Genomic DNA, 105,103 nt, shown 5'->3' with positions numbered 1-105,103 from the left:
GCTTATTCTAACTCTGTTAGACTATACGTTTGCAATATCAAACATGGTACATAAGTAATTTCTAATAAAATTGGACAACAACCAACCATATTGAGAAATCCATTCAAAATCAAATATAAACCCAATTCATTCCAAAATTTCCAGAATTAAAATGTTCTCGTTTAAACTTAGTTTAATCAAACTTTCAAATCAATTGAAAGCCATTTAGTCAAGTTTGGAAACAACCAAGTTCACAACAACAGTTTATCAATCCTCAAATTTTCAGCATAATTTCGTAAACTATTAATTAATCTTTCACCTCAAAATCAAGTGTCCGGCAACTCGAATATCATCAATCCCCATGTTTAAAGTAAAATTAGACATAAAAGCAAACAATAACCTTACTTTTCACAATAACCAGCTAACTAATGAGCTTTGAAAGATTGATATGGCGGTTTCACAATAAGTTTTGGGTTGTTAGCTAGAAAGAGTGGGGAGAGAGAGAGAGAGAGAGAGAGAGAGAGAGAGAGAGAGAGAGAGAGAGAGAGAGAGAGATGAGCATATAGGTCGTGAGGGAGAACTGAGATTTTTACTTAAAGAAAATTTTAAGTTTTGGGTTTTCATACACACCATTAAACGAAATATATAATACATACTAAACACATGATTGTCGATTGCCATTATTCTTTTAATTAACAAATTGCATTCAACCTAAATCCATAATCATTGATTGTGATCATTTTTTCACTTAATAAACTGAATTCCACCTATAATAAAGTTGCATTTTATTTATTTTATTAAACAATAAATTAGATTATAAGCAACAAAAACCCTAGATGGCTAGATTTCCAAACAAGTGCAAGCTCTCATTTGCACTCAATAAACATCAATCAATTAACAGATAAATACTTAAACAATGAGAATAGAGAATGAGACAAATAGTTACCACAACACTGATTCGGACTTTCAAACCTTAACTTTGCCCAAATTCTTCACAGCACTTTCTGGGTTCTTTTTAGGGATATTTTAGCTTAAGGACGGCGGCTTTCAAGGTGTTGATGGAGGCGGCTTTCAAGGTATATCATTGTTAGAGAGAGAAAGAGAGCGAGAGAGAGGGAAGGAGAGAGAAGGAAGAAAGCTTCGACGGCCGTGATAGATTTTTGACTTAACAAAAATTTTTAGGTTTTAGGTTTCACACAGACCATACATGAAAAAATTTTAGGTTTTAGGTTTTGGGTTTCAGGTTTTAAGTTTAATATTTATTTATTTATTTATTTATATGTTTAAAAATGCAATTTGTGGCCGAGTGGTATGGCGGTTAAAATCAAAAGGTTATGGCTTAGGGGTCTTCGGTTCGATTATTTCTAGATATGAAATTAAAATTTTATTTTTTTAACTACAAATACTTTAGTGTCACGAATCTGTGATATTTAATTTACTGACACCATAGTATTAGCAATTTGTGATACTTATCTGTTGAACACGGAAAATACCCCAAATACATGTAATTACTGATACTTTATAATAAAGTGTCAGAAGACAAGTGTCACAAAAGCCTATTTTTCTAGTAGTGTTAGTGTGCTTCTTTTCTCCATCACCGTTTGGTTTCTGTAATTCATCTTCTATTTTCATCTTTGTTTTCTATTGCTACCCAACAACATAATCAATGGATTCAGCAGCCTTGAAAAATAATAGAGTAATTATATCACTCGTTTTTCCCCTCATCTTGTTTCTTGTTTTAGACTTTTCACTTGATGTTTCTTCTAATTCTATAGAAGAAGGCCATGCTCTTGTGAAATGGAAAGCCAGCCTTAAAGTCCATAGTCGTTCTCTCTTGCATTCATGGTTTCTTTCTTCTGTAAATGTCACCAAAATAAGCCCATGTGCTTGGTCAGGAATTCATTGCAACCATGCGGGAAGAGTTGTCGGAATTAACCTGACAAGCATGAGTCTAAACGGTACTCTTCTTGAATTCCCATTCTCATCATTTCCTCATCTTGCGTATCTTGTTTTATATAATAACGAGCTCTTCTATATCATCCTTCCTCAAATTAGTAACCTTTCCAAACTAGAATAACTTGATTTTTCAGCTAATAAGTTGTCTGGTCAGATACCATCAGAAATTGGCCTTTTGACTCATCTAACGGTCCTTCACATTTCTAGAAATCAATTGAATGGTTCAATTCCACAAGAGGTAGGCCAATTGACTTTTCTTAATCACCTTATTTTAGATTTAATTTTTTTAATTTTTTGGATGGTTCAATCCCTCGTTCTCTTGGCAATTTGGCCAACTTAGTTTTTTTGTATCTTTATAATAATTCATTTTGTAAACCATCGGTCACCACCGTATAACGAAGCTCATTAATTGGCTTTGCTGGAAGAAATTAATCTGATTGTTATGTTATGTTAATAAATATATACATATATAGATATGATGACCCATGTTAATACAGAAACCAAGAAGCTTACCTTTTCGCGTTGCAATGGAAGCCTCAGCCAGGTTTCTAGTGCTGCCACCTTCGTCGAAGTAAGAAGAACAACAATAGTCATTACAAGACCTAAAAGAAGGAAAATCTTAGAGCCCAATCCCATTTTTGTTATGCCCAAAATAAAGTAAGAAGTAATTAATATCAATACACGAATATTAATTGAAGATGGAAAGGATGAATGGATGACAGGTGAGTGTTCTCTTGAATCTATATTATTTATAGTAGTGGGGATTCGGAAGCCAGCGGTCCGAGGACGGCACTAAGATTTTAATGCTCGTCTGAGACTAAGAATTTTCTACAAGTGGCAAAGCTTATGTTACGTTAGCTGTAACAAACATCTATAAATTTTTAAATCATCAAAAAAGTTTATAATTATAAAAAAGTCAATAAGTTTTACATTTTTCTTTTAAACCCCAAGCTACAGCTAGACTACGCAGCAAGTACTTCATTTTTTTTTTAAGTTTTCCATTTATATTTATAACAAATTTAGTACCAAGTTTTTATTTTATCTAATTGAATCTCCAACTTATTTAATCTTATATCTATTGAGTTTTTATTCATTATATTAATGATTTTTTACTTTAAAATATCATGATCTCTAATGTTAAAGTCTTTTATTAATTGTTTAACTTTATTAAATTTTTTACTCATTTGAACTACTAACTTTTTAATTGGTTGTATGTTTTCTTCATTGAAATTATTAATTTTTAATATTTTATTTTTTTATGTCATTTATAGATAAATTTGGGTTTCCTAATGTATTTGATAAATATAGTGAAATTCAATTTAATTGATTATTTCTCCGCATGTCTGAATAATGGATCGGATCAAAATATTGAAATCTTTCATACGAAAATCCTCTTTTTGTATAGTTAGAATGTGATAATTTATTAGTTTTTATATTTTGTGAAATTATTGGAGGTTCTAATGATTTATTCATTATACCATCTTTCTAGTAATTTATTAGAGTCATAAATATTTAGCACATATAATATCTCTTATCTAAATTTAGCATCTTGAATTATATTAAAGAAAAAAATATAGTTTATATCTTAAGAGAGACAAAAAATTATAAATGTAAATGCAAATATATATTTAAAATTTGTAGATTTTTATAAATATGTAAATCATTTAGATCTTTATAAAAATATAGTAAAAACTTTAAAAAATTTTAAAAATAGACGTAAAAGAGATGGACGACAAAATTATTTAGTTTTAAAAAATTAAGGAGGACTTATTTGAAAAAATAAGTAAATGTGTGATTCAAAATAATTTTTTTTTGTAAATAGTTATTACACCAATACCTTGTTTTTCATTAAAATTATTTTTCATCCATTAGGTTAAGAAATATCAAAATCTAACCACCCATATGTATTGGTTGTTGTTACAACTGATGTAACATAAGCTTTGCCTCTACAAGTAGTAAGCACATTTTTATTTCTTTGCAGGGTCCTTTATTGCTCTACAAATAATTTCTCTTTTATTAAAATTGATATTTACCACTTATTTTCTTTTTTTTTCATCATATAAAAAAACTCAATGAGCATAAAAAAATTTAAAGGAAAATAAAAGTAAATGGGTCATTCACTTAATAATTTATCATCATAATATAATATATATATATTTTTTATAAGAAATATTTAAAAATAAAAATGCAAGAAAAAATTCTTTATTATTAATTTTTTATTCACGCCAAAATATATATTTTTTATTTTTAGTAATTCAATTTTTTATTTTAATTTACATTTATATGATTTATTCAATTTATAATAAATGTGAATAAAAAGATACGATTAATACTATTAAATTATGTTGCCAAGGAAATTATTAGATATTATGAAAATAGAAGGAGGTAAGTGATAGATATTGATTTCAGTAGGAAGAATCTCACAATCTCTCTTTTTTTTTTTAAGACAATCTCTCTTTTATTAATTATTCTACAACTGCCTTGAAAATATATCTCTCCATATTTTCTTTATTTTTTGCAGTAAACTCTCTGCTAGTTATTTTACCATATTAAATCTAATACAACCAGCTCTCTTCCTTGGATAATAAGTTAATGTATTTCTCCAAAAAAAAAAAAAGAGGAAATTAATATTTCTTGAAGAAGGAAAAAATGATAAATTTGTATTCTTTTGTATCTATTAGTAACATTCATAGAATTCGGACAGCCAACGGTCCGTGTAGCCCATTTATATTTTTTTGCAGGGCCCTCCGATGCCTCTTGCACTAGCTAAGAATTTTCTTTGTTCACCAAAACCAAGTTGATTTTTTTTAATTTTATAAAATTATATTAGATTATAATTATATTTAAGGACAAATACAAATAGAATAACTCCATTTATGTTTTTCTCTCTTTAATTTCTTTTACTTGTATAATATAATTTTTTTTGTTATCATTCAAACAATCTAAAATTTAAGAAGTAATTCTTTAATCTGAAACAAAATTATTGTAACAAACATAAGAACTAAATTAAGATACAAGACAGACAGAAAATAAATTAAATAAAATTTTATCCAACTGCAAACAATTTTAGTTATTTTGATAGAAAAAATTTCATATTCAATGTCGATATTGCTATTTGTTCACACAAAAGGATGGAGAATTGTATTTATTGTTTTTTTTATATGACTTTGGATTCCAAAGAAGTTTGGAAGTCATCCTTGTATAGCGACAAGTAAGCGATGACTATTGCGGCAAACATGTCTTTGTTTTACATTTTAATTTCCATACTTGACCGAAAATTCTATTATTTTGATAGATAATTGATGGGTAATGGCCCATCTGCCAATAGCAATCGATGGGTGATGAGGCCACCTCCCAATTTTGGTTTGATTTTAATTAAAAGAAGACATTAATTTAAGTTATTTTGATAGATAAAATTTCAAGTTCAATATCAATATTGTTATTTGTTCACGTGAAAGTATGGACAATTATATTTACTGTATTTGTTTTCCTTTATATGAGTTTTGATTCCAAAGAAGAATGGAAATCATCCTTATATAATGACAAGTAAGCGATGACTATTACGACAAACATGTCTTTGTTTCACATTTTAATTTACATACTTGACAGGAAATTTTGTTATTTTGATAGATAATTGATGGGTAATGACCCATCTCCCAACAACAATTGATGGGCGATGAGGCCATCTCCCAATTTTGGTTTGATTTTAATTAAAAGAAAATCAGTATTGTTATTTGTTCACATGAAAGGATGGACAATTATATTTACTTTTTTTTTTCTTTATATGAGTTTTGATTCCAAAGAAAAATGGAAATCATCCTTATATTGAAATACTAACTAGGCAACCGAAGGGGGGATGAATTGAAATTTTTAAAATTTAAGCTAAGCAAATCACATAGCAATTTAATCTAATGCCTTAATGGAATAAAAAAACAATAAATTCAATAAAGCACAATAATAAGAGAGTAAGAGAAGAGAAAACAAACACAATGATTTTTACGTGGTTCGGCAATCCTCGCCTACATCCACAGCTCCAAGCTCACCCGGCTTGAGGATTTCACTATCCAAGCATCTTAAGGCTTCAAGCTCTTTACAATTGACTTCCAAGGTGTCAATGGACCTTTACAATCAAGAGATTTTCTCCACATTCTCTTCATTCTAAATATTTCTCACACTTGTACACTCACAATTTGATGAGAAATGAAAATTACAACAAACAACCCTCTTTTAGAGTGGATATACAAATGATAGCTCAATGAAGATTTAATCTATGATGATTTACGAAATTCAAGCTTAATATATATTGTGTGAACTTGTTTATGCTTGCCAAGACTGCCAAAAATGAATTGGATTTGAGTTTATATACTTTGAGCCCAGAAACTACCCGTTATAAGTTTTCTAATGATAACAAACAACACTCTTTTAGAGTGGATATTCAAATGATAGCTCAATGAAGATTTAATTTATGATGATTTGCGAAATTGAAGCTCAATATATGTTGTGGACTTGTTTATGCTTGGCAAGACTGCCAAAAATGAATTGGATTTGAGTTTATATAGTTTAAGCTCAGAAACTAGCCATTATGAGTTTTCTAATTATAACTGATTTGCCTCTTTTGGGATCCGATTAGCCGCTTTTATGTTACCGTTACAACAAATATTTGAATTTTAGAACATCCGCATGCCGTTTTCTGAATCTGGTTAGCCTCTTTCATTCCAGTGAGTTGCTGTCCAAAATCCGATCTACCACTTGTCAAATCTGATTAGCCGCTTAGCTTTAGTGACTACTACAGTGAACTATTTTAAAAAATTATAGTGTTGACCCAAAACTTTATAGAATTAAGCTATGGCCCAAAACGGGATAAAACTTTCCAGAAAAGTCCAATTTTAGAATTTTTAAATAATACTTGTTATTCCTAAAACTTTTTGGAGTTATGATATCACCCAAAACGCTATGAAACTTTTCAAATAAGTCTTTCTCCATAATTCTAAGCAATACTTGTTGATTTCAAAGTTTTCAAAACTCTTTCAATTAGACCATAAACTTGAAAAACAACCAATTTTATAAAATCATTTTTCCACTAAATATAAAACATTTATAATGTGAAAATAATGATTTATTTAAAATGTATAAAAAAATAATTTGAGCTTTTAAAAAACTTAATCATTCTTAATTTTGCTTGTTATCATCAAAATCAATATCATGGAAACATATATGTTAACAATCTCCCCCTTTTTGATGATGACAAAATTTTCATGTATTTAAAAAATGATTGCACAAATTACTCCCCCTAAATGTAAGCTCCCCTTACAATTTGAGCTTAAAATATTAATCATTATTAATCTTGTTTGTTATTATCAAAATCAATATTTTGAAAACATATATGTTAACAATCTCCCCATTTTTTATGATGACAAACCTTTCATATATTTAAAGAATGATTCCACAAATTGTTCCCCCTAAATGTAATCTTCTATTATAATTTTGCTAAATTAACAAATTTAAATACATATATTCTTCTCCCTCTTCATCATAAAAAAGAAAACTTAGTAGAAAAGAAAGAAAGTAGTAAATTTGTTATCCATGTTGTCTGAGTATAAATTTTGATAGAATCTCCCCCTAACAACGAACATTACCTCAAATACAAGTTTAATAATATTACTCCCAAATTATTATAAATCATGATATAAGCCAACTCCATATACAAATCATCACACAATCCATCAACCATAAAAAAATCATGGACCATTATTCCATCAATTACCAAATCAACAACTCATAACATAAAATTATCATATAAAACAACCATATAATCAAATCATCATCATATCCAAAAATCATCAAAATCATCACCATAATCACATATCAATCATCAAAACAATACTCAAGGTGCATATATTCTCTTCCTTTTGGATAACATTGAAATAATATATTACTTTGTCTCCCCCTTTGGACAACAAAAAAAGTTCAAAATGCATATTATCCAAAATCATATTGTATGCTCCCCCTAAATATATGGCTAATTTAAAATTTTAACCAAAATGATTTTATCTAAAAACATATCATATTTATCTCCCCCTTCATCTTAAAAAAGAAAAGATAGATAGATGCAATCGAAATAAGGTTATAAAAAATAATTTGATGAAGATATTACCTATTTTGTGTGAGCAAGAATTTCGGCAAAGTCTTCCCTTAAAAATGAACAAATTCTCAAATACACAACATTTGTAAAGACACTCCCCTATAACCTTAAACAATTATAATAAACCAACAATTCCATCAATTCATCAAGCAATACACATATCATAATCAATCATCAAAATCATCAAGAAATCAATTTTAATAATATTAATAACATGATTAGAGATATTAATAAATTTCATCATCCCGAGTTCATGCCGAATTTTGAAAATTATTCTTCACAAAGAGGTTTTGATTTGTTTACCAAATTGGCATACAAAAATTATAAGAACATTATGAGGAAATAAGTTGCTGGTTCGTTGCGTTTAAATGTAAGATTTGAAGAATTCTTGGGGCAGTGTGCAGATCGACTTCAGTTGGAGGGGTCTAGTTGAAAAACTTATGCTGATGTGGCAGAATTCGTTGAGAGTTCGTTATGACTTTTTCTAGAAATATCATAATAAAAGGCACTTGTGACTGGCCTCTAATATCATATCGATATCTTGTTCATTTCTTGTTCATTTTGCTTACAATTTGGTTCTTTGTGATCCTTGTAATTTCTTTTTTGTGATTAGCTTGTAATTCAATTGTTGAGATCAATAAAGAGCTTTTTTTTTTCCTTCATCAAGTTGTATACTTGGAACTGTGCTTTAAATCTGTTTCTTGTGATTTCTTTCTTGATTGGTTTATTTTGATCTGTTCTTTCTAGTCCAATTCGTCAAAGTGCTTCTTAAAATTTCTTTTGTATCTATTAGAAGTTATAACAATTGGTATCAGAGCCTTTGGTGGTTCAAGAACATGTCTCTTCGAAAGCACGATATTGAAAAGTTCACAATTGGTGGTGATTTTTCACTTTAGAATATGAAAATGAGGGCTCTCCTTGTTAATGAGGGTCTTGAATCAGCTCTAGAAGAAGATAATCTTAGAGGTGCTTCTAAGTTCAGTCTCTGATGAGAAGAAAAGATAGATACAAAATAAGGCTCACAGTACCTTGATCTTGCGTCTTAGTGACTCAAATCTAAGGAAAATTTTTAAAGAGAATACAACCCTTGGTATTTGGAACAAGGTGGAGGCTCTATGTATGAAAACGTCCTTGGCATGTTGATTGTTCTTAAAGAAAAGATTATACACCTTCTCTATGAAAGAAGGGGTTTCTATTCAAGAACACATTGATAACTTCAACAAGATCATTCTTGATCTTAAAGGAGTTGAAAATGTGAAAATCACTTATGAGGATAAAGCCTTCTTTTTCCTGAGTTCATTACCTAAAATCTATTAAGGGTTTATTAACACTATGTTGTATGGAATAACCACTCTAGCCCCAGGGGATGTGAAAGCCTCTTTGAGCTCTAAGGAGATTCAAAAGAGTAATGGGCAAGAAGTAAGTAATCGTAAAGGTTTAGTTGCCCGAACAGATAAGAAAAACCAGAAGAAGAATAACAAGAGTCAAGCTAAAAAGGATGATGCATCTGCAAAAGAAAAAAATGAAGAAAAAAAAGTGTTTTTACTGTAAAAAAACAGACTATTACATCAAGGATTTTGCTGAGAAAAAGAAGAATGAAAAAGAAAGAACATGGGATGCACTAGTGGCCTCAGATGACTCATCTCATGATGGATATCATAGGTAGGGTTGGCAGAAAAGCCCGGGCCGGCCCAAGCCCAGCCCAGGCCCGCGGGCTTTAAGCCCAGCCCGCGGCTTGAAATTATGGATAAGGGCTCATAATTAATAAAGCCCATAACATGTGGGCTCAGTTAAGGGCCTGAATGAAAAGCTCGGGCTTTATAATAAATAATATAAATATATATTTTTTTTAAAAAAACTGTATAATATATTATAAAATTAGAAAAAAAAACTTTAAAAAATAAAAAAAAAATCGGGTAAATGTTTTGTGAAGACACGCTGCTGGAAATCCCTAAATCGTGAAACTGTGACAATTGACAAAACCAAATCCCTAAATCGTGAGCACCGTTATTTGTGACTTTGTGAGCAGTGAGCACCCTGACAAAATCTCACTCACTGTCACGGCGTCAACGTGTCGGCGTCTCACTGTTCTCGCCACCGGCAGCCAACAGCAGCGAGCATCTCCAGATTTCAGCAGCCTCCAGCCAGCATCAGCCATCCAGCAGCAGCAGCAGCGAGCATCTCTCGCGTAAGCCGTAACCCACCGCCCAGCCACCCACCGTCCAGCCACCCAGCAAGGCAGCAACAGCATCTCCCGCATGTCGTAGGCTCGCAGCAGCGCCTCCCACCCACCAGCATAGCCGCGCGACACTGCATCTAACTCAGGTAATCCATGTCAAATTGTTAATTAAGCTTCCTGTCATTTTTTTTGTTGCGATTATTGTTGATAGGAAATGATTGCGATTATTGTTGATAGGAAATGATCAAATGATTGCGATTTTTATTAAAATATTTTAAGAAATTTATCGGTGAAGGCATTCTCTGATACATATATTATATAGTGTTGGTTCTTTGACAGATGGAAAATTGTACAAGTTTGCTTCATTGCTACTTTATTTTACAATATTCTGTTATTTGTGCAATATATATAATATTCGAATTTTCCTCCTTGGTTCTTTTGACATGAACTCGCTAGAACACAGAAAAGAGTTTAACCAGGCAAAAATCAATTTACATTTGCTGATACAGATAAAATAATAAGCAATCCTAGCTTATGTTTTTAAATGAAAATACAAGAATATAGGTATATAGTTTCAACTATTGAGCATGTTGTGAAATGCATTTAAATAGTAGAATTTAATTAGTACAGCCATGGCATTGCAAATGTAAATTTGCTGTCCTGTCACTCCTGTGCTTGTAAATGCAGTATGCGTTTACTACTTTTACACTTAGCTTAATTAATTTATTAATTTAATATTTTATCTCCTATAATTTTGTATAGGTTTATAATGGAAAATGTCCCTGAATCTTCTAATTTACCTTCAAATCCATCTGTGGAGTCGGAAAATGTTCAAGAAGAAGTGTGGAATGATAAAAAAAGAAAACAATGAATTTGTTGGAGATTACTAATAGTAGGGTGGCAATTACTACAGACATGTGGACGGCTTGTAATCAAAAGAAAGGTTATATGGTTGTTACAGGGCATTTCATTGACAACTCTTGGCATTTGCAAAGTCGAATTCTAAGGTATTTTTACTTTATTAAATATTTAAATTTTGTATTTAAATTTGTACAGTATAGGCACTTTATTAAATTTAAAAATTTTTTATTTAAATTTGAACAGATTTATATATGTGCAAGCCCCACATACAGCTGATTGCATTTCCCAAATTTTGGTGAAGTGTTTGATGGATTGGAATCTAGATAGAAAGTTATCCACAGTTACTTTGGATAATTGTTCAACTAATGATGCGATGGTTGCAAGATTGAAGGGATTGTTGTCCATTGAGTCAATGATATTGAGCGGTAATTTTTTTCATATGAGGTGTGCGGCTCATATTTTGAATTTAATTGTGAAGGATGGGTTGTCGGTGATTGAGAGTGGTATTACACATGTTAGAGACAGTGTGTCTTACTGGAGTTCATCGCCAAAACGGGTGGAAAAGTTTGAGTTGGCATGTTGTCAAATACAAATAGATGTGAAAAAGTTGGGGCTTGATTGTCCAACTAGATGGAATTCGACTTTTGCGATGCTTGAACTTGCAGTGAAGTATAAAAGTGTTTTTTCTCGACTGCAAACACTTGAGCCACAATACAAGTGTTTGCCTAGTAGTGAGGAATGGGAGTTGGCTAAGCAAATGCTAGATTATTTGAGGCCTTTTTTCAAAGTTGACTGAGATGTTTTCAGGTACAACATACCCCACTGCTAATCTTTTTTTTTCCATTGGTTTGTAAAATGAGGATTGCATTGAAGGGTTGGCAAACATCCGATGTTCCTGCAGTTAAGAATATGGCGGATAACATGATTGGAAAATTTTTGAAGTATTGGGATGAGATTAGTGGGGTATTGGTCATGGCTGTTATTCTTGATCCGAGATACAAGATGATGTTGATTAATTATTATTATCCGAAGATTTATGTAGTCGGCCTTGAAAATCAACTTAAGAGAGTACGGGAGCTTTGTGATGAAATGATGAATTATTATGAGGCCAAATCCGCAACTACGAGATACGGTGTTGTTGGTGAGTCTTCTACCGCACTTGTTGTTCCTTCCGACCAATCTCTTATTGATTTTGATGATATAGATGATTTGGGTGATTTTGATGCATATGCAACCTAAAATAGTCAACCTATTAGTTCGAAGTCTGACTTAGATAGGTATTTGGAGGATCCTTTAGTCAAAAGAACTCTGGATTTTGATGTTTTACAATGGTGGAAGATGAACAAAGGTAAATATCCTATTTTGGCGGAGATGGCCAAGGATTTGCTAGCCATACCTGTGACAACTGTTGCCTCAGAGTCGGCTTTTAGTACGGGGGGTAGAACATTGAGTCCACATCGAAGTAGACTACATCCAGACACGTTGGAAGCTATCATGTGCTCTCAGCATTGGTTATGGGCTACTAGCAATAGAGGTATAAAAACATTTTTTTACAAAATTAATTACTAATTATTTTGCTTTATTATTTATTTTAACACTTTTTTTTATTAGGTGGAGTTCCTGAAGAAGAGATTTTTACCGGCGAGGAATTGAAGGATGAGGACGAAGATGGCCCGCAAATATTGGATTAGTTTTTTTTTTTTTATATTAGTGGTTGATTACTTGATTTGTATGTTGTGTATGGTACTTGTGATGTTAGTATTTTTATATTTTGTGTTGGCTAATCATGTATTAGAGAATTATGTTTAAGTTTTTAGCCTATTGTAGTATTATGTATTGGATAATTATGTTTTGAAAATTTATAGTTTTATTAAAAAAAAATTTGAAAATTCGTACAGGCCCGGCCCGCCCAAAGCCCGCCCAATTTGGATGGGCTTTGAGAGGGCCTGGACTTTTTAAACAAGATATGGGCCTGGTCCTGGGCTTGGCAAAGCCCGGCCTAGGCCCTTAAATTGCCAACCCTAATCATAGGGCTAATTTGTTGGTGGCTTCATACAACAATATTAAAAGTCAGTGAGTTCTTGATTCAGATTGTTCCTTTCATTTGTATCCTGATAGAAGCCTTTTCCATATATATGAATCTGTGGATGGTGGTAGAGTGTTGATGGGCAATAACAATGTGTGTAAGGCTGTTAGTATGGGGTCTGTCAAAATAGAGATGTTTGATGAGACTGTTACAACTCTATGTGATGTAAGGCATGCACCTAGGCTAAAGAGAAACTTGATCTCTTTAGGCATGCTGGATAGTATGGGATATTGCTTCAAATATGAGAATGGTGGTTTAAAGATTATGAAGGGGACTGAGATGATAATGAAATGAGTAAAGAAAAATGGCCTTTATGTGTTAGAAGGATCATTAGTATCTGTGTCAGCTGCAATGCCTGCTATTTCTGATGTTGATAGAACCGTGTTATGGCATCTTAGACTTGGCCATATGAGTATTAGGGGAATGCAAGAGTTGAGTAAGAAAGGATTGTTGTGTGGTGATAAAATAGATGAGTTAGATTTTTGTGAAAACTGCATTTTTGGCAACGATTAGACTATGTGCATGCTGATCTGTGGGGGCTTGCCCAGGTGCCATCTTTGAGTGGGGGAAGATATTTCATGTCGGTTATAGATGAGTATTCCAGGAAAGTATGGATCTACATACTGAAGACCAAAGACTAAGCCTTGGCAAAGTTCAAGATTCAGAAGACTTTGGTGGAGACTCAATCTGGTTTCAAGGTAAAATGCTTAAGAACATACAATGGACTTGAATTTTGTAACAAAGAATTTGAGCAAAGCTGCCAGAAATGGGGAATTATGAGGCACAAAACAGTGAGATTCACCTCTCAGCAAAATAGTTTAACTGAGAGGATGAATAGAACACTTGTTGATAAGACAAGGTGTTTGCTGATAAACTTTAAGCTTCCTAAAAGTTTTTAGGCAGAAGTTGTTTCTACAGCTAGTTACCTAGTAAACAAAAGTCCATATGCTGTAATTGGCTTTAAAACTCCTGAAGAGCTTTGGTTTGGAAAGCCTGGAAGTTATAAACATCTCATGGTATTTGGATGCCCTACTTATGTCCATGTTAGACAATGGAAGCTTGATGCAAGAGCTGTAAAAGGAGGGTTTGTTGGTTATCTGAATGGGGTAAAAGGCTACAGGGTATGGTGTAGAGAGGCTAATAAGTGTCTAATTAGTAGAGATGTTCAGTTTAATGAAGTTGCTATGATCAATAACCCTGATCAAGTCACTTCTGATACTGACATTAGTGCAAATAAGACACAAGCCACTAAGGTCATTGATCAAGGTGAAACGATTGAGGTGGAGTTCTCTAATACCTGTGAAGATGAAATACAACCAGAAGCTGTTGAAACTGAGTCTCAAGATATATAAGTAACAGAAGGTGAAGCACTACAAGCAATTGATTTACAACAACATCAGTTAGCTAGGGATATAGAAATAAGGCATATTAGACCCCCAACAAAATATGCATATACAGACATGGTTGCATATATAAGGAATTTATCTCCGAGGAAAAATACAACCAATAAATGCACAAGAATGCCAAGAAGGTCAGAATGGGTAGATTATTTATGGGCAACTAGGGAATAACAATATTATCCATAAGGAAATAGGATAATATTGTTGGGGGTCTGATAACTACCAAGGCACCAGAAGTAACACTCACCACACACACAAAATTCAACTAAAACATAAGTCTTTAAACACAAATCTCTAACCTATATTACACTATCCTCCCATTGGCTCTGATACCAGAAGGAAATAGGATCGAATGATGGATGTGTTTTTAGCAAATTTTAAATTGAATTTTAATCAAGAATTGATTTGGTTATATACCTTAGTACGTGGCGTTGTGACCAGATCGATGCAGAACTTAATCTGCCTTTGAGACCAGATCTGACTTAGAACAGATCAATATCTCGCACGTTCTGTTTTCCAGCCGATATACTAGAAGGCAAAGTTATGGATGGTTTCAAACAAATTCTTTTAAACAAGCCTAGCAACAAAGTCTAAAGGCTCATAGATAATACTAGATCTGGATCCCAAAAATAGTATTCTGACTGGATGGAGAGAGAAGAGAAGATACAACTAAGGACAGAGATCCGGTCTCTTTGCCTTAGAGGAACGTAGCAGGTTTTATAAAATTAAAAACTTTAATTAAATTGCGGAAATCTAAACATGCATTTGAACTTTAAATAGATTAAATGAGAGATGCTTACATAAGTTGCTTGAATCTGAGAGCTTTACAATGGAATATGTTTACAGATTTTTTAGAAAGGGAAAATTACAAGACAGGAAATAATTTTCCTTGATGTCTTGATCCTGATTTCTCGTAAAGAGAGAGAGAATATGAAAATTGTAAACAAAACTCTGTCCCTAAATGTTACATAGCTTTGAATTTAAAAACAACTGAAGCTTGAACTGTGGCGAGTCTATAGCTTCAACTGTAGCTTCAACCGTAGCTTTATTCATCCACTGTAGCGAAACTGTAGCTTTACCAGAAAAGGCCAATCAAGGGAAGTGTCGTGGGAGACAATATGATTGAGGGTATCTTCAGCTTTAATTGATTTTGCTGTAATTTCACATGCGTGGCTGGTAGGATGAGACTTTAGTGGAGACAGCAACATAGAAAAGTGGTCTTGAAAAGGTAAAAACCCAGGTGAAGAGACATGTGCGCTCTCACTTGTGTCTAGGGGACCACCCAGAAAAATAAACAAATACACAAATATATACTAAAAATTATTACAACAAAGTAATTATTACAAAGGGAAACACAATTATTGATTGCATAAGTAATAAAGGAAATAAGGAAAATAAGAGAATATTTACTCTTTTTTTTTATCAAAGCTTTAATGCTTTATAGAAGAGAATATTCTGAAGCAGTCATCTTCGTTTTCATCTCCAAGGGAAATGAACGGTTCAGCATCGCCTGAGGAGCTTGAAGAAGAACTTGCAACGGATGGTTCAGATCTCGTGGCAAGAAGCTGCTGCATTACTTTGAAATATTCATCTTCGGTTTTGGCACTGGCCAACAGGGATTGGGATTTTGCTCTCTGGGCAAGGAAAGTACTTTGGGCTTTGGCTACTTCTTTACTTGGGGCAAGGAGGCCTCTTGTAGATAGCCAGGATTGGATTGTGGCTTCAGACAATTTTGACTGTTCATCAAATTTAGACCACCATTTGGCTTTGAAGGTTCTTTGTAAAACTAGTTGGGTGTCTATGGTGTGGTATTGGAAATTCCACATCCAAACCCAGAGAAGGAAAAAATTTGTACAGAAACAGAGAAAATGAGGAAATCTCTTCTCAGGCTCAGAAGGAACATAGTGGGCTTTAAATAAATTTAAACATTTGATGGCATTTTGGGTTAGAATTTCTGGGCTTGGCCCAAAATAGTTCCACCAAATTTTGAACCAATTTGAAAGGCTTTGAACGGTTATTTTTGAATTAAAGAAAAATAACCAAGAGTGAGATCTTTTGGGATTTTGGATAAAAAAAGGTATTAAACCAAGCCTGCTGATAATCCCAGTAGGAGAAAGTTAGACAGCGGTTTAAACGTCATTGAAAATTGGCGGGAAAAGTCTTTGATTTGTGGAGCTGGTCACCCCACTGATTTGGGCTAAGGACTTTAAGGATGGTAGCTGTGGAATAGGCTGGCTCAGAATGAGCTTCACTAAGGAAGAAATGTTTAAACTTTACTGACTCAGTGAACTCAAGTATGCTTTGGTAGAAAGATTGGGGTTTTGTTAAATCCCATGGTTTGAAAAATCAGCCTTTCGGAAAAATCTTTGAAATAGCCTAAAATGGATCAGAATGATAAAATTCATCTTCTATGGTTAAAACATTTTGTTGATAGGCTTTATTAAACCAATCCGAAGATTTTTGTTAAAGCTTTGATTGAGAAACAATAATTTGTGAAGAAGAGCTTTCACATGAAACAACTTCTTTAGGGGAAGAAGATTTTGAAATTTCTTTAGAAACAAGTTTTTCTTTCTCAGGAACTTGAGAAAGGGCTTTACTTTGAGAAATATTTTGTAAGGCGAGCATAAGCTCTGGAGATTTTGTAATATTCATTCTTTTACCTGGTCTTCGGAGGTAGTGGCTTTATATTGGGCTTCTTGTTCTTCAGCCATTTCAATCCAGGATTTTATAGGCATGGCAGAAGAAAGTAATTTTTCTTTAGAGGGGGTTGATTGGGGTTCTTTGGAGGTTGGATGTGACTCAGTGTCTTTTAGAACAGCTTTACCTTTGTCTTTCTTCTTGGGCGGCATTATCTGTTTTGAAGAAATTCCCTGGTTAGAAAATCAGGGACAGAATTTGTATCTCCTTTAATAAACTCAATATCAAAAACGCTTAAAATAGCTTGCCATCTTGCAAAAATTTATTTTGAAGCAATATTTTGAACATCTTTTTTCAAAACATGTTTTGCCGCTTTGCAATAAATTCTAAGCAAAAATTTTTGATTTAATAAATCACTTTGGAATTTCGATATACACAAAACAATAGAAAGAATTTCTTTTTTAATGGTAGAGTAATTTCTTTGGCATTCATTCCAGTGAGCAAAAACATACTGCACTATTTGTTCTTTATCATTTTTTTTTTTTGCTTTAATATACCTCCATAACCTAACTCTGATGCATCAGTTTTAACAATTTTAAGTAATGTAGGATTGGCAAGAAACAAACATGGGATATTTTTAACAGATTATTTTATCAGTTTAATAGTCTTAGTATGCTCATCAGTCCATGCAACAGGATTTTTCTTTAATCTATCATGCAATGGCTTTGAAATCCTATTGATGTTTGGACAAAAATCGAGAACATAGTTTAAACTTCCTAAGAATCTTTGTAATTGGGTTTTGTCAAGCATTTTATCAGGAAATTTATCTGCAAACGCAAGAGATCTGTCTATAGGTGTTATGGTTCCTTTGGAAATATAATGACCAAGGAATCTGATCTTTGTTTGAAACAAAGAAACTTTAAAACTAGAAATGGCTAAACCAGCCCTTCTAGTGGCAAGGTAAAAGGTCTTTAAATGTTTGAAATGCTGATCTACTGTTTGGGAGAAGATCAGTACATCGTTAATATAAACAATGCAGAATTCAGAGAAAGGATTATAAATGTCATTTATTATTCTATGAAATTCTGAGGGAGCATTCTTTAGACCAAATGGCATTACAGTCCATTCATACTGTCCGAAAGGAACAGTAAAGGCGGTTTTATAGCAGTCTTTGGGATGAATTTGAATTTGCCAAAATCCAGATTTCATATCAAATTTTGAGAAAATGAATGCAGAATGAAGTTTCTGGAGCAAATCTCTTTTATTAGGTATGGGATACCTAATCCATTTTAATGTTTTGTTCAAAGGTTTATAGTTTATCACAAGTCTAGGTGTTCCTCTTTCTATTTCAGAGTTTTTGTTAACATAGAAAGCGGCACAAGACCATGGAGACCTAGATTTTACTATTAGTCCTTTTTATTCTAAATCTTTTATCTCATCTTTACAATGTTGTTCCAATTCCATGTTCATCTGGATTGGACGGGCTTTAGTAGGCATTTGTTTTTCATCAAAGGAATTTTCGTAAGGCAAGTCAACCAAATGTTATTTTCTGTTCCAGAAAGCAGATGGTAGATCCGCGCATATTTCTTTTTCAATGAGGTCTTTAAAATCAGAGATTTTTCTTTTTATAAATTCATTTTGTAATTGGCTTTCAATTCTTTGTAAACTCAAATCTTTTTTCAAACAAGTTAAATCATTTTGTTTAGATTTAAGGAGTGCATTGATTTGGTTCTGATAAACAGAACAAGCTTTAACAATATTTAAATTTCTTGTTTTTTCTTTTTCTATGAAAGGGAAAATAAGTCTTTTAGATCTTGCTTTAAATGAGATATTATCATAGTTGACAGTATAGGGGGTAATTAAATTTATAAAGAGGGTTCCTAAAATGACAGTATGGTGTATGTCATTTGTAAAAATAAAAGAAGTCTTAAATTCAAAACCATTGTTATGAATAGAGGCTTCAACTTTAGATTTAGCTTTTAATTTTGAATTATTAGCAGCAGAAAGTCTTTCAGTGGTTTTTTCGTGAAACTTTTTAGGGACAATGTCTTCTTTAATGCAATTTAAATCGGCATCAGTATCAAAAAGGGCAATGGTGTCAATTATAAAATCTTTAGAGAGAATTAAGGTGATTTTAATCAAGTATTTTCTTGTGGTGATTTGTTTTAAAACAAACAGAAAGTCATTGGGTATAGATTCAATGTTTTCTAGGCTTTGATCACCATTATCACCATTTTCAGATTCTTTATCCGAATCATCCTGTAATTGTTTTTGTAGGAGGAGTTGGATGGTTTCAGAATCATTTTTTTGTTTTTCTTTTAAGTCTTTTATTTCAAGTTTGATTTCTTTAATCTCTCTTTGAAGGTCTTGGATATTGGGAATTGTTTTCTTTGCTTTCTTTTTATTCAAGATCTCAGTAAGATCATACGTATTCTTTTTAATGATAGGGGCTTTAGAAGTTTCTAGTCTATCTCTTAGCTCTAGGGTTTTTAGAAGCTTATCAAGATACTCTTTTTAAAGAGTAGGGTCAGAAATATGTTTTACTAACTCAAGAAAAGTTTCTTGTTCTTTAGTCAAAACATTGAGTTTTTTAGTCTTTAAATAGGATTCCGTATCAGAATCACTATCACTGGAAACAGACGTATCTGAGTCAATTAACTCATCAACCTGTAAAGGCTCACTGTCTCTCGTCATGGAAGACTCAAAGTCAGAAGACTCTATAAGCAAAGGGGCTACTTTAGAGAGTATTTCTTCATCAAGGTCAAGCTCGTGGAGTTTTCTGCTCATTCTATAGAATTTTGCAGTGAGACATTTCTTTCCACATTTATAACATGTGGTTTCTTTGTAGTTAAAAGGAGTTTTTTGTTTAGGTTTAAACTCTTTCTTTTTAGAGAAATTGGGCTTCTTATAAGGCATTGATGGTTTCTTATAAGAAAGTTCTCTAAAATCTTGAAAGGGTTTTCTATGGCTTTTAGACTTGTAATGTTTTTTGTAAGGTTTTGAAAAACACTTACCATCACAATCTTTTGAGGTGGAGGTTTTAAAGGGGTCATAATTGAATTGCTTACAGAAACTACCTAATTCTTGCTTAGATTTTCTAAGCTCCCATTTTAGTCGTTTCTGTAATTTTAAGTCTTGACAAATCTTTAAACCTTCCTTATTAATGAAATTGACAAGTTCACCGTAGGTGAGCTCATCATATGGTATACGGTTGTCATAAAGGGCTTTAATAGAATTCCTAACCTTTTCTCCTAATAGGGTAGGTAAACCTGCAATGAATTTTTCCTTCCAAGTTATATGATTTGCATCATCCCTAAGGAAAAGTATGGTAAAGAATGTGGTTTTGTAGTTTTGGAATTCACTAAGTTTCCTACATCTCAAATTATGTAGTAACTTAGCATTTTTATCTCTAAGGTGTGAATGATCACCTATGAAATAGAGGGATATAGTCAGAATCAGGGTAGCAATGGCATCCTGAATCGGACTATTAAATTCATCAAGAATGGGAGCTCCATTTTCATCTATTTGAATAGAATCTAGGATATCTAACTGTTGCTGTTTGGTGAGAAGATGATCCCACCAACCTTTAAGTTGACCAGTAAAACCAACAATGAGAATTTCTGCAATGGCTTTGTCAGAAGCTCCCGACTGAGTTTTATAAGTGTTTGCTGCTATGGTCATCTGTTGCAACAATCCTAGGATGTTATACTCAGACATACCATCAATATTCCACTCATAGACAGAGGATGCATTAAAACGAGATTGGTTTAATGCACTTGGCATGTTGTCTATGGCTAGGTCAGGTGGAGATTTGACAGTAGGTAGGGCTAATTCCCAATGGATTTTGTTGGCTTTAGGAACAGATGGTTCTTCTTTAAATGCTTCTATGTCTGAAGAGGCTATAGAAACATTGTTATATTCTAGTACACCAATCTTACTAGATTGAGCACTGTCTGGGGTTATCTGGACCTTACTGGATGAGGAAGAAGCTTCTATTCTATCCAATTGGTCTCTAATGGCTTTAGCAAAATCTGATTTTGACCCTTGAACAAGCTTTTAACTATCTTTCGAAACCTGAAAATGTTTGAAAATAGGCTCTTTAAGCTTTTTGTCAGAATCCAATTTTGAAGTGGTAGGAGAAACAGCTATGGTTGACTTTTGGAATTGATTTTCTATCCTAGTCAACTGTTTTCCTATCGTATTTAGATTAGCATTACAGAAATTATTCTGTTGGATAATACTATCTAAATCCGACTCTGGATCTTTATGGATTTTATAAGGTGAGGCTTTAATCTCAACAGGAAGTTCACCATGTTCAATGGTCAAACTCCTAAGAGGTGGATGTTCAGATTCTATAGTTCTACCACTACCAGAAAGAATCCATTCAGTGTTTTTCTTCCTAATAGTAATGGGATTTGATTCTTTAAAAGGATAACTAATCTTGTTATCTGAAGCATACATCTGAAACCAATCAAAAAATAATATATGAACTTTATGCATATTTACAAACTCATAATAGATTTGTTGGATTTCTTTTCTTTGGTTTAGGAATTTCTTAAAAAACCAAAGTCTTTTTTCTTTATTAGTGTCAGAATAAAAATCATTATGAAGAAGAGTTTTATCTAATTCAAATTCTTTTTCAATGACACTAATTACATTTTCTGTTACAGCAGAAAATGTAGGGGAAGTAGGAGGAAAAGGTTCCTTCTCTTCCTGTCTTTGTCCGTGTTGACTACTAGTGTAGATTGGGTGTAGAACACTAGTGGTATAGTCAACAGAGTGAATAGAAGAACTGGGTATATCCGAAGTGGAAAACCTAGGTTAACTCTTTATTGGTTGGAAATGAAGATTTATAACAGAAGGAATTTTTGAAAATTTCCTTTCTAGTGAAGGAATACTTGAGCATGAGTCTTTGTCGGAGAATCTAGTAGATGTAGATCTCCTAAAAGAAAGTTTGACTTTACCATCAGAATATTGAGTTACATTTTGCAACTCTGTATTAGGCTCAAGTTGTTTTGGAATTACTGGAGCGGTAGCTCCTTCAAGAATCCATTCGTCTGGAAGATTGACATCTTTCCATTGGATAGAATAATAGTGTTGGCTTTAGACAGATCAGTCTACAAGAGAAGAGTCTCATCTCTTTTTGACTGAAATTTGTGTTGCGTACTAAACGCAGAAATCATGGCTTTGTATGAAATTTTAAAGATTAAGGCAACTGGGACAGATCCCTCAATCATTTGATAATTATGGGTCTTGATTTGTAAAATCATGCTTTTTAAAATATTTTTGTCTTTTAAAGAAATTGTTATGTTTGGATAACAACTGAATGAAATGGGACCTTTATAAAGACTTGATTCTATACTACTTAGTAAAGAATTATCAAAAGATATGAATCGTCCATCTCTTAGGACAACAAGAATAGAGGTATCGAGACCTTCTTTTGTTAAAGGTTTTATACCAACTTATATTAAACCGATATGAATATAATTAAAATTTTTATCTTTTAATTTCTTTAAAGACTGTTCTGAAAACAAATGAATTGTTTCAAAAGGTTTTGAAAGGGTTATGTCTCGTTCTTCAGTTTTTATAACATAATCATTCTTTAAAAAATCGAGCTTTTTTGTTTTGTAAATCATTTCTTTAGATATCTTTGGTAATTCCCAATTACCAATTGCTTTATTAAAGTCTTTAATTACAAATTCTTCTGAATTTACGACATTCTTTGAATCACTAGTCTTCCCGGAAGAAGAGCTAGAAAAGGATGATGCTCTACAGAGCAGAGAGTCCATGGTAAAAACCTATATTCTAGTTTTAGTCTTGTAGGTATTGCTACAATCCAAGGTTAAGAATTGGTTTTACTGCCCTACAACCAAATCGGGACTTACGACCAAAAACTACCAAGGCACCAGAAGTAACACTCACCACACACACAAAATTCAACTAAAACACAAGTCTTTAAACACAAATCTCTAACCTATATTACACTATCCTCCCCCTTGGCTCTGATACCAGAAGGAAATAGGATCGAAGGATAGATGTGTTTTCAGCAAATTTTAAATTGAATTTTAATGAAGAATTGATTTGGTTATATACCTTAGTACGTGGCGTTGTGACCAGATCGATGCAGAACTTAATCTGCCTTTGAGACCAGATCTGACTTAGAACAGATCTGTTAACATATATGTTTCCATAATATTGATTTTGATGATAACAAACAAGATTAAGAATGATATATTTTTTAAGCTCAAATAATTTTTGTGGAATCATTCTTTAAATACATGAAATGTTTGTCATCATCAAAAAGGGGGAGATTGTTAACATATATGTTTCCATAATATTGATTTTGATGATAACAAACAAGATTAAGAATGATATATCTTTTAAGCTTAGATTGTTTTTATTCTTTTTAAATAAATCATTATTTTTACATTATAAAGGTTTTATATTTAATGGAAAAATGATTTTATGAAATTGATTGTTTTCATTCTTTTTAAATGAATCATTATTTTCACATTATAAATGTTTCATATTTAATAGAAAAATGATTTTATGAAATTGGTTGTTTTTCAAAGTTTATGGTTTAATTGAAACATTTTGAAAACTTTGAAATAAACAAGTATTGCTTGAAATTTTGGTGAAGGACTTATTTGAAAAGTGTCATAGCATTTTGGGCTATAACATAATTTCAAAAAGTTTTGGGATTAACAAAGCATTACTTAGAAATTCTGAAATTGGACCTATTTGTAAAGTTTCATAACGTTTTGGATTATAGTACAGTTTTGTAAAGTTTTGGGGTCAAACTGTAATTTTAAAAAATAGTGCACTGTGCAGGTTACTGTAGCAATCACTGTAGCAAACGGCTAACCGTTTATTTAAAAACGGCTAACCGTTTATTTAAAAAAGGCTAACCGATAATTTCCAGAAAGCATGTTCTGCAAAGTATTGTTAAAATGATGATTCTGGAAACTAACGGTGAACCGTTTACTGAAAACGGTTAACCGATTATTTTCAGTTTGCTAACCTTGAACCGTTTAGTAGGAACAGTTAAACCAAATTTGTTTTGCAGGTCTCTGGAAATTAACGGCGAAAGGGTAAGCCTAAATGGCTAACCGTTTATTTGAAAATTGGCCCAACGGTAACTTTGACCAGCGTAAACAGTTAACCGTTAATGGTTAACGGCGAACCGTTTTCGGGCAGACAGTTTGTAACGGCTAGTTTTTCAGCTCCAACTATAAATAAGCTCAATCCAATTCAAACAAGAAGGATTCCAACGATCATCATTGAGCAAAATATAGAGAATACAACTTTCATTGAGCTTTAAATCTTTGTATTCATCTCATTCATTCACACATTGAGCTTTCACTTGTGATCAAACATATTGTGTGAGAGAGATTCATTTGTAATCTTTTTTGTAAAATCAAGTTAAAAGATTGTAAGTGTTGGGATACACTTGGGTTAAGAGATTGGGGATAATCTCTTGTTGTAAAGGTCCATTGACACCTTGGAAGTCAATTGTAAGCGTTTGAAGCCTTGGGAGGCTAGCTTAGTGAAATCCTCAAGCCCGGTGTGCTTGGAGGCGTGGACGTAGGCGGGGATTGCCGAACCACATAAAAATCCTTGTGTTTGTTTTCTCTTCCCTTACTCTTTTAATATTGTTCATGATTGAATTTATTGTTTTCAATTTGATTAAGGCAATAGATTAAATTGTTGTGTGGTTTGCCTATGATAATTTTTAAAATCCCAATTCACCCCCCTCTTGAGTTGCCTAGTTAGTATTTCAAGATCAATATCTCGCACGTTCTGTTTTCCAGCCGAAATACTAGAAGGCAAAGTTATGGATGGTTTCAAACAAATTCTTTTAAACAAGCCTAGCAACAAAGTCTAAAGGCTCATAGATAATACTAGATCTGGATCCCAGAAATAGTATTCTGACTGGATGGAGAGAGAAGAGAAGATACAACTAAGGACAGAGATCCGGTCTCTTTGCCTTAGAGGAACGTAGCAGATTTTATAAAATTAAAAACTTTAATTAAATTGCGGAAATCTAAACATGCATTTGAACTTTAAATAGATTAAATGAGAGATGCTTACATAAATTGCTTGAATCCGAGAGCTTTACAATGGAATATGTTTACAGATTTTTTAGAAAGGAAAAATTACAAGACGGGAAATAATCTTCTTCATCTTTCATTTTAAATCCTTCAATTCTCATTAATTGTAAACACTCTTACGTCTCAATGTTTGCCGATTGATGTGCAAAACTTCAATTGGATGATCTAATATTTGTAGGATATATTGACTAAAACGAATAATTTTGAGGTCTTTGCCTTTTCTAAGCAACGTTAAAATTATAGTATAGTGGAAGGCACAAGTAGAGACATAACAGAGGCAAATTTTAAAAAAGCAAGCATTTGGGAAAAGCCTTGATTATTATTGTCACCTATTACAGGCCTTAGTTTTGCGTTTATTATCAGTTTCTTTTTTTTTTTCTTTAATGACATTCTGAGTTTCTTTTTGGCTTATCTCTTTCGATCGGTTGCCTATGGCCTGCCTTTGGATTTAATGCTCATTTTGATTCTTATGCTATTATTTTAGAAAGATGTGATTTGTATTTATTAAATAAAAACATATAGTTTAATAAATTTTAACTATACAATAATGTAAATGCACCCTTTATAAAAAAAAATATGTATATACAAAAAAAAAACATAGCACTATATACAAATTCTTATTAATTAAAGAAAAATCTTTAACTTGATTTTCTTTCTTGGGATAAGAGAGTCTTTTGTGGTGCGCCGAACCAATTAAAACCTGTTATTTGGTGAGTTTGATAGGTTTTATGGTGGAACATAAATTTAAATGTTACGAGCTCATAAAATTTAAAATAAAAATTTTTTCTGTCGGGATTTACCATATCAAATCTGCGAAATAGCATATCCTAATCGGTCGGACCCACCATCTCAATAACCCACAAAATTTTTTCACCCTTGAGATAGTTAATGTTTCTTAACTTGAGAATATGTTAGAAATGGAAGAATTCGTCTTCCATGCAAAAATGGATCAATTAACATGGACAAGGATTAATGAGACGTTGGGGTTACGTTGAAGATTGTATAATAAACAAGAATGTTTCCATGATTCTGAAAAAGCTATTCAATACTGCATCTAGTAAAGTATCGTCCGGTGGTCCAATGCAATGATTGATCTTATTTTCGGTAATCTAATATTTGTGTTTTGAGATAAGCCAGCTCTATATTCTTGATGCCATCTGATAATTAAGGTACTGTAGTAAACTCATTCATTTATTTTATAAAGTTATTAATAAATAATATTTTAACAAACCAAAAATTCAAAAGCTCAAGGGCACAATTTAATTGGGTGAAACACATCAACTGACTCAGTGGCATCACCACCACCAGAATCTTAACCAAAGCGGGACCCATAAAAGTAGTCAAAGTCTTACTGACAGCAAGTAATAGTATCCCACCATAACATGATAAGTGCAGACACACTTGATTACCTCTCTTCGCTTAAATACTTAATTCATAATGTCATGAGTGATGTATTTTTGGGCGGCCATTGATTTGAATTTATGTTCCGTTAGGAAAAGCAGAATAATCAGAACACTGAACTCTCAGTGGGCCACCATTTATACCCTAGAAAGAAGGCAAAGAAAAGAAGTTACTGTAAATTTTTTGGAAGAAATGAGGACCAAGACTCCATTGAAACAACTCAAGCTCTCTGTTCCAGTTCAAGAAACCCCTATCACTTCCTTCTTGTAAGTATCTTTATTTAATTGTTGCTCATAGCTTGTTTGAGGTTATTAAAAACTAAAGAAAGGGAAACTTTTAACATTTTCATTTTTTATTTTATTGGGTAATTTAATTGCATTGATATCAGTAAAGAAGGGGAAAAAAGTTGAATCTTGATGAATTATATATATAATGGGTTAGTCATAATGGATGAGTTTTGTCAGGACTGCGAGTGGGACGTTTCATGATGGCGATTTGCTTTTGAATCAGAAGGGTTTGCGGCTAATTTCTGAAGAAAATGAATCCCGTGTAAGATTTTCACTATCTTACTTCATTTATAGTTTGGTTTGTTTTCAACTTCTAATTTGCTTGGATTACAAAAATCTTTTACCATTTGCTGGATTTGGCATGTATTAGCACTTTATTATGTGATAATATCGATAGATTTAGAGTCAGTTATGTAGAGGTAAGAAATCAATGTAGGTGCTGGATTTTGAGATATCTCTGCTTTTGTATATGATTTTGATGTATTTACTGATGTTTGCTTCTTCTGTGATGGTTACTGGCACAAAAAGACTTTGATAACGATTGTACTAGAAGTTAGGATTTTTCTAAAAAAATTCCCTCTGTCGGCAATTTGAATTTTGATTCTCCAAATGTTCATTCTGGGGTTTATCTTGCTTCTTTCGCTGGTCAGATGTATGTCTTCAGTCTTCAGAATGCCTAATTAAAGACTATTGGAAGCTTAAGAATATTTTCAAACTGCTACATTGGTTTCCTTAACTTACCTACCAAAGTACTAGACCATTTGTATGCATACTGCAAGCCTCTGATGAATTGATCTTCTCATCCTTTTGCCTGTGATCTTAATGTCTTAAACTCTTGTCATTTGAAATTTCATATCCTATGCTTAAGCGCTGCTCACTTTACTTTGTTGCAATGTGCATTTCTTCGCATTGCATATCAGAGGTTTATCCTCATTTCTAGGACGATTCCCTCAAATTTGTGCCTGTAAGCTCATAATTTTGTTTTTCTTGTAATTTGAACAGCCTTCTGATTATAAGGAGTTTGATTTTGAATTCTCATTGGAAGACCTTGAGACAATCAAAGTAATAGGAAAGGGAAGCGGTGGAGTAGTACAACTCGTTCGCCACAAATGGGTTGGAAGATTATTTGCATTGAAGGTAATTATAACATAGAATTTTCTATTAGCCTCTTCCTTTTATTATTTTAACTTCTGTTCTTCAAATTTTTTCTGATAGAACAGAAGATTTTCATTTTTTTAATTTTTGGATTGATAATTATTTCATTAATGGAAGAATAAATTAATATTAAGCTTCATATCCACATGAGTATTTGGGTATGCAAAAAGTGGATCCTGTACGCATAGCTGCACAGTAACTAAACACATGAACATGAAGATGTTTAATTGCCATTTACGGTCTTCAGTGGTAGTATTATTTTGTAATCAATTTTCCAGAATGGAGTAATTAGTGGAGACACTGGTGAGACTTGGAGAGTATAACTAATTCTCCCCCCCCCCCCCCAGGTTTTTATTTCTTATGTACATGTAGTAGCAAAAACAATTCCTCTTCTTATGATAGTATTTATTAGCATACAACAGTTTGGCTTATGCTAGTTTTTCCTTATGATGCAAATATGCCAAATGTGTATCTAATTTCAGAACCATTATCTGTTACAGCATTCTGTTTTTCCTAATTGTCTTCATATAATGGATGAATTTGGGAAACAAACTTTCACCCTAGCACAACATTTCTCCTCAAAATAAATGTTACCGTTGCTTCTATTTTTGTGTTTTGTAATACTATTACAGAGACTACTAAAGTAAAAAGATGTCAAATGATTAAGGAATTGCAACTCTAACTGTGGCAGTCTGATTTCTTTATAGTTCAGAAGCTCATTCAGTTGTGTATTACAGATCATCCAGATGAACATACAAGAGGAAATCCGTAAACAAATTGTGCAGGAGCTGAAAATAAATCAAGCATCACAGTGTTCCCATGTAGTTGTTTGCTACCACTCTTTCTATCACAATGGAGTCATTTCTCTTGTGTTGGAATACATGGATCGTGGTTCTCTGGCAGATATCATCAGACAAGTTAAAACAATTCTTGAACCGTATCTTGCAGTTGTTTGTAAGCAGGTCTCTAAGCTTCCTTCTTCTTGACTTAACATGTTTTGCCACAACGCAAAAGTCATTGCAACATTTTAGAGTATTTTTTCTCTCTCTAAAGGAGGTACAAATAAATTCTTTTGTAACCTTCCAGGTTTTACAAGGTCTCGTGTACTTGCATAATGAGAGACATGTAATACACAGGGACATAAAGCCATCCAATCTGCTGGTAAACCATAAAGGGGAAGTAAAAATTACAGATTTTGGTGTGAGTGCCATGCTAGGTAGCTCTATGGGTCAAAGGGATACATTTGTTGGAACCTACAACTATATGTCGGTAAGTGTAACATTTTACAAAAATGTGATAACTTATCTCTTTGAACTCAGTTACCCTTATTCTTTTGTTGCCTTTTGTTAGAGAGCTTTTAAAAATATTTGGACATTCAAAGCACACAGAGACGGTATGGTTTACTGCAAAAGATTAACTATAAATTTTTATTTTCCTTTTCCAGCCTGAAAGAATTAGTGGGAGCACTTACGACTATAGCAGTGATATATGGAGTCTGGGCTTGGTAGTACTTGAATGTGCTATTGGGCGTTTCCCTTATATGCAATCTGAAGACCAGCAAAGCTGGCCAAGCTTTTATGAGCTTTTGGAGGCCATTGTGGAAAGCCCACCACCAACTGCTCCACCAGATCAGTTCTCCCCAGAATTCTGTTCATTTGTATCAGCCTGGTATTTCCTAGACCTTCAGTTTGCATTTTTAACATTGTCTTAAGGCATTACCTTTTCCTTTATAGTTTGTGTGTTCTAATTTTCTTATGTTATTGTCTAAACTGATGGTTCCAGCTACTAGTCCATTATTATAAAAACTTTTTCTTTTCACCAGAGCCTATATGAAGAAAATTCTGTGAGTAAGTTTTTGTTGATAGATCACATGATTTTCTCTGTTCTTTTGGATGAGAAGATAGGTGGTTATTCATCAATTGACATCACTGCAACAATATGAAAGCATTGTTGATTCTTTTATCCCATGTTATAATTATTATAATCATCTGCATATGTGTTAGCAGATATGTTTCCTTTTCAACAAGGATTTTTTGTATTCTAATTTTAACAGGTTTCTAGGCAATTAATCCTAACTTTCGCGTGTTTTGTTGGCTATTTCTTTTTGTAGTTATTTTATGGGATTAGGAGGATTCCTGTTTGGTAGTTTTCTTGTTTTAAAAGTATTCCTGTTTAGGAAACAGGTAGTTTCTTATACAAAGATATTACTACTAAGAAATAGTTTACTTGTTAAACAATAAACAATAACGATAATCTTTACAAATGAAGCATATCGAGTGAGAGGGAAACAATAAGTTTATCGAGAGATCCAGTGCTATTAGGTTTATTCCCAACAATTTGTTGCCTTTTATTTACTGAACTCAGAATTATAATTATTTTGATCACTTGTTTCTTTTGCCTTTTGCAGCATACAGAAGGATCCTCGAGATAGGTCATCATCTTTGGACCTCCTGGTAAGTAATCAAAGTGTGCTGCATTACTATATTTCGAACAAGTCAGGATCTTTTCACTTAACAAATGTCTTAAAAGTCTTAATTGCTATAATTTTTTATGCTTTCAGAGTCACCCTTTCATCAAAAAGTTTGAAGACAAGGACATTGATCTTGGCATTTTGGTTGGCAGCTTGGATCCTCCTGTCAATTGCCCAAGGTAGTAGTTATATCTTGTAATAGAATGATATATGTTGAGTGCAATATCATTTTACATGTGTATCGGCTATCAGTCTTCATCAAACATTACATCAATTTTCATGTAACACCAAAGCATCATATGGTTTATATAAATTTTTCTTGCAGCTTGAAGTTTTAGTGTTTCATCTCTGCCTCGAGATACTTGAAAAGGAAAGATTGTCTGAAGAATGAATTGATAACTCAAATGAGTAGTGAGTTTCTTAGGATTTTATTTTAAAATAGAAAGGCTGCTGTAATCAAACGGAGTATGGACAGTTTAAAGGATTCCTAAAGGAGAAATATGGCAGGCACAGCAGAGAGGAGAGGCATTATGTAATGTAGGGATATATGATGAATCAAACATTTAAACCGTCAACCAATAAATAGGTAAGGCCTACCTGCAATAGCATGTGGTCATGTGGTGGCGATTTCAATCGCCTATTTAATTAATGATACACCGCATCCCTCTATCATGACTCACGACTGCTGCCAAATCGAAGTCACTCGCCTTATCCTTTTTCTTTAATCTCACCAAACTTTGGTCCCAAAACGATTTTGTTGATAACACAAATTAATTATCTTTTCTTTAAGAAATAGCGCAAACTAAATTTGGAATAGAGGGTACATTATAACAAGAGTAATGATAGGAATCCTATGTCCAACAATTATCCAAGTCCCAAAATCAGGCTATTAATATTTATTAATAAGAGGTAAAGTTATGATTTCTGATTCATGAAAAATAAATACTCGATCAAGAGTTGAAATATAAGTTGAGAAACTCATCATAATTCGTGAATAATTCAGAGTTAGAGCTAAAGTAATAAATAATCTGTCATATTAATTAATGCTCAAATAAGAATACTAGGATAGTCAAGGCATTATTATCACAACAATGATTTATTTTAAGCGGTGGTACACAGAGGACAATTAAATCAGAGACAAATGGAATTTGTTCGGATTTGCAATAAAATAAAGAATGGGGACAATTGAAATTCTTGAATATTGTAAATTGTGGATGCAAAATAAACAAAAATTGGTGGAAGTGTTATCCAAATAAGCACCCTCCCCCCGGCACACAGCTTTAACTTAAGTCACCCTGAATATTAAATCCTGAGACATTGAAAAGTGCAGATATTGTCATAGCTTTATGGGGCAAAAGTTGCTAAAGATGGTGACATCAGTTTGAGCCAAATAAAAAGAAGATTGGTGACTCGGATATGGATGCCTTCAAATTTAGGCCTTATCTTCTTTCCTAGTAGTATGGGAAATGCAATAAATTTAAACCATACAATCTCTTGGCTGATAATGACAATTCTCAGCACACAGCAGTAGTGCAAGAAAAAGAATATTCCATAAATAAACATTATGTTTACTTATCTATATATGTATATATATTTGTCAACGTTATCCAATGTGTGCAGGCCGCCAAGCAAACTAGAAGCTATATATATGTAAAATTTCTTCAAGCCAAATATCTTCTTCATTCTTATTCAGACTCTGAAAGTTATTAATTTGATTGAAACCATAAGTTGGATATATATATATATGATCATCATGGAGAGTTGTAGCAGCAAGCAAATATTTCAACAGCTGAATTCGAAGAAAATTGATAGTCATGAAGATTCAACATTTTCCATTGATTCTTCATTAGAAGAAGATTCAACGAACTCTGTGTCTTCTTCAATGTCTTCATCAGAATTGGTGGAGGATGCATCCTCTTCAACATCAAGTTCATGTTCTCCTTCATCGTCCTCCTCAAACGGCGGACCTCTCTATGAATTCTCAGAGCTCATGGCTCAGCTTCCCATCAAGTAAGCATCAATTAACTCATTGGGAGGATAATCTGTTGTTTAATTTCAAAATTTTGGTCTTAAGTACTGATCAATAATTAGTGTCATTATATTTTGGGGTTGCAGGAGAGGTTTGTCAAAGTTTTATCAAGGGAAGTCGCAGTCATTTACATCATTAGCAAGTGTGAAGAACATAGAAGATCTTGCAAAAATGAATATTAAAGGGAGTCATCATTATAGAATGAAAATGAAGTCATGCAAGAGCTATGGAGGTGGATTGGACATTGGTCACAGCAAGTCGTACAGTCCAAAGGCTAAGGCTACTATCTCAAAGAAATCTTCAATTGCAAGAGGATCTTTTTGGTCTTCACTGGCTAAATCAACTAATCAAGTTGTTTAGGTGGTGAGTTGTAGCTCTACTGTGCCTGTACAGAACAAAATTTCTTTACCTGCACATATTTTTATATCTATGGCAATTTGCAATGTTGATGGTTCTTTCTGGGTTTATCTTATTTTCTGGTGACACATGATTATGTTAATATGTGTTACAATTTGAGGCTTTTATCATTTCAATTACTGCAATTTCATGAGATGATGTTGTTTTTACTTATATGATTGTTGTGGGTGTTAATTAATTCAATTGATAAAATCTTTGGTGTGAAAAGAAGAGGTATGGAATCATTAATTAGGCTAAAATAGTTGTTTAGAGTCTGCATTTGATATTATTAAAATCATCATAAAGTTCATAATATACAATAGTTAGTAATCGCAATTTTCTATACACCATATCTTTTGGGATGCTTAGCTACAAATATAATATCCCTAAATTTAAGCAGGTTGCAAAATTGATTTGGATTTTGTCCATCTTTTAAAAAATTAAAAAAGAATAAAAAGATTATGAAGAATATCCTCGTATATTTATGTTAACCATCTAATTTGATCTAATGGGTTAAATTTAAAGTCAACAATTAAAATGGGATTATGGAATGTAAATCTTTTATAAATCTTAAAATTATAATTGATTTCGCATGGTGATGGGCGATTGGTGTTGATGAGTGTTGACATGAATTTGCCAAATAGACTGGGGGTCTATTTGGCAAGCCCAGCTGCCTGGTAATTAAGCCTAACAGGCAAAGCTCGGCTTAAAAAGCCCAGTTGATTTTTTATAATTTTATTCAATTTATTTTGATTTGAGTATTTTAATAAAAATTTATCAAATTCTGATAATTATGTTTACAAGTATCATCAACTTTTACTTTTAGTGATTTACTAAACATTCACAAGAATTGTAAGCAGTTATAACTTGCACCTTAACACCAAACTGATCATTAACATGTCAAAATAACCACAATTTCTTTGTTAATAATTAACAAGAGATTCGTAGTAATAAAAGAAAAGGTGGACAAGAACATTATTTATTATTCTTTTTACTATTTCAATTATATATCAAATCCGGTAAAAAAAATGTAGTCCGATTATTGAAGGTATAAAGGAATAAAATAAAAGTTAAAATGACTAAACTATATTATTATTTTTATCTTGGTAAATTTATTTTAATATTAATAACAATATTGTACTTCTGTTTTTTTTTTCATATAAGTGTTGTGTTAATTTAATTATTTGTATTATAGTTTTTATCTTTTCTAAAATGAATTTTTTGTGACTTCTTTTTTTGTTTTTTCTCACTCACATTGCAGCACCTACCAACAATTATATGCATGAATGAAGCAATAAATTAAGTTTGTATGTAGTCTCTTTTTTACCATTCTTTTTCTTTTATTTATAACTCTTGATTATGCCTTCAGACTTCCAAAATTAATGAAACACCTATGCAAACAACATCGAAAATATTAGAGGAAACTAAATGAATTTACGGGTGAATTAAGTTCGAATTATATAATGAACAAAAGCATATTCTTTACCGAAAAATTGAGTTTCAAAAGAAATTGGGTAGTTTGGCTATTAATAAAATCCTTCAAACTTAACACACTCTTCAAAATGACAAGATATTAGCAAATTCACTCCCCAAAGAAAGAAACGTTGACATGAAAATTTCTTGAAATTTAAATACCGTCAGTTGCGTGCTCTCTTATTGACGTGTCATGAGAGTCTTTCTGAATTTTCCCAACACCTTTACAGTTCTCCTTTCTCTTATTGAGGTATCTTGAGAATCGTTCTGAATTTTCACAACACCTTCACATTTCTCTCTGTGTCCAGAGAGTCTTTTTGCATTTTCCCAACACCTTCTCAATTTCCCTTCACAATTTAATAATCTAAGGGTGTGTTTCACATACTACCTTAGACAAAGATTGCATTTGTTAATGCAACATAATCTCATACTTGATGAATTTTTCTATTCACATTATGACGTATTATAATACATTATAATGTGAACAGTTCCGGATTAAATAAATTCAAGGGAGTGGTTGAGTTTGTGTAATAGGGCATTGTTTACATTCGGTCTTTATTTTTTAATTTCTCTAATTAAAATAATTAATTAATTAAATTAAAAACTCAAAATAATCTTAAAGCATTTATTTAATATAAAATATTAAAATAAAAATATTATTTTATATAATATAATCCATATTACACCAAACATAGTATTACATTATAACTTAATTTATATAGGGTGTGTTTGGCACGCGGTAAATATAGGATAAGGACTCGGCATTGCATTAGAATTATACAATCTCGTGTTTGGCAGTTACAGCATATTGCATTAACTAAAATTTATAATGCGGTAACACCCGCGTAAACTAAACCCGAACCCCCCCCCCCCCCCCCCCCAACGGGTTTATACGGGTTTGCAATAGATCTTTCTCCTTCCCTCAACTTTCTCCTTCTTTATGCTCTCTCACGAACACAGCACTCCACACCAGGCCATCGTCCTTCGCCGCGCAACACCCAACTCCACCACCACCCCATCCCGCAACAGCACTGCCTTCTCTTTTAACTTGCTGACGCACGACACTCGACCACCATGCAATCTTCTATCGCTGCGTGACAGCCAGCTCCGTCACCACCCCACTGTGCAATACCACCGCCATGCTTGCCTTCGCCTCCTGAATCAACGAACTACAACTTTGATTTTTGAAAAGGTCTTTCTTTTTATTTCTTCTCACGATTTCTGTAACAAAATAGAGGCTAAATATCACATGTCTCTTTCTCATACTATTCCAAGCTAAATAGCAAAAGCAATAGATTCTCAGACTCATATAGGATCTTCAAGAAGCCGGAGGTTCTCGATTTATTTAATTTCTCTTTATATATTTTTTTCCAACTGTTAACTATAATTTTTTATGTAAATGCTTCACAACATGTTGGAATTGCTATTTCTTTGATAATTTGGGGAAATTGAACCCTAACGAAGCAAAGTGAGGGGAAATTTTCTATTGGATCTTGTAAGAAATTTCTAAAAATAAAAGAATGAAAAAGATTTTAAATTTATGGATTAAGCAATCCTAGAATTTGAATTTATGAAATTAGAAGACCACGGTTGGACGTATTGGATTTTATTTATGTCTTGATATTATTTAGAAGTTATTTAATTGAATTATTTGCTTCAATCTTCATTTCAAAGGTTATATATTTGGAAAATATTGTAAAAATAAATGTTATACTGACAAAAATTTAAAGTTAGAAAGTTTGATTTTTATGAAGAATTATGATATTAAAAAATTATATTACAAAATAATGTTAAATTTCTTAATTTTAAAAATTTTGATATTTAGTATTTTTCTAAGTATTAATAACTATTATTTTTTAAAAATATGTAATCAAAATTAATCACTAAAAAAATTAATACAGTACAATGCAGCACCAAACATAGTATAACTAAAAATTAATACAATACAGCGTAATGTCAAACACTGTATAATATTATTATAATACAATACTAATGTAATACAGCATAATATAATATACCTGCATTAAAATAATGCAATACAGCATAATATAATATAATATGTCAAACGCACCCTATGTAATACAGTGTAATACAATACAACTAATAGAATATAATACAGTATAACAAATGCATCTAAAGACAAGTATCAACAAGTTGATACTTGTTGCTGCATCTTTACAATTTTCGGTTCATTATCTCAAAAATTCAACCAAATAAGTCTTTAATTATAATTTCATAAACATCGTGCTTTGGCCAAAGAAGTCTTTAATTATAGTTTCATAAACATATTGTTTAAACTTCAAAAAACCATAAGTCCATTGTTCAAACTCACCCACATGAATGAGAAAAAAATTGACTTGCCCCTAGATATTTTTTTTTTTATTACATGAAACTATTACTCAAAAGTATAACTCATATTGCATGAGATTATTGTTCAACTTATATTACTGATATTTACAAATCATAATATTATTAGGACAAGAGTATATTATTATCGTATAAAGCATTGTCTAAATTTACCCTCACTAATAATTAATTGATGTCTACTTTACCCACATTTCATAAGGGTAAAGACCAACTTCCACTCAAATTTTTGAGAGAAGAATTAAGTCCCCATATTATTATATGGAAACTCGTACTCAAGCTCTCGCGCACAGCTTGAGTTCTAACCACGCTAGACTTAAATTAGAAAGAAGGAAAGAACACACACACATCGCCTTCAATATTTTATTATGGCTTGAAATCCACTTTAACAATGTAATAATAATCACCTTAAGATGCGGGCAACTCTTAACTTTGGAATACGCAAAGAGGATACCCAAGCAAAATCATTAGTCGTTAACCAGGCTCTCCGAATAGTTGGAACAAAATCTACAATTCATGATCTTGTAATTCATTACATTGATGCCCCATCAATAAGTATCTCAATTTACAACTCCATGCAATCTTTGAAACTAACTCCATAACAGAATACAAATTACAAATCTTACTCATTTTTTCAATTCATTTGCCAAATTTTGTCATAAAAACTTGCAGATAACCTACCATTTGTAAACAATCTCTAAATTGTTGTGGCAAAATAGGCACCTTACAACCCTATATCTTATAAACGGGTACAATTCCCAGGAGATGAAAGCATTTCCGCATAACTGTTGCGGTAGCTTCACATAGTAAGAGTCTGCTAGTCTCCTCGGCTGACCCAACAACCTGCACCATTTTATTGATTAGATTCCACAGCATAGCATTCATCTGTACCCAACTTTTCAGTACAAACTGCTAAAATACCAACATTCCCTTGCCATAGAAATAATAACAGATATGTTAAATTGACTTCGGTGACTGACATGATGGATGAGCTAGTGAGCTAATTTAGCTTTTTCATTTTTCAAGATATAATTGAAACTCAGTATTTATCAGTTCAAGGTAGCTTTTTCATTGTTCATTCTTTCCTTAAGAACTTCAAAGGATAAATTTGATTGTATCATTGTACCTGACAATTGGAATAAAATCTGGTGAAGTACTCAGATAAATTGTAAAGGTATTCACACACAACATTCGGCAACAGATTAGTAAGGGCCTCCTCAATAACCTGAGAAGAGAGGGCAAACATACATATCAATCATAAATACATATTCTACATGCCAGCTAATTACTTAACATTACAGCTAAACTTCAAGAATGGAAGTGAGATAGTCTTGCCTCAGAAAAGTGTAGCAAATGTAGCCCAAGTGCACGTTCATCCGCATGATCCAACACTAGTGATCCCGTCTGCAATAATTCTACTTTTTTTTAGTTTTTTTGATGGGATCACAGAAAATATACTTTCAAGCAAAAAAAAAAACATCAAGACTGCTTAGGTCAGAATAAGTTGTTAGTTGGCTTACTAGAAAAAGTTGATGGCTAGAGGCATGTGACTTTTGACATACCTACAGCATTTTCCTAAACATTGCCAGTACCAGATATGGTCGGTATGGAAGCAGTAAAGATGAAAAAGGAGCAAGGCATAGTACTAGTTTACTTACGTCTGGGTGCAAAATCATATGGACCAGCTGAAGTAGAGGAATTAGTTTTCTACCAAACTTCCACATGGATACATTTACAGAATTTTGGAAACCAACTAAAAGTAGTTACTACCCCCTTGATACCCATGTTACCACAACAATGCAGATTCCAGTGACAATTCAGTCATGCTGACCAATGCAGGTGAAAACACATGCCAAAAGTTAAAATCAGGAATTTATGGAGAAACTCGACCGCTGAAACATCGTCAGAGCTTCTACCTCAAAAACCAAACCTACCTTCTTCAGTTCTTCTATGTCTTTACCAGATTTCCTGATGATGGAACAGATCCTCGCATGAGCATAAAGCAAATAAACAGCAGTATTGCCCTGCTCGTAAAATTTTAGTGGGTAAAAATATAAGCTAATGGAAGTAGTGGCAATCGTAGAATTGGCAAAAAAGAAAAAAAAAGTTCAAATATCAACAAACAGCAAATCTCATAAATTCTGACAAAGGTTTACTACACAAAGCAAAAGCAAGAAAAAGAGAAGAAAACATATTAAAATTTGAATAAAATCTGATAAAAAGCATCAAATGGAAGATGCACCTTATCATTAAGCATCTGATCAAAACTAAACGTGTAATTGGTCAATCTGTTGTTCTTAAGGTCAAAATACCTGCCATCAGAAAAGTGCAACATAAGTACATGTATAAAAATTGGAAGTGACAGTAAAATGAAAATGTATGCTCCACTCTGGGAAATAAAGCTAAAATAGCCAATGTTGTATGACAAAATGTTCTAAAGACCTTGTCTTCAACTGCAGCAGCATTTTTACAATGAACTAATTCATATAGCACTTTTCATTCATTTTTCTAGCCACAGACCATCCATAATCTATTGGATGTGTCAGATTGTCACAAAATTTAGAATATCCAAAAGTAAGAATCCACATTCATGGGGGATGATAAATGTGTTCATTATGATAATGGTTGAACTATAGAGTTGTACATTTAAAATTGTTGTTCATTTTCCTTGGAGGTGTATAAATATTTCCAACAATACATGGGTTACTTGGCTATTGTAAGTGATCATCCCCTTCTGTTTTAATCTTTTTCTTCTGCACATGTAACCCATGTCAAGAGCTTCAGCTAAAGATGTTGCTGATAAAATTATTATTAAAGTAAAGGCCATGAGAGATAACTTACTTAGCAGCACCATAACCCACTGCCTCAGCGGTTTGCTCAAGCTCCTCTTCAGTCCACTCTTTATCCTTACCTGATAAGGATGGATACAAAATTAAAGAGATTTCTCAAAACCGAAGCTAAATAAGCACAACAAATCCAGATGGTACACACAATCAGATCACAGTTCTAACATCTGAAAAAAACTAGATCCGTATATATATACCACGCTCAATAAGCACCGCTTTACTGCGATTCTTGGCTTCATCAAGTAAATCAACCAACCGAACCACTTCAGAAAAGCGAGTCCGAAGTCGCTTGCCATCTTCTCCGAGAACAAGTCCAAAACCAACATGACTGGCCTTCGGGTACGTACTATCATCAGCTGAAAGCCAACCAGCACGTTTGGCAGCCTGTCATTAAGAGAGGAGAAAAAAACAGAGGTAAGGATATCTGATTCCACTGGTGAACTAACACTTAAATCATTGTTCAGGGCATAAACATTAAGATTGTCAATTTAACTGACCACAAAAGCGTATGAACAGCAAAAAAGATGTCAGAAGCCAAAAAGAAAAAAGAGGAAAAGTATGTACAAGAGGATGAAAAAGAATGTTGACAACATGCAAGAAAATCCACAGAAACAGAACATGGGAGACGGACGGTAATGGATACATACACTGAACACCATATCAAAATGTAGCTGCTGACCAACATCAGTGACATAGATAATCCACTCAGCTTTCTCTTCATTAAGGCGGTACCTATGCATTTAAAGCATTGCAGTGAATAAAATAAGTTTCCTATTTCCAGCCTTTGTACCAAACATCTATCATCAACTACTAAGCCAGATCAAATACTATACAACAAGGATAGAAAAAAAATGAAGAAATGAAGGATTGTCATAAAATCAATAAATAAAACTTTATTAAAAAAATGCAAACATAACAGAAGGGGGGAAAAAAACTAACCAAAGAGCAGCAAGATCTGTTGAAGCATAGTTGAAACCACCATCACTCTTCACAATGATGAGAGGTATGTTAACTCCTTCAATAAAAATCACACGAGCACCCTGGCTCTCTTCAACTAAACCTTGCTTACTCAATTCATCAATAACCCCAGGAATGTACGGATTATAAAAACTTTCCCCCTGTCAGCAAGGCAAAAAATCAAATAAATAATAAGAATAATAATAATATGGCAGGTAAAATATTTGGTAATTAATTATGATGGAAAAAAGTTAAAAACTTTATGAAGTATGCATAGAATCCCTGAGGCAAAAATAGTTAACTTGCATTCCACTCACAAATTCCATAAAACATATTCAAGTCCCTTGCCTTTCAGCTTTCCAAGTAATAAATACATTTGTATGTGAGCATGCAAACAAATTCACAAAATGCATTCAAAATAAGATATTACAAACTAAAAATTCGATTTCTTCACATTGTTAAAACAAGGTTACTTGAAACTCCTTCGTACACCAACTCCATAAACGCATGTGCATGCAAGCACATGGCAGTCAACATGGAACTTATTGTCATCCTTGTCAATTAGCTGTTCGAAATGTCATGCAGGCAACACTTTACCAAAGCCACACTCAACTTTTACTTGTAAAAGTTGTAAACTTATTAATCACTGTAATAATACCGAAAGTAACCTGGATAACAAAGCTTGTAAAGAAAAATCCACTTACTACTCAAGCAAGAAAAATTCAAAATGTTAATAGCAAAACCATATCATGAAAACGGACTTCAGTAACAACCTTCATGCCTGTAGAAAAACTCACACAATAAAGCACGATGCAGAGGGAAACACAGCGAACAATCTTAAGCTGTATAGCCTGGTTAGAATGACAGATAAATTGCTACCTTTTCCTCCAAGTCAACTCGAAGGCGTTTGTAGACCTTATCAAACTCTTTCCGGCTGATCTCACAGATTTGCGCCCAAGCCTCGTGATACTTTGGTTCCCCACTCTGCAAAAAATGTTGCATAACAAGATAAATAGGTTTTTTCAAACCTTATTTTAAAAAAAAAATATTCTGTTCTATGATCTCACACAAGCACGGAGATATTCAAAATTTCACCTGAAGCCGAACCACTGCCTGTTGTGCTCTCTCCTTAAAAGCAGGATCAGAATCAAATCTATTTTTTGATCGCCTGTAGAATTCCTAATAATATATTTTCCAAGTTAGAATTGTGATAACCAATATATGAAAATTCACATGTGGTCCACATCATAATATTTTACGAAGAAGAATTTTGTTGAAAAAAAATATTATTCATGAATTCCAAATCATAATATTTTACTAACAAAGAAGAGCATAACAACAACTACATTCCACTACTGCCCAACTGGAAGATCTTGTTTTCAAGATGGCTGGTTAATCAGAAATAATTCCAGAAAGCTTCCTTACATTGAGATATATTATTAAATTTAGAAATTAATACTGGTCAATGTCAATGTCACTTCACAAACAAGGATCAAAATTTTCATTTGTGGGGTATGAAGTTGCTCCAATTAACACAGAAACCAAAGCGCAAACCTTCTTGTTCTTGCTTGGTCGAGTATACAAAGTGCTATTTTTGGTCAACATGCTCTGGTGGAACAAAGTTATAAAGATTTCCGTAAAACTACTAATTCAAGAACAAAAAATAGAAGTTTTCACTCACTTGTAATTCTCCAATGGCTGTTTCATTCGCGTCTTCCGAGTTTGGAAATTTTTCAAAAAGGTATTCAATCAACATGCCAAACTGCACAAGAAATAAGAAATCTTTAAGAAATACAATCAAGAGCCAAAAATATTTATTAACTGCATTAACTTCAAAATGATAAAGAACACAAACTTCGGAATATTACAAATAGTACAAATCATCAAAATGTGTCTTTCGAAAAGAGAGTGCCACACAACCAGAATTTCATCTTTGGCACAGCGACAAATAGTCTGCACACCATCAAAGTAAATGCAGCAGCAGACAAGAGCAGACAAATTTTGTCTGCATCCTAATTGGAGAACTCATTCCTATTCATGTGAAAGTCTACAAACAAAATCAAAAAGTTTACTCTTGAAAGGAATGATGCTAAAAGACTACATTGTGTACCCCAACTAAAGCTGGCAATGGCTCAAGCCCTTGAAAAACATGAAAGTACCCATGGAAGATACAAATTTTAAGAAAGTACAAGCACCTGTGTACCCCAGTCACCAACATGATTCCGTCGGAGAACTTCAACATTTGAAAACTCAAGCATTCGGGCCAGTGAGTCCCCAATAATAGTTGATCGCAAGTGGCCAACATGCATTTCTTTTGCTATATTAGGTGAGGAAAAGTCGACCACGGCTTTTTTAACCCTAAGTTTCGGTGCCCATGTTTCGATACCATCAACAAGCATCTTCTGAATGTTCTGCATAAACAAATAACCATTTAAGTACAATAAAATATTAGGTAGAATTAAGTATCCTACAAAATGCATCTCCTTGCTGGGGCTAAATAAGATAAAACAAATCTACATTATAAATAAAATTAAGAAGATCTTTGGGGGAAAAAAAAAACCTTAGCCATCCAGTTCTTTGATAACACTACATTCACAAATCCAGGTCCAGCTACAGAGCATGATTCTATCATTTCAGACGGAGGAAGATTTTTCATGATGGCCTGCCCGTGAAAAGAACAGTCATTTGAAGCTGTCAAGCGAGTACAAAATCTAGATCGTCCATGATCAAAAGAACCCATACAAACAAACTAAGGGGTACAAGCCATAAAAGAATGCCAATGACAATACCTGTCCAACAGGTTGGGGACCCTTAAATTCAGTACCCTTTCCTTTAATTTTAGACCACAGACCCATAGCATTATTACTGCATTCAAGAAGCATTATTCATCAATAATGACAAAGGCACTTGAGATATACCTATAGTTCAATGCTAAAGATTCGCAATGCTTCTAAACAAAATTTCATTAACCATAAACCACAAGTATTCATATACCATTGGTAATCGCCAAATTTAGCAGTGCATGCAGCAATCAGCGGCCTCACATCCGTTTCATTACGAACTGTTGCTTTAAGTGCTAAATCAAAAACTTTCTCTAATTCTCGCTTTACATTCCCTGTATTTTCTTCCTCCTGAACGACACATAAAATTGTTCAGCTTCAGAAAATACTTTTCATCTTAGAAATACAAGAGGCAACGAGGAACACTCAAATAAATAAATAAGCAGCGCTTACATTTGCCATGCTTGTTATCGAACGCGTCTTTGTAGCCGCCAATGCAAGCCTTCTAGTTGTTGCCCTCAATATATCTGTCTAGTTTTGCAATAAGCACTTTAAATTACTGTCAACAATAATACAAAAATTATTAAAAAATAATTAGTAGATTTTTTTGTTTTCTTCTCAAATTTAAATTAAAAAGGCAAAAAAAAAAAAGAATACTGTAGTATAGTAGTAAATCAGCTACTTTTTCAAATACTGAAGAAGAAATTGAAATGAGTCTATTGAACTGAAGACTCACCAGAAGGAGAGGAGTGGAAGCAAGAGAGGCGATGCAAGGAGAGGAATGGGGAGGACGAAGAAGAAGAAACCGGCGCCAGTAAGAAAGTTAAGGAACCTATCATAATATCTTTGGTTTTATATATATTTCTATTTTCTTTTTCAATTGTGTTCGGCCGCGAGATTGAGAAATGAGAAGGAAACCCTCGCTTGGTCAGCGTAACGTTTCCTACTCCTTGCTTCAGCCTAAACTCTCCGCTCCGCTGTTTTCAGTTTATTGGGCTTTAGCGAATCCAATTCTCTCTTTTAGTCTTTCGGCTTAATTCTTGTTCGATTCTTTTTGTCTTCCAATGGCATATCGACACGTCAGCTGATGGACGCAGAGAAATTAACTGTTCAGCGTGAATGAACTTTTTTTTTAATTTTTAAATTAACCATTTTTTATAATTATATTAATTTCAATTTGACGATTTAAAGAGTTAGGTTACCACATAGTATTAAACGTCAATTAACATCACTTAACTAGTTATTAATAAATGTTTAAAAACTTATAATCTAAATTTACTAACTTTTTTCAAGAAAAATGCATCTAAATTATTATTTTTAAAAAAATTATATCATGTCTTTTAACTATTGAATTTTCAAGTGGTAAGGAGCGATCTTTTTAGAGCCTAAGTTTTGGATTCGATTTTCAATAAGTGCATGAGTTAATCATAACAAAATAAAAAATTATTGTATTTGTTAACCTTATGGGGCCACCGGACCAGCAAGTTTCAATAGGTGCATAAAGGAAAACTATGAAGAGATGAAATTAAATAATTTAATACTCATTCTCTTATCACCAATTGATTTTTCAAAGGAATATGACAACTTTTACTTAAAAACTCTGTAATTAGACGTGTCGAAACAATTTTTGACTGGTAAGACATTATCATTTTTTTTTGTTGCAATGTTCTACTACTTCATAGACGATCATTCTGTGAAGCCGAGAGTTAGTTGCATTCTGTTACTGCTGAGGTAGCACAGTGAGTCAGCTCTGTGGGCCAGCATATGGTTAATTAGTTAAGATCAAGAGCTGTATAAATAACAGAACTAAGGCTGATCACTGGTGCATCTTTTCGGCTAAGTTGAGTGACTGATACTGAGAGTTAGATTTCTTAGTTAGAAGGGATTAGTTCTCTGACATTTTGTGGTCACATTGTAGTCAATCTTAAGCAATAAAGTTTCACACCCATCAGGGTTCTTCAGCTGTGGATGTAGGTACTCTGGTACCGAACCACATAAATTCTTTCTCTTTGTTTTCTATCTGTTTCTGGTTTATTTTCTGTTCTTGGTTAATCTTTGTGGATCTTGGCTGTTAGTTAAGTGCCGATATCTTCTTTCTTTAACAAATTGGTATCAGAGCTGCGAAGCACTCTGTTCTTGATCTTCAAGGATGGGAACCACTAGATTTGACCTTGAGAAATTCAATGGAGAAAACGACTTCTACCTATGGAGTCTGAAAATGAGGGCCATCTTGATTCAACAGGGCTTAGACAGTGCTCTTGATGATGAGGAAGAACATAAGTCCAAGAAAGAGAGGGAGGAAGGCTCTTCAAGTTCAGGTGGAGACTTGAGGACCTTAAACAATAAAGCCCACAGTACGATCATCCTTCACCTGTCTGATGAGGTACTGAGAGAAGTAGCAAAAGAGAAGTCAGCATTTGGGTTATGGGCAAAATTGGAAGAGCTTTTCTTAAAGAAATCTCTGGTTAAGAGGTTGTACATGAAAAGGAAGCTTTACACATTCTCAATGAAAGAGGGGACAGCTATGAGAGACCATGTTGATGAGTTCAACAAGCTCATACTCGATCTTGAAAATGTTAATGTCATGCTTGAAGATGAAGATAGGGCTCTCATCTTATTAAGCTCATTACCAGATTCTTATGAACACTTCGTGGATACTCTACTCTATGGTAGGCAAACCCTCACCCTAAAAGATGTCAAGAATGCTCTTGAATCTAAAGACTTGAAGAGAAGAACAGATGGAAAAGATCAGATCACTGGGGATGGATTAGTTGCCAAAGCAAAGACAGAAAAGAAGATGTACAAAGATAAGAAGAACAAAAATCAGAAAGAGAAGACTGATAAGATGAAGAAGAAAAGAAAATGTTACTTCTGTCAGAAGGAAGGACATTATATAAAAGACTGTTTTGAAAAGAAGAAGCTTGAAAAGTTACAGAAAGAATCAAGTGGAAAGGCTGACATTGTATCTGTAGATGAAGGAGAGTTAGAAGATGCAGATGTCCTTATTGCTGCAGATAAGAAGTTTTCTGGTGAGTGGATACTTGACTCAGGGTGTTCTTTCCATATGTGTCCCCAAAAGGATTTCTTTGTAACCTTTGAAAATGTTGATGGTGGAAGAGTTTTACTTGGGAATAATCTTGCTTGTAAGGTTGCTGGTATAGGATCAGTTAGCATTAAAATGCATGATGATAGAGTCATAAGCTTAGAACAAGTCAGATATGCTCAAGAGCTTAAGAGAAACCTTATATCCTTAGGAATGATAGACCAATTGGGCTGTAGTATAAAAGCTGAAAATGGAGAACTACAGATCATTAGAAAGGGTTCAGTCATAATGAAAGGCTATAGGAGAAATGGATTGTACATTCTTAATGGCTCAGTAATGCTACCTGGAGTTAACAGTGTAAGTGGTGATAAAACCAGACTTTGGCACATGAGGTTAGCTCACATGAGTGAAAAAGGTTTAAGGGAGCTTAGTAAACAAGGATTGCTAGGAACTGATCCTATCTCACCACTACCATTCTGTGAAAATTGTGTGTTTGGAAAAGCAACCAGGCAAAGATTTAATCCAGGAAAGCAAGAAACCAAAAACACCATGGATTATATCCATTCAGATCTATGGGGACCATCTCAGGTTTTATCTCATGGTGGTGCCAGATACTTCATTACATTTATAGATGACTTTTTTAGAAAAGTTTGGGTTTATGTACTAAAGCAAAAGAATGAAGCACTAGAGAAGTTTAATGACTGGCTAACTTTAATAGAAAATCAAACAGAGACGAGAGTGAAAAGGTTAAGAACAGACAATGGGTTAGAATATTGCTCAAATGAGTTCAACCAGTTCTGCATCAAGAAGGGGATAGCAAAGCACAAAACTGTAAGGCATACACCTCAGCAAAATGGGTTGGCAGAAAGGATGAACAGGACCCTAGTTGAAAAGGTAAGGTGCATGTTGTTCAATGCAAATATGTCCAAACATTTCTGGGCAGAAGCTGTCACTACAGCAGCCTACTTGGTAAATAGGAGCCCTTCATCTGCCCTGCAGTTCAAGACTCCTCAGGAAGTTTGGTCAGGAAAGCCACCAGACCTGAGCAATCTCAGAATCTTTGGCTGCCTTGCTTATGCTCACATAAACCAAGGAAAGTTGGAACCAAAGGCCATAAAGGGTTACTTCATTGGGTATCCAGAGGGTGTTAAGGGGTTTAAAATCTGGTGCATTAATGGAAAACCATCTAGAACTCTTATAAGCCGAGATGTTGTGTTTGATGAAGAAACAATGCTGCATCGAAGGGTAGAAACTGAGCTTACAGCAACTGACTTGGATAGAAGTGAGGAAGACAACCAGAAGGTGGAGACCAGTGAGGAATCTAAAGTAACAGAGATAGATTCCAGAACTGATCAGAGAGTACACAACAACTTGAAATTGGATGATTATCAACTGACAAGGGACAGACAGAGGAGAGTCATCAAGCTACCAAAAAGGTATGGCATAGCTGATATGGTCTCTTATGCCCTAGCAGTAGCTGAAGAAGTTATTGGTGAAGAGCCTACAAACTACAAACAAGCCATGAGCAGCAAAGATAAAAAAAATTGGTTGAGTGCTATGAATGAAGAAATCATCTCACTTAAGAAAAATAACACATGGATTTTGGTCAAGAAACCCCAGGACAAGAAGCTGGTAGGATGCAAATGGATTTATAAAATTAAAGAGGGGACTGCTAATGGAGAGCTTCCTAGGCATAAGGCAAGACTTGTGGCTAAGGGGTTCACACAGAAGCATGGAGTGGACTTCAATGAGGTGTTCTCCCCTGTTGTTAAATATAGTTCCATAAGAGTTCTATTGGCAATAACAGCTTTCAATGACCTGGAACTGGATCAAATGGATGTGAAAACTGCCTTCTTGCATGGGAGTCTAGAAGAAGAAATTCTCATGGAACAACCAGAGGGGTTTGTTGAAGAAGGGCTGAAGATATGGTATGCTTGCTGAAGAAGAGCTTGTATGGACTGAAACAGTCTCCCAAGCAGTGGTATTTGAGGTTTGATGAGTTCATGATCAGCCATGAATTCTGCAGAAGCCAATATGATAGTTGTGTGTATTTCAAAACCTTACCTTCTGGGGATGGTATTTACCTCCTTCTCTATGTTGATGACATGCTTATTGCATGTAAAAGAAGAGAGGATATAGAAAAGCTAAAGATAGAGTTGAGTTCAGTGTTTGAGATGAAAGACCTGGGGGCTGCTACAAGAATTCTTGGAATGCAGATTGTAAGGGACAGAAATTCAAGAACTTTGTTCCTTACTCAAGCTTTATATGTTAAAAGGGTTCTTAACAGATTTGAAATGAGTGATGCAAAACCTGTATCAGTGCCATTGTCAGCACACTTCAGACTGTCAAAGTTCCAGGAACCAGAAGAGGATAGAGATATTGAATATATGAAGATAGTGCCTTATTCAAGTGCAGTTGGTAGCATTATGTACTCCATGGTTTGTACAAGGCCTGATATAGCTTATGGAATAGGAGTTGTTAGCAGGTTTATGGGGAATCCAGGTAGAGAACACTGGAATGCTGTCAAGTGGTTATTGAGGTATCTAAGTGGTACATCTAGTCATGGAATTTTGTTTGGAGGTTCTGAGGCTAAAGTATGCCAAGTATCAGGGTTTGTAGACTCAGATTTTGCTGCTGACATAGACAAGAGAAGGTCTATTACAGGGTATCTTTTCATTTTGAATGGAGGGGCAGTGAGTTGGAAAGCATCTCTCCAGTCAGTTGTTGCTCTGTCCACAACTGAAGCTGAGTACATTGCATTGACAGAAGCCGTAAAAGAAGCAAAGTGGTTGAATGGTCTAGTGTCTGAGTTTGGATTAAAACAGGATTCAGTCTGTATTGGCTGTGACAGCTCCAGTGCTATTCAACTCAGCAAGAATCCCAAGTATCATGAAAGGACAAAACACATTGATGTTAGGCTGCATTTTATCAGGGATGAGATTGCTAATGGTGTGGTTAATATTGTCAAAGTTCCTACTCTAACAAATCCAGCTGATGTTTTAACTAAAGCAGTTCCTGCAGTCAAGTTTAGAAACTCTCTGACCTTGATTGGAGTTGATAGTTTGTGAATCAAGCTAGTAGTTGCTGAAGATATAAGTGAAGCTGCTGTTTGAGTTTTTCAGAATGAACTAAGGTGGAGAATTGTGAAGCCGAGAGTTAGTTGCATTCTGTTACTGCTGAGGTGGCACAGTGAGTCAGCTCTGTGGGCCAGCATATGGTTAATTAGTTAAGATCAAGAGCTGTATAAATAACAGAACTAAGGCTGATCACTGGTGCATCTTTTCGGCTAAGTTGAGTGACTGATACTGAGAGTTAGATTTCTTGGTTAGAAGGGATTAGTTCTCTAACATTTTGTGGTCACATTGTAGTCAATCTTAAGCAATAAAGTTTCACACCCATCAGGGTTCTTCAGCTGTGGATGTAGGTACTCTGGTACCGAAACACATAAATTCTTTCTCTTTGTTTTCTATCTGCTTCTGGTTTATTTTCTGTTCTTGGTTAATCTTTGTGGATCTTGGCTGTTAGTTAAGTGCCGATATCTTCTTTCTTTAACACATTCAATGAAAATTAGAAAAGTAAGCTTCTTATGATTTTAATATACATGGATATGTGACATTGTGACAATTGGTTTATGAAACTAACAAATGTTGTAAGAAAAATTACACTTTTCTATTTTAAGTGGATACTTCATATACACTTTGCCATTGAATTATGCAACAATAATTCACTTAAAACGCAATTTGTAATTTGAATGTATTATGTAAAATGCAGCATAATATCATTCTAAAATAATATATGAATATATATATATATACACGCACACAAGAATCAGATCAACAAATTGAAGGTAAAATGATTCTCTCAATTTCTCAGTAGAAAACCAAAAACAGTTCCTCCATTTCCACCATTGGAGATAGAGCTCCCAGCAGCCTCTCTCTCATGGGTATTTTAGTTTTTTTTTTTTTTAATTTTAGTTTTGTTATTCCTCCACTAACGGATGCTGCTATTCCTCTTAACGGAGGTGGTTTCCCCACACATCTGAATTTTTGTGTTATATTATGCTGTTCTTCTATATTTGATGGCTTTAAGGCTCAAATCTAGTGAAGTTACATGTTACATATCGTTGTTAGAGGAGAGTTTATCGCATCATTTTGAAAAATGGAGCCACTTAACGGTGAATTCACGCTCTCACTTTGGTGACTCATAAAATTACTCTTCCAAATAAAAATTGAAAAGAGATAACCATTTGTTCTATTAGTGCGGTTTGAGCATAAGTCACTCTGAATGTGCGCGATGGAAAAATTTTATACTGTGCTAATGTTTCGAAGAACAGACGCTTTGGAAACATCCAGTCGTCCACCACGCATTCACAACTTGGGAAGCAAGTCAGTCAGGGGCCGTAGTCAAGTCGCTGTCTGCTTCTTCCACAAGCAAATAGTCCGACAAACTTTGACGCGCTATTTTTTAATTTTTAGTTTTCGGAAAAAAAAAAGCTATTTCTTTTAAGTGGTTACTCTATACAAATAGAAGAAAAAAAATTAATAAGAAAATAACGATTTAAAAACATATTAAAAGCTGTAATTAAATTGACAAAAATAAGGCATTGTGCCACGTGGACGGTGGAAAAATGTTTAAGACCAAAATGACCCCACCGTACGGACAAGTCATCAGAGTGACTCTTAAAATAAATTAAAATAAGCGTGAAATAGCTCGTTCTTATCCACTCTCCTCGAATCACATTATTACAATTTACAGACCCACAGTATGATTATTACGCGCCATCGCTATATAAAGAGACTCAACAAGCGCAAAGCCTCTTCGCAGTCACAGATTCACAGGAAAGAGAGATATAATCAATCATCAAGGTTCCAAGAATGAAGAAGCCTGCGAAGAGCCACAACCATGGTGCAAGAAACAAATCAACAACAGATCAGCGGAGTGACAAGAAATCCGCAACTGGCATGAACGGATCGCCCAAAAAGAAAGGCCACGGAGGCAAGTACACGTGGTCAGGCGACGGTTACTCGCAGGCTGAGATCGGCTTGGACGAAGCCATCGATGCTAATGATCCTAACTATGAAGATCCTGAAGATCAGAAAGAGACCGTCGCCGTTTGATTTTCACTTTGATTCCGGTGATTTAATGCTTTATGATCGTCGTTGTTTAATGTTTTATTTAATATTCGCTCTTTTAATCTTCAGATGAGATGAGATTTAGATGTAAATACCTTGTGATTTCGTCTTTCAATAAAATCCGTCCGTCTTTCTCCTACAATCAATTGGCTAATGTCAAATTTTTTCCATTAAAAAACTGTTAACATCGATGAACTGATTGATTTCAGATTTATTCAATAATAGATTGGCACAATCCGGTTATCCGTTACGAATAAGACACAAATAAATAATTTTTAATTTTATCACAATTATTAAATAGGTTGGATTTGAGTCAAAATTTAAATATTAGAGATAATTCTCTTTTTTTTTTTTGAAAAGATAAATATAAATATAATGTTTTATTTTTAAAATTTTATATACATTTAGAATTTTAATAATATAAATATATAAAATATTAATAAATATATATATTTTATTATATTAATATATAATATTATTTATATATGTATAATTAAAATTTTAATAGTATAAATGTGTAATATTTTGATAGATATTTATATTTTATAATATCAATAAATTATGTATGTATTTATATAGATATGATAGTATGTAAATATTTAATGTAAATTTTATTTAATATATAGATATTAAATATGTTATTAGATAATTTGATTATTTTTACACAATTATTAAATAAATTGGATTTAAATTTTAATATTTTAATACAATTATTAAATGAATTGAATTTACGTCAATTTAATTTTGATATAACATGAAATCGATACGACACGAACACATCTGATAACCCATTTTACCAGCTCTATTCAATAATATAATTACGATGAAATAAAGTCACAGAACTGATGAGCATAGTTTCTACAATGAAATTCGACTTAGAATGTTAAATAAATGAATTATTTATGTAATTTTGGATGAGCTTTTAAAATTGACATCGAATGGTATATGAATTATATATAATTTGCTTATTTTCTTCGGATTTAAAACTTTTAGTTATTTATTTAATTTTTTATAGGAAATGCTATCACTTAAATTCAAATAAAAAAAGTCGCACCTCGTAGTATCGAAGAATTTATACAGAACACATTTATTTTGAAAGGAGGACCACATTTATTCACGATCTAAATTATATTTCATGTTCCATTAACTAATATTCATAACCAGAGTCCTAGAGGTACATATGCAAAGTAAAATAAATAAATTAATATAAGATTGTTAATTATTAAAATAATTTATGTGATTTTTACATAATTTTAATAAAATAGTTTGTTCATTTAATTAAATAAAGAAAAAGATCACTCATCAATAAAATTGTACTGAAACAAGTGGAATAAGTTTTATTAAATTAGTTTAATCATAAATTTTATGTTTGTTCTAAGATATTTGAAATTTTTTTTAAATTTTATGTATATAATAGTATTAATTTGCTAAATCAGTTAATTAAGTGAAATTATTTATCTCAACGTGGATCAAGCCAAAATAAAATAAGAACATATTTTTATATTGCAAAAGACATATATAATATATCAATAAAATTTAATTTAATTTTAAGTTTTGTACCTAGAATGTAAAACAAGAAGCAAAATAGCATCATCTTATAGTAGTTTTGAAAAATATTAGAAAAATATTTTTCAAAATATAATTTTAAGAATAAATAATAAAACATCAAATGTATTATATAAACATAAAATTATCATTATTCAATTTAAATACAAAATCAGTAAATGTATAATGTGATCAATATTATAATAAGTTTTTATTTTATATTTGTAAGTTTTTTTCAATAACTCTTATATTAATTTACTTATTTTACCTTTTATTTATAAGTTTTATATATAATCAACAAAATTTATGTTTTATTTTACACGTAATGTTATCTTAAAAGTTTTATATTACATTCATAAATTTTTATTTTGTTTACTAGTAAGACTCAAATTTATCATTCTTATATTAATTAATTTATTTTACCTTACATTTATAAGTCTTGTCTTTTATTTTACACTTAATGTTAATTTACTAATTTTACAAACTTTTATTTTATTTACTAATAATATATTAATTTACTTATTTTACCTCCATTTTACAAGTCTTGTAATATTATTTATAAACTTTATTTTTTATTTTACACTTAATGTTGATTTACTAATTTTATATTATATTTATAATTTTTTTATTTACTAGAACTACATCAATTTATTAATTTTATATAAATTTACTTATTTTATCTTTTATTTATAACTCTTATGTTCTATTTTTAAAAGTTATATTTTATTTGGCACGTAATGTTATTTTGCTAGTTTTATGTTATTTTTCAAAATAAATTAATTTATCAGTTTTATATTAATTACTTATTTTATAACATTTATGTTTTATTTTATTGTTAGTATTAATTAATAAATTTTATATTAAATTTATAAATCTTAAATTTTATTTACATAATTTATAATTAAAATCATAAGCAGTGTCAGCGATGAATTTATGTTCATGTTAGGATTAATTTCGACCATCCAAATTTTGCAATGCTACACGTTTCGAAACTTTTGAAGTCCAATCACTGTTCAGAACTCAGGGAAAAAACAAAACAGAAACAAAAGCAAAAACAACGTTGCTTGTCACAGACGGAGAAGAAATTCAAACACGAACTACAGATGTAAATCGAAAGAGACGGGCGTGCTATCGGATATCAATGGGCAACAAGATTGCGAAGACGACGCAAGCATCGGCGACTGAGTACTACCTCCACGACCTGCCGTCTTCTTACAATCTCGTCCTAAAGGAGGTCTTAGGAGGCAGCCGATTCTTCAAGTCCATTCTTTGCAAACACGACGAAGGCTTGGTCCTGGTCAAGGTCTATTTCAAGCGCGGCGACTACATCGATCTTCGAGAGTACGAGCGCCGTCTCTTCCACATCAGGGAAACCTTCCGCAGCATCGACCATCCGCACGTGTGGGCCTTCCAGGTTCGAATTCCCTAGTTTTGTGTTTATTGCGTTGGTTAGATTATGAATTATGTGAATTCTCCAGTGAGTTATTTGAATTTAGTTGAATTATAGTGTTAATGTAGACAGTGTTTTCAAAGAGAGACTTGAGGAATGTAAGTCCCCATATCCCCAATGCTTGTAAGCACTTGGACTCTCTCTCCTCACAAGCCGTAATTTTAACGACTGCATAAGAATTAGTTATTAGAGCAGATTCTTTCTTTGGGATGACCCTTGCTGTGGCTGGTCCCGGCCTCGTGACCTTGGTGTGTCACCTAGCCGGGGTAAGAACTGCCAGAGATGTTGCTTTTGAAAGAGGAATGGATTGTAACAAATCTAATTGTGTCCTCACATTGGTAAGTTAAGGCTTGTCGTGTGGGCTTATAAGCTCTTGGACTCCCTTTCTCTACAAGTTACAAGCTGGTTTTTAAGGATGAGTTCTACACCACGTGTGCATAAGAAGGCATTTACTTTTTTTTTTAATTTCAGTTTCATTGTGCGTTTGGCTGATTTAAATACTGATTCATTGTTTGAATTATCTTAATCTATAGTGTCTTATTGCAGTTTTGGCAAGAAACAGATAAAGCAGCTTATCTTTTGAGGCAATACTTCTTTAATAGTCTTCGTGATCGGTTGAGTACCCCACCTTTTCTTAGCCTTGTTGAGAAGAAGTGGCTGGCTTTTCAGGTCGCTATCACCTGTAATCTTTATCTACCTATTTTTTAATGAATCATGATTATTTACTTGTACGTCTCCTGTTAATATTCTGCATTATTGTGGTCGTGCAGTTACTTCTTGCAGTAAAGCAGTGCCATGAGAAGGGCATTTGTCATGGTGAGTTCAGTTGAGGGAACCTAGTCATGTTGTTATTGTGATTAATGTTAACTGTCTGATTTATTATAAGTGTATCTTTTTTGTAGGTGATATTAAGTGTGAGAACGTGCTAGTCACTTCCTGGAATTGGCTTTATCTTTCTGACTTTGCATCATTCAAGCCCACATACATTCCATATGATGATCCTTCAGATTTTTCATTCTTCTTTGACACTGGAGGAAAAAGGCTTTGCTATCTTGCACCTGAGGTTGGTTCTTCTTTCCCATTTACCTCACTGTGTTATCCAACAAACCTTATTATTTGTTATCTGTTAGCCATGGATGCTTCTTACGAGACATCATTGAGTTTTGATGGTACGTGGTTCTGTTTAGCATCTTTATACGAGGCTTCTCTTGGTGGATTTCTTCTGCTGTTGTAATCATGGTTTCAAGTTTTCACACATTTGTTGTTCTTGATTCCTTGAATCATTTAGAAGTTCACAAAGAGAGATTTAGAATTTCTAGAAGTTCACAAAGAGAGATTTACAATTTTTAAGTAGCTTATAAATGATCCGTTCTGTAGTAGAAACACCAATTGAAACCCTTGTGGCAAGTCAAAGTCAAGAAGGTTTATTTAGCAGAAAAGCATCAGCATGCGTCCCCAGTCTTATTCCATTATTCTTAAAATGTACGGGCTCTGTCAATGACTCAAGTTTAGATTTATGACCTTGGTTGAAGAATGTCAAAAGTCATCTTGAACTAACTCTCTGTTAAAAATTCGTTAGATTAATGTAAGTCGTTTTAGCATTTCAATCAAGCACCTGTGGCAGTTGATGAATGTACTTTTTATAACTGGTATTGTCACAGTGAAAGTGTGCTGGATAATATAATGTGTGGGTGAAAACTTTATGATCACATGCATGCTTTCTAGTGAGGAAGCATCTTAGTGTGTTCAATATTCATTTTCTTTTGTCTTTTGTAATGGTAAATAGTTATCAAATCTTTTGTTCTTTATCCACTGGTTTATGTGGTATTATCTATTGCTAGTGTGGTTAAATTGTTCCACAAATTTTCAGAGATTTTATGAGCATGGAGGTGAAATGCAAGTCGCACAAGATGCGCCTTTAAAGCCATCTATGGACATCTTTGCTGTTGGGTGAGTATTAGCATTTATTAGCCTGTTTATTTTGGCCTGCTTATTACATTTAAGTTAGGATGTCAAATGATATATTGATATTCCGAAAGTGGAAGCTCATTATTGTCCTAGTTTTTTTAGAATTTCAGTGCCTCCTTTCTGTACATTTTAGTCCCTCCCTTTTGTACATTTTCTGTTACTGATGTATTCTTCTTCTGCTTCCCCCAAAAAAAAAAAAAAAAAAAGGCTGTGGACATGCCTGGCTTTTTCATGAAATAATTAGTGTAGCATTGCTGACAGAATGAGGATCTTGCTTATGAAAATTAGGATGTTTGTTTACTTATGCTCTGAAAGCAACTACTAGGAAGTGGTAGTATGGTTATGAGCCAAAACCACTTACCTTTTCCTCTTCTTCTTTCTTCTCTTCGTTTTCTTTCTATTAGTCATCTCGAGCAATTTCTGTGGAACGAATTTTGAAGAATTTGCTAAATACGTGATTCTGTCTTTCGGTCTTTTCTTTAAATTATTTTATCAAATTATAATTATTTTAGGGATGTGCAGTTGTCAGCCTTGTTCATTTTTTACCAGAATACTGCAACAAAAAGCAGATTGTTTTAGTCACAAGCGAACTGATTTAATGAGTATTAACATCGGAACCAAAACAGATCAATCTATCGGTTCACATTAAGTCAGAAAAGAGCGCGAAACCCAGAAAATGTAACCGGGTAATGATACAGATTTCCCTCTGAATACTTACTGATGTTACAGATTTTCAATAGAATTATTGTTATTAGAAGATTTCTCATAGTCCAGATCTATTTAGTCAGAAAATGTGTACAGTAACAAAAAGCCATTAAAAGAATATGAAAGTTTAAAGAACCATTATTAAAATGCTCAAATAGGCAGCTTCATTACAAAATTTGTGACACAATAATACAACAATTTTATAAAATGTAGAGAGATTTGTATGAGAAGTTGAGAAATTTTGAATGAAAAAGGAAAAATAAAAGATAATCAACTAACAACTTAGGGAGATACTGACATTAGGAAATGTGTGGATGAGTGGTAGGTGTCAATGTCCGTTGGCTGGTGAAAATATGTCATTAGGTATCCTTGCGACGTTTACCAATCGGTAAGCAAAATGCGTTGGAATTGGAATGGGGAATGAGAATCGAAATAAATTGTTTACTTTAGTTGTGGGAATCGAATTCAGAATGAGTTGTATTGCCATTGATGTGTTTATTTTGTCTTGAAATTGTAATGAATTGCACCTAAAATGACATTAGTTGATCATTGTCATTAATAATAATAATAATAATAATAAAATATAATAATTATTATTAATAATCCAAAAACATGTGGACCTCACATGTTTCATTCCCATTCTCACTTCTATTTTAACAAGCAAACACCATCAATCATTCTCATTCTGGATTCCGATTTCCCAATCCCACAAGCAAACACACAATTACGGTTTTGATTTAGATAAGGGCTGATTTGCAGACAGGGTTGGAGAGGGGTAGGAGAGAGAGGGAGAGAGGAAGAAGAAAGCTTAGAATCGCTTGGTGATGACCTAAATGAGCTATCTTTGTGACATTTAAACTGCGGGAAAGGCAGCTATTTGAGAAGAGAGAGAGGTGGCTATTTAATAATTGAGGTTGGGAGTTTAGGGTTTCTTGTGTTTGAATTAGTTAGTGTATGATTACTTGTAGGTGACTGTTATGTAAATGTGGACATCCATAATTAAAGACAGTGTGTCTAAGTGGTTAGAAAAATCAATTTGGACAATTTTTTTTTTTTTGGTTCGAAAGTTGAAATCAAAACCAACTGAACACATATTTTGAAACTGATTCTAGATGTGAACTTGAAGAGTGCGGTTCAGTTAGTTCGGTTCGGTTTTGGTTTCTTTTGCCCACCTCAACAATATTTGATCTTTCTTTCATATCAGAACTGAGACAATCGATAAAGAACCCTACAGAATTCTGGAATATGCATTCTTTTAATAATATATATTAGAACTGTCATAAAAATTGGGAGGAAGGCATGGAAAAAGTTCTATCTAAAGACAGATTGTTAAATACTGATTTTATGATAAATATTACGTGATAGTCCGGGGGCTGTGAAATAAGTAATACTTCATCTTGATTAAGTCTTCTGCCCTAAGTCTTCGTCACATCTTTTCTGGTCATTATTTGTGATACCCCTGGTGTCATTGTTAAAATTTTTTGTATGGTCGTTCAGAATGTCCATCAACTTTTAGGCATCATTGTGTTTGCTATTTCTATCATGTCTCGAGAATGTCCATCAACTTATAGGCATCTTGTCTTTCTATTTCTATCGTGCCGTTGGCATCATTTCCATCCTAGTACAATTGAAATTCATTTATATCATCATCTTGACATTAAAAATCTCCAATTATCAGAATATAGTCAACGGAAGTCTTTCTCTGATGAATTAATCCTTTAGTGTCATTCTTCTAGAAGCTGGAATCTAAAATAGTCCTGCAATAGAGAACCTGAAATTCACTGACTCTTTGTTATTCTTAACATTCTCAACTTATAGGGATCATTGCCTTTGCTACTTCTATCATACCACTGGCATCATTTCCATCTTAATTATCTCCAGTTATCAGAATATAGTTTAATGCAAGTCTTTCTCTGATGAATTAATCCTTTAGTGTTAATCTTCTAGAAGCTGGAATCTAACCTGAAACTCACTGACTCTTTGTTATTCTTCAATAAAGAGGAGTCTTGTTCCTTCAAAGAAAAAGAAAATGCCACTTGGTGGTTTTATTGGCCTTTTTTTTTGTGTAAACGTGAAAAATTATGCCTCTTTTCAAATTCTTGCTTTAGCTTGGAAGCATGTATTATGCAATTTATTTCTCAGAGTAAGTTACCAGAAGCCACTTCTGTTCAAGTATTTCTATGTTTAGTGTCGTTACATGATTATCTGTATTGATCTTGATACCACTTTAGGTGTGTAATTGCGGAGCTTTTTCTTGAGGTTCCTTTCTTTGAGCTCTCCCACCTCCTTGCTTATCGGAGAGGGCAATATGATCCTAGCCAGCATCTTGAAAAGGTACGCACTTTCTCCTCCTCCCCTTGTCTGCTTCCCCTTCTGCTCCAGACTTTATTTTCCTTTCGTTTTCTCCCACTCATGTGTACTCTCAGTTTTGTTTAATTCACATTCAAGTAAATTCTGAAAGCCTTACTTTTACTTGAGCTGTACATCTCCGTTTGGTCAGCCTGCACCGCTAGTTTCAAATGAAAACATATTTAATTATGCGTTATCATTTTGTTTTGTACCAAAAATCATGAAGTATGGTGTGTGTATGGATCAGGATTCTCTCATCATTTGATCTTGTATTGAGCAAAAATTAAGTGGTGATTGGGTGGTTAGTAAATAAAAAAAAAGAAGAAGTTAAATTATAACCATACATAACCACTAAAAGACACATGACGTAGGATGTTTAAAGCTCAGGAGAGCTCAAATCAGGTGAGGATCCTAATCCGTGTGTATGACTTTATAATTGAGTGTTATAAATCTAAGTTTGAAAGTTCCATTGAAATTTTTTCGTTACTTTTATCTTCACTTTCATTTGTGCTCAATAACAATTTCTTCCATTCACATGCCCTGTGGGTGCAGATCCCAGATTCAGGAATCCGCAAGATGATACTTCATATGATTCAGCTGGAACCGGAGTTGAGATTTTCTGCTGAAAGCTACTTGCAGAATTATGCAGCTGTTGTATTTCCGACCTATTTTTCACCATTCTTGCATAATTTCTACTGCTGCTGGAATCCTCTTCATTCTGATATGAGGGTAACAACTTTGTAAGTTAATGCTTCAATCTTGATGTTCCCAGGAACTCACATCTGGGTTTCTGCTGTTCGCTTCTTACTACAGGTGGCAATGTGCCGTAGTGTTTTCCCTGAGATACTTAAGCAGATGATGGGCAATAAGTCAAGCGAGGATATTGGTAGTGGAGTGGGAACACCATCGACTGCCATGAGTGTTAAAGAGTCGCAAGAGAGAGTTACAAAACAAAACTTGAACTTGGCGAAGGCCTTATTGGAAAAGAGGGAAGAGATGGAGAAAGGTAGGGTCCAGAACAGGTTCAGACTTCTAGGTGATATTAGCACCCTGATTGGGGATGGAAAAGAAAGCAATCAGTGTTCCAACGTCAAACCAATGCCAGAGGATGTGCCAAATTCTACATTTTCTCAAGATCTCAGAAACAGCAGTGTGGAATCTTCTGGTGAACTTCTTCAAAGCATCTCTGATGCTTTTAGGAAAAATGGTCATCCCTTCCTGAAAAAGATTACAATGAACAATTTGAGTTCATTGATGTCCGAATATGATAGTCAATCAGACACCTTTGGCATGCCTTTTCTACCATTACCTGAGGATAGTATGAAATGTGAAGGAATAGTTCTTATTGCTTCTCTGCTCTGTTCCTGCGTACGTAATGTCAAGTTGCCTCATTATAGAAGGGCGGCCATACTTCTACTAAAGTCTTCTTCACTGTTTATTGATGATGAAGATCGCTTGCAGCGCGTGCTTCCACATGTTATTGCAATGCTTTCTGATCCAGCAGCAATTGTGCGGTGTGCTGCATTGGAAACGTTGTGTGACATTCTGCCTTTAGTCCGGAATTTTCCTCCCAGTGATGCAAAAATTTTTCCCGAGTATATCCTTCCAATGCTTTCCATGCTTCCTGATGATCCGGAGGAAAGTGTGAGAATATGTTATGCCAGCAACATAGCTAAACTTGCACTAACTGCATATGGATTCCTGGTTCACTCAATTAGGTTAAGTGAAGCAGGTGTTCTTGATAAATTGAGTGCACCACATAAGTCGCCGTCATCATCTAATGAGACATCTGTACAGCTGCAGAGACTAAATGCTGATGTGCAGCTTTCACAGCTTAGGAAGTCCATAGCTGAGGTTGTTCAAGAACTTGTAATGGGTCCCAAGCAGACTCCAAGTATCCGGAGGGCCCTCCTTCAGGATATTGGCAACCTTTGCAGCTTCTTTGGTCAGAGACAGAGCAATGACTTTCTGTTACCCATCCTTCCTGCTTTTCTTAATGATCGAGATGAGCAGCTAAGGGCAGTATTCTATGGGCAAATAGTGTATGTCTGTTTCTTTGTAGGAGAAAGAAGTGTGGAGGAATATCTTTTACCTTATATTGAGCAGGCTTTAAGTGATGCAACAGAGGCTGTTATTGTCAATGCGTTGGATTGTTTGGCAATTTTGTGCAAAAGTGGTTACCTTCGGAAGAGGATACTGCTTGAGATGATAGAGCGTGCCTTTCCATTGTTGTGTTATCCTAGTCAATGGGTAAGAAGGTCAGTTGTGACTTTCATTGCAGCTAGCAGTGAGAGCTTGGGTGCAGTAGATTCATATGTTTTCCTTGCTCCTGTCATACGCCCTTTCCTTCGCAGACAACCTGCATCTTTAGCTTCTGTAAAAGCTCTCCTGTCATGTTTAAAGCCTCCAGTCTCAAGAGAGGTATTTTACCAAGTCTTAGAAAATGCTCGGAGTTCTGACATGTTGGAGAGACAGAGAAAGATATGGTACAATACATCTTCACAATCTAAACAGCAGGAAACCGCAGATTTACTTAAGAGAGGGGCAGAAGATTTGAGCTCAATAAAGTGCTGGCCTGACAAACAACAAAGTAGTGAAGGTCACAGACCTGCAGGGGATACATCAAAACAGCCAGAGTTTGCTCAATCTGATGACAATGATGGGGCTAAGTTGAGAACCCTGGGAAGCTTGGTTTACAATGCTTCTAGTATGGCTGACATCCGGGATCCTTTGTGCCCAGAGAAACTACTGTTCTCAGGCTTTATGTCTCAACAAGTAAGTGGTGTGAATAGCCTCAGATGTGATAAATCATCAGAAGGCATACCCTTGTACTCCTTTAGCATGGACAAACGTGCAATGGGAAATCTGCCTGTGGCCTCTGATTCTGTACTGCAAGTCAACTCCCTTGGAATCGGCTCATCAACCATGCCTTGGATGGATACCACAAATCAATCGTTTAGCTTGGCCGGTTCGGTTCCTCCACCCAACCTTGTTTCAGGCTCATTTAGCATTAGTAATGGCTCTAAACAGTTTTATAGAGTGGTACATGAACCGGAGGGCAGGGAAAATGACCAAATGGCCTCTGTTAACTGTAAATTTCCAGAGATGGGAACATCTGGTACAGCAAAAGGAAGTTCTATAAATGTGGAAGATGCTTCTAGTCCTGCTGATCTAACCGGATTGCCATCATTTGTCCGAACATCATCAATTCCAGATTCAGGCTGGAGACCTCGTGGTATCTTGGTTGCACACCTCCAAGAGCATTGTTCTGCTGTCAATGAAATTGCAATTTCACATGATCATAGCTTTTTTGTGAGTGCATCTGATGATTCAACTGTCAAGGTGTGGGATTCAAGAAAATTGGAAAAGGACATTTCATTTAGATCAAGGCTAACTTATCACCTTGAGGGAAGCCGAGCTTTGTGTACTATGATGCTCCGGCATTCTGCTCAGGTTGTTGTAGGAGCATGTGATGGTATTATACACATGTTTTCTGTGGATCACATCTCCAGAGGTCTGGGAAATGTTGAAAAGTATTCTGGTATTTCTGATATAAAAAAGAAGGATACCAAAGAAGGTGCTATAGTTACACTTGTGAACTATAATACTGATAACTGTGCAAGTCATATGTTTATGTACAGTACTCAAAATTGTGGGATCCATCTCTGGGACACAAGATCGAATTCGAATACTTGGACTTTAAAAGCTATTCCTGAGGAAGGCTATGTGTCTTCTCTCGTGACAGGTCCCTGCGGAAATTGGTTTGTTTCAGGGTCTTCTAGGGGTGTGCTCACTCTTTGGGATCTGAGGTTTCTTGTACCTGTAAACTCATGGCAGTATTCTCAGGTATGTCCTATAGAGAAGATGTGCCTTTTTGTTCCTCCTCCAAATGCGGCTGTATCTACTACAGCAAGGCCTCTTATATATGTTGCTGCGGGTTGCAATGAAGTTTCGCTTTGGAATGCAGAGAATGGAAGCTGTCACCAGGTACATGGCTATTTTTTTCTGTTGTAAAGTTTAGGTTGGATGACATTAAATAGTTGTATGAGTTGTAATGATATTGTCTACTTCTTGTGTTAGTTTAGCAAAGTTTAAACGCAAAGCATATATGAGACAGTTTATTTTCATGGAGAGGGAATTTGAATTGTTGGAGGATTTTATATTACTGAAATTGAAAGTCAGCATGAGCGCTCTATAGCCAAATGAATTCCAAAATTATCCTTCACCTTTTATTCAACTACTACATAGTAGATGCAGCGAAACTTATGTATAACTTAAAAAGTATCAAATATCCTTCGCCTGGTTCCTTATTTTTATATTTTTTTAAATATATATCCTGAATATTTACAGATGATCAAATGTGGAAAAGATTGAAAATCTTTTAAAGTGCATTAGGATAATGAGTTTTGCTTGCTCTAATAAATTGTTAGTGATATTGTGGGAGGGAAATTGTGTGCTGACTGCACTAGAGTTGCCTCTTTCCTCTTGAGTGAATGGAGTGATTTGTTTATACTTGGTGCTTGGTGCTGTAATCTTATTCTATTAAGTGCCGATAGCTGGAATTAACCACTTTCATATATCTGTATTCTTATTGTTTACTATTTTTCAGTCTCAACCAAGTGTTGTTAGCATGTTTGTTTCGTGTTTCAACTTATATTTCCTTCCAGGTTTTGAGGACAGCAAACTATGACGGAGATACCGAAATGTCTGATTTACCTTGGGCCTTTGCAAGGCCATCCAGTAGGTCAAATCCTAAAACAGATCTGCGGCGGAATGTCAATCAAAAGTACAGAGTTGATGAGCTGAATGAACCTCCTCCTCGTCTTCTGGGTATTCGTTCATTGCTTCCTTTACCTGGAGGTGACTTATTAACTGGGGGTACAGACTTGAAGATTCGTCGATGGGACCATTGCAGGTTCTGGTTTGAGTTCCTTTCTTGTTTGTTTCCTCGTCTAATGAAACTTTTGTGGTTTTATTGACACCAGTATCTAATATTACAGCCCTGGTCGAAGCTACTGTATCTGTGGGCCAAATTTGAAAGGGGTTGGAAATGATGAATTTTATGAAACAAGATCTAGTTCTGGGGTGCAAGTTGTGCAGGTATTTTGATTCAATAATTGTCGTTTTACTTATGAACTTTTTAAATTTTGGTCTGTTTGTAGGATATCCCATCTTCTGAATAGGTAGGATAAGGTGACTACAATTTACTTGGGAATTTTATCATTCTGAAGAGTGGGGTAGTAAAGGACTAAGGGTCATAATTTGGTATCTTTGGCTAGCCCTTTGACTATTTTGAGAGAAGCTAGGCATGCCTCATTTTTAAGTCTACTAACCAGACTCGTTTCATGATGCTTTCTCTTACCTTTTATATTGGCTTCTGCAAAAAATTTCTCAATCTAATTAGTTCAATAAATGGAAAATAGAATCACGCAATAGAGGGTTTAGTTGGAGGGCATGCCATTTCAAATTTCTTCCCACTTAAACAATTTTGCGTTTTCTCTGATGAACTCCCTCAAGTCCCTATATCAGAATGTAAGCTCTATGAATGTTTTTTTCTTCTCTGATTTTCCACATTTATGTCAGTTGAAAAAGAAAAAGAGGGAAAAAGAGAGTTTCTGTGATTTTCTGTACTCACAGCAGTAGAGTTCATAATACTAAAATGTCATAATTTTTTTCTGTAAACAGGAAAGAAAGAGACAGCCTTTAACAAGTAAGTTGACAGCAAAAGCCGTTCTTGCAGCTGCTGCTACTGATTCTGCTGGTTGCCACCGGGATTCTATCCTTTCTTTGGGTTCCGTCAAGTTGAACCAGAGACTGTTGATATCAAGCAGTAGGGATGGGGCTATCAAGGTTTGGAAGTAAATGTTCTAAGCATAAAAGGTCTTATTGTACATATTAATGCAGTTCTAATTAAAACTGTTCATAATTTTTGAGTCCAAAAGTAGAATAATCATCCATAACCTGGACCTTGACCATTTGCATATTTTTTTTTTTGGTTTGAATTTACCCTGCTTGATTTGTACAGTTTGTAAGCCCCTAGGAACAGATAGGCATTCATATTGTTAAGTGAAATCTTTTATTTTATTAATGAAATATCTGATTATCTATTCCAATAGAAAATGATGTGAACATGTACGTTGGTAAGGTAAATGATTTCTGTTGAACTGTGAGACTCCTATCTGCAATATTTGATGGCATCAGTGCCCTTTTTTTTAAAAAAAATTAATTAATTTCTTTAAATTTCTTTTACCTTCAATGGGTCTAAGTTAACTTTTGGAACCATCTTTCTAGCCAGTTCATTTAGGAGCCTGTTGCTTTTCTACAGTAACTCTTGGCAAGGACAGTGGTTGAAGGAAAGGTTGCAAATGAATTGAGCTTTTATTTAACACTCTGAAGTTTGGATTGATTTGTTTGTAAATGCTTGAGGTTGAATTGATAGATCGATATCAATGTGAGTTCGACCTTGTCACACTCAAACTGCCTTGATGTTTTATCAAGTCAATTGGTGTTAATATTGACTATTCTCAAATTCTTTCTAAGTTGGCCTCTAGTCTGGTTTTTGAAATCTGGCCTGGTTTGAGCTTGAAATCCTTTATCAACAACTTGATAAGCTGAGTATATGACTCGACTAGGCTCAGTTTGTTTGCACAGCTCACTGAAGGTATCCCTTTTCATGTTTCTTCTATTGCTTTTAGCATTGACCTATACCATGAAAAAATAAGAAGTTGGTGGAAGAGGTTTAATTTTCATTAGATATGTTTCATCTCATGGTTCACTAGCACCTGAACAATTTGACTTCTGTCTCAATATAAATCTGGATCTTAATCATAGAAATACAATTAGGTCTTTGTGAAGTGTGTGCTTTCTATGTGTGTGTTAGTATGGTGTGGCCCACAGGAGGCTTATGAACTATTTTGTGTCTTGTTAGAAATTGAGAGTAGATATGAGTGCTATTAAATAAGTTTGCAAGTCATAATTCTTTCAAAGATGTTTTTTGTTGCATTGTTTTCTTGTATGATTTATCTGGCCATTTCTCAAATGTTCTTATCTACCTTTATTATCATCATTTAGGGATTGCATTTCTGCCCGGCCGTGTAAATGTTTTCTGTATCTATTTTTTCTCCAAAATTTCTGTCGTACTCTGTCACCCGCCAACTGTTGGTAATTCAGATGATGATGCTGAATTAGGTGTACCATTAACATTGTGTCAAAGTCAGAGTTGCATAAGATGGTGTTCAATACACATGGTATGCATTTGCTTAGTAGTTATCTGATAAGTGGAATGACTTGCAAAGATGTAGTAGAGGAAGCCTTATGTTGATGAAGACAGTCGAAAATTACCTTTTTTTCCTTTTCTTTTCTTTTTTTAAATTACTATAAACAAAAGAATCTTATTCAAAAAATGAACCAGAGGTCCACAAGAAGACAGTGAAAAGTAGCTTGAAACTTTTTTTGGTTTTAACAAGCTTTAAATTGTAATAAATTTAGATACTCATCTTTTTGGTAGGCATTGTTGGCTGTTAGGATGTATAATTGTTAAACTAGTGAAGTAGATTGTCTGCTTATGGTCAATGGCATAGATTTTGGCTTCTATTATTTGAGTGTCGCCAACTCTTACTGTATATGCAAAGCAAATATGGGAAGCTATCAACTTTATTTTACAGCTCCATTGATAACTCATCAAGATTGAGACCAGTGATGGTGATTGCGAACAGTGGTCTTTGGCAAAACAGTCTTCTTAGTCAATTTCCTAGCAGATCCAGAATAGAGTGATCTCACTATAGTTTGTGCATGTTCATGTTAGTTTTCCATTGAGGACTAGAGAGGCATGTCTGACTGCTCTTGAGACTCTCCAAACTTCATGTTGTACAGTATGCCATGACTTTGCTGTGTTGAGCTTCATTGCCTCTTCAATAGCATCATCTATTGCAGGGAAGTATTTAGATCCATAATCATTATGCTTTGAGGGTGCATAAATCTGCAAATTGAAAAATGATCGGTAACTTTGGTCCATTTATGTATTACTTGAAAGTGCAAAACTCTGCCTTTTATGTGGTGATATTCCGTGCTGGTTTTTACGAACCTATTTTTTGAAATATTATAAAAGGGAGCCAAAAAATATGAAAAAAGGAAAAAAGACTAAAACTGTTACTTAAGGGAAGCATACCAAATGCTTGTACCATGGCCTCCCAGATAGTCCATCTCGATCTGTAAATGCTCGTTCTGCCATCATTAGTCTATCATTCAGCTCTCTAACCTTATATTGATCTTTTTTCCAAGTTGATGCCCAACCTTTGGCCTTTTGGAGTTCCTAGAGGTTCAATTTTAATTATTTCATTGTCATGAAGTTAGTTGTATGAATCTTGAGTTTTAATGAGTAAATTGATACCTTTTTCTCGTTATCAATTTTGGCTGCTGCCTTTGCTAGCTCTTCAATAGACTTGAACAAGGGTATCAAGCTTATTCCCTTTCCTGAGACCTCATTCTCCAGGTCCTTTGTGCTTTTCTATTGTTGTGAATTATTGAATTGCATTATCACTTCTTGCCTCTAGACTCAATAATAGCTTGTTTGTATCGCAGACTGTATGTAACAATTAACATATATTAAATTTCAATATACCTGGAGCTCAAAAGCATATGAGAGATAGTTGAAAGGCAAGAACTCCTCATCTGCTAGCTGAAGAGCTACTAAACCCCACATACTTGCCGCTGTTTTTTAGGAGAAAAAAACAAGTAGAAACAAACTTGAGGTTAACCGCACTAAAATGAAACTTCATAACTTTAAACTTGTAACATGTTGAAGAATTCCCATCTTTGCTTCTCTCAGTGTAGGATGGGATCTTTTATCATAAGCTAGATTTATGTGTAAGATTTCATCTTTTGTTTATGGAATTTTAATCAATTAGACTGTTGACTGAAATCTTGTGGCAAACCTGCAACATGTCTTTGGAATGTTGGATCTCCAAATTTTTCCATCCAGATGAAATCATCATACATTGAGTGGTATACAGGGTATCCTGTGATTGGTAATCAGTATTATTAAGTCATGAAATGATAAGAAATGCATATAGACATAATATGTCATGCATCAGTATTATGAGTGGTTATATGTATGAATTTTTTTTCAGTCAGATGCTTATCTTTTGTGTCTAATGGTAATTGGAAATTTTGTGCAACACTAGTAAGGACCAAATAATTCATGTAAATTTGAAATTAGATGATTGTATGACTTGAAGGATACCATTGGTAGTCATGCAGGTGTGCAGTTGATGCTTTTTTACCTGCACTGTGCAGTAGATGCTAGCAAGAAAGTCAAATATCATGATCACCTTGCTTATCAGGTTCCAATCAGATCTTTGTTTTGGTTGATCAGTGACTGATTTATGGAGTAATTCTGTTTGATGATTTGATGGGTGCTTAAATAATGTTAAATTCTGTTTCATGTTATGAATGCTGACGTTCCTTCAAATAGTTGATTGTCTGATATTCACTGATTTGATCTTCATGTTGCTGCTGGATTTTCATCATAGCCACACACTTGTTTCAATTTATTCTCGTTTCTTTGTGCTATATATATATATACACACAGACACACATATATGTATAATGCTTGGCTGCTGTTCAAATTTCCTCATAATGGTATAAAAGAAAACAGAACAGATCAGAAATATAATGTACTTTTTTACCTGTTCCAAAAGACATGTCGGCCACTGGAACACCGATATGCTGAATGAAAGCCGCATAATCTGATCCCCCGCCTCCTAATCTCCCAATCTTCATATAGAATGCATAGGTTTAAGGACTTTAACTTCTCTAATATTTTTCTAGATTTACTTGAAAATTGTGACTAGTATGCAAGATTGTTATTGGTGGTTGAATTAGATTGAAATTCATCATATTTCTTGAGAATATCAAATTACCTGACCGAGTAGGTATTACATTACACTTACCACGGGAGAATTGCTGGAGCCAGTCCACGAATCATAGATTGTTTGTGATGAGTTATCTGGATCTTGAACCTTCAAAATCCAATTACAAGTGTTATTGAAATGAGTTATAGTAGTGTGGAAAAATATTGAAATCTGTGTACCAGTGTTAGAATCAACCACAATGCAATTTCATTGTTTCTATTTTCATTGTTGCTGCTATTTGTTTTAAAGATCAACGTACTCTTTTTATGGCTTGGCATAATTTTGCGTGGGTAATTGTAGTGGCTATTGTTGTCGTGCATATTGGTGCTTGTACATTCAGCATCATTTTTAAGGTACCTGTTTGGCAGCTTGTTTGAGTAGTTCATCAAGCTGCGGAGTTGCAGAGGCATGGAATCCAGCTTCGTGTACTGCAGAGTCAATGTTCAAGTAAGCAACAGCTCTTGAGGCTAGCATCTCCCTGTTCTCTTCCACCCATTCAGTTGATCCTATCTGGGAACAGATCACGGGTTTGTTTAAGTTTCTGTTCACCCACAAATATACAGCATGCATGTATTTGCAAGAGAAAGAGAGAGGGAGAGACCAGGCCATACTCCTCCGCGTCCCAATTGCATAAAACAATGGTTCTTCTAGGTTTCCACCCTCTTTTCTGCAATTTATTCAGTCTTTGGGCGACCTACAATATTTCAGATAAAGGGTCAATTATTGAAATTCAGTACTCTGTTACTTTGTCTTTACTAGAGAAGAAATTAATCTACCTCTAGGAGTGCAGCAGTGCCACTGTTGGGATCCACTGCTCCAAATGTCCATGCATCTCGATGATTGCCCAGAATGACCAATCTAGAAACAGTTGAAGCATTAATGAAATCATATCATAAGGTGGGTAAGTTTCTTTAATCGTCTATGTTCCTTTTGACAAGTTATTCTCATCTTAGAACGTGTTATGTAGTCTTCTCCTAGTTGCATGCCTATTGAAAGTTCATAATTATGCTTCCTCTATCGTTACCGCTTTTGAAAGTTGTATAACTCACCGATCAGGCTCCTCTGTCCCCGGAATGATACCGATTACATTTTGAATCGTCGCCATCACATATTCTCCCTGATTATTCATACAAATTTCAACCTTGTTAGTCTCAAGTTGTAGTTATTTGGACGGTTGGACTTGAAGCAAGGTGAATTGTATGTTTTGACCAGTTATTGATTGTTTACAATGAGAAAATGCATTTTCGGACTGTTACAAGCTTACCGTGTAACTGAGATTGACAACTCCTGGTCCTGGTCCAACTCTGTAAATTGGTGCATCTTTATCTCCTTGCCAATCCTCATTCGCCACTTCTCCCCCAATCGACCTCATGATGGTCTCACCATCCTTGGCCGATATAGGCAATGAAGGTATAAGTGGCACATTTCCTGCCTTTTCCACCTCTTCCTTGGATAGCCTCTCACATCCCTCACTACTAGGCCATCCAGGTGTGGTAGGATCTCCAGTCCCATCATAAACCGATCCTACCTGAACCCCACTCGGCGGCATCCACTTGTCATCGGGAAACCACCTTGCATCATCACTACCCCCACCGTAGTCTTTCCTGTCTGTAAAAATCAGTGCACCCGCGGCACCTGCCTCAAATGCGTTATGCACAATGTCTCCTCTGAAAATTTGTCCATATCTTGCCAACACAACGGTCCCCGTTACATTCACAACCATTTCTTTCAATGTCACGTAGTCTTCAACCCGTCCGTAGTTGACATAAACAACAGGTCCTATTACGGTACCCGACTTTGCATATCCATGGAAAGTTGGTAGAACTTCATCAGCCACATCGGCATAGGGATCACCCTCATAAATCTCTTGACGGAGAGCAAAAGTGATGGGTGGTTGTGGTGGTGGGCGTGTTAGTGATAAAGAACGTGAAACCGGGTAAGTCAGGGACACTCCATAGGAAGCAATATGTGATTCTAAATTGCAGGAAGTGAAAACGGATAGAACATAGGCCGCAGCCTCGGCGTTGGCCTCAGAACCGGCAACATGGGGCCGGCGAGTGAGTGTGTTGAGGTGGTGAGATATTGAGACATTGTCAGAGAGTGAAGTGGATGTGTAGAGGGAGTGATAGAAAGATTTTGGTTGGGGAGAAGATAGAAGGAAGGAGAAAGAGGTGGCTATGGCCAGGAAACAAGTGATGGCTGTTTTGAACATGGAGTTCAATTTTGGTAAAGCTATGGAGGCTCCTTTTTTTTTTTTTTGGAGGTGGGATTTTGATTTTCAGAATGGGGGAGTTAACGAGAAAGAGCGTGTTGTTATTACCAGTGATGATAAATTGATAATGGTTTATTATTTTGGATTTAAACCATTAGATAAGGTTTCCATAATTTAAAATCCTATATTCAACTTCTATCTGACAACTTTGATGCGATAATCTTGGTTTCTTTTATTTTTTTGCCACGGCGGCAAGATTTGGTGTCTTTATGTCATGCGTCATGCTCTGTTTCTTTTTAATTTTTAATTTTTGTTTCTTTTCTTTGTTTTAATTGATTTATTGATTGGGACAATTTCTTACCTATTGTTTCTTATCAAGTCGATTATTTCTGTAAGGAATCGAGAATTAGAAAAAGGGAGATATTGAAGAATGATTAAGTTGATATGTTTATTAAATGTTGTCGTACTTTTCATTTGATTGGGAGTCTTAAGCATAAAATATAATTAGTTATGGGTATGTTTGGCAGCCGTTATTGCATGGTATGAGCACTCCTCATATTACAGTATTATAATATCATATTTGGTAACTACTCATTATTATATTATAATGTAATAAAAAAATGCTTGTAATACGGTTAAACCCGTATAAACCAAACACATGCAAGAGTAGGGTTTATGTGGGTTTTGTAATTGTTTTGAGAGAAAAAAATCAGTTTCGTCATCTCACTCTCTCCGCTATCTCCAAACTGTTATTCTACACAGACATTTATGATAGAGTTTACATTTTGAATTGAAGTGGGAGTTATGAGGAGCGAGAATCTTGGGATGAGAAGTGATGAGTGGAAGTAGGAGTAAGTTGTTTACTTACACTGAAATATGAGTATGAATTGAAATCATAATTCAATTTATGTGTTTATATTGTCTTGAATTAGGAGTAACTAATTTTAAATTATAGCTTTACTCTTATTTAAAGAATTATAATTTTTAATTACAAAATTAATAAAAAAAATACTTAAAAAAATATTTATTTTATTATATTTGTAAATTAATAATAATTTTAATTATTTAAATCATAATTTTTTATTAATCTTAATTTGAATTATGTAAATAAAAAATTATTAATAATAGCAACACAAATGAAACATTATTATTGATAATATAGTACACAATTAATATTTTCTTAAAATAAAATATTTATTATTATTAGTTAAATAAATATAATACTATTAATTTTAAATAAATATAATAATATTATATTTAAATATGTTTAATATTATTATTTTTAATAAATTTAATTTATAATATAATAATATTATTTAAATAAATATAATATTTTTTCTTTTCTTTTATTAAATTTAATAAAATAAATATGTTTATTATTATTATTTTTAATAGATTTAATTTATAAAATAATATAATAATATTATTTAAATAAATATGATATTATTTATTTTATTTTATTAAATATTTTTTCTTTTATTTTATTAATTTAATAAAATAAATATGTTTATTATTATTATTTTTAATAGATTTAATTTATAAAATAATATAATAATATTATTTAAATAAATATGATATTATTTATTTTATTTTATTAAATATTATTTATTTTATTTTATTAAATATTATTTATTTTATTTTAAATATACAGCTAAATCTACTCCCACCCACTCCAAAATATAATGGGATCCACAAAGTGGGATTCACAATCACCTTTCAAAATATAAGTAAACACTAAAGTGGGAGGAATCCACACTACTCACTCTCACTCTATAAAGTAAACACTACGTATATGCTTTAATAAACGATACCAACTCCACACTGCCACTGCCGCATTATAGTAGCTCCACCACTATGCAATTTTCCTTCACCGCGCGATAGCAACTCCACCACAACATGATTTGCCTTCGTCGCGCGATAGCAGCTCCACCACAATGCAATCTACTTCGGTGCGCAACACCACCATGCGACACTAATGCCACCCTACCATGCAACACTACCACGCGATCTGGTTTGATTCTATCCTTTTATGCATTTATCATGGCAAGTTTTTCATCCTAAATTCCAATAATTTGTTATTTATTTTAATAGATTTTTTTTAACAAAGCTACTTGTTCTATTTTTTTCACGAGTTTCTCAGAAAAAGTTCAAAATTTTTTCTTTGATTGAGGATGAGAGAAGGGTGCAAATTTAGGTAAAGAAAGGAATTATATATAGCTACTAGATTATTGGAATTAAGCATATGATATCACTTTGATTGTGAAGTTTAAGATTCTCGGGAAGTATTTAAGCCCTGGAAGCAAAGAGTTAAAGACAATAAAGAAAGCAATTAAGATACAATAATCACATTTCATACATCAAAACTCTTAATCAAAATAAATTATTCAGGTAGTGTAGTTTACTAGAGACAACATTCAAAATGGCCAGCTACTGTAAAATGGTTGGTTGAGTGGGATAAATTGATTGGCAAAATATCTAACTAAGTTTTCGGGGGGGGGGGGGGGGGGGTGATAGGATCTTAGAGATAGGATATCGATATCATTGTTCATAAACTAGTTCAAAATGCTTTGTGTTAGTTGTTTTGGATTTCTCGTGGGATACTAATTAGTAATAAAATCAAATTTTCGTCTATTGTATTTGAGTTAGTAAAAGTACTAAACTAATAACTGTTTGTCTTTTATGCGTATACTTGTGCTTTCAGTCATTGCCATGATTTGCGTGTTGTAGGAAGGGTCATCCCTGAGAGTGTCCTATATAGCTTTCGCACTACCCTAGATTTGCCAAGTGGAAGCATATCCCTCCAAGTCATGTAGGTGGTTTATATTAGTTGTAGCATCTATTGTTTTGCATGCCTTATTTATTGGTTTTGTTGTGGAATCCTTTTTTTTTCTATGGCCATCATTTCTTCATGAATTTTGATTTTGTTGTGTATGTGATGTAAATGATTTGTATCAAACGCATGATGCTATTTCTATAATTTGGTCAACGCTTAAACAAGATATAGAAAACGTAAAATGGGAAGTGATTACAATTGAATTACACTAAAAAAAAATGATCAAATTTAGGTGAAAAGTCTAACATTTTGGCTAAGAAAAAAAATATTGAAGTTCTTAAACCAAATCATATAAAATCGAACTGAATCGAATTAAAACAATTCAGTTCCATATATAGTTCAGTTCGTATTTGGTTAAAAAAAATTCTAAATCAATCGAGTTAGGTTTTGAGCAGAATTTGTTTGAATATACTCGCATAACAGTTTTGGCTATGCATAGACTCACTATTCACATAAAATCTTTGCATCATTGCATGAAAACAAAATATTATTCAAGTGGTAGATAAAGAAAAACCACTTGAAAACAACAATGTGAACACCATCCTGGCCTAACTAAATTTTCTCGTTCACAACTATACATACTCCTTTATTTGGTTTTCACTTTGCGTTGATGTTGAAGCGAGCCAAGATTAACTCCATTGACTTCTAGTTTTTTTTTTGTTTGGTTAAAGTATGCATCAAGATTGATATATGATTTTGTTGAACTTGTTTATAATTATAAAATAATATAATGATAGTAAAAGAACAAGATTGCAAGCCATTTAATTCTTCATTATTTTGTTTTTGAATAAAATAGACTTGAAGGCAGTGGGCCTAATGGCTTAACAGAGAGCATATTTGGCTGTCATATTATTGTGTTAATGACATTAAGACATCCTTTTAAAAACAAAATGTGGTAGAATTCTTAATCTCAGCTCATGTTAAATTGTAAATACTTTTGAAAACTTTTAACATGCTTGAGTAACTATTATTGTTGTTTTCAAGGAACTTCTACACTTGTGACTAAAGATGAGATTGGAAGAGCCATTGGACGTTTCTTCAAACCTTAGCTGCTTAGGTCATCTCATTACCGATACTTTTTTTTTCTTTTTTGGTTCTCCTCTTCCCGCTTTGTTTATATTTCTTTTCTTTTTTTTTTATATTTCTCTAGTAGTTTTTTTAATATTGATTGTTTTGTTCTCAATACTCATAAAATCTAACAATGCAACAAAATATTAGTGAAAAAAACAAGCTGACCTTTTTTTTTTACATTTTATTTCTTATTTAGATATGGATATGAGAAGAAAATTTTATTTTGTCACGTGGCAAATAAAATTGAGGTTCATGTTCATTGTGAATTTTTTTTTTGTTAATAATGTTGATCCGAAGGCATAATTAAAGAAAAATGATTCTTAATCATACATTCCAAAATCATGGCACTCGATTGCAATACTTACATAGCGTTATAAGCAATAGTGACATATAATGTGTGAATCAACTAAGAATGGATAGAAAGACATTTAGTATGTTGTGTGAGCTATTTCAATTGAATGGGGATAAAAGCTAATGGTTTAGTAAAGACTGAAGAGCAAGTTTGCATGTTCCTTCACTCTTTGTCTCATCATGTCGAAAGATTGCACGATTGGAAGTAGGTTTTTAGATCTGGCAAGATTATTAGTAGATACTTTAACTCAGTGTCAAAAGGAGTGTTACGACTACACCATGTTTTACTAAGGGCACCAGTACCTATAACAAAGAATTATACTGGTGAGAGATAGAAGTGGTTTAAAGTGTAATATTAATTTGCTTTTATTTGATTATAGCTAGTGATAGTTTAATGCTAATAAAATTTTCATTTGTTTTATATATATAGAATTGCTTGAGGGTAATGGATGAAACTTATATTAAAGTCTGTGTGTCAGAAAATGATAAGCCAAGATATCAAATAAGAAAGGGTGAGATTCCTACAAATATTTTAGGGGTATGTTCACGGGATATAAAATTCATCTTCATGATGCCTGTATGAGAAGGCTCTATGATGTGCTAGTAATTTATTTATTATTTTTATATTTTCATAACTTAATTTTATGTTAAATTATATTTTATTATATTAATTTTCATCTTAATTTTTATATTTTGTCATTGTAGGAATATTGGGAATATTTAAGTGAAAGGAAGCGAAAAGAGGAAACAAATTGGAGTTTAATGGAGATAATTACAGATTGTGAGAGGAAAGAATAATGCTTAAAGGAGAAATTATTAGATTTATTGCCAAATAATTTTATAGATTTATTGGCTATTTGTACAAGTCACGTGCATAATGACATAAGGATTGGCCTTTGATTCACATTGGCTTCACGTGCATGGGCTTAAAACGTGGCGGCTTGGCTTTTGTTTTTAATCCTTTCCATGTGAGGATTTTAGGGTGCAGAATTAAAGCTACTATAAAAGGATGGACTTGCGGTAACATTAGGGGAATTAAGAAGACAAGAGCAGCCGCACAAATTGACAAGCCAAGAGAAAGAAAACCGAGAGCAAGAAAGAAGAGAAAAGAAGCAGCAGCCGCAAGAGATCTAGAGCAAGAGCTGAGTTTAATTCTTGAGTTTTTCTTTTCCTCTTCTCAATGGTCTTGCTTGAATGTTCCCAATTAAATTCATGGATTTTCTTTATATTCCCATGAACTAATTTATTTTGCTAGGGCTACGATATAGCCTAACTATAAAGATTTAATTCCATAAATCTATGTTATTTTTAGTTTATTATTTCATGGCTGAGTGTTCATTATTTTGTTTAATGCTTTTAAATATCTGGCCAATATTTGAATAATTTGAGGATACATAATGAGACCGAGAGGAGATTTATGTATTTTTGCTCTGTGTAATTGATGCCATGAATTGAACGAAAGACAGAGATGTGTCAACATGATTCGTGCAGTTTTTCTAAGAATTTCCATAAAGCTTAATGAATCTTTGCATATTTAAATTCACATAGAGATATAGTGGGTCAATATGTGAGGATATTTTTGATATTACTCGAGAGAGGATATTGAATAGATTAGGAAAGTTCATTGTCAACATAGGTAATAAACTTTAATAGCATAGATGGAGGATTAAATTGTATTAGTTATGGTGAAATCGAATGTCCTAATGTCTTAATCTCTTAGTGATTTCTATTACTGCATGCATCTTTATTTAATTTTTAATCTAAATTTACTTATTCGATTGTTCAAATAAATTAGGGTTAGAATAATTTCGGTAACTAATAGGATATACAGTCTATGTGGGACGATACTCTACTCTTCATTATATTACTTATGTTGACCAGTACATTTGCTAATTTACGCATTACTCTACATCTAACTCAAGAATACTTCGCGATGCATTAAATAAGTCGACTAGTTTAAAAGTTCCTATAGGTTTTACTTATTCCAAAAATTTAATTTAATCAAATTACATATTCAAACTAAAAATTACACTAATGTTTATGTAAAATAAATAGGTTGCTACAATCTTGTGGATGCTAGATACGCAAATGCTGAAAAGATCTTTACACCATATAAGGGAACAAGATATCACTTATTAGAATAGAGAGATGGGTGTGCTCCTCAGAATAAAAAAGAGTTTTTTAACATGAAACATTTCTTAGCAAGAAATGTAATTAAACGGTGTTTTGGATTACTTAAAATGCAATAGGCCATTCATCAAAGTCCTTTATTATATCTAATTAAAATTCAATGTCGCATTATCACTACATATTGTTTATTGTATAGTATGATTAGGAGAGAAATGTATGTGGATCCAATGGAGCATGAATTACTTGATATATCTAATAATGAAGTACAAGATAATGATTACATAAGTAGCCTTGAAGCTTTAGAGCAATGGATGAGTTGGAGGAACGATTTAACTACTGTTATGTATAATAATTGGCTTGAAAATTAGGATTTATCTAAGGCTATACTTTTATTAATATATAGATGTCATTAGAAAAGTATCTAAGGTTGTAGTTTTGCTAATATATCTCATGTCCTTAGGAAGCCATATAAGGATGCACTTTTGCTAATTTATTGATGTCCTTAGGAAGATATCTAAAACTATAATTTTGCTAATATATTGATGTCTTTAAGCAGGTACATAAGACTGTACTTTTGCTAATATATCGACGTCCTTAAGAAAGTATCTAAGGTTGTATTTTTGCTAACATATCGGAGTCCTTAGGAAAGTATCTAAGGTTGTACTTTTGTTAATATATTGATGTCCTTAGAAATTTATCGAGTGTTACTTTTGTTAATATATCGATGTCTTTAGAAACTTATCGAGTGTTATTTATGTGAACTTAATTTAGTATTATATTTCAATTATTTGTTTCAAAAATTATTATAATTCTTATTTTGCAGGCATAGAGAATGGAGATTCCAATCATACTGCTAGAAATAAGACAGTCTCAAGACGAGCATGGACAAAAGATGTAGAAAAAATAATGTTGAACATTTTGGATGCAATAGTTGCAAATGACAGTCAAGCTAATTATGGTACCTTCAAATCTGGAAGTTACAAATATATTGAAAATGAAATAGAAAAACTACTATCAAGGTGTAGTTTGAAGGCTTACCCACATGTTAACTCTATGATAAGAATATAGAAGAAAATTTGTGGAGTGACGTTTGATATGTTGAATACTAGCGGTTTTGGATGGAACAATGTGAGAAAATGTGTGGAGGTTGATAATGAAGAAGTATGGAAATCATATGTGAAGGTTAGTATTTTGAATTTAAAATAGAGAAAATACTTTTCTCTTTGTGTCATTACTTATATTTGTATGGTTGCATCGTTTATATAATTTGTTTTTATGAATGTAATAAGTTTATTTAACCATTTTGTTTTAATTTTATATTCCCATAAATAAGCAAGCAAATGGAAGACAAGCCATTTCCATATTATGAGAGACTAGCAAATATATTTGGAAAAGACTATGCAACTAGGCGGTTGGCAGAAACTCCAACTGATATGGCTAATCTAATATTTCATGAAGAAATTCATGATAATGGCAATGAGATTGATGATGAAGGTTCCCCGATGTTTACTACCCTCCTTCAAATTCTCAAGATAGTACTCGTTCACATTCACAATCATCGCACATGAAGAGGTCTAAATCATATGAATATATTATTGTTGGTATTAAGAAATTGGTTTCAACATTTTACCAAACCAACATTAATCTGTCTCAGAATATGTATGGTAGTAATGAAGATCATGATTACATTGCTGAACAACTTGCTTCAATGCGACTTTTTGTGGATGATGAGCTTATGACCTTAAATTTAATAGTAAAAAAACCTTCAAATATAACAGCTTTCAAGGCATTATGAAATGATCGTGACCGTAGTTGGCATATGATAGAAATGGTTTTGCATGAGAATGAAATGAGAGGTGCAGTTTGATAAGAGAGTATGCATTTCTAACTTAACAATGATATTATGCAGTGGTATTTTAGCACATGGATGTGTGTACTTGGTTTATTTAACACAATCCCCTTTATCACAACCATTGTATCATTTTTATTATTTTGTGGTTATCTTGTAATGTGTACAAAATTTTAGTTTGTCATCCTAAAATAACTTTTGACCTAATCTTATATGTTTTAACTATTTATTTATGTTGTGAAATTATTTAAAGATTATTTGATTGAATTATTTGCTTCATCTTTATTTCACATGTTATATATTTGGAAAATGCCAAAAAAAATAAATGTCATGCTACCGGAAATTTAAGGTCATAAGCTTTGATCTTTATGAAGAATTATGATTTTTTTTAAACATTTGTACCAAAAAATAATGTTAAATTTTTTAAATTTAAGAATTCTATATTTAGTATTTTTCTAAGTACTAATAAATGCTATTAAATAAATATATAATTTAAATTAGTTACTAAAAAAATTAATACAATACACTGCAGCACCAATAAAGTGTGTGTGCGCGCGTGCGTGTGCGGGTGTGTGTGTGTGTGTGTGTGTGTGTGTGTAAAAACTACTATATATATCAGGTCAGACATAATGTAACAAAATTTTGGTTATTTATGTTGAAAAACAATTGCTGGATAAATTGGTACTTGGTAGTTAATGGAGACTACACTTGTCGACATATTATTGGTTGCTAGTGGAGACTTTTAACAAAGCTTCCATTTCCGAATGAAAACAAAGAAAATGGGCTAAAAATGTTTAGAAATAATTTGGCTACCCAAACAAGATAGAGATTAACTAAATAAGAAAAGGACAGCAACTCGGTCCAATGGGTTACTACGAGACTATCAATTTTAGGTTATGGACCATCTAGCCTGAGTAGCATACTGGGTCTCGAAGGTAACATTTTGCTGAATCTTTGCGTGTACTTTGAAAGTTTTAAGGATGTGTACATTTTGTGGTGGCGTTTGTTTATATAGACGATGAAGAAAAAAAATATCTTGGATTCCCAAAATGAAAAAGAAAGAAAAACAAGTGGTATTAGTTTTTCCATTGCTATGGTCTGAGCTTGCTAATAAAAACCCAACAATCTTTGATGTGGTGAAAGGTGAACATGATGCCTAACATGAAAGGCAAATTGACCATTGATTCATGTACTAACAAAACTAACACTACCTGGTATTAAGGTATCACAACCTTTTAAGGTTATGGTAGAAAAAAAGACTATAATTATAAAATAAAAGTAAATATATAATTTAAATAATAATTTTAACAAAAATAGTAAAATATTATTAATTTTTTTATCATACAAGTATGAGATCACCTCAATTTAATTTCCAAACTAAAATAATTAGTGTTATAAATACTTTATACTGTAACGATTCAAGATAGTTATGTATTTACAAAATAGTATCTCAATTCATCATATTTCATTAGATCGGAGATGTGATATGGTTTTGAAGGATGAACTGGTCATGAATAGTTCCAATAAGATTTCATTCTTAAACAAAAATCTATTTTCTGATTTATTTAATCTATTCCATGATTTGAATAGGAAAATTTACATTACAACACAATTTTAGATCAGAAAAGAGATTTCAAGAAACGACAAATCTATTTACTCTTTCGATAACCATATGAAATGTCAAACCTCAATAATGTGCTTAAACAGAAGCTTTGTCATTTTATTAAGGGTTTGGTCCAACGTAACTAGCTAATCAGCAGCAGTAGCTTTATCTTATAGTAACTTTATAGTGGCTAAATTATACCCTACACATAGGCTGTGTTTGGCACATTATATTTTATTATATTGTATTGCATTATTATGTTGTGTTGAATAACACACACACACGAACGTGCGCGCACACACACACACACACCAACGCACAAAGGTAGAATACAACTCGTAGATATGAAATCAAAACATTAACAAATAAATAAACTCTCACATTTATCAGAGATACTCAAACTCTTAACCTCAAAGATGAAACGAGGGTTTATTATTAATTTGTATTTTACCCACCTTTAAAAAATTTCACAACACATGAAGATCTAACAATAGGAAGCATCATTGTTTCTCCTTCTTTCACTTCTATTTTAATCCACCATTGGATTGATCACAAAATTCGAATATGTGTCTCTTCTCATGTTTTTTATTATTTGGACAGTAATCTATTATTCAATTACTTAAGAACAAAACATTAGCATTAGTAAATAATGAATGTAGAGAACAACTATTAAAATTATGGCAAAATTTATACCATTAATAAGATGTTAGAAAACTCATTTTAATTGTTTGGTTAAGCTATATGAACACTTCAAAGAAAACTCCTGTCATTTTCTCAAATTAGAAGATTGGGTTAATATTGGATTACTCCCCTCATAAAATTAAAATATTTAAAAATATCCTCCAAATTATTATAAATCTCAACTTACACCTATTTTTATTAAGAAAACAAAACAATTTCATCAATTTTCCTCTCCCTCCCACCCCACCCCCCGACTTATCTTTTGAATAAAATAAGGATAAGTTAAGATTTATAAATTATAATAGTTTGGAGGGTGTATTGAAAATTGTCATTTTACGATGGGAATAATTTAAAATTTAACCCTATAAAATTTGACAAATGGTTGTGTTAAATAAATGGTACTCGGAGCATTTTTAAGGGTGTAAATTGTAATATTCAACATTGTTATGAAAGTGGATCTTGATCAATTTATAAATTTTGGGTTCACCTAACTTAACAGGTTCATTTTTTTTGTTAAGAAGTTTGTGGTAGGTTGTGCACTAAAAGCTAAACAAAATCTACTTGGTTAATAAATTTGTGATAAATAGTATGTCTAAAATAGACAAAATCTACTTAAATTATCGAATTTGAATTATTACATAAGTAACTACACCGTTGGAGTGATATAAGAACATCATTTTTTTAATACAAATCTAAACTCTAAATTATCTTTTTTTGTCTCCACTTAGAATTTTTTTTGCCCAAAAAATTATCAACAATCGTCTTAACTTTTACTGAAGTTTAAATACACAAGACAGTTAAAATTATGCCAATCCACATAACTTTTAGAAATTAACTAACAATTACTTTTTTTGTTAACTCCGTGGAGAATATTCTAAAATATCCATGCATAAAGCACCCCTATGCTCTTGGAAGTGTATTATTACATGAAAAAAAAAACTTTGATGTTCATTTAAACTTTCATTAAAAGTTTGGTAACCCGTGATTTTTTTTTTAAAAAAAAGAACTTGATTGTTAAATGACTATTCTACCCTTGTAGTGTTAGCACAAACTACTTGAGATTAATAGAAAATTTATTTTGAAATATACTTGACAAATTTTAGGTGAATTAGTTTTCAAAATTTTGTGTATTTTCAAACTTTCGTTAAAAGTCAGACGTTTGGTTGATTCTTCTTATTATTATTATTTGTTTTTATTTTAAGTTCTGAAATTCTTATTATGAAAGAAAAAACAAAGTCTTTGTGTCTGATGAATGATCAGCTTTCGACCCACGGGTGTGCCAAACATCATCCATCTGTATTTTCAGAGAAGCTGCACTTTTAGATTGTGAAGAATCATTAAAACAAGAAGAAAAGAAACGAAGTGACATCACCTCTTCCCAAAAGCCAAAAAGAGATCACAAGGACATTCTGGCAATTCCAATTTTACAGAACAAATTCTCCACGTAATGAAATCAATGTTGTATTCCTGCATTTTTTTCAGTCTCTTGCATGTGTTTATTTTGTCTAAGCCCGGCTGGCGGGCCTCACAGTTGGTCTCAAGCATCCAAATTAATCATACATTGACAATATGGCATAACACAATCATGTCTAATTTTAGCTTCAACAACTAAACGGCCATTATTAGGAGGTGGGTTATCTACTTATCCACAAATAGGACTGATAGGTGTATATATATATATATAGTACAAAAAGTTAGTATTAGAATCAACCCACATGTGAATAATCTAATTGCATTGAGACATCTCTCATTATCTCATTATCCCATTAAAAATATATTCACATTCACGCACTAACAGAAAGAGAGAGAGAGAGACTCACGGGCAATACCAATAAGCAGCAGCAGCGACAACAAAAATGCAAGAACAAATTTTAGAAAAACACAAGAACAAATAAAAAATGCAAAAAGTGCAACCTGTCTTGTGGCCTCAATTGATTTGCTTATGGATGTCAGTACTAGAAGAACCCGTGACCTCTCACTTTCTGTCATTGTTTCAAGCTTATTCAAACATCACTTTCTACCTAAACTAGTACTCGCTAACTTGTGTATATAACCATTACACAAGCTTAATTTTCCTTCAACACTACTTCAAATGTTCAGCTCTCACAGTAATTATTAATTCTCTCTACATATTCTTTTCTTTCATTTTCTTTTCATTTCTCAATGGCCAAGCTTGAACATGCTCTCTTTTTTGTTCTTGTAACTATTATTCTTTGTTCAAGCCAAACATTATGCCACACCAAAGGGCTGAGACCAAGAAACTCTGTAGGGAAGCAACAAACAAGGAATATGACCAGAACCCAATTCTCAGAACAACAATTCATGAAGTGGGTCAATTTTGTTGGAAGGTTAAAACACTCGGTCTTTAAGTCAGCGAAGAACAAGCTCTTCCCTGCATACACGTTAACCGTGGCCAAGAACCCGGCTGCTGGAGACTTCACCAAAATTCAAGATGCCATTGATTCTCTTCCTTTCATCAATCTCGTCAGAGTGGTTATCAAAGTCCATGCAGGAGTCTACAAGTGAGTGCCGTAACAATTTGGCTATGTCATGTTGTTATGGGGTCATGTGATTAATTTTACTTGGACTGTAGAGCTTGTCCAGACTCACATGCTAGCATGTTTTTTTCTTGTTAAGAGTGGTTGATGAAAATGTGATTCTAGTTTTTGTTTTTTATTGTGTCTTTTTCTTCCTGATCAAAATTCTCTTGAAGTACTCTAGTTGATGAACTGTCGTTTTGTTTCTTCTTGATACCAAACTTTGAATTGTATTTTCTTGAAATTGAATCATTAATACCTCTTTTTTTTTTTTTTTTTTGGTGTCTGTCCAGAGAGAAGGTTAACATACCACCATTCAAATCATTCATAACCATAGAAGGAGCAGGCGCAGATAAAACAATTGTTCAATGGGGAGACACAGCTCAAACTCGTGGCCCAAGAGGGCAACCAATAGGCACCTGGGCTTCCGCAACTTTTGCTGTCAATGCTCCTTATTTCATTGCCAAGAACATCACCTTCAAGGTAATATCATATTGGCTATCTCTGTCTGTCCAATTGTTCAAGCAAATTAAATGTTGTTTGTGAATGCAGAACACAACACCAGTTCCAGCACCAGGAGCTGTAGGAAAGCAAGCAGTGGCATTTAGAATATCAGCAGATACAGCAACATTTTGGGGTTGTAAATTCTTGGGAGCACAGGACACACTCTATGATCATGTCGGTAGACACTATTACAAAGATTGTTACATTGAAGGCTCTGTTGATTTCATCTTTGGCAATGCCCTTTCCCTATTTGAGGTTAATTAATTTCTCATCCTTATTTCCTTTACATTAATTATGTTCCGAGTCATACTTAGGTGCGGACGTTCATATTCTATACAAAGTACAGAGTCACTCAATTGTATTATCAATAGAAAAACTCTTTTTCCTGTTGTAAAAAGACGAGTTTGTAAAGTGCAGACATCACACACATGAGCATAAACACTTTCAATTACGTCTAATCTGTTCTATGTGTTCTTTAATTTAAGCTTTGATTGGTCGTAGGGATGTCACGTGCATGCAATTGCACAATACACAGGGGCATTGACAGCACAAGGGAGAAGCAGTCTTCTAGAAGACACAGGGTTCTCTTTTGTGAACTGTAAGGTCACGGGCTCAGGAGCTCTCTATTTAGGAAGGGCTTGGGGTCCCTTCTCTCGCGTTGTCTTTGCTTACACTGACATGGACAACATTATCATTCCCAAAGGGTGGTACAATTGGGGTGATCCTAATCGTGAAATGTAAGTTATATTCTCTCACTCTCTTCCCCCGCATATAATATTAATCAGTTATCAGGAAAGACCAGAATGCCACAGTAGTAAAGCTCTAGGGGTTAGGTAGAACAAAAAAAGGGAGTGGCTAAATGTCATAATTTCAGAGTTAGAGGGGTCGAATTAAAAATAGTATTTCTAATTGCCCACGAAATATTGCCAGAATTTTTTCCCCACAAGCCAAACACTACAAAACCACCCATTTTGGCTGGTCTGGTGCTCGGCTTGACTTAAAAAAAAATTTCAGATAATATTTTTCGTACAAAGCACCAATATTTTTGTCAATTATACATACCTTAAATGATCAAATTGTTCCTCCATACGAAGTATTTCACATACTTCTATGGGCTAGCCCACCAGTCGCTAATGCTCTGTCAAATGGCATAACACTGGGTCCCATTTTAGTATTTATTAAATTTAATTTTGAAAAATAATATGTTCCACTTTTAGATTTATTGGACAAAACATCAAGTGCTCTATAAAAATTTGGAAAGATATACTAAATCCATTAACCTTAAAAAAAAAATTCCTATTTTTTTAACTTCTGGTAAAATTAGGTATCAAATGACCATGTGGCATAAATTCATTGAGTGAGTGATAAAACTCTCGGGAAGGATCAAATATTGCTCTAGATATATATATCCTTGTTGTGAATGATAATCTTTGGTAACACATTTTGGGGTAGTGGACATACAAGCATGGGACGGTGCCATTACCCTTTTAATTTCCAATTCCCTGCTGTGTAGATGGGTTTAGGTATTTGTCAGCATGCCCTTTTTCAGTGGAACCTCAAAGGCCAGCTTTTCTTCTTGGTCTTGCACCTAAATGACACAAACATACTCAAAAAAATGGCATAGGACAACAAGAATGGGCGGTGAACTCATGAAATCACCTTTTTTTTTCTACTGCTCTATCTACGTGTAGTGCACCTCAACAACTTGTGCATAAAAATTAAATTAAAAAAATAAAAAGAAAAAAAAAGCCTATCTAGTTTGTTGGCATAATAAAATTTCACCACCTAATTCTGGTTCTTGTGTGATTCATAATATTATTGTCCAAGGTACTGGGTAGCATGCGTATAAAGCTTCTGTATTCATTTATTTGGTTGGTTCTTTTTGGATGTGGCTGCTGCAGGACTGTGTTTTATGGACAATACAAATGCAAAGGGCCAGGAGCTAGCTTCGCTGGAAGAGTATCATGGGCTAGGGAACTCACTGATGAAGAAGCTAAGCCTTTTATTTCTCTTAGCTTCATTGATGGATCTGAATGGATTAAATTGTAATCACATAATAATTTCAGTATTACATATCCAAAAGATCATTTTTTTTATTTTCTTTTTTCTTTTTTAGCAATCTTTGTTAAAGCTTCTTTTGGTGTTTCTTTTGCTTTAATATACATGTACATGACAATATACAGCATATGAATTGGGAATCTCGCTCGAATTCCTTTTTAAACATGAAAAACAAACCTTATCATATATATTAAAACAAGAGGTTTACTTATTGAACTAATTAACACAAAAATCTCACATTATTATTTTATTAATGAGGGATGGTTCATAATCCAATGCAGGTAAGATGCTACCATAAATTAGGACTGTTCATATTTGAGAGTGGATTTGACAAAATGAACTGAAGTTGGTTCTAAATAATCATTCTCTAAAACAAACAAAACTATCTTCCCAAAAAAAAAAAAAAAAAACACACACACACACACACATACAAAACAAAACAAGCAAAACTAATCGAGAAATGATCAAAACTCCTATGTTTTTCCTGGTGAATTTCAATGAAGTGAGGGAAACTTTATCAATTCACTAAAAAGATACTTAATTAGGAAGGAGATAATGAACCTTGCCCCTTAAAAAAAATCATGCTACAAAAGTAAAATAGAAAAGACAATAAATGCCATTGGAAACAAATATAAACTAGTTAAATTCTTGCTCTGCTTCAGAAACAATATGGGGTAGAGTATGATCAAAACTCCTATGTTAATTTCAATTAATTTATTAAATTACTACGCTACAATAACTCGTGTGTATTGGTGTTTTATTTCAATAGTGGCTACCTCTGTTTTGTATTATGGTTTTGTTTTTACTAACTCGGGGGATCCAAATAAGTAAAAAAGAGAGTTATTTTAGCTGAAGTCGGTGTGTATGGCAAAAAGCATATAGTCGTTGGCATGATCTACTTGTGGAATAGGAAAAAAGAAAAGTTATCTAGTAAAATACATATTAGGGTTGTTAGCGTTGGTATTCGGTTTAGTTTTTTTTTTAAATCGGATTAAATTGAATTAAAAAACTTATCAGTTCTCTTATCTTATTTACATACATACATACATGTACACGCACACATATACACACGCATACATATATACATACATATACATATACATATACATATACATATATATTCTTCGAATCTTAAGGTGTCGGGCATACAATACCTTGTGAATTGATTAGTGTGATACATAACTTGTAATATGTTTCAAGAGATGTGATACACACGCATACCATAAATCATGTAGCTACTTTTGTAATTTAGTTCCTAAAGTCATTAATGTGAAACATGGATTACTTTTATGACGATGCTAAAACGTTAAAAGTTGATTGATAGAAGAAACTAGATTTTTTAATATTAAAAATTTTATTAGAAAAGTATGAATTAACAAAACTAGGATTTTGGATCCCTTTATACAATAACTCTAAATATCGTGAATTTACCAAAATAGGCAATTCTAAAATATTATCTTATAATAAAATTCACATAATCTACATAAGACATTCAAAATAAAGGCCGTCAAATCTGATATCTAGAAAAAAAATGATAAAAATCATAGAAGAAATAGGGAAAATACAAAAATAACTTAAAACTTAAAATGACTAGGAAAAAAATATAATTTTCAACTTAACCTCAAGGTAGAATAACACATGCATTCTGAATTTGATTTGTCTCATCGTAAATTTCGAAACAGTATATTATATGCCCAAAAAGAATATTTGTAACCCAAGTTACGACTTCCTAAAGTTTCTATACTTATCCCACCATCCTACATCGTTTTATCAAGGGATGGATAAAAATGTCTCATAACAAAACAGATATTGTAATTAAAATTTACTTTGTTTTAGGTATAAGAATAGTAACTAATGTTCAAGGATAAAAAAAAAGTGTATGTTCAATTAAATATGTATAACTCTTTAAAAAGTGGATTAGGTGCAAATTTTTTTCTCGATGATTTTTGAGAGCAAATTTTGAAGCTAATGTTTGGTTGATCTCTAGGCTGTATTAAATGGGTGATGATATTGCCCAACAATTAAATCTGAATTCGACTCGGATATGGAAATTTGGGATCTGCACGGATCCGGATCCAGATGCAAGTGCATTCAGAAAATTGGATATCTGGATCCGGATAAAATTTATTTTAAATTTAAAAAATATATTAAAAATTAAATGAAAAATAAAAAAATAAATTTTACTTGTGGATTTATGATGTTGTTTTATATTATTCATGTTGAATTATAATCTGTTGGATTATGATTGAATTTTATTTGATATTATTAGGTAAATTATTAAATTTTATTTGTAGATTTATGAGATTATTGTATGTTATTCATGTTGAATTATCAATTGTTGAATTATGATTGGATTTTATTTGATATTATTAGGTCAATTATTGAATTTTTAAATTATATATTAAATTTAAATTTTTGCGGATCCGAATATCCAGAATATCCACCTGCATCCGGATCCGCATCTTTTTTGCGGATCCAGATATAGAAATATGAATTTGGATCCGAATTTTGCTAACCCTATTGGACAAGGTCTATATTGGACTTTTTAAAGAGTTCAATTATTGGCACCCCTTAATTGATTTTATAAACCCCTATTATATTGTAATTACATTTAAGGACAAATACAAGAAGAATTAACTGCTTATATTTTTTCCTCTTCCCTTTTTTCTCTTTTCAGTCCCACCTGTACAATTCGTTTGCACTTTGCACAATCTTAAAACAACAATCCTTTTTTTTATGTATTATTTTTAATTTTTGGGAAGCTAAAGTTTTTTAGTTTTGTAGAGAGAGAAAGTTTGAGAAGATTAGAGATATCAAAACTACAGATTTTTTTTTTTTTTGTGTAAAAGAGATTATTAAAAAAAAAAAGGGTAAAAGGAGTATTTTATATTAAACAAAGCAAGGAAGCCACAACATATTTGCAATATCTGCAGAAGCTTCTTCCAGCCACTCCAGGTGCTCAAGAAGGGAAATTACAAGCTTGGCTAAGTACCCTAGGCATATGCTTAATAATAACTTCATTTTGGTCAGTTGAGAAGTCGCTAAATTCATCTACAAACCAACATCTTTAGCCTTGTGGACTCTTCCTAAACTTACTACTAATTCTACAAATTCCATATTACTAGTACAAAATTTCCTACAAACTAATGCCGCCACAAATTTAAACTCTCCTTGACCAGTGACTACAACTCCAATTTCCATTAAACCTTTTGTTCCATTTACAGCAGCATCTATACTTAGTTGGTACAAATTTTCTTTTGTGGGAAGCCATTGAATTTTAAGTGTGAGAAAATGATTGTAAATTGAAAGATTTTTAAGTGTGAAAGAGGGGTTCTTTAAAAAAATGGTATTTTTGACAATAATTGAAGTGTAATTGAAATACGGGTTTTAATAAGATCTTGAAGGGGTGTCAATAGTCCAACTTCTTTTTAAATTTTGATATATTGAAATAGAAATAAACTACCTTTTGAATTTTATGATATATTGAAAAAGAAGATGAAACTTATTCACTTGAAAATTTTGCTTTTAAAATATAAATTAATATGTAAAAAATTGATGTATACTAAATTGGGTCCTTAATTTTATGTGGGGCTCTAGTCAATTGCCCAACTTAGCAAAGGGTTGAGCCACTACTCCGTGTCATTTAAATTTTAAAAAATTAAAATTAAAAAATTAAATTAAAAAAAGATGGCAATTTATTTGGCAATATTTTTGAATGAATGGATATACCAGATTCTTCTGTTCAACAGTTAGAGAATAAAAAGAACCCAACCTTTTTACAAGTGTTATCCAAGTAAAATCAAAATGGAATATTTTGAAATCATACTAAAAAAGGAGATCACATCAACTGCCCAAATCTTTTTCCTTTTAAAAAAATATATATTAACCGGTATGAACAAGTTTCTTTGTACCACCTTATTTTAATAGTAATAGCATTCAGTTTCAGTGTTCAGATGTTCTAAAGGGGTTTGTTTTTTAAATTTAACAATAAAAAATTAGTGATTATGTCTGAATTTAATTAAGTCAAAACTTTTGACTTAACAGAGATTAGAAAAATGACTAAATACGTTAATTAATTAAATTAGATTTCAAATAAAAATACCGCCTAAGATCTTGTTTCGGATTGAGATACCATAACTTTTAAATTATAGCTGCTATGAAAAAAAAAAAAAGATGCAACTATAAAATAAAAGTTAGTAAAATGTAGCAATGATAATTTTTAAATAATAATTTTGACAAAAGTATTAAAGATATAATAAGTTTTTTATCATATCAATTAGTAGAATGTAGCAAATATAATTTTTACAGCAGCTAGTGTTTACCACACACTTTAATGCTTATAATATATTTTAGTGTTATAACTTTTAAGATACAACTGTCCAACCTTAATTTCAAGTAGATTCTAAGCCTGCAAAGAGTTTTATGAGACATTATAATCACGATTAAGTTCTATCAAATTAAATGAATTATATTATTCAATCAAGAAACAAAAACAAAGAGCCCTATGGGAACTTGTCCAAAGCCAAGCCCAAAGGATGAAAAAGAATTAAGCCATGGAGACATGGAACTTATTAATTTCTGCAATCTGAAAAGAGATCAAAGGCTAATGCAATTAACATATTGGAAAGCAGCTCCAAAAGTTGTGAAATTTATTGATCAAGTTTTGGGGTTCTTTGTGGCAAAATAGGCTCTATTACTTACTAGAAGTAATATGATTCCTAACTAACTTCCCAAGGGGTATCACAAGTCGCAAGTTCAAAATAGGTTTTTTGAGAACTTCATATGGTGTTAATAGCATCACCTAATTTATTAGTAGGGTTCTTCCAAGGCCCATTTTTACTAAGATTTATTAAGCATGGGTCTAGGCCTACTAAAGACTTGGCCCAAAACCCCCCAAGACCCAAGTCGGTAGACTTTTAGTACTTCTTAAGTTAAAAAAAAAAAAAAGGGTGGTCAAAATATTTGTCGGCATATGTCATTGTGAACAGTGGAAGTCTCCAAACTGTTGCAAAACTTCCACATATTTAGACGCTTGACTTTTAAAAAAATAAATTTGGCTAGAATTTTAAAATTCAGATGGCCAATTTAGATAAAGATGTTTAAAAACTACTCAATTAATTAAATATTGACTGTTTCAATACTTTACACAAAATTGTTAAGATTTTTTAGTTTTAAAAAAATTGAGCTAAATTAAAGAGTATGAAATCAATGAATATATTCAAATTTGCATAAATGAATCACAAAAGCTTGCACCAAAATAAGAGGTATGTTAAACAAATTACAAACTATATATTGTTAATTCATTAATTCGAAATACTATTGAGAATATTTTGTAGCACAAATTGAAATTTTGGTTTAGCCATACAAGTGTCGCATTCGCAGAAATTTAAGGTATGCAATTAGAAAAGACAAAGGGTTAATGAAAAGAACAAATCGCAAAACATCTCCCAAAAGAGTAAATTTATTCATATATCGCACATGCTTTATGAAAAGAGGTTAAAAAGTGCCTGACAAGGCTTCCAATGGCAATATTGTTGAGGGCACTAGCACCCTGTGAAATTAAAATATTTTTTAACAAAATTATGATGTGTTTATTTTTCATAAATTAGAATGGGAAAGAATTGAAACAAAATCAAAACAAGGTAGATTAATTGGAATGAAAAATAAAAATCAGATAAAGTTATTTACTTGGGTTGTAGGAATTAGAATTAGCATAGGAGGTGATCCCATTAATATGTTTACTTTATTTTATAATCAAATTGGATTGTTAAAATTATAATTTTTCACTAACAAAATAATTAAGTAAACATTTTTAAGATTTAATATAATATTGAGCGTAATATTATATATATTTTTTAATAAACTACTACTACTAGTAGTAGAAGTTGTTGCTGTTATTATAGTTACTATCATTATTAAACCTTGTTGAAAAATTATATAATAATAATATGTTAATGTTATTCTAATTAATAGTAATTATCATCATCATCATCATCATCATCATCATCATTTAATAGTAAATGGAGTAAAAAAAGAATATTTAATTTTCTGTTAGCCAAAAGCATCAACTTATTCTCCATTCCCATCATTAAAGCCTACTCCATGGGAATGAGATTCTTATTTTAAATTTATAGGACCCATCCAAAATTTATTCCTTAATGATTTTAACAAGTAAACACAGTCAATCATTATAATTCTCCAATCCATGACATTAATGTGTCATTGATGTGATTCTTAATAATTTGTGTAATGCAGCTTTATAAAAAAAAAAAAAATTTATGAGGACTTTCAAGGGTGTAAATAGAACCACTTAATTTTGGTCCTATTTAGGATTTAGATTAGGCAGTTGTAGCTTAAAAGTTACAGTACTAAAGTATTTGGTAAATACTAATTGCTATAGTTTGGAAGATAAATTGATTTAAATTTCACCATTGTACGATAAAAAAACTTATAATATTTTTGTTATTTTAATCAAAATTATTATTTAAAATTTGTACTTAATACACACTATCAACTTTATTTTATAATTATAACATTTTTTCCCTCACAACATATATAATTCGCCTCAATACTAAACAGAGCTTTTTTTAGCTGGATTCTTCTTAGGCCAATTCCTTTAGGCCTGCTGCTGACTTAGCCCAAAAGCGTCCATAACCACAAGTCGCTAGATTTTTCCTTTTAAAGAATTAAAAAAAAAATCTGGTCAAAACATTAGTGGGCATATGTCATTGCGAACCATAGTTTCCAAAACTGTTGCAAAAATTCATTTTTCATTGTTTATTTATCTGTCTTTTATTTATTTATTGCATTACTAATATGTATTATACAATTAGAACTTTACTTATATTTATATCAAGTACTTATTAGGATCACTTATATCCATTTTATGATAACACAATCCAGATAACTACCTTCACAAATATTGATAGGATATTTACATTAGACATCTACTAGGACTACCAGCATCTGTTCTATGATAACATAATCTAGATATCTACCCTTACAAAATATTAAAGAGATATATGTTCTACTCACAAATCAATGAGAGAAAGAATTATTTTTACACAAATTTTTATTTAGGAGAGAATATATGAATCCCCTTCAAAGTACTCTAACCTCATTTCTGACCACTCGGCTAAAGGTCGGTGGCATTTGAACTGTATTGATAATATCCATAGAATCACATTTTTCTTTGTTCCCTCTAATAAATATATGATTTTACTTGTGCAATATCTATTCTTTTCTTTTCTTTTTCCTTTTTTCTTTATTTTATGGTAAGGTGTAATGTCTATTCACGGATGATTTTTCTTATCTTTGGTGTTATCATTCATTTCCATAATAAGGAATTACCGACAAAAGATGAAACCGCATCAATCTGTGTTTGCACTAGTTTTATTAATATTCTCCACCTACCATTTCCCCTAATGACTTTTTCAATTATAGTTATCAAATTGCAAAGTACGTGATAATGTATATATATATAAAACAAAAGTTAGTCAATATTAATCTAATCTTAGCATTAGCAATTCCTAGTTGGGTAATCTGTTGAACAGTTGAAGGACGATATTTTATTTTTCACAATTTGTGGTAGTCTCATGTTATTTGTCTTGTAAAAATATTAATAGAATCATTATCTACTTTTAAGTCGACATATAACATTGCATTTATAACAAGTTATTTTTTTAGATATTGTGAATTACATTCTGAATTATGAAATTTAACATTTAATTTTACATACTTCAGGTGTATCATAGTCTGTAACTTAAACGTTGCTAAATGTTTTAATAAAAAAATCAACCAAATCTAATTATTTGACGGTGCTCAAATTAATAGATGTAAATCTTCGGATACCCTTTTTTTTTTTTTAACAACTTCAATTTTAAATGACATATAATCAAAATGCTCTATTTCAATACTGAAACATCTCATCTACACATTTTAAAGCACAGCCAGTTGTCTGGCCAGATGGGTGGATGTTGTATGACAGTGAAAACAAGGATAGTTTACTAAACTTTTGTAATTTAAAACGTGGACACATCATTATTGGAAAATGACAATTGTGGTGTAATTGCATGTACATGTGAATACAGCTTACATGTGCCCAGCTCACGTAAATAGCCGCAATTTTTGAAAGCTTCCTTGTCCACACGTTTCACGAAATGTTAAAACTATTTCTCGGCTTTGGATGGCCATGTTCGGCTTAATCGCTTTGGCCCCCATTTCAAATTCAAATTGTTCTGGCAATGGCATTTTGATTTTGATGGGCGCAGGGGCAGCCATGAAGTGATGCAAGGCAACAAGAGGAATTAGCGTCTCCATAAACATTAAAGAGAAAAAAAAATGATATCATTTGCCTTGCGTCGAATTATAAAGCTAATGATTATGAGTTTATTATCTATCTCATTGGAAAAGTAAAATTACTGTTTGACATTAATATTCAAGTCATTATCACGCACATTTAGAATAATAATGAATATGATAAGACCATCCCAAAAGGCAATCTAGGATCTTTTTGTCACTTTAGAACTATTTCTTAATGATTCTTACAACCCCATTAAAATATGTGCTAATTGTACTTTTGCTTGTTAGAGTTGAGTAATCAGAAAATATTAATTCCGAAGTGTTTAAGGCCGAAACGACACGGGACAATGGAGGGGCCGAGGCCGACTGAATAAAATTTTAACAGAAGTAGGGTCACACATAATGGTTTGCTCAAAGGCATGCTGCCTCCAAATTCTGCAAAACAGAGACACAGCGGCATGACAATCACATTTACAACTAACGAACGGAGAGCCATTTGCTTTCGCTTGAATTGATAGTTTCAATTTGAATTTTGTTTCTTACCAATGATTCAATCTCAGCCCCAACTCTTCCATGGCTGTCATGAGTCTTGACTCTTGACAATGTCACATATTTGACACTTTTGGCACCCATTTCACAAATTTTCTGCTCGAGTTAGGGTCCGTTAGATGATCAAAAAATCTATAAAAATCAATAAAATTTAATTATTTGACAATGCCCAAATTGTGGGTTATGATACGATAGTCAAAGCTTCCAACATACCAACAAAAATATAATTCTGCTGCTAACATATCTCATTTAATTTGAAGGAAAGGCTAATAACATTACTTGGCACCAAGATTTGAAACAGATGCAATGGCATTTCAATGGTAATAACTAATAATGTTTTGATAATACTACATACATGTTTGAGTTCTATTGCCTAACCCTTTTGGTTGTCAAGGCACAAATAGCAGGAAGCAAATAACACACACAATGCAAATGCATAGTTATCACCACTTCCTTTGGACATAATTATTCCTCTCTGGTTCTCTGCACAACTCCGTAGATCTATCAAGCTTACCAATCACAGTATTCTTGAAACTAATAACCTCTTGAGCTTGTGAACAGGATCTTTGCATCCTAATGCCACTTAGGCTGCTTCTTGACTCCATCATTTCATTAAGTGAAAGCCTCCTTTTAGGCCCCGGTTCCGGCCTTTGCTTTGGTGCACTATGTGACCTCAATTTAGCCTTGAATGATTTTGTATTGGCCATGTAATTTGGAAAGTTGTACTGCCTGAAGAAGTTATCAGCACAAACACTCTTCGCGGGGGTAGCCGGAGCTTTAGACCTATCAAAACTTACAAACCTAGGGGTACTCTGAGCTGTTGAGAACTTGCACTCATCACCGGTTAGTCCCCAGTCAGATTCTTGAAAATTCCGGCCATCGGGTATCGACAAACACTGGTAAATCCTCGATGGGAGTGGAGACGAGATTGTTTGATAATGTGGGTCATCACTAAAATCCGAAACTGAAGTGTTTGTTCTGCGAGATCTTGATTTAGGCCTGTTGCTGCCTGTATCGACCTCCACAATTTTGGGACTCTCATCAATGGTGGTGTCAATAGAAGCAGACAATCTTCTACTGTGGATAGATACTGCTGCCTGCTCACTTCTTGTTTCATCATCATACCTTTCCTGCAGATTATTAATTCAAATAAAGAAAAAAAAAACACACATGTTTAGTGAATGACAAGTGTTGTAACTGCTGCTGTGTATACAAAAACTGCCGAGAAAATTGAAATTTAATCTTTTTTTTTTTTAACCATGGATTTTCGAGCTCTTGATTCCAATCTGTTACTGTTGTTGTTAGTGAGACCACCACAAGCACGAGCTCTCTGAGACCTAGCGGTGACTTGTGCTCTAATGAGCGCTTGCATACCGTGGAGTGTTGCTGTTGTTTGTTTCCTCACTAAATAACCTCTTACATGTGCCTGTAACTTCACCAGTCCTTTCAGTGCTCTCAGTGCTCTTCTTGCCTGTTTTAATTTCCAATTCAAGCTCTTGAAATTAAAGGGAAACAGAGAGTTGTTTTCAAGTTTAACCTCTTTGAACCAAAAAAAAAGACAAAATAATCAAGAAAACTCTGAGCTTACCAAATAACCCCTGAAAACAGATTGAATCTTGACAGCAGCCCACTTCTCATGGGTAGCACCACCGAACATGGTGCCCCTGCCATGGCTAGTTAACCTGACAACGGCCACGGCCGCCTGAGCTGCTGCCACGGCAGCGTCAGCTGCCGCAGCAGTGGCAGCAGCCACAGCAATAGCGTGCTTGTTCTGTTCCTTCTCTGTTTCAGTAGCGTAGTATGATCTTATCCAAGCTGCTTCAGCTGGTGACATGTTTGGTGGTATCGTTGCCGGATTATAACACAAACCACCGCCACTGCCGCCGCTGGCTTCTCTTTCTCTTTCTCTCCCTGAGTGGCCAAAGCTGCAGCCGCTGCCCCTCCCCTTTTTGTCTCTCCGGTCGCCGGAATTTGCTGAAGTAGTGTTCTTTATCCCAAACAAGCTCTTCAGCCACCTTGTTGCTCTGCCCATTTTTTCCTTTTTCTCTTGAAACTGAAATTAATCAATCTAAAAAAAACTGTTACCCATTTCAATTTTATTTTTATTGTTATGTTTATTTTCAGATAAAGAAGAAGGCTGTTACCAGCTCGCAAACTGAGTTGCTTTCCTTTGTTGCGAAAAGTGGCGATGCAGTCTTGCAGAGTTGTTAAAGAATTAAGATCTTTTAAAAACAACGTCCATATATTTCAAAAACTACAAAAACAAAAGAAATATTATATATAGAATAAAAAACAAAACAAAGATTAATAATAACTCGAGGGATTTTTCTTCTTTCAGCATGACACTCGAAACTAAAGAAAACAAAAAAAAAATTGAATGAAAGAAAGAAATAGAAAGCTGTCATGGCCCCCATTACGTGACAAAATCATGGCGCTTAAGAAATTCAGAGGGGTTTGCGTTTTCAAACCAAATAATATTATTTTAATTTTTAAATAAACTAAATTAATTTTTTTTTAAAAAAAGAGACAATACAGAAGTAAGCACTTAGTAGGGAGTTACAACTTACAATGCCACTAAACTAACAAAGATTAATTAAGCATTAAAGAATGAGATGAGATGGGTAATAAAATAATGGATCAGAAAGAGTAATACCCAACAGAGGGGGGGTGATTTATGGCTTCTGCATGACTGTACTGGGATTTCATTACCCAAGTTCTGTTTTGCCTTAGCCTTTAGCTAGTCTCTCTCGTTTATGTACCCAAAAAAAAAAAAGAGTAATACCCAACAGAGTAGAATCAGATTCTTGAAATAAAGTAATTAAAAAGGGCCAGAAAAAAAAAAGGTAAAGGAAGTTAAAAAGTAGGAGGAAAGTGAAACGAAACGCTCAGTTTTTGCAAATTTGCAATATTATCCACCAATTGAAAAGTGAAAAGGGACACTCAATCTAACAGCGAAAACACAAACACAAAGCTCTCTTCTTTCTCTTTCTCATTACTTTATGGAGCGACGTGTCCTTAAAAAGAAAAGATACCTGGGGGTTCCTCAGCCTCTGACACTCTCGTGAAGCCTTGCATTTTCATTATCATGCATAATATCATATATACGATAGAAATGTTCGTGCTGTATTTTTTTTTTTTTAAGTCTAAGAAATTATTAAATCATATGATTTTAAAATATAATATTAAAAAATGTTAAATCATCTAATTTAACAACTTTCTTAAACTTTAACTAAATCTAAAATCCTAAATCAGATCAACGCTCTCATAAGCAATAATATTTATAAATTGTGACTACATCAAATTTCGTTGATTTTTATTGACTCTCTTCTATAGTGTTAAATAATTAAATTTTCTTGATTTTGGTCGTTTTTTTATATCCAGCAAACAATACCCCTGAAATAAGGACCTCGTAATGTAACCCTAATCCCCAACATTTGAATTTAATGGCAAGAATACGTACCGTCGCCAGCTCTCGATTCTCAAACTACAACTGGGTTTGAATAATAGTCTGTGATTTTATTTATGATAGAACTGTTGCTTGCTGCAACACTCTGTTTTTTGGGGCTCTGTTTTGGATTATTCTTCGGTTATTGTTATTTATTGTTCAATTATTTTGTCCAGAGTAATTCAACTCTCTTGACCCAGTAACTCCTGATCTCTCTGCAAAGCTCTGTAACGTGCATCTTGGAGGTGAAAACAAAGTTTCGTCTACAAATGCAAGTACTTTAAACAGAGAAAGGGGTCAGTCGTTTCATTATTGAATCATAACCAATGAATAAAAAATTAAATGAAAAACTTATTTATGTTAAAAATTTATGAATGTTAAAAAAAAAAAAAAAAGGGATACATAAATTACTGCTAACTTGCTGTTTTGGTTCTCTTTTACTGCCAAAAGAAAAGAAAACAAAACAATGCCCCTTCGCTTGCATGTTTCCACTTACGAAATGGAACCAGCATTGATTGACAGCTTCAGCGTAGTACGAGTTCCCCAGTAACGAGTGAGGGAAGAGGGGTAAATTTGTAATTGCATGGTTGATTCGCGATCTAAATGCTTAGCTGGCTGGTTTTTGCACGGCTGGCTCAGACCATTCAAAGACAAAATTAGTAATGAGGTCACCGAGTTTGGATATATTTACAGAAATACTACTCATCACATAGTGCATTCAAGTTTTGTTTTGACAAAAATGGGACAACGCTTGCATCATTTGCTGCGTCCTACGGACTCGATTAAATGGTCCCCCTTCCGATTTTCGGTTCTCTAGGATCGCCAGGGAAAAGATCGTGCCCGGATTCGTTTCATAATTAAGGGAACTAAAATAGAATTTTATTACTTCTCCCTTTCTCTTTCATATGATCTCTCTCTCTTTTTTTTTTTTTGGGTACTCTTTTGATTTTATTACATCACTTGTATCTATATATTTTTATAATAAATAAATAAATATTTTTTCATTAGATTACAATTAAACTATTACTAATATTTATAAATTAAATTATTGGTCTCATAAATATTTAAACAATGTCTACTTCATTCACCTGAAATATTTATTTATTCACATGTATCAATATATTTTTATAATAAATAAATATTTTTTTTCATAGAACTACAATTAGAAAATTACTAATGTTTACAAATTATATTATTGGCCTCATAAATATTTAAACAATGTCTACTTCACTCACATGACTATTACTGAATACTGATATTTACAATTAAAAATATTATCCTTATAAAACCCTCATAAGTCATAAATATTCAAAAGGACATCTACTCTATACATATTTCGAAAATAAAAAAGATTGTTTCTACTCAATTATTCTATAATTGAACAAGGAAATTAAACATCTATATTTAGATATGGAAACTCAAACACCTGTGAGAGTATAGGTTCTCTCCCTCGGTCAAAGGTCGATTTGTATGATAAATAAATATTTATTATTTACTTTATCATATATATAACCGTTTTTGTTTCCTTTTTTTTTAAAAAAAAAACCGCATTGTTAGCAGTCTAAAGATTTTCAAGCTAAGATTAAAATCATCAGATATTGGCGGTTATATTTATAATGTCTGCATATATTTTACTTTACCAATATATTTTACCGTCTATGGGTAACGTTTGGTGTGATGTACAATATTGCATAAAATGAAATTGATTAGGACGTACGGTAATGATTGTTTTAGGGAACTAAATTTGACATAATACCATATTTATGTGGAATATATATTATACATTTTAATAAATCTCTATTAAAATTAGTGTTTATTAATATTTTTTATTCATAAAAAAAATAACATCCATCTCCGGAACCACCTTCAAGCACTACAAGCCACCAGCAACCATTAGCTTCCACCACCCGCCACCAGTTGTCGTCAAATACTGTCCTCCTATTGCCGTTGATGTTAAGTTTCGTATAGCTGGAATCCTCATCACCAGATCTAAGAAACAATACAAAGCATCACCAAGCATCTAAGTATCAAGTACAACTCAACCTACTTCTAAACAGGAGTACTCAATTACTTGAGCACCACATGCATTTTTGCAGTGAGAACAAGAATCAATTTAGGTATTGTATGTTGGGGTGGTGTCGTCGGATGGAATATGAAGTACTTATTCATCCGCATGCATACATATATTTTAAATCTATCAATAGTGAAATTAAAATTCTCACGAGTATAGATAGATTTTCTATTACTATGTCTCTTTGTTTCTCCTTTGATTTAGTTTGTCCTCCTAATTAGTTTCCTTCTTGTCATATTTTTTATATATCATCATCAGTTTTCAATTGTTGTAACTATTACTCTTGCCAACCCCATTTACTAGTTACTAAACACAAGATTGATGCCAATATGCCTTGGACCCAGCGGTGAACCTTTACTCTCACAGTTAAGAAGGATTGTTCGAGTCTCCATGGACTCAAAACTCTTTCAATTAAGCATTATATATGATTGTGATGTTTATTTGTAAGTCTTTCTCCATTGCAAAGTGCGAGTGGAGAAAAGACATCCATTCTCTGCGAGGGTTACTTGCTTGGACATCTACTTCATAGAATTTAATGTAATAATATAAATCTTAGTTATGTAGGGTTACTTGCTTTGGGCATCTACTTCATAGAATTTAATGTAATAATGTAAATCTCAGTTATGTAGGGTTACTTGCTTGGGCATCTACTTCATAGAATTTAATGTAATGATGTAAATCTCAGTTATGTAGGATTACTTGCTTGGGCATCTACTTCATAGAATTTAATGTAATAATGTAAATCTCAGTTATGCATATCTGATTGTAAATATCAGTGTAATATCTGTTGTAATAGCAGTTGTAAATATCAATATAATATAATAATTTGATGTGTAATTAATATTTAAAAAAAACACAAGATTGATCATTAGAGTAAGGATCCCATGCGTGTATCGAATTCCAACACATTCCAAAGTCTTTAAGATTTGATGGTGACACAATTTCTACACTGCTGCATAGCCTAGGGTTTCTTTGGAGAACTTTAATTTCAAAAGATTAGATGGGCTGTCAATTTGAAGATCCCAAAATGCATTGAACTTTAGAAGCTCATAATCAAATCTAAGAACAAGGGCCAGTGCTAGGATGCGACTTTGTTCTCCATTTTGGGGTTCAATCGTAAATCATATTAGCTTTGCTTATTCAGTATGTAAAACAGAATTTTACACCTCCATTACCATTCTTCGTCTTCTTTCCGAGAACCACAATAGCCTGTAACAACTATGATGCCTAGATACCTATGGGAATAATATCAGATCTCGTCAGCGAATAAACCCGTTATCTTTAAATTCTACATATAGGTCCTATGCTCATTAGTCATCCATTTATGAAGAGAATATTGTCTTTATTTATTACTATTATTATTATAATATTTCTTTGTGGGGGGTGGGAGCGGCAGTAAATGAATAGAATGTTGTTGGGAAACATTAAATATCGAATATTACTATATATACCTTATCTAGTATATAAATATTTTGTTCTAGGGACTTGGTTGAGTAATTTTCAAGCAATTTTCTTTAAGTGGCACCCATGTTTGAATATTGACAAAAGATAAGGACATCTTATCTAATATATTTGGCTGACTATTTATGTTCGAATCTACCATGTTAGTTTAACATTACGTGGATATGTATATAAATGTATATCTTTAATGGTACATTTAAATAGGAATCAAAATGGGTTAGAATCTGAATGGATTGAAATGAGATTTATGAGAATGAGTTGGAAGATAGAATGAGAATGGAAAATGAGAATCATAATAAACTATTTACTTAAACTATAAAAATCGGAATCGGAATGAACTGTTTCAAATTATTAAAATATCATTTGTTAATGATAATGATAAAGGAGATTAAAGAGGATGATAATGATGATGATGATATTAGTTTAATAAATAATAATAATAATAATATATTATTATAATTGATTAATTTATCATCATCATCATTATTATTATTAGAAAATTTGTATGGACCAAAATGAACAAATAGCAAACCTTTTCCAGCAAGTTGCTATCCAATTCTGCCTTAGTAATAAGCTAATAAATTGAAATTGAAATAAAAATAATAATAAGCAAACATAAAATGTAAATTTAGATCCAAAATAATTCCCAATAAAACATATGTTCGACCAACATAAAATTAAATGAGTCACATAAGTTCCACCAACATAAATGTCGTTACATAACACATATAAAAGTTCAACCATCACTAGTTAAATAAGACACATACTATATATATAAGTTCAAAATCCCAATAGCAGCACAAATACATAGTTTCAACATCATAACTAAGAGCGGACTACACCCCACAACGAAGCATTTGAATCACATATCGTTTTTTGAGGTGATAAGGTAAGGTAAAGAACACATGAAGCAAATCATGTTTCGAGACCAACATACTAGTGGCTTCATATATTCCCTCATCAGCCAAGCGGCCTTCAATTTTGCTCATTCTATATATAATTTACCTTGTAAATCAATTATTTCCTTATCACTAAAAAGTGCAGTAATCAAACAATCCGATGGAGAATCGAATATCACGCATCTTCACCATTGACATTTGATCAAATCACTGGCTGCAGCAACCATTCATCACATAACAAAACATTAATCATCAAAATAGTCATCAAGCATGACAAAATGAACACAAAATTCTACATTTAATTTTTTCCTAATAACTTTTATGGAAAATTTTGCAAAATTCATGCTTTGCATTAACATATCTAACTTCATGTTACTAGAACAACGCTCATAAGTAAACTTCATGCCCATTTACGTGTTCTTCACATTTCCAGACAAACATATTAATAAATTTTTGTTTTCGGTAGATGTCGATTTTGTTGATACTGATCTTCAATTCATATTATATTTTTGTGTTAAAGAAATAATCTAATAATAAATCAAAGAAATAATAATCTAATTAATTCAAAAAAAAATAAAAACGATGAAGAATAGTGAAGATAGTGATTGACTACCGAAACAGCTAACCATTACTTGCAGTGGTGAAGACGGTGATGGGAAGCTTCAGATCAGCAATGAAGGGGATCGGCGAAGACAAGTGGCGAAAACCAAAACCAGCAAGACCAGGGGCGTCCATGAACAGAGATGAAATGACCTTTGATGGAGAAGAAACCGAGAACCGCTAATTGCTTCAGCGTCGACGGAGCAGCAGTAACGATGACGGCCGATGATTTTGGCAGCAACGACGACGAGCAGTGGATATGGCGTTCGGCAGCTTCAAAGAGATTTTGGCTTTTTTTTTGTATTTATATTTTGTATTTAATTTTATGAATGTTTA

The 105,103-nt window shown here is 33.1% G+C and overlaps 7 protein-coding genes across 12 annotated transcripts; 4 read left to right on the top strand and 3 right to left on the bottom strand.

Annotated features, from left to right (window-relative positions):
• The first annotated feature begins 26,823 nt into the window (after positions 1-26,823).
• Positions 26,824-31,318, top strand: LOC18056166 (mitogen-activated protein kinase kinase 6). Of its 2 annotated transcripts, XM_024178057.1 has the most exons (9): positions 26,824-27,018; positions 27,217-27,301; positions 28,042-28,176; positions 28,932-29,156; positions 29,281-29,463; positions 29,639-29,862; positions 30,602-30,647; positions 30,755-30,843; positions 30,990-31,021. In XM_024178057.1, exons 1-9 carry the CDS (start codon positions 26,945-26,947, stop codon positions 31,000-31,002), a joined length of 1,074 nt encoding a protein of 357 aa, XP_024033825.1. In that variant the 5' UTR covers positions 26,824-26,944; the 3' UTR covers positions 31,003-31,021. The 2 variants fall into 2 exon arrangements, with proteins under 2 accessions (XP_024033825.1, XP_006451333.1); XM_006451270.2 differs by having other exon boundaries at positions 30,755-31,318.
• Positions 31,319-32,289: 971 nt separating this feature from the next.
• Positions 32,290-33,226, top strand: LOC18056165. Of its 2 annotated transcripts, none has more exons than XM_024178192.1 (2): positions 32,290-32,674; positions 32,756-33,226. In XM_024178192.1, exons 1-2 carry the CDS (start codon positions 32,409-32,411, stop codon positions 33,051-33,053), a joined length of 564 nt encoding a protein of 187 aa, XP_024033960.1. In that variant the 5' UTR covers positions 32,290-32,408; the 3' UTR covers positions 33,054-33,226. The 2 variants fall into 2 exon arrangements, with proteins under 2 accessions (XP_024033960.1, XP_006451332.1); XM_006451269.2 differs by having other exon boundaries at positions 32,295-32,674; positions 32,780-33,226.
• Positions 33,227-37,418: 4,192 nt separating this feature from the next.
• LOC18056164 (arginine--tRNA ligase, chloroplastic/mitochondrial) lies at positions 37,419-44,496 on the bottom strand. Of its 4 annotated transcripts, none has more exons than XM_006451265.2 (18): positions 44,246-44,496; positions 43,963-44,068; positions 43,724-43,860; positions 43,519-43,594; positions 43,290-43,391; positions 42,925-43,140; positions 42,411-42,491; positions 41,825-41,908; positions 41,609-41,713; positions 40,712-40,890; positions 40,420-40,504; positions 39,970-40,156; positions 39,768-39,837; positions 39,169-39,238; positions 38,861-38,950; positions 38,262-38,330; positions 38,053-38,151; positions 37,419-37,769 (listed from the first exon to the last, which is right to left on the bottom strand). In XM_006451265.2, the coding sequence occupies exons 2-18, from the start codon at positions 43,969-43,971 to the stop codon at positions 37,659-37,661; spliced, it is 1,770 nt and encodes a 589-aa protein (XP_006451328.1). In that variant the 5' UTR covers positions 43,972-44,068; positions 44,246-44,496; the 3' UTR covers positions 37,419-37,658. The 4 variants fall into 4 exon arrangements, with proteins under 4 accessions (XP_006451328.1, XP_006451330.1, XP_006451329.1 ...); XM_006451267.2 differs by having other exon boundaries at positions 43,963-44,036; positions 44,246-44,490; XM_006451266.2 differs by having other exon boundaries at positions 43,963-44,040; positions 44,246-44,331.
• A 9,716-nt stretch (positions 44,497-54,212) lies between these two features.
• Positions 54,213-65,821, top strand: LOC18056162 (serine/threonine-protein kinase VPS15). The gene is made up of 11 exons (XM_006451259.2): positions 54,213-54,643; positions 55,226-55,348; positions 55,450-55,495; positions 55,582-55,742; positions 56,550-56,629; positions 59,584-59,686; positions 60,254-60,430; positions 60,515-63,688; positions 64,369-64,616; positions 64,702-64,801; positions 65,387-65,821. Exons 1-11 carry the CDS (start codon positions 54,371-54,373, stop codon positions 65,561-65,563), a joined length of 4,662 nt encoding a protein of 1,553 aa, XP_006451322.1. The 5' UTR covers positions 54,213-54,370; the 3' UTR covers positions 65,564-65,821.
• A 1,199-nt stretch (positions 65,822-67,020) lies between these two features.
• On the bottom strand, positions 67,021-72,064 carry LOC18056161 (probable glutamate carboxypeptidase LAMP1). Its single transcript, XM_006451258.2, has 12 exons — positions 70,877-72,064; positions 70,662-70,729; positions 70,389-70,470; positions 70,214-70,306; positions 69,970-70,122; positions 69,652-69,720; positions 69,388-69,475; positions 68,635-68,718; positions 68,322-68,410; positions 68,091-68,207; positions 67,869-68,012; positions 67,021-67,679 (listed from the first exon to the last, which is right to left on the bottom strand). Exons 1-12 carry the CDS (start codon positions 71,822-71,824, stop codon positions 67,497-67,499), a joined length of 2,118 nt encoding a protein of 705 aa, XP_006451321.1. The 5' UTR covers positions 71,825-72,064; the 3' UTR covers positions 67,021-67,496.
• A 12,418-nt stretch (positions 72,065-84,482) lies between these two features.
• On the top strand, positions 84,483-87,432 carry LOC18055990 (probable pectinesterase 53). Its single transcript, XM_006451257.2, has 5 exons — positions 84,483-84,864; positions 85,173-85,362; positions 85,432-85,638; positions 85,885-86,120; positions 87,285-87,432. The coding sequence occupies exons 1-5, from the start codon at positions 84,506-84,508 to the stop codon at positions 87,430-87,432; spliced, it is 1,140 nt and encodes a 379-aa protein (XP_006451320.2). The 5' UTR covers positions 84,483-84,505.
• A 9,150-nt stretch (positions 87,433-96,582) lies between these two features.
• LOC18055989 (protein IQ-DOMAIN 14) lies at positions 96,583-98,498 on the bottom strand (the record flags this gene model as incomplete). The annotated part of the gene is made up of 4 exons (XM_024177712.1): positions 96,583-97,421; positions 97,550-97,762; positions 97,880-98,344; positions 98,436-98,498. Coding segments are annotated over 4 exons (1,428 nt in total), but the record flags the coding sequence as incomplete, so codon positions are not given.
• Between the last annotated feature and the right edge of the window lie 6,605 nt (positions 98,499-105,103).

The sequence above is a fragment of the Citrus clementina genome, unplaced genomic scaffold (assembly GCF_000493195.1).
Source record: "Citrus clementina cultivar Clemenules unplaced genomic scaffold, Citrus_clementina_v1.0 scaffold_1, whole genome shotgun sequence".
In the NCBI taxonomy this organism is placed as follows: Eukaryota; Viridiplantae; Streptophyta; class Magnoliopsida; order Sapindales; family Rutaceae; genus Citrus; species Citrus x clementina.
The sequence above is the reverse complement of the archived record's forward strand: the minus strand, read 5'-3'. Positions and strand labels throughout refer to the sequence as shown.

Coding starts and splice junctions, on each gene's coding strand:
- LOC18056161 (XM_006451258.2), bottom strand. CDS start 71,824: ATGTTCAAAACAGCCATCACTTGTTTCCTGGCCATAGCCACCTCTTTC. Junction 68,208..68,321: donor CATATGCTTTTGAGCTCCAG/GTATATTGAAAT, acceptor TCACAACAATAG/AAAAGCACAAAGGACCTGGA. Junction 67,680..67,868: donor GGCCATGGTACAAGCATTTG/GTATGCTTCCCT, acceptor TTCAATTTGCAG/ATTTATGCACCCTCAAAGCA.
- LOC18056162 (XM_006451259.2), top strand. CDS start 54,371: ATGGGCAACAAGATTGCGAAGACGACGCAAGCATCGGCGACTGAGTAC. Junction 54,644..55,225: donor CGCACGTGTGGGCCTTCCAG/GTTCGAATTCCC, acceptor GTCTTATTGCAG/TTTTGGCAAGAAACAGATAA. Junction 55,349..55,449: donor AGAAGTGGCTGGCTTTTCAG/GTCGCTATCACC, acceptor GTGGTCGTGCAG/TTACTTCTTGCAGTAAAGCA.
- LOC18056165 (XM_024178192.1), top strand. CDS start 32,409: ATGATCATCATGGAGAGTTGTAGCAGCAAGCAAATATTTCAACAGCTG. Junction 32,675..32,755: donor ATGGCTCAGCTTCCCATCAA/GTAAGCATCAAT, acceptor ATCAATAATTAG/TGTCATTATATTTTGGGGTT.
- LOC18056166 (XM_024178057.1), top strand. CDS start 26,945: ATGAGGACCAAGACTCCATTGAAACAACTCAAGCTCTCTGTTCCAGTT. Junction 29,157..29,280: donor TTGCAGTTGTTTGTAAGCAG/GTCTCTAAGCTT, acceptor GTAACCTTCCAG/GTTTTACAAGGTCTCGTGTA. Junction 29,863..30,601: donor TGTTCATTTGTATCAGCCTG/GTATTTCCTAGA, acceptor TGCCTTTTGCAG/CATACAGAAGGATCCTCGAG.
- LOC18055990 (XM_006451257.2), top strand. CDS start 84,506: ATGGCCAAGCTTGAACATGCTCTCTTTTTTGTTCTTGTAACTATTATT. Junction 85,363..85,431: donor CCAAGAACATCACCTTCAAG/GTAATATCATAT, acceptor TTGTGAATGCAG/AACACAACACCAGTTCCAGC. Junction 85,639..85,884: donor ATGCCCTTTCCCTATTTGAG/GTTAATTAATTT, acceptor GATTGGTCGTAG/GGATGTCACGTGCATGCAAT.
- LOC18056164 (XM_006451267.2), bottom strand. CDS start 44,348: ATGATAGGTTCCTTAACTTTCTTACTGGCGCCGGTTTCTTCTTCTTCG. Junction 42,492..42,924: donor TTGGTGACTGGGGTACACAG/GTGCTTGTACTT, acceptor TTTCTTGTGCAG/TTTGGCATGTTGATTGAATA. Junction 38,951..39,168: donor ATCAGATGCTTAATGATAAG/GTGCATCTTCCA, acceptor TTTTACGAGCAG/GGCAATACTGCTGTTTATTT.